The sequence below is a fragment of the Arvicola amphibius genome, chromosome 11, assembly GCF_903992535.2.
Source record: "Arvicola amphibius chromosome 11, mArvAmp1.2, whole genome shotgun sequence".
Classification (NCBI taxonomy): Eukaryota; Metazoa; Chordata; class Mammalia; order Rodentia; family Cricetidae; genus Arvicola; species Arvicola amphibius.
The window spans coordinates 109,064,360-109,186,305 of record NC_052057.2 but is presented as its reverse complement, the minus strand read 5'-3'; the positions used below and the strand labels follow the sequence as shown (position 1 = coordinate 109,186,305).

Sequence of the window (121,946 nt, the reverse complement as noted above, 5' to 3'; positions counted from 1 at the left end):
TGTTGGTGTAGCACATGCGCATAGCACTCAGAGGTCAGAGGAAGGTGTCAGATCTTGTGGAACTTGAGTTCACAGAAGATTGTCAGACACTATGTGGATCCTGGGAACTGAACAGGGTCCTCTGGGAGAGCAACCATTGAGTCATTTCTCTAGCCCCTATTCTTGCCGGTCTTCAACATTGAAATAGATAAAAAAAAAAAAAAAAGACCCTCGGCCTTTCACGACATTTGGAGCACTTCAATACAGTCCAGAAATAGGAAAGTTTCCATGTATCAAGCTGTTGACATGGATTCTATCTAGGGAGTGAAATGAGGAGACAGTGGTATGGGAAGAGTAGCAAGACATTTCTATACTTTAGGATTGTTTGTAAATAGTTCGCTGCACACTTATTTTGGAAGAAACACCCAAACCAAAGAGCAAGAATGTCCACTAAAAAGGATTGAGGCTCAGGGCAGCAGTGCAAAACTACACTCAGTTTTGTGTCCCCAGAGGCAGAGGCTGGAGTCAGGGACTTAGAACATCAGTCTGGACAGCATGGTAAGATTGTAGAGGTTGGGATGGTATGGTTTAATACATTAAGTCATCAGCAAGAATGATTGTCGGGTAATACAAAGTTCTTTAAATTAACATTGAACAATGTTTACGCGGGCTGAAAAAATTGACCCAGAACCGTGATCCACTTGAGTTTATTCTTCTGACACCTGTGATCATCTAAAACCAGTGAACGTCTATTTGGTTCTCAGTTTTAGAGGTTCGGGTCATGGTCACTTTGTTCCGTCGCTGTGCGCTGCTCGAGGTGAAGTTGGCCGTCATAGCAGGGAGCGCTGGTGGAATAAAGCAGCTCCTCTCAAGGCAAACAGGAAGCAGAGAGAGCAGTGACCCTAAGGACACACCTCTAGTGATGCACTTCCTTCTGTTAGCTCCACCTTCTGCTTTCCACTGGCAATGAAGCTGTGAAAACACTATCTTACTGATTAGGTCAGACCCAGAGTCCATCAGCTGGCAAGCCAAGTCCCAGGGCAGGAGCATGTACGGGACATTCTGTAGTCAAGCCTTATTTATGACTATCAACCGAGCTCAGATGGGGCTGTACGTGTGTGTAGAGAGAAGGTCCTGAAGCACCAACACAATCCTACATTACATTAGGGTGTGAGATGGTTGAGGTAGCTAAACTAGGAGGAAGGACTCTTATTTTTTTTTTAATGGTATTTCAAATCATTTGCATTCTTTACAAAGACAATGTAATTTTTTTGGTAAATGTAAAATAAATACAGGAAGTAATACTGTTAGTGTTTAACATCTTGTACTTGCCAATGTCACATCCGGAACGACAGATATTCAAATTTCAAGGCATTATTTAGGGCCCTAGGGATTCCATTTTGGGGAATAGGTGCAATTTCAATTCATTGAGGGTGTCAATATTCCATCCTCTGCCCTCCCCCCAAGAAAGGTATCTGATCTGGCACCTAATTTCTTATAGTGGAGTAATCACGTCATCCCTGAATTTGGATCATCCCATTTTACAACTGTCCACGACGTCGTGGACAAACCGAAGGCATCAAAATTCACAGTCGGCCTTTCCACTAAACAACTCGTGTGAAGAACAAATCTAAACCAAGTCTTGGTAGCTCACATGGGAACTTTAGCTGCGGCGGTGCCCCGCCCTTCCCCAGGCTCGCAGCCCGTCCCCGAGGAGTCCGTGGGGTCCCCCTCGGGGTTGATCTCTCGGGGCTGCTCCCTCGGTGCTCAAAGTTCGGGGCTGCACGGAGGCCCGGCCTGAGTCAGCGCGGCAGCCGAGAAGTTGGGCGCGAGGCGCAGGGCGGGGCTTCCTTCGCCGACCCGAGCCTCGCTCGACTTTCCCGACTCCACGTCTCTTCCTCGGGCCAGGCCGACGTGACAGCCGCACACCTCGATCGCCAGCGCCGAGGAAGCTCTTCCGCGGAGACCGGGACAACCCGGCCCGGCTCGGCCGCACACACACACCGGCTCCTCCGGAGCGGCCGCGCGCGTCTCCCCGACTCAGGCCCGGGCCCGCCCTCCTCCTCGCTGGTCGCGGCGCCCGAGCGGCAGCAGCCCGGGCTATGGAGACCGGTTCGGACTCAGGTCAGAGGCCGCGCGCCCGCGGCGGAGGTGGGGGAAAGAAGCCAAGGTGGGGAGGCGGCCCTCCGCGGCTCCGCTCCGCGCGGGGGGAAAAGCTTGGCGGCGGCAGGTGGGCAGGACGAGCTCGGCGCGGGCGAGCGAGCGAGCGAGGGCGGGCGTGCGAGGGGCCGGAGGGGGGGGGGAAGGATGGCTCAGCTCTTTCTAAATATAAGAGCCGGCGTGAGGCGGGCGAGCCGGGCGCCGAGCCGTAGAGCCGCCGCGCAGGCACGGTCCTTCGGCCGCACGGGCGGCAGCGGCTCCTCCGAGGCGCGAGGCGGAGGGGGAGCGGCCCGCGTCGCGAGCTCGCGAGGCGCGGGGCGGCGCGGGGCGGCGGGAGCGACGCTCGCCGCGCGGAGGACGCAGGCGGCGGGCGGGCCTCGAGGGCGCAGCGCGGCCCCGCGTGAGGGAGCCGAGGCGGCCCCGGGCCCCTGCGGCACGGCGCGGCGCGACACGGCACGGTGACGGCCGCGAGCCCCCCTAGCCGCCCGTCCGCCCCTCCCTCCTTCCCTGGCTCGCTGGCTCGCTTGCTCGCTCCCGGGCGCAACATGGCTGCGGCCGCCGCCTCCGCCTCCCAGGACGAGCTGAGTAAGTGCGGCGCAGAGCCCGCGGCCGCGAGCGGGTGTCGACTTCAGGCAGAGGCCCGGGGCCGCGGGACCCCGGAGGCTCGCGGGGCGCGGGGCCGGGCGAGCGGGCGAGCGGCGGCGGCGGCGGCAGCAGCGGCCTGGGTGTGCGGGGGGCTGGGGCGCTCAGGCCTGGCGGGCGGGCGGGAGGGGAGGGCGAACGGGGCGGGCCGCCGCCGCGGGCGCTTGTAGGCCGCAGGTTTGCACTGTCACGTCGTGAAATTGAAACTGGAGCTCGGGGCAGAGCCACCTCGGCTCGCCCGCCGCTTCGGCCCCGGAGTTCGGGGGGGAGTCCGACCCCCTGATCTGCTGCCCACGGTGGCGCACGGCCCTTCGCCCCGAGGTCGGACTGTGTCCACCCTTCCCGTCTGACCCCCGCCACCATGTCCCCTGGTTCGGACGGACGGGCGAGTTGTGGCAGTGGAGCTTTTGGGAAGGAGAGAAGGTGCCTTTCCCCGACATCCTAGGAATCGGCGGAAAGGTCACAGATTGGAGATGACGCTCAGGTTGAAGCAGGAAAGACGGACAGGGCCCCTGTTAGCGGCAGAAACAGTAAATAAATAAATAAAACGCGGGGTGACAGAGCTGTCAGAAGGGAGAGGCAATCCCACTGCACGCCAAGCCTTGCGATTTTTCCTGGGGACGGATCCAGGCTCGCCGGGAGCCGCGGTCACGTTGAAGTCCAGGCCCCGCATGCAGCCAGTGTTCCACTCTATGCTTTGTGGGAAGTGTAGTTCCAGAGTGTTGTAGGCCTATTCTGGGGTCATAAATATGCAATTTCGCGGGCTATGTAGAATAATTTGTTGCGTTTTGGGTGGTTAGTTCAAGTGCTTTAGGGTATTTAGGAGCACCTCCCCCCATCCTCCACCCCTGGTTGCCGTTGAGCTCAAGACTAAAGAAGGTGTTATGAGATGATGTGTATTTTACATGCGAGCACGGGTCAGGTGTTGTACGCTTATGTTTGTGAAGCTTGTGTTATTAAAGCGTCTCCATCGCCATGTGAAAGTAGTTAAACGTAATTTATGTTTCTTTGGTGCTTGGCAGTTGAAAGCTACTTTTACGAATGTGATCTCACTTCTGCCCTCATAACAACCTTGTGTGACAGGCAGGTAGGAATTATCCTTGTTTTAACGAGGAGGCAGGCTTAGAGGGATTAAGTTCCTTGCTGCCTGACTCAGAACTGGGGAAGCAGGAGTACTGGTTGCTCTTTTGGACGCGGAAGTCAACATTTGGTATGGCTCTGGGGAAAAGGGATAATGTGGGGAACAAGGCAGGGTCTCCTGATACAGAGAGGGGGAGGTGTGGACTACTAGCCGCAGTGTTGACTGCTTGCCTGCCAGTCCCCGTAGAATCGCCACTTGGCCTTTTGAAGAGATCAATTCCTCAATTTTATTTTTCCGTATTTTTTATTGTGGTAAGATACACGTCACACAAATTATCATCCTAACCATTTTTAGTCGTGTAGTTCAGAGTCATTGTGTACATCTACTCTGTTGTGCAGTCCCCACCACCACTATCTTCAGGACTCTTCATGCAAAACAGAAATTCTGTACCTATTGAACAACTCATGCCCTCCTCCTTGAACCCCCTTGCAGCCACTTTCCCGCTTTCTGTCTCTGAACTTCATTAGCTAACATGTTTAAGTGGCTGTACACTGTACTTGTCTCTTTTGTGTTTGGTTGTTTTATTTCATTTAGTGTAATGTCTTCAAAGCTTCTCCATGCTGAAACATCTGCCATGATTTTCTTTCTAAGACTCAGTAATGCACCCTCGCATGTAATGCATTTTCTTACCCATTCATCTCTCTGGACAGGTTGCTTCCAGATTTCAGTTACCGTGAGTGATGCTGCTCTAGTCCTGCTTTCAGTCCTTTTGGAATGATGCCCTTAACTTTTGAGGAACTGCCATGTCTTGCTTTTTTTTTTTTTTTTTTTTTGTGGTGCTGGCGATTGAAACCAGGGCTTGCACGTACTAGGCAAGTGCTCTATCGCTAGTGACATCCCCAGCCTGTCTTGTCAGTGGCCACACCATTTTACATTCCCACTAACGTTGCATAGAGCGTGCCACTTCTTCATATTATTGTTATAATTAGGATTTTCTGTATTCTCACTAGTACCATTCTAGGGGATCTCAGGTGGTCTGATTTATGTATAAAAATGTGTATTTTAAAATTGACATGCCTCATGGTGTTTGGGCTTCTGTTGTAACACTAAGTACATTACAATCTCAGTTCCTGGTAGGAATGGGAAAGAATGAGATGGAGAATTACATAGCATTTTGAAGTGGTTCAAGTGTTTGTCTATCTGTAGTTTATATTTGTATATCAGGTACCATTTAATATGCTGATAGTATTTCTGGTTAAGACATTTATTGGCATTACCAGCAAATGTTAAATTTAGGAACAGATAGTTCAGTTCTACCTGTTCTGTTTTCTTTGGTCAATTTATCAAAGAAATCTGTTGATTTAGCTTCTGTTTTCTTTAGGAGAGATTAAAGGCATTTGGTTCCTAGACTAACTTAAGACCATATACATAAGTGCAGGTTCAGAAATTTCAAATGGTAGCATCTGTAAAGCTGAAGCAAGAGGCACTCCAGTTTGAGGCCAATCTGGAGTATATAGCAACCCCCCTCTCCCCCTCTCTCTCCCTCTCCCTCTCTCCCCCTCTCCTCTCTCTCTCTCTCTCTCACACACACACACACACACACACACACACACACACACTCTGAAGCATTTGTTGTTGTTGTTTCAGGATGGCTGTAATAAGAGGAGATGAATGGTAAAGGTGCCTTGAGGGTTCCAAGAAAAAGGAACTAATTATCTGAACATCTGGTAGTGTTTTACTGTTTTTGAGATTGGTCTTATGTTACACTTAGTCCTCCTGCCTCAGCCTTCTTAGTGCTACAGCTAACTACAGGCTATTTCCACTGTGTAGTAGGGAGGCCGCTTGTTCGTTTCCCAGCTGCCCAATCTCCTGAGATAACCACACAGAAACTGTATTAATTAAATCACTGTGTGGCCCATTAGATCTAGCTTCTTATTGGCTAACTCTTACATATTAATTTAACCCATTTCTATTAATCTGTGTATTGCCATGAGGCAGGGTCTTACTGGGTAAAGTTCCGGCATCTGTCTCAAGAGGAGCTACATGGCTTCTCACTGACTCCGCCCTTCTTTCTCCCAGCATTCAGTTTAGTTTCCCCACCTAGCTCTGTTCTGTTATAGGCTCTAAGCAGTTTCTTTATTAACCAGTGCTATTCACAGCACACAGAGGGGAATCCCACATCACCACTGGGTCTGACTTACTATAATTTCTGTATAATAGATGATAATAGAAGTATGAACTAGATTAGGGAGCCCAAACATACAGAAAAAAACCCCTGAAAGTTAATATTTATAATACTCAACTGTTTGGTGCTATACTGTTGAGTTGCATTAAGTCCATTAAGTCCTCCATATTTCATATACACAGCCACTTTAAATGACGTGACCACAATACATTGCTCCTGAGCAGCAAAACTGACTGTTACCCACATTCCTCATTCCTTTCTCCTTTCTTTCCCTCCCTCCCCTCGAGACAGTCTGGGCGTATAGCCTAGGCTAGCCTCTAACTGTTGGGTCTTTCTGCTGAGATTACAGGCATGTACTACCGTGCCCAGCCTTTGATTGATTGAATGTGTAAGTGAGCAAAAGCTAGGAAGGCAAGATAACCTTGAGTTTTGTTAGAATTTATGTTCTTTCTTAAAATATAAATATTGTGTAAGTTTTGCTTTGAATTATGTGGTTATAACAGAATAACAGTAAAACTAATGTTTTTTGAGAGTGTACATACTTAGACTCCTTAGAATGACTCCTTAGAATAACTGAATTTGGTGCTGTCAACCAAATGGTGAAGTTTATCCTAGGGCATAGTTAGGACTTGAACTTAGATTCTTTGACTTGAAACATTATTTCAGTTCTGCTCTGTCAGCTATTAACTTCCATACAGTTATAGAAAGAAGTAGTTATATTTTTAATGTTTTTTCTTTTATTCTCTTGTAGAGATCAAAACCGGAGAGGGTGTGCAGGGGAAGGGGATTCTACTACTGAATAAACTCTCAGCCTTGTGGCAATGTTTTGCTGTTTGAACAAAATGTGCTAGACTTTTGGATAGTATGCAGATAAAGAGATTAATTAATTCATATTGTTACAAGTGTTTCTTAGATTTAGTTTGTAATTACTTATGCTCATAGTCTGGTTTTATTTGTATTTAGGCTCATGTTTGCAAATGGAATGAAATGCAGTAGAGGGCAGATGGCTAATTTTTATTCTAACTTTATCCTTTATTGGTTCATGGAAAAGCCATCACTGTAACTGGGGTTCAGTACTTGAGAGAGGTGCTTCTGAAAGAAGGAAGAAAAGATTGAAGAGTTTTTGCTGGGTTAGCTGCTCAGTGGTTTCCTTTTCTTGATTTTTAACTGTAAGGTGGCATTCAAACCTGATCTTTTGTTGGGTTTTGGACAACTCTTGAAGAAGCAACATATAATCTTGAGGCTTACACTGCTCAGTTTGGCCATTAGACATAGCTGTGTGCAGCCTTCGTGGTCAAGGTTGTCAGGGAATCAGCACTGCAGCAGTCTTCTGAGAGTGGCTCTTCTAGAGGATGGTATGTGGCAGGCAGGTATGTAGTTGTGTACTTCAGCAATTGTTTAGGCTTGCTGAAATAGTTCCTCAGAGTTGATCATTGTAATGACAGGCATTTAGACTGCTGAGTTGGTCTTTGTAGAAAGGCTGTCAAGCCTGTATCATTAAATTTTGGTTACTTAAACAAATAGGAAGTTAAAATGGAAAATGACAACAGGATTTTTCTCTCTTATTCTATTCCAGATTTTATTTCTATCCTGTTCTTTTGAATTATGCTTTCAGCAAACAATAATTTTAATGAAGGCCAATGCCGGTAGCTGGCATGAAAATACTGGCCTTATTCAGAAGGTAGATGGTAAAACTGTGGGCAGTTGCCAGTGTTCTTAGATGGTTTGATCCAGGTGTTGATTTCTCCTTTCAGCCCTGGCCAAGACTCTGCTTTGATGCTTGCTTTCTTGTATGGCATATTTTTTTTTCTTTTTTTTTTTTTTGGTTTTTCAAGACAGGGTTTCTCTGCAGCTTTTTTAGAGCCTGTCCTGGACCTAGCTCTTGTAGACCAGGCTGGCCTCGAACTCACAGAGATCCGCCTGCCTCTGCCTCCCGAGTGCTGGGATTAAAGGCGTGCGCCACCACTGCCCGGCTTGTATGGCATATTTTATCCACATATTTTCCATTTCAGTAAGCAGACTTTTAAGATAGAACAAGTAATTTATGGCCTTGTCCTCAGAATGCTTATAATTTGACACAGATTTTTATGTCAATATAAATAGCTAATATGAAGCTTCATATGAAAAATGCTTAATTTGGGTTTTTGTAAACCTTAATGAATATAGCATTATAGGATCTAAGGAATAATAGCTTAATTTGAGAAATTGAGGTAGAGTAATAATCATGCATTTTGAGAAATGACTGAGTAAATCAGCCGAGAGGGATGAAGGTTTTACTGTGGCTGTGTAAAGGACTGGGGAGGAAACAAACTTGGTAGTCTGAGACTCACTCTGTAGTGCCTTGATGATTGGCAGTCTAGAATACATCATTTCCTGAGCTTTTTCTTTCTCATAAACGGGGTGATGACAAGAAAATACTCAAGGTGTAGTTAAGATGAGTGTATATGAAAGTGCTCTGTGTGGACAGTTAAGATCTCCAAATTTACTGTTTCTGGTATGGGGGAAGGCAAGAATAGACAACACGGGGAGGATAGGATGGGCCAAGGTATAGAGACACCAACATAAAGCGTTTGAACACTGTTCTTTAGACAGTAGAGAACCAGCAGAGCATCCTAAGTTATACAACACGAGAAGACCTGTTTTATAAAGGCAACACGTGGCAGTGGTGAAATTGGTTGTAAGAACCCAGAGATCAAGAGCATAAGACTCATTCAGAGGGGATCACAATGGCTAAAGAAATGTAGGGTCTGAATTGAGACAATGGAACTGAATTTGGCAAGGAGATAACATTAATTTTGAAGCCCTAAAATTAATAGAAATTATTGTGTTATTATATAGGCGAGCAGTATTAAAGAGGGGAAGAGTTAGGGATGATTCCAGGAATCTAACTGGAGACGCAGGAAAGGGAAATAGGACAGAGAGTAGCTTTTAGGCAGACGTAGAAAATTGGAAATGGAGAAAACCGAAACAGGATTATGAGTAAATGACAGAGGCATCTTTATTGACTAGTGTAAAGAGAATGTTTTTTTTTTTTTTTTTTTTTTTTTTTTTTTTTTTTTTTTTTTTGGTTTTTCGAGACAGGGTTTCTCTGTGGCTTTGGAGCCTGTCCTGGAACTAGCTCTTGTAGACCAGGCTGGTCTCGAACTCACAGAGATCCGCCTGCCTCTGCCTCCCGAGTGCTGGGATTAAAGGCGTGCGCCACCACCGCCCGGCTAAAGAGAATGTTTTGAGTGGTGGCCAGTGCATCTGAAATTAGAGTCAAAGCTGGTTTCAAATTCATCGCTTTATCACTTTGATTAATGTGTCCTTGATCACAAAACTGCCTACCTTTGGACCTTGCTTTTTCCATCTGTAAAATGGGATCAGAACAAACCCAATTTACAGTAGTCAAAGAATGGGAAGAGATGATGCATGATGCATGTTAAAATCTTGGTAGTTGGCACATGGGTTGCATGTGTGTGGGAAATTTGATTCTAAAGCTTTTAAGAGTTGGGGATGATGAGGTCATGGGAATGGACAGGTTATTCCAAAGACTGCTCTTTGGAGCCTGTGGATATGTAGGGAGGGTTGACATGATTCAAAGTGATGAGGAATGCTGGGAAAAGTCATGGGTGACTAATGATCAATCTTAACTTTTTTCCCCGAGTTTTTGAGACAGTCTCACTATGTAGCCCATGCTAACTTCAGACTGTTGCCTCCTGCTTCAGCTTCCTTAGTGCTTAAGCATTTATATGTCTCAGTTATACCGGCTAACACTCTTTTTATACAAGTGCTGTGTAACTGAGATACTTCCTTTAACTTTAATTGAAGGTTTTAATATGTTTATGACATATATATATATATATACACTTATATGATAAAATACATGTTGTATTAGTACTGTAGTTTTTAAATCTTTAGTCAGTTAACATCAGTCTATCTTTGGAAGCATTATATAGGTTCAAATTCAGCTTATGGATGTTCTCTTCTTCCCAAAATTTGGTAATCACTGTATTTTTCCTTATTCTGTTTCACAAAGGAGGGCATCAAAGATGTCAGCAAGAAATGAATAGTGCTTATTTTTCTTAAAATGGTAGCTGTGTGTTCAAGTCTTTAATTGTATTTTTTTTGGTGTTCTAAATAATAGATTCTTTATACAATTGCATATGTACGAGTGGATGAACATACCATTGGTGATCCGAGGATTTTTGTCAAGATTGGATAAACCATGTATCACATTGACTGTAGAGGTTAGTAGATTTAGTTTCTGAGGACATGTGCATTTTACAGCAGCATTTAAAATGCATAGATTATTAGGGAGCAATTTCCCCAAGATCTTCACTTTTTCCCTTTTCCCTTTCCTAGTTACCTGAGTGAACCAGTAAATTCATGTTAGTTTGTATTTCCTATTTCTATTCTCTGTGATGACAAATATAAAAAATTAGCAAGAAAGAAGAAAAAGCTAAAATTTGAAGATACTACCTAGCAGTGTGCACAGGCAGAAACAATGGATGACTGTTTAGAAGTAATATTATCTACTATGCAAAAGCATTTTTACGGAATTAATTATTTTACTTCTGAAAAGAGGTAATGTAGGAGGCATCTTCATGGTAACTGATTACTCCTGTTTCTGCTGCTTTGATATACACTGCGATTTTTTTTAAAGCTGTTTTATCCTATGTCATTGTTACACAAGAGTGTGTTTCCAGGTTTGCTCTTTAATGATATTGGATAGTTCTTTGAAACTCTATAAATTCAGACTGTCATTTTCTCATATCATAAATTCAATATCCAGTGACTACTTGGGGTTTAGTAACATCAGTCTAAAAGTGCTTTGTGTGCCCATCTTCTGCAATAACTCCTGGACTAATTCAACTGTTATTTTATAACTTTTTAGTTATTTATTATTTATTTGGTACTGCTGATTATAGTATATGATGCTTAATTTAAGTGGAATTTTGGGGCCTGGAATATTTTATAAACTGGAATTCAACTTTAGAATAAATTTTAGTTAGTTTTTGCTGTTCCTCATCTTTTTTCCTGAGGTGTGTGGTGAAGTGGAGACTTGGAGGTTGGAAGAATCGTTTGGTAGACGATGAAGGCATTGCCTATTCCACCCTAGATTCTTTAGCTGTTTTGGGAACTGTGAGAAATGTATTCATGCTCTTAGGATATCCTGAAGACAAGCAGACCAGAACACAAATGCTAGGACTTAAATTGTGCCTTTTTAGTTAGGCTGGTGGTTCATGCCTATAATCCCTGTACTCAGGAGGCAGACGCTGGAGGATCACAACTTTGAGGCCTTCTTGGACTACATAGTGAATCCATCCAGGCTGGCTGGGGTTATGGTGTGAGATCCTACGTCAATAAACAAAACAGAACGTTCAGACTTTTTCACATCTAAATGGACATTTTTCTTCCAAGTAATTAATTGTTTTTGGTGGATATTAATTATCCTACATTGGACTATTATGCAGCCTAAATTCTTAACATAATACCCCAAATTGGCTTTCATAAGCCAAAGTAATCCTTCTGTTCAATAACTTATTAAATTAATTTCTAACCAGCTGCCTGTCAGCTCCCCAGCTCTGAGGGGAGAGGCCCTTTTGAGAGGTGGGAGTGTGTGTCAACCTAAGAGTGTGTATGTGTTAGGAGTCTGGCACTTACTCACTGCGTGTTAGGAACTGATGATTACTCTGGTCAGATCATCTGGTCCAACCCCGTCAAACTGCCCTCCTGATAGCTTTGCTTTCCTATGTGTGTGTGTAAAGGAGTGAGGAGTTGAGTAAGTAAATAATCTTGGTGGGGAGCTGAGGTGATCAGGAAGAGGTAAGCCTTTTTGGGGCTCATACTGAGTTGATAGGGGGCTTTAAAGTGGTCTGGCATCTTATACAGAAGCCTGGGATTTCAGTTACCGGGAAATAGACTCTTAACTTCACTTTGCTTAAGGAGTTTGGTACTAGTTCTTCTAGATGAAAAGATCCATGGCCTTTTCTGGAGAATGCGGCAATGTCTATTCACCCCCCAAAAATGTATCAGTGGCAAACCATAGAAGTGATTGTATCCAAATTTAGCTTGGTGAAACGAGGAATTTATTTGGGCTCCTTAAAGGAGCCTGGGTGAGTGGTTACTTACAGAATACATGACTTAAAGGCACCTGCTGGACTGCAAAGCCCCACCTCAGCATGGGCTACAGTTTATGAAAGTTGAATTCCTAGAGCTCCCTACTGGACTTGGGCAGGCAGCTGCATGGATGATTCCCTTTTTTTGCGGTTGTTTACTGCTTATGTAACTGGGGGGAGGAGCCTCTGTATCATAACTTTTTGGGCTTCCTGAGCTTCCAAAGCTTCATTAGCTTTCTGAGTATTATGATCCTTAATCCACTCTCTGAGGGAATGTCTCAATTTAAGGGAAATAACTAGATAACAAGGACTTTCTTAATTGGGCATTTGTCTTGACCCTGAGGACAGAGGGACAAACATGCTTTTCTTATTTTAGTCCTGAAGGGCAGGAGGAATGCTGCATAGGTAGGGACCCAGGATCCAGATGGTCCCCTTGGGCTGCCTAGCTAGAGGAAGGCAGCTTTTGCAGAAACCGTGTTGATAGGGATTGAGTCATTGCCTTACCTACAACATACTGTATTTGTGTTTACTAATGGACTGCTCGGCATTTGCTTTTAAAAAGTACATTTGCATTTATCTGTGTTCCTTTAAAAAATGCTGGAGTAGGGGCAAATTTCTTTTTTAATATCTTAGGCATGAAGATGGGAGTTCTGATTTCTTGCCATTTTTTTTTCTAAAGAAAAGTTCTGCTATCCTTACTTAGGTTTTGCACATATTAGATTGACAGTTAATGACTTAGGATATTATTTAGGAATCAACAGATAGAGTTGACTTTGAAGGCTAGTATTAGTTAGATTTATAAGACAGAATAATCTAGATTGCAGCCAGGTCTTCCTTATTTTTCAGTTTTAGCCTCAAACTAATCAAAATGGCTTTCAGAATTTGAAGATGCTCAGTCTCTACACCTCTAGATTGTCACTTCCAGTTGTATAATTTAGTTCTATTTTTCTTAGTTTGTAAGTTCCCATTTCTGAAAATGCTGGTTTGGTTCTCCCTATTTCAGATCTGTCCGTCCGTCTATCTATCTATCTATCTATCTATCTATCTATCTATCTATCTATCTATCTATCCTCTATCTATCTGTTTTACACTCAGTATTCTCTTTACCCACAAACATTTCTGGAGTAAATTAATAAAAATGTGATAAGCACAAGGCAGCCTGGTGTTTGGAGCACTTGATTTTCTGTGATTTCACTGGTCTCTTTGTCATTACCCTCCTTCGTTTTTCTTTTCTCCTTTTGCTTTAGAAATTGCTGTACTCCCCTGATTTGGATCAGGACAGCTTTGCCACACAATGAGAAACTTACTTTCTTGTCATGGTTATTAAAAACCTGTCTCTTTTCCAACTGATCCTAATTTATAACTTTGCACCAGTGTCCTCTCTTCCTATACAGATGTTAGATACAAAAACTTCTAAGTAGCTTTCATGATACATAAAGAATTTCTCTTCTCTGCATTCAGCTGGTATTTGAGCATATACTTTCTGAAAGGAACTGAGTTTGGTGTTGGAATAAGAGACTCAGTCATAGGTTCTGAGCGTGATCTGGAAGAGGATGGAGACAGTGAGTAGGCAGGGTGGATCAGATCAAATCTGGTTAGGGAAGAATGGATGGAGCTGTTACATAGTATGTTGCAAAGATAGCAGTCACCAGGAGAAGTATAGAGATGTAAGTGGTGGCGTGGGTCGGGGGCTGCTGAGGAGCTGAGCCGGAGCTCCAGGATGTCTCCTGTAGCGCATTCAGGAGACACTGGGAGTTTTGACTTGGCCTCAGAAAAGAATTTTCAAGAGGAGTCAGTATGAGGCCGAATTGGAGTTAATTAAGAAAAGATTTTAACATAGATTTAAGCATGAGATTAATGGAGAGGTACTCAGGGAAAATATAAGGTAGCTCTTAAGTGTGGGCATGGGCTACTCAAGAGAGAGTTGCGATTGACTTTGCCATAACCTTATAGATGACTTTGATGGCTTCTGAAGTTACATCTCATAGGGTTGCTAAGGCACTTAAATGTGATCATAGGATGATTTCTGATGTGAATGTGTTAGGTAGGATCATACCTGATAAAGGTGAACTTTAGGTGACAGGTGCTCCTTTTCATGCCCCTTGTATTCTCCTGGTCTTTGTATCCTCTCCAGAAAAGGCCTGTAGGGAGCCCATAGGACCAGGTTGGAAGCGGTATATTTGTATAGTACATAGTATTTGAGCTGGGTCTCAGGTGGGATGGGGTTAGATAGAGGAGCAGTCTGCTGTATTTGGGAGAGTATACTGTAATGTTTGACTTGCTTGGCCAAAGGACTTGGACTGGGAAAAGCTGAATGTGGTGATAAATACTTTGATTCTAGTGTGGGGGAGGTGGAAGGAGGAGAACTGGAGTTTGAGGACAGTCAGGACTAGAGCAAAAGTGTCTCAAAATAATTGGGCTGGGAGAACTTATTGTACCTGTGAGAAACAGTTGGGATTTGGATGGTTTTTGGGGAATGATGGCATACGTAAGTGAGAATGTTCATTATGGATAGATTGGCCTACTCCTAGGAAGGACTCCCTTTTTGATTTGACATGGCATTGGAAACATTTTGTTTTTTAAATGTACTTTATGGAGGTATGTTTTTGTTTTCTTTTACAAGATCTTCATTTATGTTTGGATCAAGTTGTAAGCTGGCTTAAGCCATAATGGCACTTAAAGTGAATCTCAGTACTTAAGGAGCTGAGACTTCAAGAGAGTCTAAGAATTGCAGGCTAGGAATTGTTCAGATCTTCTTCCAGCTTTTCTGTGCCTTCATGCCATTCTTTCTTCTGTCCAACTTCGTCTGATTTTTGTGGTCAATTGGATAGGCTCAAGATATCTGTATCATATCTGCTGGTTTGTGTTTATAGCTTCAGCCAGTTAGGTGAGACTTGGCTCTTGAATCCCAATTCTGAATGCCTGAAGAAAGTTGCATCAGAGACCTACCTTGATATATTTGACACCAGCTGTGGTTAAGGTACACATTTATGCTCTTGAAGTAATTAATAGAATCAAGCAAATGGCAGGCATGTATGCTTCCCATCTTCTCTTTATACTTTATGATGAGTGTTGTAATAAGAAGGTGATCCTGAAAGGGTCTCTGTTCCTTTAGTGGTTTATTATTATTATTATTATTTAATAAAGCTTGCCTGAAGATCAGAGTGCAAAACAGCTGGCGGTGGTGGCACACACCTTTAATTCCAGTAGCCACACTAGTTAGCCATACAAGCCAGGTGGCGGTGGTGAACACCTTTAATACCAGCACTGGAGAGGAATATAAGAACAGGAGGAGACAGCTCTCACTCAGTCTCAGATTGTGGATTTGTGGAGGCAGGATCGCCCATTTTTTGTCTGAAGTAGAGGTAAGAGCCAGTGGTTGGCTGCTTTGCTTTTCTGATACTCAGCTTGAACCCTAATATCTATCTCCGGCTTTTTATTATTTGTGCTACATCTGGCGCCCAGCGTGGGTATTCGTGCTACACTTTGCCATTTTTCTTTTTTGTGTTTTCTGTATAAGTAATGATGTGATCTTTACATTTTTCTTTTTTTGTTCTGACATGGATATAATAGTTGGCATGAACTCAGCTAGAAACTGGTTTACTTTGGGACTTTAAGATTATTCTCAAGGTTTTGATACTTTTCCTTAGACCAAATACTCTTATTTTTTACATTTAAGATACTTCAAAAGTTCTGTAATTAAAATTCTTTCCTTATTTTTGAAACATGGACTCTTATTTTTTTAAATTGCTCTGTACTCTTCAGCTAAAAAAGAAATTTATTTTTATTGAACAATATTTGAAAATACAAAGAAACATCACTGATATATTCCTTGTTTTATACACTTATAAACAAAATTCTGGGCATATGTAATATCTTTAAAATATAATTCAAGTAATAACAAAAGAATACTATGAAGAAATTATGGAGAACTATTATGGAGGTTTGAGTTTCTCTGTTTGTTGCAAGAGTTGTTAGGGATGGAAACCTGAGTACATGCTCGGCAAATGTACTTTATTTATTGACTCATGTCTGTTCTATCTATCATAAAGTTTTGACATTTTTTTTACTATCTTCAGATCCTTTAAAAAATATTACAGAGATAATTAAACTACCCTGTTCTTTCCTTCCCCTATTTTTGTATTTCTTCTTTTCCCTACTCTCCTAGACGTAGTCATTTGTCCTGTTGTATTTATATCATGAACAGTATACGTACTGCATTTAGAAACTTTCTGTAAGTACAAGTACCCTGTTGTACATGCCTTGCTTTCTGACTTGTTTGGATCTTAAGAAATTTAAAGATAGTACTGTTTAAATACATACTCATGTATGTTGAAATACATAGTCATGTAAATATGACTCATACTTGTTTTTACCATAGTGTGACGCTACTACATTTAATCCATCACTTGATTGATATTTAGGTTTTATTTATTTATTTTTACTCTTACTAAATAACCCTGTGGCTATGAATGGTTTTGTGCATATGTCCTTGTGCTTAGTGCTATACAGGAAGCGCTATCTCCTACCTGCCTTTCTTTTCTCTTCCTTCCTTCTGTCCTTCTGTCCTTTCGTCCGTCCTTCTATCCTTCCGTCCATCCGTCCATCCGTCCATCCATCCATCTGTCCTTGTCTTTGGCTTTTGGGACAGCATATTACTGTAACCCAGGTGGTTTTGGAACTCACTACGCTGGCCTCAGGCTTGTGGCAGCTCTCTGGAGTCTTCAGATTGAGTTACCATACCCAGCTTAGTTCTTTAAAGTATTTATATTTAGTTCTTTTTTTAGTTTAAAAACATACTAGCTTTTTTTGTTTGTTTGTTTTGTTTTTCGAGACAGGGTTTCTCTGCAGCTTTAGAGCCTGTCCTGGAGCTAGCTCTTGTAGACCAGGCTGGTCTCGAACTCACAGAGATCGCCTGCCTCTGCCTCCCAAATGCTGGGATTAAAGGCGTTATTCCTCTTGCCCTTTTTACTTTATAGAACTAATTTTTATATCTTGTTTGTATCTTATGCTTTGTGCTTGAGAGTGTACTGTTTGAATTTTTCATTTTCAGATTTGCATTTAAAGTTTAAAATATCTTGATTTTACCCATGTTATTAATTTACTTGGAAGTGATTTTTATGATATTTCATGTGTTTCTGGTTGTCTGCTATATTCTCTATTTCAGTCTGCTGATTTGTCCCTTTGTAAATACTTTTATTGTATATACTCTTAATTACGGTAACTTTATTATAAGTCGTAAAATGTAGTAGGTCCATTCACTTTTGTGGAAATTCTGGTTATTTGATAGTCCAAATTTTTTTATTCATATTCCACTTGAATTTTATAATTATCTCTTCAACTTTCACTAAGAACTCTTTGTCTATAGAGAATATTTGGTTGTGGAATATTCTACTATTTTTATGATACTGAGTTTATTTATAGACATTTTTACTGTTTACCAGATATTTTTGGCTCTCTTTTCTGGGCACAAAAGACATTTTGGTAGGGACATGACATGGTGTGCATGTAAGACATGAGGTTAGTTTAGCCTTTCTGTTGAGCAGGGGGTTGAGAGTGTGGCGCCAAGGCAGCCGCTTCAGCTGGAGCTGGCCCACTGCTGACTGCCGAGCAGAGCCTCCCTACTGAGCGTTGGTTGAGAAGTATTGTGGGAAGTTTGTGTCAGCTTCTTTAAGTGTTGGAACTGATGTGCATTTTAATCACTGAATCAACTAACCTGTTCCAGCTGACACAGAAATTTGAATATTTCTAGTCTGTTTATTCTGGTCTTTAGAATTTAGTTATAGTTCAATCAAGAATTTTGACATGTTTTGTTAAATTCATTTCTAGGTACCTGTCTTAGGATTTCTGTTGTTGTGATGAAACACCATGACCAAAAAGCAAGTTGGGAGGAAGGGTTTTTTTTTTTTTTTTTGGTATTTTGCTTCGACATTGCTGTTCATCAGTGAAGGAAGTCAAGGATAGGAACTCAAACAGGGTAGGAACCTGGAGGAACTGATGCAGAGGCTATGGAGGGGGAGCTGCTTACTGCCTTGCTTCCCATGGTTTGCTCAGCCTGCTTTCTTATATACCCCAGGACCACCAGCCCAGGGATGGCACCACCCACAGTGGGCTGAACCCTCTTCCACTTATCACTAATGAGAGAATGCCTTACAGCTGGGCCTCATGGAGGCATTTCCTCAGCTGAGCCTCAGCTGAGTGACTCCTTCCTCTGTGATGACTCCAACTTTTGTCAAGTGGACACACAAAAGCATACAGGACAGTACTTTATGGTTTTTATTGCTGTTGTACACATTTTAAATAATACTCCCTTTTTAACTCTTTGCTCTCATGTGTATCACTTGATCTTTACTCTGACCTTGTGTGCAACATGCACTTCCTTGCTCCACATTCTCTTCTCATAGATACTATACATGCTGTGAAATAGTGGGATCTAAAAATATCCCTGTTAATTTTTTTCAGGACCCTTCAGTTTGGTTAGAAGTAGTAACGATGTACTTTCTGTGTTGTCCAGGTTTTGTATACAATATGATATTTGATGTGGATTTTTACATTTTGTCAGATAATGGTTATTTCCTTCCAGACTCGTTGTTTTCAAATTTACATTTCTAAGCTCTGCTCTGTGATACTGGGATTCTGTATTATGTCCCATACTTCTCTACCGAATAGCTTCCTGTGTTAAGGCTCTCATTATCTTTGTTCCCCTTAGAAATTGTATTGTTTTATCTTTCATATTTAGAGTTCTTGGGAGTGGTGCCAGGGATGGAAACCAGAGTCTTGTTCATAAGCACATACTCCATCACTGACTTCCTCTAGCTTTTCATATTTAGCTTTATGATTCATCTTCTTTGATGTGTGATGAGGTAGGAGTTGTATTTTGTTTTCCCTTATTACAATGCAATTGATTTTAGTGTAGTTTACTGAAATCATAATTATTCATTTACTCATTATATTCATAACTTTGTGACTTATACATGTTTATCTCTTAAGGATTTTCTTTATTTTCCAATTGGTCTGTTTTTGTACTACATGGTACTTTTAGTTATTGTTTTTGGCAAGGTTCAAAATCTTGTCATGTAAACGGTTTTTCTTCTTCAGCATCAATTTGGCAAATATTGGTAATTTTCTCTCTTTTTTTTAGCTTCAAGGTCATCCTTTGCAAATTTTATTCCTTTGTAGAAGTGGTAGAACCAACCTTTTATTTAGTAATCTTTAAAATACTTTTTGAGTTATTATTGGGTAATATTTTCTATAGATCAGTTTGGGGATAACTGACACCTTGTTAGTATAAATTGAAATAACTCTATCTGAAAGGCTTAGGACGAGAATGGGTTTCTGATTTTTTTCTTTAGATTTAAAAGAAAAAGTATGTATATATGATATGGTAGCTTACAAATGAGACCCAGGTCTAAATGCAACGTTTTTGTTTTTTTTTTTTTTTTTTTTAACAAGTGCTTTACAACTTACTTACATTCTTAGCCCTTGATAAAGTTTTTTTTTAAATTTATTTTTGCTTTATGTGTGAGTGCTTGCCTGCATGATGTATGTGCACTATGGCATTTCTAGTTCCCACAGAGGGCAGAGAGGATATTGGATCCCCTGGAACTCCAGTTACACATGTTGTGAGCCTCCGTGTGTGCTGGGAACAAACCCAGCCCTCCCCAAGACCAGAAAGGAGTTTTAATCACTGAACCATCCCTCCTGTCTCTGAATAGAACTATACTAGTGAAAATTGTTTCTGTTGTTCCCAAAATAAGGGAGCATGTAATTTATGTAATTAATTTTTCATTAAGTACAATGTTTGCTGTAAATTAAAAAACTCCTAAGAGATTAAGTTCTCTTTCAACTTTATTCAATATGGATAATTTATTCATATCTTGTCAACCTTGAGTACCTTTTCTAAATATATTAAAATTTTATAGGATTTTAAAATCTTAATTCTGTTAGTATGGTTAAATATACTGATTTTAAATGTTAAACTGACTTTTTAAACATTTTTGAAATAAGCTCTTCTTTAGCATGATGTATTATTTTTATGTAACACTGAATTTGCTTTGCTATTTGACTTATTTTATTTGCCTTTGTGTTCAAGTAAAATATATTTTATTTACTTATTATTATTTTTATTTCCTAGGTAGAGAGATGGCTCAGTAGGTAAAGGCATTTTTCTGCCAAGCTTGACCATCTTGAACTTGACAGTTTGGTTCCTGGAGCTCACACAATGGGAAGAGAGAACCAACTTCAGCAACTTGTCTTTTGACTTCTAGCAAATGTGCCCTTCTGTCTGTTGGCACATGAGATTTTAGCTTTCAGGCCTGTCTTAGTTTTCTTTTGGTGATGGTAAATGAAGGTGTTAACATCTAGCATAGGATTTCTACTGATTGTTAGAGTCTACAATTAATCTTAGCTGAACATGTGTTCTGAAACTGAAAAACTGGATAAATTCCTTATTTATAATATTATATGTTAATTTATATTGTTTTGTAGTAGCAGGCTTTTTTAAAACAGGTAAAATTTAAGAAGTAATATATATGTGTGTGTATATATGTATATATATATATTTAACACATTTCATGTGTGTGTGTGTGTGTGTGTGTGTGTGTGCTTGCATGTATCTATGGAGTGAGTGTAGAGGTCAAGGAATATATTGCTGGCATTAGTTTTCTGTTTCCATAATGTAGGTTCTGGGGTTGAACTTAGATCATCAGGCTTGGTGGCATGGAGTCATCTTACAGCCCAGGAAATAATGTATTTTAAGTAGCCACATAGGAAATATATGCACATTATAACATTTTTATGTAGCATTGTAGATATACCTAACAGATTAAGGATGTGATCCTCCAGAAGGGTGTAATTAGATACCACCATCAGTTCTCATCAGTTGCTGTAAAGTTGGAGGTCTCCAAAGATTTTTCCAGGTTTATTAGTTTTTCCCAGCCTCTCAAGTGCTTGGGTTATAGGCATTTATTGCCAAAGCTAGTGTGGTATCTAGAGTTTTCACTGCCAAGATACTAATCAAGTCATTGCTCATGTGGCTTGATTTCCAGCCTCTTCCCTTTATTACGTGGCTTTAGTTGCAATCCCCCAAGCATGTCTTGGTCTTTTTAGGTTGATCTATCCCTTTCCTGAGTTATTACTTGGCACAAATTGTTTAGGAATTCCCTCTACCAGTTACTTCTTTAGTATAAGCTTTCTGATGTGATCAGAGGTCCCATCGTTGAATAACAGAGGCTTTCCAATACCTGGAGAAGTTTCAAGGATCTAAAATTATCCCCTTGGTAAATATTATGTGGGGAGGGGAACAAAACAAAAGGGTAGGAGTCTTTTGATTTGTTTAGTGGTATAGTATATGTTCACTAATCTTCATTGGGTTCTTTACCATTTTTTCAGTTTTATGTTTTAATCATGTTTTCTTCTCTTTTTTACCCTGATAATTGTAAGCCTTTTCCTATTATTGATAAACTTCTGACCTGTTCTATGCCTTCCAAATCTCAGTACTTGACATTGCCTTCAATTTTGTAGAAACAAGTAATAGCAACCTCTCATTTCACCTGCTTGTCTTGAAATGGGAGAAGTAACTTCTTTGGCACTTTTGAGCACTTCATAGGTACACGGAGGAAACTCTACTTCAGCTACAAGAACCACTTTAACCATAGCTGCTGTTGAAGTGATGACTTTGGCCTTAGGATGTCCTGCTCTAGTCACAACTTTTCCAAACAGCTTGCACTGACTCTTAAGTACTTTTTCTGGGTATGGGGGCACGACAGGACTTGGTGATTGTTAGATGATTCTATCTATGTTGCTGGTATTCCCACTCAGAACATGAATGAGGCCATTTTCCCTTGTGCCTTAACAAAAAGACAGATTGTGGGCAGGAGTCTGTGTACATTTAAAGCTTGTAGTAGACTGATGGAATTAGAATCTGTGTACAAGCCTGCCCCGCCTTGTTCTGACTAGTCTGTTTCTCAGTTTCATTGGGTCAGTCTGAGGCATCCTTTCCATGTGCATCCACTCCCCGGGGATTGCAGCATTTGGCTCCAGTAAAATTCAGTATTTGTCTCTGTGTCTTTTCCTTTGTGTCTAGCTATCTCTCTCCCATCCCTCTTCCCACCTTTCTTTCCTTCCCTTTTGTTCTGGCCCTCTCTTCCCTCTTCTTTCCCTTGCTCTTTCTTTCCTTCCTCTTCCCTTCTCTCTCCTTCCTTTTCTTCTTTCCCTCCTTCTTGGCTGCAGCTCAGGGTGGCATTGAATTTCTGGTTCTGCTCTCTCTTCTTGAGTGCTAGGATTACAGGTATGTGATACCATGCTTAGCTATTAGATATGATTGTTTTTATGTAAGATAATTTTCCAGTTCTGTAATGGTTAATACTTAATTGTCATCTTGATAGGATCTGTAATCACCTGGGAAACAAATCTCTAGACATAAAGGTAGGAAGGAGCCACATGTGGGTAATATCATTCCATGGGCTAGGGTCCTGAGCTGAATAAAAATGAGAAAGTACGGCTGAAGAAATAGCTCGGTAGTTAAGAGTGTTCATAGTGTTCTTGCAGAGAACTAAGTTTGGATCCTATCGCTAATGATGGGTGGCTCATAGCCATCAGCTCCAGGGTATCTGATGCCCTCTTCTGGCATCTGTAGGCAATTATGCTTTACACACATACAAAGTTTTTTTTTTTTTTTTTTTTTAAATTGTTTTTAAAGGAGAAAATGAGCTGAATACCAGCTTTCTTTATTCTTTGTTTCCTGACTATGGATACATTTTGACAGGCTGCATTATACTCTTGTCTTTCCTGTCTGATGGACAGTGTCCTCATGCTGGGGCCCAAAATATTCTTTCTTCTCAAGTTAATTTTTGTCAAGTGTTAAAATCACAGCAGTAAGAAAAGTAACCAAGTTCTTTTCAACTATGAATATAGTAAGGATTTTTCTCTTTTCTTTCTTTCTTTCTTTCTTTCTTTCTTTCTTTCTTTCTTTCTTTCTTTCTTTCTTTTTTATCGATGCTATAGTTTGAACCTGGGTTTTGGACATAGTAAGAATATGCTATGCCAGTAAACTAAACTGGCAGCCCTTCAAATCTTTTCCTCATCCTCCCCCCAGCCTCCTTTCTTTTCTTCCTCTCTTCCCTTCCCCCTAACCCTTTAGAAATGATTTTACTGCGCATTTCAGTTAGCCTTGAACGCTTTATCCTTTTACCTCAGCCCTTTGAGTACTAAGGTTACATGCTCTTATTATGCTTGGTCACTCTTCTCTCTCTCTCTCTCTCTCTCTCTCTCTCTCTCTCTCTCTCTCTCTCACACACACACACACACACACACACACACACACACACACAATCGGAATCAGTTACTTTTCCTGTTGCTATAATAAAATGCCTAACAAAAGCAAATTAATAAAGGAAGAAGGCACACAGGAATTTGAGGCATCTGATCACAGTGCTCCTACATTTGGGAAGCAAGAAGTAAGTGGCTATATTTAACTCACTTTGTTCTTTTTTTCCAACTTGGGACCTCAGTCCTTGGAATGGTAGCACTGGTATTCAGGGTGAGTCTTTTAACCCATTTAACTGAATTTAGAAGCTCCTTCTTTGACTTGCCCAGACTTTTGTCTCTTAGGTGATTCTAGATCCTGTCAAGTTGACAGTATTAATCATTAATCATTTCTTTCTCTATTCCCATCTTCCTCTCTTCCCCCTCCCCTCACCCACCTACCGAAACATTTAACTGATTATTTAAAGGAAATAGTAAGTTTCATAAATGAAACAATGTGAGTTTGAATAGAAAAATAAGAACATTATGAGAAAGATGGAACTTGTTCTTGTCTCATTCTGTTTATCATATATTAGAGCTTACCATGATGATTTGAAGAACATCAGCTCCCTTAGCAGCTTAAGAACGATGGATGTGAGTTAGACTCTCTTTGAATCTTCAGAACATAATAGTCTTATCTCTTCCTAGTTTTGAAAAGGTCTTTTTGAGATATTTATCTATTTTTGTTGCTATACTTAAGACTAGATACTTATACTTAATATTTAGTCTTAATACTTAAGACTAGATAATTTATAATCAAAAAAATTCCCTTCATTTTCTTGTTTTTTTACTTCGTCTTGGAGACAGAACCTCATGTATTCTAGGCTAGCCTTGAATTAGCGAAGGATACCCTTGAAATTAAAATTTTCTTGCTGATACCTCCTAAGTGCCACATGTTTGGTTTAATGTGGTACTGCGGCTTTCTACCAATGGATCCATACACATAGCCCAATATTTTTTTTTTTTTTTTTTTTTTGGTTTTTCGAGACAGGGTTTCCCTGTAGTTCCTAGAGCCTGTCCTGGAGCTAGCTCTTGTAGACCAGGCTGGCCTCGAACTCAGAGATCCGCCTGCCTCTGCCTCCCGAGTGCTGGGATTAAAGGCGTGCGCCACCACCGCCCGGCATAGCCCAATATTTTTATTGTTCCTGAAAGTTGAAAGTCCCGGTTGGAGAGATGGCTCAGAGGTTAAGAGCACTGACAGCTCTTCCAGAGGTCCCGAGTTCAATTTCCAGCCACCACATGGTGGCTCACAGTCATCTATAAGGGGATCTGATGCCCTCTTCTGGCACACAGTTGTCCATGCAGATAGAGTACATACACATCAAATAAATAAATCTTTAAAAAAAAACAAACTGGTCTGTGAGTTCGAGGCCAGCCTGGTCTACAAGAGGTAGTTCCAGGCCAGGCTCCAAAGCTACAGAGAAACTCTGTCTCAAAAAACCAAAACAAACAAACAAAAACAAAAAAACTGGAAGTCCACGATTGAGAGATTTTCAAATGTTGAGGTCCTCCCCCACCCCCCGTGTTATACCAGGTGGATGGATAAAAGCTCAAGAGGGGTTACTGTAGCTCGAACAGTACAAACCCCGAGACAAGTATAGGAATTAAAGCTAAAGATCAGAGAAGCACAGCAGTAAGCCTCTAGAGAGACCTTTTACCTCTACCAATGCTCAGACTGAATGGATGATCTTCAGACTCCACACTTCAGGGAGTTCCTGTCTCTTCCCCTTTATGTTCCTTTCTCCGCCCAGCCCCTTGTCCCGTGAAGGCATGTGACTCCCAAATACTGGAATTAAAGATGTGAACCACCACCATCACCTAGATCTATTTCTGGATCAATCTTGTGTACCCCAGGGTAGCCTTGAACTCACAGAGATCCATTTGCCTCTGTCTCCCAAGTCCTGGGATTGAAGGTGTGTACCACTACTCCCTGGCCTCTAGTAGCTTAGCTTTGCATTCTGATCTTCAGGCAAACTTTATTAGAATACAAATAAAATATCACTATAGGTTACAATCTTAAGGAGAAAAATACTGCATGTACTCCCTCGTGCAGGTTCTAGCCTCTCTCTCTCTCTCTCTCTCTCTCTCTCTCTCTCTCTCTCTCTCTCTCTGTGTGTGTGTGTGTGTGTGTTTAGGGATGCATGTCATATCATGTGTATGGAGGTCAATAGACAACTTGCAGGAGTTATCTCCTTCCGCTTTGTGATCCTGGGAATTAACTCAGATTGTCAGGCTGGGCAGCAAGCACCTTCCCTCTGAGTCATCTCTCTGTACCCCACTCTTCCTTTTAAGACAGATTCTTGCTATGTAGGACAGGGTGACCTTGAACTTCTTAGCCTCTTGACTCAGCCTTCAACATGCTGGCATAATAGGAGTGTGTTAGTCACACCCAGCTTGATTAACTTCTATTTAAAAGTACATAGTGTCTCTAAAAGATGTCCTGATTAGTTGTGCATTGATCCCTCTTCACTGAATTATAGAGCTCTAACTCTGCCTGCTTTGGAAGTAACCTTGTATGATGTTTGGTGCTCTTTGTATTATCACATTCCATTATGAAGGAGTATGTGAAAATGACTACAGTATATTCCCTTTTTTTAACTTTGGCATAGATTTTTCTATGTTAATTTGTTGTGAAAATTTAACTGTCTTTGTAGAATAGTGTTCATGTGATTATAGCTTGTCTGTGGGCAGTTTTTACTGTCTCAAGAGCTGAAATGTATTGAAGAATATGCTCTTTGTTTGGAACTCCCAGATTGTATCTGGAGACTGTACTTTTGTTGCCCAGCCGCACAGACCCAGATAATCACATAGAAACTATATTAATTACAATATAGCATACAATGCACATAGAAACTATATTAATTACAACCCTGTTTGCCTAGTGGCTCAGGCATATTTCTAGCTAACTCTTATATCTTAAATTAACCTATTTCTTTTTGTATTGTCACGAGGGCGTGGCTTACTGGTAAGGTTCTGGCATCTTTCTCCTTCAGCAGCTACATGGTGTCTCCCTGACTTCACCTTCTTTTTCCCTCTATCTCTGCTTGGATTTTCTGCCTAACTATATTCTGTCTAAAGCATAGTCTAAAGCAGCTTCTCTTTGAATCAATGGTAATGAAACATGTTCATAGCATACAGATGCTGTGGTTGAATTTACCATTCTTAAGAATTTGTTTTACAGCCAGGAGGTGGCAGTGCACTCTCTTAGTCCTAGCACTCAGGAGACAGAGACAGGTAGATCTATGTGAGTCCCAGGACAGCCGAGGCTACACAAAGAAACCCTTTCTTGGGGGAAGAAAAGAATTTCTTTTACAACACTGAATATTCATTAAATAGAATCATTTGATCTAGTACTCTCAGGGTTTACCTGCCTAATTTTGATTCTTTGTTCTATTTTACTTTTATTATTAATTTCTTAAACTCGAATTTGGGATTTTACTAGCTTTTCTTCTGATGTCTTTTGTTCTTCTAGGATCCTGTTCAAGGCTGCATTTAGTTATATAACCTAGCCTCTCTGGGGCAGTATGTTAGGCGCCCTCCCACCCGCAGCTTTTCAGGATCTTGGCATTATTGAGAAATACCAACCAGTACCCTATGGAGTGGCTTCCAGTTTGGCTGTTCTGTTGTTTCACTGCAAGTAGACTAGGATGATGGATTTTGGAATGAACCCAAGAGTGCTGAAATGCCTGTCTTGTTATATCTCATCTCATCATGCATATGTTATATGATGTCACTGCTGTTGTTAACTCTCTTTACTTGGGTGAGAGTGTTTTCCATTGTAAAGTTAATCGATTTTCTTCTGTTCTTTGTAGGTAGTAACTATATCCAGGCTACCTTGAAAAGAGAAAAGGGAATGAAGCTATATTTCCCTTTAGGAATACACTACCTACAGTAGTTTGTTTTTCCATAAGAAAGATTAGCTTCTCTTTTCTTTTAGTTTCTTTAATCATTAACATCAATATAGATGTTCCTAGTTTGGTTTTTAATCCAGTGCTGTGTTATTTACTGTGTTCTGTTACTAATTGATCTACTATCGGCCAGTAGGAGCTCTTTCAGTTGATTTCTATTTCTTCTTGATGCTTCATGTCATCTCTAATACTATAAGATGTTTAGACTGACCTTTTCTAATATAATCGTTTTCCTGTCCTAAGCCCTAGGATTGTTATTTTGCAGAGAAATTTGTTCCCTTACAGAATGATATTTAGAAACAAGATTCATGCTGGATATAGGGTTTGCACATTGCTGCGAGGGTGTTGCTGTTTCTTGTCCCTTTAGGACTCACTCAACTAATAGATGCCCACCTTTCTTCACAGAGATTATTTGAGGCAAACAAAATAATTCTTAGTATCTGTTATAAAACTTGACTAATTATCAGTCAGTGGGTAGTCTGAGTTTCATCTGTGTGACTTCTGATACCTGTCTATTGGCTAATATTCTACTTATTATTTAAAGTAAATTTTAGTAGCTATATTAGTTCACCTTGAAAGTGTTTTCGGTTTTTATCACTACATAGTGAAGACTTAAATTTATTCTTAAATTGAGATAGTGCATGTTGCCCAGATGAAGGTATAGATCATTTCCAGCTCATTCATTGCCACTGATAATTTTTTTTACAAGTGATGTGTGATGTTTGCGTGTGTGTGTGTGTATGTGTATGTGGTGTGTAATATGCATGCCTGTGTGTGTGTGCAGATATGTGTGTCCTTATAGCAGGGAGGCCAGAGAAGGTTTTGAATGTGCTGCTCTTACTCTATACCTTATTCACTTGAGGCAGGGTTGCTCTTGCTTACTGAACCTGGAGTTAGGCTGGTGATCAGTAAGCCCCGGTGTTCCTCGTGTGTCTGCTTATTCTCAATGTTACAGTTATAGCCACGTGATTATATATATCCAGGTTTTTTTTACCTGAGTTCTGGTTATTTGAACTTGGATCTTTGTTTGTACAGCAAGAGCTTTTACTTGCTGAGTCATCCTCATCTGCCTTTTTGACAGTATCTTGTTATGCAGAACAGGATGACTTTAAACTCAGAGTGATCCTTTTACTTCAGCTTCTAAATGCTGGATTATAGTCATGCATCACTTTGCTTTAGTGCTCTGATACTTTTTGCAAGAGACTTTGAGAAACAAGTATCTCATGCAGCACCATTTTTCCCCCAATACTAAATACCAGAAAGTTGACAGTAATTTGCAGCTAGATATTTGACATTTGTGTGAGTTCCCTCTCTGTCACCTTTCCCTCTGTCCTATAGTATACTGGTCAAAGATACATGGCACTTGTTTAATAATTGCTGTCTACCTTTTGTTGAACACACCCCCATGGTCTTGTCTAACATTTTCTCACTGTAAGTTTCCTGTGGGAAACTTGTCTCTGATTTTCTGATTCAGTTACAACACAGTAGTAGTCAGTGATTCTGTCTTTGGAGAAACCTCATCAGTTAGGTTGTCCCTGACATCTAGTTAAAGTTCTTCTGTTGTGTTCTGCTAGCCAGGCCTGCCTCTGCCTCCCGAGTACTGGGTTTAAAGGCATGCACCACCACCGCCCTGCATATCCTTTCTTAATAACTAAGTCCTTCAGAAAGACAAAGTAACTTTGTATGTAGGAAGGAATTTCATTACTCTTGGCTGTTCTCCTTTCTAGAGATTAAATGTCCCCAAACAGTTGCAGAGTAGCACATGATTAGCTATTAGTACTTCCTGGCATGTCAGAGTCAATTGTAGGGCTAGTCTAATTGAAATTCTTGACTGAAGGATTTTCAGTACAGAAAATAGGATTATGTTATAAAAAATAGGCTTGGTTATGTTTGGTTTGTCAAGTTCTCGTTTTCTTTTTATATTATAGATCAGCTCGAACGGGTCTTTTTACGACTTGGCCATGCTGAAACAGATGAACAGTTACAAAATATTATATCTAAATTCCTTCCTCCTGTTTTGCTCAAACTGTCCAGCACTCAAGAAGGAGTACGGAAAAAGGTAAGCATGTTGGGGGCCATTTGGGGAAAATAAATGGTGAGGAGTGTATACCATGAAGTGAGGTTTTTAAAAAAAATTTCCATTGTTGTAATGTATGCTTAAGATCCTAATTACCTTTCCAAATGTATGGTAAGTCTTAAGAATCAGCTTTTGAGGGAAAAGCTTAACTGCCTGGTGTAGTTGCCTTTACCACCAATGTGTGCTTGTTATCAGTGCCAGGTGGTTTAATCGAGATAATCATCTGGACTGATCTAAAACCGAATATGAAAGCCAGTGTAGGAAGGGGAAATGTTCTTTAATCATTGTTTGATGGTGAATATATCCTTTAAATAAAGGTAATAAAGGTAAGCAAATAAAGTTTTTGAAAGCAGACTATTCTAATGTAATTTATACTTTATGTTCTACAAAATACTATTTCATAAAGATATATAACTATAATATCACTATTTTATTTTTAAATTGTTCTTTTAGAACATGTTCCCCTTTAATCTGTAGAATAGTTCATTATTTTTTCCAGTATATTTGTGATAGAGCTTCTGGTCTTTGATCTGCCATCAGGTTTCATCTCCTGTGATATTATAATTGATTGATGTTAACTTGAATGTCTGCCCTAAAAGGCCTGATTTGAGTTCAGTGGGAAGATTATCTTCCAGAATGTCTGTTTTGTTTGTTGCTGGAAAAGATGGACAGTTGTAGTGATGCTGTAGTGTACCGTATGTTTTCTAATCTTACGTGCTGTTATCCTTATCTGTTGAGGTAGATTTCTGTTTAGTCATGTCATTCTCTTATTTAAGACCCTTCAGTGCACTTTCCTTGCTCGCAGGGTATCTGTTTACTTAGTGATAGTAGTCTGGTTATTTACTGTAAACTTTCTGTATGCCTTATGGTACATTCTGTATTTGTTACTTTTCTCTATTGCTGACACAAAATACTTAACTGTAGTGTGAATTCTAATTGTTCTTAATAACCTGGAGCCAGATATTAGGGGGTGAAAGCTGAGAGATCAGAGAAGCAGTGCAGCCAGCCACTAGAGATACTACTTACCTCTATGGAATCCTCAGACCAAGAGGGTGAACCTGCCCTCAGACTGTGTCCTCTGATTGCTGCACCTCAGACTGCATCAGTCTCTACCATCTGCACTGAGTTCCTGTCTCCTCACACCTTATGCTCCTTCCACCCAGCCATGCCACTCCTGTCTCCACCTCCCTAGTGCTGGGATTAAAGGCGTGGGTTCCCAAATGCTGGGACCACCTGATCACCTTTGTGTGAGCTCTGTTTCTCTTTTAGACAGAGTTAGTCTTGTGTAGCCCAGGGTGGCCTTGAACTCACAGAGATCCCTCTGCCTCTGAGTCCTGGGATTAAAGGTGTGTGCCACCATTCCCTGGCCTCCAGTGGCTTAGCTCTGCACTCTGATCTTCAGGCAAGCTTTATTTGTTAAAACACAAACTATTACTATACCTAAAGAAGGAAGAATTTACTTTGACTCACGGTTTAAGGCATTATAGTAAGAATATGAAGGTCATGTTATAGTCACTCAGTAAGCAGAGAATGGAAGGGAAGTGAGGCCTGGCTATAAAACCAGAGCACCTCCCCAGGGACCAACTTACTCTAGTGAGATTTTATCACCTAAGAAGGTTTTACTTTTCAAAACACCACCACCAGCTGCATACCAAGTAATAAAATGCATGGGGGCACATTTTACATTTGTTAAGAGGGAAAAAGAAAGGAGTAGATGGAAGAAGATGGGAATGTGGTTATGACTGACGATGGATTCATGTGAGGCTTCTTGGTAAGCAGGAAGAGAGATCTACCAGGTTAAGAGATGACAGATTCCTAGTTGGGCTTGAACTTAGGCCTGCATAGCAGGCTCTTTACTGACTGCGCTTCTTCTCAGCTCTTAGCTCTAGTTTATTGGTCACTGTTATCAAAATTACAGTATTTGTTTGCTTGCGTATTTGTTTCTTGTTCTGGCCTCTGACCCAGTGCTTTCTAAATGCTTGACAATATATCACTCAGCTAGCTTAGGTTAATTTTTCTTAAGGATGAGCTGTTTTAAAAGGCAAACTAGTACTTAGGTTTATTTTCCTCTTTTTATTTGTATTATCTATTTTATTCAAATTTTTCCTCAAGATTTATATATATATATGATAATGATGATTATGCATTAAGAAAAGTGCTAGGTATACAAAATAATGTGAAGTGGTTCCTTTCCACATTTTGGAGACGAAATGGAATTTAGAATGGTTGATGAACTTTTATTTGCTTATGTTTACTTATTTAATGACTTTTTAAGAATCTCACAATATAGCCCCCACTAACCTGGAACTCTGTGTAGACCAGGATGGCCTTGAACTTACAGATCTGTCTGCCTTAGCCTCCTGTGTACTAGGATTTAAGGCATGCTCCACCACTCCTGACCATTAACGAATTCTTAAAAGACCAAAGAATGAATAGGTGAGTGAGGATTTAAAGTTTAAAATACAACCTTGGTCACCAAATACATTTTTTCATGTATTATGTTTTCAAGCATGCTCAGAATGAATAAAGACCTGTTTCTCAAGTTGTCTTTGCTATTCTGGTTATATTTTACAGTTACACTGACACACAGTGTTTGCTTTTATTTTTAGGTAAACTATTAATAAGAATATTGTTTTTAGTTTTGAAGTATTTGCTACAAAATTTTCCTTTTATTTTTCATTCTGGACTGAAATCTGACAGTTCTGTTTAATTTTTTCTTTGGTTGTGCTTTGGATGGTTACCACCCAGGCTTTTGTGCATGAGAAGTGTGTGTTCTACCACTGTTACATCTGAAGTCCTAAAGGGTATTCTGTGCTCCTGAGAAAAGTCCTTCATAAGCTTTAAAACAATTCCTGTTTGTGGACTGTGGAACTCAGTGTGCCCAGAGGCTGTTTGCTGCTAATTGTACAGTTGTCTTGAGACTGTCTTCTGGTCTTGTATATTAATAGTCATGGATTACAGTTTTCTACAGTTTGCAGTGTTCTTGTTAGGTTAATATTTTGATTTGATACATTTTGATGTACAAATTTAACGTTTTATTATCAATTACAGTGTATTATATATATGTATTTATTGGCAGAGTGATTTACTGTTAAGCAAACTTGAGAACTTCTGGGACAAAGAAATAATACTTAAAACTGGTATATTTTAACATCGTACCACACTTTGGCATATCTTTTCATTGAATCTTGTTGTTTGCCTTTGACATATTATCATTTGAGTCCTACAAATGGGAATAACGATCCTGAAATTAATAGCAATAGCCAAAATTATTGGACAGTGTCTCAGTTTAGCAATTCTTTGAGGTATAGGTGCTCTAATTATTCCTATTTTATAGATGACAAAACTGGAACTCAGAGAAGGTAAGTAATTTACCTTATGTCACATGACTAACAATGCACTTTATAAACAGGGACTTAATAGATGAGTAATTTCAAACTTAAGCTGGTTCTGCAGATACTGCTTCTGTGTAATGGCTACATATGTTAATTTTTTGCTGTATTTATGAGAATAAATTTAATTCATCCAAAGTTAGTCAAAGTAAATAGGGGTTAAAAATCACTGTGAAGGCAGTAATAGAACTTTTCTTGTGTGTTATTTTGACTTTTAGACAGTGGATTCTTGATAGGAATCTACTTTTATAGTATATAGTTGTATACTGTTATGCCTTGTAAATTATAGAACCAGTATAATAATTATTTGAGTAGTATTGTTAATAAAATGTATAGATATTGAGCACAAATACAGGATGCATCTTTCCTCTTTTATAAAATATATGAAATAATACTCATAGAACATTTATTTTTAAATAGAACTCATTTATTTCATAGTCTCCTCAGCATTTATTTTTGTTATTTTTTTTGTTGTTGTTGGCTTTTTTTTTCTTTTGAGAGAGGGTTTCTTCTGTGCAGTTCTGGTTGCTAGCTGTCCTGGCTGATTCTGGAGACCAGGTTGTCCTGGAACCCACAGAGATCCACCTGCCTTTGCCTTCCAAGTGCTGGGATTAAAGGCATGTGCTACCACCTTCCAGCCTTTTATTTTCTTTTGTGCAGGTGATTGAATCCAGGACCTTGTGCATATTAAGCAACCTTTCTTTTTATTTTCTTTCTTTTTCTTTATTTTTGTACTGTCTCTAGTAAGTGTAAAATTTTATACTCGAATTTTATAACCAGAGTTAGTTGTATTGATTTTGTTTGTTGACTTTGTGGAACTTTGAGTCTTTACAGTTGTGGATAAATTGGCTGAAAGAGAGCTAAAACATTGGGATTTTTTTGTACTAATTAGTATCAATTTCTTAATTTTAAGGAAAATGAGGTTTGCTAAGTAGAATTCTGTATTAACTTTTTTTGTTCATAGTTACTACAATAGCAAAAAGTTGTGCTGGAGAGATGACTCAACTTTTAAAGGCTAGGCTCACAACCAAAAATAAGAATAGCAAAAAGTTAATGCCTGACCATACCTGATGCTAGTTAGCAAGGCTGTGTAACAACTTGAGCGCTCATGTATTACTGGCAGGAGTACCAATTACTGTTCACTTTGGAAACTACTTGGAAGTATCTGCTTAAACTGGGCATGTGTATAACTTCGTGACCAAACACTTCTAGTCTTGGATTTATATCCAACAAAAATAAGCACATATGTCTTTGAAAGGAAATATATTCATATCAGCACTATACTTAGTCACCCAAAGTGTAGTTTTCACTAATGTGTGCTTTGAGGCTTCAGTGTATGTTTCAGGAATAATATATCATAGATGCAGCCCTCCAGACTAGTTAAAATGCTCAGTCTTTCTTAGGTTAGATTTTAAAAAATGTTGAATTTCTTCTTAGTACATACTGTACTGGAGTAAGACCGAGGCCATTTATCATAAACTTGTATATTTTCCTTTCTTTCCACAGGAATTGTTGATGTGTTAATTTCTGCTTTTGTTCCTTTCCCACTAATAGAGGAGGAAGAAGGTTGTTATTTTTTTGTTTGTTTTGTTTTTTGTTTTTTTTTTTGCAGACAGGATTTGTTCTGGAATTCTCTCTGTAGATCAGGCTCTCCTCCACTCATAGAGATCTGCCTGCTTCTGCCTCCTGAATGCTGGGATTAAAGGCCTGTGATACCACTGCCCAGCTTTTACTTGAATTCTTTATTGGTATCAGATGATTTTCAGGATAAAGGAAATGTACTTCAGTGTTTTTCTAAATTCTGTTGTAATCCAGACCTTGCTTTTCTGAATTCTTAACATTCTGGGTTTCATCCAGATATAATTTGCCATATTCTTTGACACCCTTGTTCTTTCTAAAACTGGTTTCAGCTTGAAGTACATCTAATCCCCAGAACTCAGTGTTTCTACCACTTTTTCTCAGAAGTAGATTTGACAGACTAAGTGTATCTAGAAACAGTAGAATTTTATATTTTATATTCTTGGGATCTCAGAAATTCATATGCTGTGTTTCTGGTTCTGATACATCCCTTTCTGAGGTACCAACTTTATAGTCCTTAAAAAGAATAAAGTAGCTACTTTTCACCAAAATAAGTAATGTCTCAGAAATTAAAATCTTATTTTTAAGATATGATTGATAACTTCCGTTCTTCTATCTTTGCTTTAGGTAATGGAACTGCTGGTCCATCTGAACAAACGTATAAAAAGCCGCCCCAAAATACAACTCCCAGTAGAAACACTATTGGTTCAGTACCAGGACCCTGCTGCAGTTTCCTTTGTCACGGTGAGAGTTGTTTTGTTTTGGAATGTTTTTTTTTTCTTTTTAAAAAATTTATAGTAAATCCTTTTACTGTGTTGTTGATGCCATCAATGAATGTTGGCAACTTTAGAATTTTATTCTTAGACCATATCTAATGAAAACATTTTTACTTTATATTGCATGCTGTTTTTTCACAGAGTACTGATTCACAGGTAATATTGCTTCACAGAACATTATAGGGACATGGTAATGAATGTCAATTTACACTGAACAAAGAAATGTTGGTGAAATGACTGCCAGGTATTTACTTATAGAGAACCTGAACAATTTAGTCCTTAGAAATTAAGCATAGAATAGAGGTTATCAGAAACTGGGAAAAGGTTAATTATTAGGTGCAAAGTTAGAGAACAGAAACTTCTGCTGTGTTATTGCCTAGTTAGGGTGACTATGGGTAACAATCTGATATTTGACATCAAAATGTTAGAGGCACCCAGGGTGGGGTGGGATCTATAGTCCCATTGACTTGTTAGGTAGAGGCAGGAGTATTGCTTGAGCTCAGAAAGTCAAGACTAGCCTGAGCAACAGAATGGAATGTTCTTCTTGAAAAAATAAAAAAGACAAGAAACACACACACACACACACACACACACACACACACACGAACAACAAAATAACTTAGCAGGAATCAAGGGAGGAAAAAGGCTTTTCAAGGGTTTGCTTTAATGAATGGTAGATATTTAAGGGTATGTTTAGCCTAATGGAAACATAATGTATACATATATTAAAATGTCACATGGTACTCTAATATATATATATATATATATATATATATATATATATATATATATATAATTTTTTATGGTATTAGGGATTAAACCCAGGGCTTTTACGTGTAAGGCAAGCATTCTGCTGAGCTATATTCCAAGTACATACAATTTTTGTTTTTATGTAAATAACAGTGATTTTATTCTTAGTATATGAGACAAATCTGAATAGAGAGAAGGGTTACAACACATTGGCATGAGAAAGCAATTGTGGGTGCCAGATGTAGCATGAATTCTGATTGTTCTTAATAAAAACCTGGAGTTAGATATTGGGGGTGAAAGCTGAGAGATCAGAGAAGCAATACAGCCAGCCACTAGAGAGACCTTTACCTCTACTAAATTCTGAGACTAAAAGGACAGTCTTGTCCTCAGACTGTTTCCTCTGACTATCTGCTTCAGACTGCACCTCAGACTGCATCTGAGTTCCTTACTCCTCCCACCTTATATTCCGTCGGTCATATCCCTTCCTGTCTCCACCTCCCTAGTGCTGAGATTAAAGGTGTGGGACTCCCAAGTACTAGGATTAAAGGTGTGAGCCACCACTGCCTTGCCTGTAGTGGCTTAGTTCTGCACTCTGATCTTCAGGCAAGCTTTATTTGTTAAAACACAAACAAAATGTCACAACAAGCAATACTGTTTCTGATGTGTGTATTCAAGAGATACCATTTCTGTAGTGGAGTACACCAGAAACTGGCAAATATTCCTCTTCATTCCATTTCATGAAAACAAAATATAAGAAATGATATTATATGAAGACTGTTTTCCTGGTTCTTATGATTTTTAACAATACAGCAAAAATTAATAAGTTCTTTTAGCAGGAGTTACAACTTTTGGAGGTGTTGTGCCTGTTTTTGATACACAGTTCAATTATGGATAATATTTTTAAGACAATATAATCAATGAGGCCCAATAACCCAATGAGGTGCCAAACAGAAGTCCTTATGAAACTTTTTCATTTTTTTCTGACTAATCCTTCAGATGAGTAGCTCTGTCTTATATGTAAATACGGATTTATGTCATGGGTTTGCTACGGTTGTGAATTTTACATGGGTTGTAGAACTACTGGTAACATTTGCATTCCTCAGTTTCCCTGGCTCCTCTGTCATCCATTGCTGATGTGTAACTGAAGTGAGGAGCCAGACTGCTGCAGTTTCCAGAGATGGTTTTAGTAACTGACCAGCTGGGAAATGGAAGCCTGGGGTTTGTTAACATGCGTCTAGTACTAATTCAGCAATCTGGGAGAGCTGATGATAATGCAGATTTAGATGCTGCTTTACTTCCAGATAATAGTAATTACACATATGGCTACTTTAGGTTAAGTCACCTTTCTTGTATAAAAGCCTACTTTAAAACAAACAGTTTGGATGAGCTGTGCTTGACTTCCTACCCTGAATACGTCAGGGTGACTTGACTAAGCTGTAATGAGTCTGTGGAGAGGATGATTTTTTTCCCATGATTTTGTTATAACTTCTTGTAATCATATTTTCCTTTCATACTCACTTGTTTTTCTTTTACTGCATTAGAATTTCACTATAATTTATGTTAAGATGGGTTACCCTCGCCTGCCAGTGGAAAAACAATGTGAATTGGCCCCTACGCTTCTTACTGCCATGGAAGGGAAGCCTCAGCCACAGCAGGATAGGTATGGCTTTTCCTCATTACCTATTTCTTATCTGCAAGAGTCAACAGCTGACTGTCTTTCAAATACTGGTCACATTTTATTTCACTTGGCAAATGGAAAGGATCAAGCTCATTTAGCTGAAAGATAGTTGAGTTTTCTGTTACTATTTTAGTTATTATTTTATTAATAGCATTATAAAAGTTCTTGATGTGAACATTAAAAAATGTGTAAAACTAATGACATTTTTATAAACCTAACTGCTTTAGTTTTTGTTATTTGTTTTTAAGTGGTAAATTTATATGATGTTAAAAATCATTTGACAGGACAGGCTCTAAAAAAGCTGCAGAGAAACCCTGTCTCGAAAAACCAAAAAAAGAAAAAAGAAAAAAAAAATCATTTTGAGTCTGGAGAAATGGCTCAGTAATTAAGAGCACTGGCTGCTTTTTCAGAGAACCCAGGTTCAATTCCTATCATCCACATGGTGGCTCACAGCCATTTCTTAACTCCAGTTCTAGGGAATCCAGCACTCCTTTCTTGCCTTTGGGCACTAGATTATTTTTGTGGTATACAGATACACATGTGTTAAATTACAAAAAGGAAAATTTTTAATCAAAAAATTTCTGTCTTGAAGTATAAGACATTTCTCAGCAACTTCTGGAAGCAATAGAGTATTTTTGATATGGTATATTAAAACACAAAAAACGAAAAAAAAAAGATAAAATAGGTGCTGAGTGGAAGGACTTAGATCTATCATTTGTCTGTTGGCTTTGTGAAAATATCTGTATCTCAGACCCGTCAATGAGAAAGATATTTTCAGTTCTATTTACTTATTAATTGATCAATCAGTTGATTGATAATGGTTCTGCGGCTCAAAATCTAGGACTTCAGAAACCCTGAGAAAAGGACTATGGGTATTTATAAACAAAATTAGTAATTAAATTTTTAGGGGGTTGGAGAGATGGCTCAGTGCTTAGGAGCACTGACTGCTCTTCCAGATGACCCGGGTTCAGTTCTCAGCACCCATATGGTGGCTCAAAACTGTCTGTGGCTCCAGTTTCAGTGGATCTAACACCTTCACACAGACATGCATGCAGGCAAAACACCAATGCACATAAAATAAAAATAAATAAAAAAATAATTTTTATTAAAAGGACATATTTGACATTATTTTTTAAAATTTAATTTGAAATACCCTTTGGTAACATCAAGTCTATTATATATATATTTTCCCAAAGTTTTAAAGTGATGGACCACATTGGCTAAATGCTAATTATCTCTTAATACTTTGACTTTCTTTTCTTTTCTTTCTTTCTTTTTTGACCATGTTGAAAATTTAATATTTTAATATCATTTCAATTCTTTTTTTTCACTCAAAATCTTTTCCTTTCCTTTCCTTTTCCTTTTCCTTTTCCTTTTTCTTTTTCTTTTCTTGCTAGCAGGGTTTCTATTGTAGACCTGGCTGTTCTGGAACTTGCTCTGTAGACCAGGCTGGCCTTGAACTCAGAAATCCACCTGCCTCTGTCTCTGGAGTGCTGGGATTAAAGGTGTGCACCACCATGTATAGAAGTTTCTGTCCTGCCTGTTCAGTCCCAAAGAAATACACAGAGACTTATATTAATTATAATATAATTATAATTATATACTGTTTGGCCTTTTAGCTGAGGCTTATTATTAACTTGCTCTTACAATTTAAATTAACTTATAATTCTTGTTTATGTTTAGCCATGGACTTGGTACCTCTTCTCACTGAATCATTCAAATCTTGCTTCCTCTGAGTCTGACTGCCTTTCCTCTTCCCAGAATTCTCCTAGTCCAGTTGCCCCACCTATACTTCCTGCCTAGCTACTGGCCAATCAGCATTTTCTTAAACCTATATAAGTGACAAATCTTTACCATGTACAGGATCATACTCCCACAGCACTACCACGCTCATCTTAATACTTTGAGATTCTTAATTTTCTTTCTTTTTTTTCTGTTTTTTTTTTTCTTCTCTCTTTTGAGACAGCCTCTGTGTAGCCCTAGCTGTACTGGAACTTGCTCTGAAGACCAGGCTGACCTCAAACTCACAGATATTGCCTACCTGTGTCTACTGGGTGCTGGGATTAGGAAATCAGTACCACTCCCTAAATTAGGATTTTGTACATAGTTAGTATCATAAATGAACAGTTCCTGATATAATTGCCAACTTTTATTAACTGTTCTTTTTTTGCTATTCACATGTATAAAAATTGAATTATAAAGTATTTTCAATAAATGTAATTTTTCTTTCAGCTTAATGCATCTTTTAATACCAACCCTTTTTCACATGAAATACCCAGCTGAATCATCAAAATCAGCTTCTCCTTTTAATCTTGCTGAGAAACCAAAGACTGTGCAGCTGCTTTTGGACTTTATGCTAGATGTCCTTCTGATGCCTTATGGGTGAGTTAAAAAGACCAATGAAATTAAGCAATGTTGTTTTTTTTATTGAGTTTACTATATGGAAATTATATGCTGTTTTAAATGATTCGGCTCTCTTGTGAATGGATGCGTCTCTGAGGATTTGCATCAGTCTTAAATGCTAAAGTCTGTGTCAATGTAGACCTGCTGTTGTGGTTTCATATTTCACCTGTCCCAGGAAGAAAGAGATGTTGTGTTGAGTCTCCTAGCACCTTGTATGTACCCTTAGGAAATCATACCAGCTTTTCTTTTTGTAGTTTCCTTTCTTCTTGATGTCCTGAAATCTCTTTGTAGGTACCATTTAGTTTTGGATCTATTCAACTCTGATTAAAATTTTGTTCTCACCTCTTTGTTTTCTAACTCAGTTTTTTTAGTTAATGTACAAAATAATGGGCTTCACTATGATCTGTTATACACATATATCATTGTACTCAGTTATCCCTATCATGCCTTCAAACTTCTCTACAGTGCTGTAGTGCTGCCTGATTTTTAGCATAGATACTGATCAAAACACATCTTGCCGTGGTTTCTCATTAGCCAGTCATTATATGCATTCAGCAGTTCATGTTCTACTGCAAATACTTGTCATCTTATTCTTTACAGCATTGCAATTAATTCTCTTTAGCATATTTCTCCACAGAAGAAGTAACAACAGAGTCACTTTGGAAAGTATCTCTTTCTGGCTTGATGTCAACTCTGTCTCTGACAGACATTTCTTATTCTCTGTAGATATTTGCTCTGTTTTCTGTATCTTTATAACCCCAAAGATCCACCTGTGTACTACTTTGTGTTTTTATCACATTGCTGACGTTTTCATTTTTTTTTAACAGACTGTTAGCCCCTTGTAGTCAAGATATGTTTTACCAGATTTTAGAATCTGGCCTAGTTCAGGTTGAGATCTGCCACTAGCCTGTTGATTTTGTCCTGTTGTCAGAGATAGTTTCCTAAAGTTCTTCTGATCTTGAGTGTAGATGTACACAGAGGACCAGGCAGATGACGCTGCACATCATCTGACCTCAGTGCCAGAGACCAAAGAGTTCAGGTTGTATGATTCCTTCTCTTTCGTTTTGCTCTTCTTTGGCTCCTCTAGTTGAGTAGCTTGATTTTTTTTTTTTTTCCCTTTAGGGCTGTGACTGCAGGCATGAAACTGAGAGTGGGCGAGAATATAAACTCAAATCTCACCCCCTAGGACTTACTCCCTCCAGCAGTTATGGTTGTGGGTATTTACTATCTCCCCCAAGTGCCAATAGCTGGGAACCAGCTATAAGCCTAGGGAAACATTTTCATTCAAACTACCATAGCTTTCAAGTACTTTCTTTAATTATAATGCGAATTTTATTATCCATTATGACTAGATTTATCAGTATAGAATTATACTTTTATTTTTTTATTTTTTTTTAAAGGGATTTTAACTAGTATTTATATCAAAAATTTATTTTGATTATGAGGAATACTAGTTTTAATTGGATCAAAATGAATTCATTAGAGATGTTATTTCTACTCTCTGTAAACTAAAAAATAAATAATAATGAGGAGATATAAAAAAGCTTTGAATATATACTGGGAAAATTCTTTTTCTGACTTTTCCTACTTTTAAGACTTTATTATTATTATTTGTATGTGTGTGTGGAGGTCACTTTGTGTAGCTGGTTCTCTTTCTACCTTTCATGGGTTTCAGGACTCAAACTCAGATTGTCAAACTTGTGTGGTCAGTGCCTTAACGCATTAAGCCATCTTGCTGGCTCCTAACATTTTCTCTTTGATCCTTTTACTTTGTTTTGAACTTTTAGACTGTTTTGCACTTGTATGTTGGCAGTTTGTCAGAAACTTCAGTGAGTTTTCTGATGTGAGTTACAAAGGAAGGAGAATAGCTGAAAGCTCTGGGGCATAGAACACTGTCACCATATGCCTTGTAGGGTTCCCGAACTCGTGTCTCTTTGCCAGCTAGAAGTCAAAATAAAGTGAGTCTTTACTAACGTATCAGATAGTAGTATGCAATGGAAATGGAACAAATATTTTGTATTCAATTATTGTTAGGTGTTGTAATTCATTTATAACTGCCTTGAGTTATAGATTCTTCTGATTAGTTTGCTGAGGATATAGATACCTTTACTTAATATGCCTTTAAGATTCTTTATGTTGTTGGGTGGTGTCACACACCTTTAATCCTAGCTTTTAGGAGGCAAAGACAGGTGTATGTCTGAGTTCGTGGTCAGGCTGATCTATGGAGCAAGTTCCAAGACAGCCTACATAGAGAAACTGTGTCTCAAAAAACAAACAATAAAGATTCTTTACGTTTAAGTTTTGTTTTAGTTGTTCTAGCCTCATGCTTCTCAACCTTCCTAATACTGTAACCCTTTGGTATAGTTCCTCATATTGTGGTGACCCCAAGCATTAACTTATTTTACTTCATTTCTGTAATTTTGCTATTATCAATTGTAATGTAAATATCTGTGTTTCCTGATGGTCTTAGGCAGCCCCTGTGAAAGGGTCATCTGACCCCCAAAGAAGCCGTGACCCATAGTTTAAGAATCCTGTTCTGTCATACTACTGTACACGGACAGCGTGCGATTGACTCTTATGTATATATGTCTATATACACAAATTCACATGTTTTTATAGATAAAGTTTTATTTCCTTTCCAGATATGTGTTAAATGAATCCCAGAGTCGCCAAAATTCATCTTCATCACAGGGTTCTTCTTCAAACAGTGGGGGAGGTTCTGGAATCCCACAACCTCCCCCAGGAATGAGCTTTTATGCAGCTAAGCGAGTTATTGGTGATAACCCATGGACGCCGGAACAGTTGGAACAGGTATCACACAGTTTGCTCATCATGGGAGTTGTTCTTGAACACTTGCCCCTATGAAGCATGTGCAATGTATTTCCTGTATGTTCAGGTTCTCTAAAAAATATGATTGAAAGGAGCAAATGATACAAAATGTTCTTTTCCTCTACCAGTTTTTGTTAAAGTCCTAGGGAAAGGGAGGAGTGGGATGATTTTAATGTCTTTCAGACATTGCTCACATCTTTCAAGTATTTTGTACAACCCATTTTTATATTGAACAGATTTAGTTTTCTGTCACTTCAATTCATAATTATAGGTCTTAATAATTACTTAGCTCCTTTGGTGCAATTAAATTATAATTTATCTTTCATTATTCAGTTTTTAGGGCTGTCCATTTTGTGTAAAGTGAGGAACCTCTGTACTTCACAAGTGACAATGTGGGGAAAAGCATGACTCCCTTTTATATTTCTTCTTGGGGTTTTAAAAATTGGCATTAAGAATTTTATTCTGGATTTAAACAGGACACAGATGTTCTCTGAGCAGCTTTTAAAAATGACTGGTGCTCTACAGAGAAGGTGCCTCCCTGTGTCTGTCATCAGGCACCTCAGGGAAGAACAGAAATCAGTATGTAATTATTTTGGAGTTCAAGCAACATGGGTTAGTCTTCCAATCCTTCCTTCATTTCTCCATAGCAGTCTCGATGATTTGATCCTTTTCTTTTGGGATTGTAAGTGACCATTGATCAAAAGTGTTCCCAGGAGAGGGAAAAAGAAGCAAGTGGGGCATTCTTGCCACTCAAAAATTTAAGAGTATTATGTTCAATGAGGGTTATAATTGATTAGATTTACTTCATGCTTGTACATCTTCTATTTTCCCTCCTTAAACCATAGGGTGAGGAAGGTAAATAGAACAGAAACCACTCTATCGAGTGTGACCTGTGGCAGGCTCTGTACTGGGTACGTTGAGTCATTATCTCATTTAATCCTCACAGCAACTAATGAGGTAGCGAAATTGAGCTCCTTTTCAAAAAGACACTGAGGTTTTGGGGTTCACCAGGGTCTCACTTCTATTACTAGACTGTTTACCTAGTCTTCTCTGAGGCGTATAGCTGTATCTATATTGGAGAGTAGTAGTTACTGCTCACTTAGAGTCTTAAGTTGGTCATTGCGAAATTAAAGGTCTTTGAATGAGTTTTGTCTATTTCATAACCTGGTGCTAAAATGGTTTAGCTTTAAAAATGAAAACTTCTTATTTTTGAATACCTTTTCTTACAAATTAGTCAACTTTTATTTTTTGTAATTATAAAGGTAAAGGTTTAAGTAGTCAGAAATAGAATTGAGGGGTGCTGGACATATAGCTTAGTTTACAAGAGTGCTTACCTAGCATGCGTGAAACCGCAGTCATAACCAAGATGTTACGGCAAGGAGGTTCAAGGTGTTCAAAGTCATTCTTGGTTACATAGTTTGAGACCTAGTCTCAAAAATAAAACAATAAATAAAAACAACAACACAAAAAGCCAAACAGAAACCCCACAGTACTGCTCAGTGATAGAGTACTTAGTAGGCAGGCTTAGGGCCCTACGTTTAATTCACAGCATCTCAAGGAACCTGTAACAAAAAAGTTAAAAACTACCTGTAGTTCTACCTCCCTAGTTAGCTATGTCTTGCTCTCTTCCCCCTCCCACTCCCTGTGTTTTTATGTGTATATGAACAGTTTTTACGTAATACATTTTTATGTGTCACAATAGTTTTGTCTTTTACTAAATTGTCTTTGGGGATTTAAAACAATCTGTTCATTTGATGTTTGTGTAAAATTTAATCATGTAATATTTTTAACTTTTATTGATGAGAATCTGTCATTTTCAGTTTTTATACATTTTTGTCATGTATTGTGTATTTGACTTCTATAACCATCCCTTTGCAGTCTATATTAATGATTTCTTTTTTCAAACTGTATCTCTTATAAGATGTTTACGTTGAGCAGGGAGGAGAGGTAGGCCTCTGGTCACTTGCACTTTTTTATTGGCATTCTTTCTCGTTACATTTTTAAAATTTATTTCTCATTTAATAGTATATTTTATCATTCCTAATTTATATATCTGAGGACTATTGTGTAACTGGTTTTTAAATTGAAGATGTAGTTTTGCTTTTCAGGTATATTTGTCCAGGAATGATTTGTAGTGAAACTCACAGCTTTTTACATTTCAGAAGTTCCTCTTAGACTCCCCGTGGCATCCCATTGAGCTGGTTGGGTTAACACCACTGTTGCAGCAGAGCTGCACTGGGATTGACTAGAGTGGGTTGGAAGGCGTGTTCTCTGATTTTAGTGTCTTAAGAAAGCAGAGGACAGTAATATATATTTTAGCAATAGAGGAAAGCTCTGGAATGTGAGATGTTCACGTTTTTTCTCACAAACATCTATAGAGCACGTTGTTCTTAATGTAGCAACCCTTTTTACCTGGAAGCTGCAGATGGAGACTTAAGTCTTCATCAGTCTAGGAAGGTTGTGTGACCTCAGTAGGGAGACTTTTATAATTGTTTTGTCTAGTCTCTGAAGCCTGCTGCCATCATTTCCTGTATATTTTAATGTCTTAAGCCTTGCCTCAGTTTCTTCACCTAAATTGTCTATAATAATATCTACCTCGTAGATTGTGAGGGTTAAATGAAATTATGAATAGTTATGATTTGGTGCACTTGTTTAGTACATTATAAACCTAAGTAGGTGCTCCTACTGTTACATTGATCCATGGTTTATGACCATGTTGCTATGTTAAATGATACTTTTAGTATATGCTCTGTTTCCCTGACCACTCTTTCTCCTTCCCTTCACTTATCTACAGTGCAAATTGGGCATAGTGAAATTTATAGAAGCTGAACAGGTGCCTGAACTGGAAGCTGTTCTCCACCTGGTGATTGCTTCTAGTGATACACGCCATAGTGTGGCCACAGCAGCAGACCTGGAATTGAAAAGCAAACAGAGGTAAATTGCTTCCTTGTTAAAACTTTCATAATGAAAAGGTCAGAGTTCTTAAAGCTTTGTAGGGTTTTATGCAATAAGGTATTTGGCTTAGGAAACTGTGACACATACGTAGTTTGTAAGTAAGTAAAATTTACCAAAGAGCAAAATTTTGTGTCAGAGGAAAAAAAGCTATTTGAAAATGCATTTCAAAGCTGAAGTAGGTTAGGAATGCCATCATGAAAAATGAAACTTTTGGCTAGGCACATAAACTAAAAGTTAATGTTAAAAATATTTACTGTGATAACTCCTTCAGCCAATAGCCTACTTGGGCGTGGTCTTTTGTACTATAAATATAGATGTAAAATTTGTATGGCCTCTCTTTCTTGGCTGCTGGATTCGGTTCCTGTTCCCTGCTTGTGTAGAGAAAGAACTGTGATCTGTGAGTCTCCCTTACAATAAAGAACCCTTTATTATACTCCATTCTGAGCTAGTGTGGAACTACTTCATAGTGTCCATCTACAAATATTAGACCCCAAAAGTAATTAGTTTTTAATTCTTTTTCTATCTCAAACCAGTTAAGTTTATGTTTAATAATGAATGTGTATGTATTGTGGTTACTATAATAGAAACCAGGTTTCTGGAAAGGTTTGCTGAGTAAAACTTAAGTTTACATTGAAAAGAGATACAAATAGCAAATAGACTTAGAGAAATACTTTGTATGAAATAAAAAATCAATGGAAAATGAACAGTGAGCTACCAGTTTATACCTAGGATTTAATACAGGCATATAGCTGTTAGTAAATCTATTTAAATTTCTTCAGAAGTGCTGTGTATTATGTTCTGTTTGAGCAGTGAGTCATGAAAAGAAATTATACACAGTAAATCCGGGAATTTATTCTCTAATTCATTCTAAAGAAGAAAAGTATTTTTAGAAATGGTATAAATTTAGTCATATCATGGCCTGTAGTTACTGAAAAATAAAATCAAATTGAATTTTACACAGTGGGGATAAATAACTGTATAGACTATTGTGTTTCTTTCAAAAATGTAAAAATTATGTAGCAGCATATAAAGTGCTCCTCAAGTAGTAGTAAATAAAGTAGAATACAAAATGATAAAATATTCTAATTATAAAATTTAAAATGATAAGTACAGAGATTGAAGAATAACTTAAAAATAATCTATTTAGTTAAAAAATAAAATCAAGCTTAAACACTAGTGACTCATAATCTCAGCCTTGGGTAAAGGAGCAAGAGAATCATAAGTTCAAAGTTAGCTTTTTATATATAGTGAGCTCCTGTATGTATATTTAAAATTCATATCATGAGGTTTTAGTAATTGATTTATAAATTTGAGATTGTCTTGTTATGTAGTTTAGGCTGTCTTTAGACTTCTCTCCCATACCTCTGCCTACTGAGGATTACGGGTCTATAGTACCATGTCCCGAAGCTTGATGAATACATTCAGTTTTGCTAAAGTAACATGATACGTGACAGAGGAATATGAAAAAGCCATAAAAACTTTTATAAATATTATATAATTTTACTTTGCTCCCTCCAAGAAGACCAGTGCAAGGAGGTATAGTAAAATAAGGAAATGAACTTGATTGGCCTTAGTTTGTTCTCCTGTTAAAATGTTTGTTTGTATTGGCTGTGAGTAGCTTACAACTAAAGCATATAAGGTGGGGTATAGCAGGGCTTCTTTAACTTTTTTTGTGATCCTTTTTCTTTGATATTTTTCTTATGTGACTGTGCATATATAGTGTATGAATAGATTTGAAAATCAGACATTTGATGGTAATCATAAACTTATTTTAAAATAATTTTTGCTATGCATATAATTTTTCCATTTATGATGAAAGCATTTTTTCTATTAATGAAATGGATGTGCTTGTTCATTTTTACACAATTAAATCTTGGCTGAATATTTGATACCTTAAGACAGATCATCTTTAACTTGCTTCAGGGTCTATTGCTTTTCTTTTGATTTTACAATGGTTACTGCTAAGAACACTGCTTTTCCTAAATATTTAGTACAAATTGGCAGAAGTTAAAGGCATTTAGAAATTACTGTACATTCTGTCCTAATCCTAAGCCAAAACCCATGCAGTGATTTTTTATTAAAAGTTTAATTCAAGTCGCAACTTAGCAAGTTTTAATCAAATATTCTAACATGATAAAATTCAAAGATAGACTCATTTGATTTTGCATGCTGAGGAATGATGGTAGGAAAATAGTAGTTTTGTTTTCTGTATTCCAGCCACTTTCTATAAGAGATGGAATGTATAGTAAGAACGGAAATTTATAACATGCTGGTTTTTGATAGGAGGCAAGGGGTTTCAGTCGATGTTTGCTTCTGTTGTTTGACTGACACCATATGGGTGCAGTGCAAAACCTCCAGTTGAGTGGTCAGAGCAAAGGCTGCAGGGAAACTGCACGATGCAGCATGAGTCAGCACTGCCAGAAACACTGGCTTCATCACATTTGATTTTGAATGAATTTTTGGTGGTTCCATATTTAGAAACTTTACTGCTCAAAATTTGTTATGATCCATATTCAGTAATACGATTCCATGTGGAAGTCTTGACCCAGAGTATAAGGAGAGGGACGTAGAGGAGGTGATAGTCATGATCTTATTTTTACTCATGTCTTTTATTGATTGAATTTGAGAGCCAAGCTTAACCTTGCCACACTAGAATGAGAAAATTGGACTACATTTTTCTAACCTTTCAAGTCTCAAGTTTTTTTTTATTGCTTATAACTTAGAATACTTCTGATATCCATTCAAGGGATTTAGTTTTGAAGTGTAAAAAATGTCTTCCTTCTCAGTATTTAAGTTTGAACTGGCCCCTTTGGTAACCATATTGTAGATTCGATTGTTGAAAGTACAAATGTAATTCCTAGATATATTAATTTTTGTTTTTTGGATAAAAATGTTTATACTATGAAATTATATCAAGAGATCAAAATCCTATTGGGAAAACATAGGTAATCCCCATTTTGGAAAGAAAAATCTCTAAGTATATCTTCAAGTATTATTTCTGACAGCCAGTTAGAGTCTGGAAAAAGATACGACAAAGTTAGTGGTTGTCATATTGAAAAAAAAAAATAACATGAGCCGGGCGGTGGTGGCGCACGCCTTTAATCCCAGCACTCGGGAAGCAGAGGCAGGCAGATCTCTGAGTTCGAGGCCAGCCTGGTCTACAAGAGCTAGTTCCAGGACAGGCTCTAGAAACTACAGGGAAACCCTGTCTCGAAAAACCAAAAAAAAAAAAAAAAAAAAAAAAAAAAACATGGTTCATCAAAGAAAATTTGTTTTCTATATTTTCTGAACATTTTACAATGACTACATGGAAAAGTAAACCTTAAAAAAGATGAGCACAGGGGCTGGAGAGATGGCTCAGAGGTTAAGAACACTGCCTGCTCTACCAATGGTCCTGAGTTCAATTCCCAGCAACCACATGGTGGCTCACAACCATCTGTAATGGGATCTGGTGCCCTCTTCTCGCCTGCAGGCATATACACAGACAGAATATTGTATACATAATAAATAAATAAATATTAAAAAAAGATGAGCACAGCAAAATAAAGGAACAGTGAAATATTTCCTCACTGGTCAAGCACAGCTAGGCATTCAGTTTGCTTTCCTAAACCATTTCTTTGTTTTGTGGAAATTTTCAAAACCTGAAGTTTCATAAAAGGGAAATAGTGGTAGAAGTTTATTAATTAACATCAAGTAGCTGAGAAGATATGTAGGTGAATAGAACTAACATTGAAATATAGAGTGCCTTTGAGAACGGTGGGATTGTGGATAGTCAAAGAAGAGGCCGATTAATAAGGTATAATGGAAAAATTGGATGAAAACCACAATTGAGCAGCATAACAAATTGTTTTTACAGAAAAACTACATAAGTTGAAAGAACTGTGTTCAAAGTTAGAGAAGAGATAGCATGGAAGAAGAACTTCAGCTGTCCAAGATTTTATTATTATTATGTTTATAAAGTGAGCGACTGAGTCCAGCTGTGGTGGTAGTGGTGGGACAGATAATTTTTATTCAGTCACTGTATCCCAACTTTGCTTTTTTTCTATAGCCCAGCTAGGAATGAGTCTGTGACAAATGGCATTGTGACTTCTTGTTTTAGATATTGAAGCTATTAAAGTAGATAAGGAATTGCATGATGCCAGGAATCAAATAACAATATTAGAGAAAGACAATATGTTACAAGTTTCCAAGGGTGTGATTATTTGAAGCATAAAACTATTTTTGTTGTTTAGCATTTTTAAGTCATGAATGATAAAGCAGAAGTATCAACTCCTGGCCCAGAGCGTTTAGTACAAGTGTGGTCTATGTCTGCTCTGCTGAGCTGCTCCATAGTGCTGGCTGGACCCAGTAGCTGGGCCATTGGCTTTGGTACTCTGATGAATCAAAGTGGAAGGGCTGGGATGAGTGATCTGGAGTCTTTCAGGCTAACTTCATTTTTCTTTCTACAGACCAGTTGTCCTTTCTATCTGTGTATTTCTGGCATCTTTCTCTGATGACAAATATTAGTTATTTTTTTTAATCATTGAAATGGGGACAAAAATAATTTTAACTCTCTATTGAAACCTCCCATAGTTTAATTGACTGGAATAACCCGGCCATCATTAATAAGATGTACAAGGTATACCTTGGGGATATACCACTGAAGACAAAAGAGGTAAGTTGCTTTGGTTTAGTCTCACATCAGCGTAACAAACATTGTGCTGACATCAACTGTTATTTTTCCCTACTTAGTTTGTAAGCTAAATTCATGTTTTAAAAAATACTAGTTTTAAGCCATGTTTGTGTATGTGAATTAAACTCCTGAAAGGTGAGTTTAATAGTTCTGGTGTTTTCCATGTCGATGTATAAATAATAATGATACATTGTGTAGATGAGGAATTCACAAACTTTTTTTGCAGTTATTTTGGGCTCTGTAGACATTATAGCCTCTGAGGCTGTAACTACTCAAATTCTGAAACATGAAAAGAAGCAATAGGTAGTAGATAACTGAATAGTCATGGTTGTGTTTCAATAAAAATAGGAATTTCGATACTTTCATATCATATAGTTTTCATGTATTACAAAATGTTATTCCTTTTTTCCATTTAAAGGTATAAAAGCAATTTTTAAAACTCACAATTCATGTTGAAATAAATGGTGGGCCATATGTGCTCTACAGGCTGTAGTTCGCTAGTTCCTGATTATAATCTAGAACAAAAGGTGGTTTCTGCAGCCTCAAAGTATCATCATTGCTTAATAAGTTCTTCACTGCGTCAAAGTATTCCAAATCCCAGTTCAAACACAGTGTGATTTGTGTGTTTGGTTGCTTTCTTTTAAGGTCATAAATGTTAATTAATAGTTCTAGTTAGATTAAATTGAGTGGTATAGCAGAAAGAACAGCGAGATTCTTGGATTGTAGTTCCTAATGTCTGCACGAAAAACAAATGTGTTAAGAAGAGAGATTTGGCTAATCACTCAACTCTCTGCTTCATGTTCTTCATGTAAAAATGAAAGAATTGGATAGATTATTGGTTTTCAGATTATAGTCTGTTGACCTCTTTGGAATAACAAATAACTTTTCAGGGAATCTGTAGAGGCAAGAAATTATTTGACATTTTTTAAAAGTTGATATTTGCATTGATGGCATGAGAGTAATAGAGGATATATATTGTGTGAGATCATACCACATATTAAGGCAAAGCTATGTCACATACATAGCATGGAAGGAGAGGGGAAGATGAAGAAACAAAAAAAGAAGGAAGGAGAGTGAGAATGAGAAAGAATAGAGAGAAGGCAGAATGATTATGTTTTATCTTAATATCCTGATGAAACATTAGAAATTATTTTACTTGAAGATTAGGTAAGTAAGATGTGGTTATTGTGATTGGTATTTGGCAGACCTTTTCCCTCGAAAGAAAAAGATAGCATACATCAAAAATAATTGAAGTGATCTTTTTTTCTTTTGGAATATCAAAAGATAAACTTTCAAGGAAAAACTAAAATTGTGGGAAATTTGAATATTGACCCAGTAACTTAGCAATACATTTCCTGAAGAGTTAATGTTCAAAGGAATACTTTAAAAAAATAATGTGTTGGGGCTGTTTTATATTGAAATATTTGCTTAATGCAGTAAGATAGTATTTTCCAGATGACTAGTGATGTCACAAAAGCATAAGGACCCCATCCGAACTGTCAGACAGACTGTGGAATTCTATTTAAGAGCATACAACCTAAGGACCCCATCCGAACTGTAAGACAGACTGTGGAATTCTATTTAAGAGCATACAACCTAAGGACCCCATCCGAACTGTGAGACAGACTGTGGAATTCTATTTAAGAGCATACAACCTAAGGACCCCATCCGAACTGTGAGACAGACTGTGGAATTCTATTTAAGAGCATACAACCTAAGGACCCCATCCGAACTGTAAGACAGACTGTGGAATTCTATTTAAGAGCATACAACCTAAGGACCCCATCCGAACTGTAAGACAGACTGTGGAATTCTATTTAAGAGCATACAACCTAAGGACCCCATCCGAACTGTAAGACAGACTGTGGAATTCTATTATTTAAAAGCATCTGTAGGAGCTCAACAACTTGTCTTAAACTCCAAATTATAACTAAGCTTTAGGAAGCCATTATTTAGTAAGTTTTGCTATAGAATCAAAGATCTACAATGACTTAACAGTTACTTAAAAAGGGGCAGAAATCATCCCTATTTTCTGATCATGTTTCTGCAAACTAGATGTTATCACATAAAGCAAAATAGCTATCACAGCAAATTCAGTTCAGAGTATGGAAATACCCAGCTCTTCCCTAGTAAGATGGATGCTGAAGATAACTTCCAAAAACTGTAAAGTGATGGTGTTCCTCAGTAATTTAAAAAAAAAAAAGCCAGTCTGTCTTTTAAAAGAAAAATGTTATTTATTGATATTTCAGATTTCCCAGTTTTAGCATTTAATGTAACACTTGGTAGTTGGTGATACTGGTAAAACTAAGAGCTTTTGGAATCTTTAGTAAATAAAGCAATTATTTATTTATTTGTATGTTTGAATGTTTTGTTGTATGCATGTATGTTTGATTACCATGTGTGTGTGTCTGCTCCCCACAGAGGCTAGAAGGTGGCCCTGGATCCCTTGAAACTGGAGTTAATAGATGCTTTTGAGCCACAATATGGGTGTTGGGAATCAAACCCAGGTCCTCTGCAAGAGCAAGAAGTGCTTTTAACTGCTAGGCCTTTTCTCCAGCACCTAGGAATCTTCCAGTAATTTTAAAGAGTAAAAAGTTACAAATAATTTTAAAATGCATTATAATCAAACATGTTTTTCACAGGGAGCAGTTCTAAAGCCAGAACTGAAAAGAGACCCTGTCAGTACCAGAGTGAAGTTAAAGATTGTCCCTCACCTCCTTCGTTCTAGACAAGCTGCTGAAACATTCCCAGCTAACATTCAGGTAATCTGTGTTGTCCAAAGAGGAAATATTATTTGAACATATAGCTTTACTTAGAGAAAAAAAATGGTATTAATGAATATTCATGAAATAGACTGATGTATAAAACAAGACTAATAGTTTTATTTCTAACTTAAGTGTATCTGTATAAATTATTTTGTAAAATTATATTACAATATATATTGCTTATAGTTTCCATTCACTTTAAGAAGTGGTAGTAACTCCATCCAGAATAGTTTTTGTGATCATAAGAAACTAAAACTTTGTATGTGTTTTTATTGTATGTGTGTGTGTCTGTATCTTTTCTCTAAAATATTACCATCATAGTTATATAAGTGAAAAATCAGGCAGTGGACAGTTTTGACTTTGTCTTTTCAAAGTCCTTTATCTTTCTTCTGTGCTTAAAGATGATATTAACTCACACTGTTGCTTTATTGATTTAGTGACTATAGAAGTTTTCTCCCCTGTCTCCTGGCTTGTCATCTGACCCACATTCAATCTGTCTTCTGTATTGACACCAAACTTTCTTTGCGGTGGGAAATTATTGAACTGTGTTGATGAAGGGTATTAGATCCTTTTTTATCTTTTATCTTTAAGTTATGACTGTCTCATCCCTCAAGGCAAATATTTGGGGAATTGTCTTAGGGTTTCTGTTGCTGTGAAGAGACGCCATACTCATGGCAACTTTTATAAAGAAAAACATTTAATTGGGGCTGACTTATAGTTTCTGAGGTTTAGTTCATTGTCTTCATGACAAGTGTTGTGCAGGCAGACATGGTGCTGGAGGAGGAGCTGAGAGTTCTACATATTGATCCTCAGTCAGCAGGAAGTGAGCTGTGTTTCCCGTTGGGTGTAGCTTAAGTTTAGGAGACCTCAAAACCTGCTCCCTTCCCCATAGTGAGACACTTCCAACAAGGCCACACCTCCTTGTAGTTGCCTTAGTAGGGCCAGCCCCCAGTCAGCACCAGGGTAAATAAGAAAATCCACGAAACTGGCATGAACTAAACTTAGGAAATAACTTTTTCTCTTTCTTTGGGTTAGACTTTTCTATCTGAAGGGGAAAAAATTAAGGAAATACAGACACTTTCTATGCTAACTTTCTCTTGTACTTCATCATGAAAAAAAATCCTTTCTGAAAAATCTCTCTTGTTCCTCTACACAGCTTCCTAATTAGCTCTACATCTCTCCTCCTAATGCTCTATTCAGCAGCTTCTCCCTAATTAACTCTACATCCTTCTCCTTGCTCCCCCCCCCCCCACAACTACTGTCCTCACAAACTCTGGACAATTATGAGTTACATTTTCAAGGCCTGACCCATTCTCACAATACATGAAAACTAATGTATTTTCTCTCAGGCTAGGAATATTGCATTGACCCATGCACATAGTTCTTTCCCAGACGGAAAATGACATTGGAAATCAAAATTTAACAATAATAATTAGCTGGACCTTGAGTGGAAGGGAGTACATGTAGGCTAAAGTTGCTTCAACTTCTGACCTTCAATTAGTAAAACAACACCTGGGGAAGCGAGCTCATTTATCTGTCTCTAGGGGAAACCAGATATTTGTCTCCAGGACAACCAGCCTGCTTTGAATTTGTTCTGGAGACTAAAGTTAGCTGTCTGTGTCAAAGGTTGTCTTTGTGACTGAGAATCCTATGTCAGTCTGAGTAACATAAAATACCCTAGTTTTATTTCTGTTCATCAGAGTTATACAGGATAATCATCCTGACCATCCGAAGCTATATGTGTGCTTAGTAAGTATAAAACACACTACCAGAGGACTGTGGAAAGAACCCCACAGCTGAGGTATACTCGTGGCTGGCACTTGAGATATATTATTTCTTCTGTGTTTAAAATTGTGGTCAGATGTACTTAGAATTTGCCATCTTAATTGTTTTAATATGCAGTTCACTTTTTAAAAAGGTCCCATTGTTAGAATTCTTTTCATCTTACAAAACTGAAACTCTGTTCATTGTCATTTTCTTTTTATATCCTGCCAATCATTATTCTGGCTTTCATCTCTATGAATTTGATTTTTCTAGGTACTTCTTATAAGTGATATTATATAGTCTTTGTTTTTTTAGTGACTAGCTTACTTTACTAAGTACCATATCATTGAGGTCTATCTGCTGTAGCATGTGTCACGATTTCGTTCTTTTTTAAGATTAGATGTCTCATTCCTCTGTTTGGCTCCTTGGCATATTTCACATTTTAGCTTTCATGAATAATATAGACAGTTTCTCTGTGTCCTGGGAGCTGCTCCCAAGTAACCACATTGGAACTTATTATTAATTATTAATCCTTGGCCAATATCTCAGGCTTGTTGTTAGCTAATTCTTACATTTTAAATTAACTTGTATTTCTTATCTGTGCTCTTCCACGTGACTTGATATCTTTTCTCAGAATAACAAGTTCATCTCCTTCTCTTCACATTTCCTCATGAATCTCAGCCAGCAGCCTTGAAACTGGTTTGGATGCAGAGTTCTAAAGAGACTGTAACAGGCATTTTAACATGCTGGGTCATCTGGGCCATCTGTTTTTATTGGTGTCTGGTCTCTTTGCTCCAAAAATACATAAAGATAAAGGCGCATATCTGCATTAGTACAAGTACAGACTGTGTGTTGTACCCAAGTTAGCCAAAATGATTTTTTATTTTATGTTTGAGTAGGTAAAATATACGTTGTTCTGCAATTTTTTGAGGTTTATTTCTTTATGTTTGTAACTGGGATTTTCAGGGGTCTTCTACAATCAAACCTAATCCATATTAACCTGGAATGAATCTACATCTCTCATTTCCTGTGGAAAGAAAGCAAAACCCCTTCCCCAAAGTAACATTTTTTGACTTCCTTTTTTAAAGTTAAGGTAGCTATAAAGTATCCTTGTTGGTTCAGTTTAGCAGTCCAGTACACAATCCCATGTTTATCAGCAGCTGCCATTTGCTCATCAGTATTCAGAAAATTCAAAATCAACATAATAATATACAGGATGCAGATACCTATGTATTTTCCATCTTTGTGTGACTTTTTTCTTTATATTACTTTGTTCTTTCTTTAAAGATTTTATTGTTTTTAAACCTCTTTTTCTATGATTGTCTATAGTATTTCTTTTTTCTCCCAAGCCTATGTACATTTTTAAACACATTGCAACCCACTTAGAGGATTTTTTTTTCCATCTTAATCTGTTTTTACTGTGTATCTGTAATCTTTTCTGTCTGCAGCTTCCCATTAGCTCTAGCTTCTTATTGGCTAACTCTTTTCTATGATTGTCTATAGTATTTCTTTTTTCTCCCAAGCCTATGTACATTTTTAAACACATTGCAACCCATTTAGAGGATTTTTTTTCCATCTTAATCTGTTTTTACTGTGTATCTGTAATCTTTTCTGTCTGCAGCTTCCCATTAGCTCTAGCTTCTTATTGGCTAACTCTTATATTAATTTAACCCATTTCTATTAATCTGTATATTGTCACATGGCTATGGCTTACTAGGCTCCATGGCTCTAACTCCGCCTTCCTCCTCCCATGCTATAGGCCAAGCCAGTTATTTATTCATTAACCAATAAAAGCAACACATAGACAGGACATCCCACATCATTTCCACTTTTCTGTTTAAATAAAAAGGAAGGCTTTAACTTTAACATAGTAAAATTACATATAACAAAAGTTACTAAACAAGAATTACAGTTATAATATTTATATCTTTTTTATATTTTATCATAACTAAGGAAAACTGTAACTATAATTATAAATTCTTCAACTTCATCAAAGACTCCAGAAGGATATAACATTACCTAAGTAAACAGGAACTGCATTTTAAGCAACTTCCAAAATACTAGAATTGACAGAGATATATCATTGCCTGGACAGTCACCCAAAGTGATTCTGTACTGTTGGGGCATCCAATCTTCAGCCCACAGGCCCATAGTATCCAACAGATTTTTCCATGCAGCAGAAAATTTCAAAGACAGTTCCACCTATATTGGCAGTTTGTCAGTCACTTTCTTCTGTATCCTTAATCTGTCTGGCAGATTCTTTTATGAAACAGGAAACCCCAAAGGCCCTTTCTCACCTTTAGGCAAGTTCAGCAGTTTTTTTCTCTGTGGGTCCTGCATGTCCAGTCAAGCAATCCAGGCAAGAGTAGTTTCTTGCCCAAATGGTTAACCAACTCCATTACAAACCTCTTCAATGCCCATCATCCTCTTGAAGTAATTGGTGCTGCCAGGGGCAGACGTGTCTCATTGTCATGAGAAGTCCTAAGTTCTTAAACATTTTAAATGCCATATTCTGAAGGTCTCTGAAAGATTTGAGGAATGCCTATCTAACTGAAATACATCTTTATACATCTAGAAAACCTAACTATGGTTATAAACATGGCTATAAGCTTGACTGTTATAGATGACTTTCTATTTACCTATATTTCTTAATTATAAAGGAGATGTACAAACACAATACCTTAATTAAGAGCAGAAATACACAAATAACAAAATTAACCTTAAATTTTAATCAATTGAGCAAGATCCATACCAATGCCAATTTCTATAACATATCCCCCTTTAAATGTAAGGAAATATTTATAAACAATATTTGGGAATATGGGTGTAGTTCTGTCCAAACTCTTCCTGATTTTATTGGGCGAAGTAATTTCTTGAAGGGTGTTCAAGGCAGCCTTTCAGAGGGCCTTGTTCCATAAAACCACACCAGCCTGGAAGCAATCCACAGGTTCTCATTCTCTATGGAAACAAGAAAAGAGCCTCTTTTCCAAAGTAACATATCCTTAGACCCATATTTGGAAGTCATGATATCTTTATAATATACATGCTGGTTTAGCTTAGCAGCCCGTAGAGTGAAATGTCTCTCTGTACTTAGTTTATTCACAGTCAAAAAATTCAAAGATCAGACCATAATAGACTCTCTGTGAATTTTCCATTGTTACATGGCTTATTTTTACTCTATTACTTTTTAATATTTATTATCTTTACTCCTTTAATCTATGACTATCTGTACTCTGTCTCTTTAAAGACTTTGTTTAAAAAAAAACCATTTGCTTCTTTTTATAACTCTCTGTACTTTTTTTTTCTTCTCTCTCTCAAGCCTATGTACATTTGTCCAGCACTGTGACCCATTTAGAGGTCTTTATGTATGAATCTGTCCTACTGTTTATCTGTAATTCTTTCTTTTTTTTAAATATATTTTTATTTATTTATTTATTTATTTATTTATTTATTTATTTATTTATTTATTATGTATACAGCTAGTCAGAAGAGGGCACCAGACCTCATTACAGATGGTTGTGAGCCACCATGTGGTTGCTGGGAATTGAACTCAGGACCTTTGGAAGAACAGGCAATGCTCTTAACCACTGAGCCATCTCTCCAGCCCTGTAATTCTTTCTTAAAATGCTAAATGCTTCTTAAAATTTTAAGCTGCGTAATTGCCAGGGGTAATATGGCACTGCCTGCTTGCCCTGCTCAGTTCAGCATGGCGAGCCGCTTGCAACCTCTGAGAGTTGCCATGCACACCACTCCACTTCTAGGCACACAGCTGGTCCATGTTGCCACCAAGCAAGCTGTAGCATGTTGCTCACAAACCCCATCCAAATGCCTGCTCTCCTGAAAGAGCCAGCGGATTGCGCTGGCAGCATGGCCCAGAAAGCCGGCATTTTAAAATGGCACGGCTTTTTTTTTTCCTGCTACAGCTTATTCAGGAAAACCTCTCTTAAAGGAGCTGTGGCACGCTGCCAGCAAACAGCAAGAAGCTGTGTTAAACTCTGTATTTTTGTGTCTAGAATTAAGCTCTCTCAGATTTTTAAGTGGATTTTAGTTTTCTACATTGGTTCCAATTGTGATTGACATTTGGGCACCATTTGTAGGCAGAGTTTCCTCAGTGTCCTGGCAGCCACTCCCAAATAACCGCACTGTGGCTTGTCATTAATTTTTAATGCTCATCCAATAGCTTAGGCTTGTTATTAGCTAACTCAAATTAACCTATATTTCTTATCTGTGCTCTGCTATGTGTTTGTACCTTTTCTTAGTACAAGTTCATCTCCTCTCCGTGTCTCCTCATGATTCTTCCTCCTTGTGCTCTCTTTTTGTCTTCAAGTCCCACTAATCACTACCTCTCCAGCTATTGGCCATTCAGCTTCTTTATTAATGCAACCACAGTGACATATATTCACATTGTTAAGGATATTCCACAGAATAGTGCTGCTATGAATGTTCATGCATCTCTTTGAAGCCTTGCTCTCACTTCCTTTATGAATAAATTCTACTTCTAGAATTGTTGGATTATATGATAATTTACGGTTTTTGAGGAACTGCCACGGTTTCATGTTGACTATATATACCATACAACCTTTCTTCACATTCTTAGTAACACTTAGTTTTGTTTTTGATGATAGCCTTCCTAGTGTTTATGAGGTGATGTTTCTTTGTAGTGAGCTCTTTTGCTTTCTTCCTCCACTCTACCCCATCTCTCTCTCTTTCTTACTCTCTCCATCTCTCTCTCTCTCTCTCTCTCTCTCTCTCTCTCTCTCTCTCTCTCTCTCACACACACACACACACACACACACACACACACACACACAGAGTTTTAGTTTTCTTTTAGATGAGGTCTTGTTCTTTCTTAAGCTGATTTCTAACTTAACTTGTGGGGTTAAGCTGTCTTTTTGCCTCAGTTTCTCAGTCCTAATTTTGAAGTTTTTTTTTTTTTATATTAAGGAGTCTGTCTGTATCCAGGATATTAGTCCCTTAATTAAATTTATTACTTGTATTTTTTCTTCCATGCTCTTTCTATTATTTACATTAAAATTACTTATTTTATTAGTTCTTTGAGAGCTTCATACAATGGATTTTGATCATTTTCTCTCCTCCAACTTTTCCCAGAGTCACACCCTGCTTCTCTACACCTTCAACTTAAAAAAAAAATCCTTCAAGACTAATTTGGGCTGCTCAGATACTGGAAGTGTGGTCTTCCATTGCAGAGTAGTTGACTTAACCAGGGGCTATACTCTCAAAAGTATAGCCCTTTCCCAGCAGCCAGTAATTGCTAATAGCTCCCCAGTTAGGAGTGGGATTGTCTACCCAACTCAATCCTCCATGCTGGGATTTGGTCTGCCTTTAGCTAGTATAGGGTTCGTGCTTGCTGTCACAACCATAATAAGCTTGTATGTGCAGCTGCCTTACTATGGCCTGAAGATAATGTGGTTTTGTTTTTTTGTAGTTATCTACTATCTCTTACATCCTTTGTACTTCTGATTTGTCCCTGAGCCTTGTAGGGAGGGCTGTGATATAAATGTTCCCTTTAGGGTTGAACATTCCTCAGTCTCTTATTCTTTACATTGTGGCCAGTTATGTGTCACTATTAATCACTATCTACTGCAAAGAGAACATTTTCAAATGAATACTAAGAGATACATTGAGCAATACGTATAAGATGTCACTAGGAGTCAGTTTAATACTATCTCCATTTAGCATATGTCTTAGGGTTTCTTAGTTAAGGCAAGTTGGGGAGGGCAGGGTTCATTTAGCTTATATTTGTACAGTGTAGTCCATTGTTGAAGGAATCAGGACAGGAACTCAAATAGTAGCTTGCACAACACCTTCCTACACTATGAAAGCTTTCTGGTAGCAATAAAGCTTGTAGGTCTGTATAAGCTTTATTTTTGCCATGTCCTTGTGACTCAGGAATATTGTGTCTAGAGTAATAGGGTCTTATTGTAGAGTTCTAGAGAGTTACCAAGAGCAATGACAGTAGCCTGTGATGATGATTGGGGGGGATCTGTGACTCTTTTGCTAATCTAATGGAACCAGTTTCTATATTGGGAACCTTCTTTTTAGGTATGTCAGGTTTACAACCAAGATTAACCATCATGCTATGTGGTAGTTTAAATGAGAATGGACCCTATAGACTCATGCATATTGAATGCTTGGGCCTTAATTTGTGGAACTGTTTTGGTAAGTATTAAGAAGTATGGTCTTGTTGGAGGAAGTTTGTTACTGTGGGTGGCCTTTAACATTTCAAAAGCCCCAGTTTCTCTCTCTCTCTGCCTCCAGCTTGTGGATCAGTTGAAAGCTCCCAGCTCCTGCTTCTAACACCATGCTGGCCTTCTGCCTTCATGATCACTGCCATGATGGTTATGGACTCAGCCTTTCAGTAAACCCTCACCCATTGAAGTGCTTTCTTGTATAATAGAAAAGGGATCAAGACACACTGGAAGTCTGCTCCCAGTGTGTTGTCATGGTTTTCAATACTAGAAGGCAATTCAAGCCCTGGTTTATTCCATATACAGTGTTCTGTGTATTGTTGAGGAAACAGGAAAGAGGTTAAAAGTGGTAGGCTTTCATAAGCCTTTTCAGTGGTCAGAGTAGGACAATATCACCATTTACACCTACCAGTCTATCATTCAGGCACTTTGGGATTTTGCCCAGCTCTGGAAAGAATCATGGTGTTTGGACCACTCACCTTAATTCTTCTTTGCTGTGCCTGTGACCACTAGTTCTGTCAAGCTGTCATGGTCTGAGCCTATTGCCTGCTAAAATAATAGAGGGAAGAGCATTCTCCATGTTGCTGTAGTCTTCCTGTTGCTTAGGTGGACTGGTGGCCAATGACTGCTGCAGCCAGCCACAGGTGACTGGGGCTGGATTAGAAGTCGATTGGGACCTTGTATCATTTTAGCACTGGGGTTGTCCCAGAGCCTCCGTTAGCTGACAAATTCTGGTGTTGATTGCTTTATTCCATACAGCAAATGAAGTCTTGCTTTTCATACTACGCTGACTGATTTTGGGTAATTATTCATGACAGAATCCCTTGCTACTCTTGTACTTAAGTCATACAGCTACAGGGGATCGCGCAGTCTTGGGAAGCTGTGATGTATACCTGAGGCTCAAATATCTATGATGTGAGCCAAAACTGGGTCTACCTTAGGCTCCGTCAGGTCTTTGCCTGATATTGGGGCAGGTATAATGACTCCAGATCAAGAGTAGCTGCACCTTATGTGAGCTCTGTCTTGTGTACAGGACTCTTTATTTCTATCACCATGGGCACACCAAGATGTTTTAAGCTAGCTTTGGGGCTCTGGATGGAATCCTGCTTCCTGTTGTGCAACTGGAGTTTGCAGGAGTGTTGAAGATAGTTTTCAGTTGTAGTTCCAGTGGCTCAGTCTACCGATACTGACTTCATAGTGCTATTAGTTCTGGAGGTCTAGTTGTGGGCTCGTTGGTGGATTTCAAGAATAACACCTGGATGACTAAATTCCTTGTCTTCCCCGAAGCAAGAAACCTTTCTAAATCCCACATTTTCCTGTTTCTAGTTGGAAGATGAGGCTAAGAAGTACTTGTCTCCTGCCTTCTTCAGTGCTCCTTCTTTTCCTCTACTTTATTGTTGTCTTTAACATCCATCTTTGTTGTATTCCTTCCCTTCTGTCTTCCTCGAATGGCTCTTACCTTGTTTCCTTAGTTCTTCTGAGGGCAGTTTTGTGTGTCTATAAGGTGATTTCTGGGCAATCTTAACTCAGAGGCTGTCTTCCTCTGCTTTCTTCATAGATTACTTTTAGAATGTTAATTTTCTTTTTATTTCTGGTTGGATGTTTTTAATCATTTAAAGATGAGGAACTTTACAAATCTTCATAAATTGAAATAACCGTGAATTTTTCCTTCTTTAGTCTATAGAAATGGATTATTGTAGCAAAGCAAATATTCTGTCCCTGAAACTCGTTATCTTCAAGGGCTAAATCTTTACATTAAGAAAAATATTATGTGTATATATGATATGTAGGAAGGTATATGTACTATATTGTGTGTGTGTGGATATCAGAGAGCACCTCAGTAGAGTCTGTTTTGTGGTTCTACCTTTATGTGGGTTCCTGGGATTGGAATCAGGTTGCTAGGCTTTCATGGTAATTGCCTTTACCTGCTGAGCCTTCACCAATCTTATTTGTTCATGGTATATAATAATTCTGATGTGAAGTTAGCTTTAGCTTACTACTTAATTGAGTATGCAGTATTTATCTTTTGTATTGATGATCATATAAAGATACTTATATGTAGCTTTCTTGTAGTATTTTTTTCATCTTAAATTAAGTATTTTTTTCCTGGTTTTTAAAAGAATTTAAATTTTTATCTTTATTTTATCTGGGCATGTTTTTATCATTTAAAGATGAGGAATTTTGCAAATCTTCATAAATTGAAATAACCATGAATTTTTCCTTCTCTATTCTATTGCTATGAGGGAGGTATTATTGCAATTTGTTTAAAACAAAAAGAAAAAAAGGAAAACATTGGACCACTAAGATGGCTCAGCAGGTAAAGGTGCTTGCTGCCACACCTGAGAACCAGAGTTTAATCCCTGGAACCCACATGGTAGAATAGAGAACTGACTGACTGCTGTGATTTGTTCTTTGACCTCCAATAATGTGCTTTTCTGTCTGTTAGCACATGGGATTTTATCTCTTAGCCCTGGATTGATTTTCTTTTGGAAAATTAAATGAAGGTATATTCTACAAGTAATCCTAGCTGAGTATGCATTCTGAAACTGAATAAACTTTATAAATTCCTAGTTTACATTTTTATTATTATTATACACACACACAAATAATATTGTAGCTTTTAAAATTGGTCAGCTATTGTTTTTTTTCAATTTTATTTATTTTTTTTTGTTTTGGTTTTTCGAGATAGTGTTTCTTTATATAGCCCTTTTTGTCCTGGAACTCACTCTAGACCAGGCTGGCCTCAAACTCACAGAGATCCACCTGCCTCTGCCTCCAGAGTGCTGGGATTGTAGGCATGCGCCACAAAGCCTGGCCAGCTTGTGTTTGTCAATATAAAAGTTGTATTAATTTTGAAGAGCATGGTGTTTAATCTTGACTACTATTTTAAAATGCCAGATTGTTATTTGTTAATTGGTGTTTTTGATTTTGTTTATTTTATATAGGTGGTGTATGATGGACTCTTTGGTACAAATACAAATTCAAAGTTAAGAACATTGTCCCTGCAATTTGTACATCACATTTGTATAACGTAAGTTTTATTTTTTAACTAATTAGCTATTCATTTTTTTAGAGTAACCATGTTTCAGGTATTTTTATTTCTTCTTTCCTAAAAAGCAGTTATATTTATCTTAGAAAGATTCTGTTGCTTAAGATGTATTTTTATGATTTTAAAATTACACTTACATGGGTGTGTCTGTGTGGGTCTGTTCATGTGTGTGATGGTTCCTGCAGAGTAGAGAAGAAATCTGTGAATGCTCTGGAGCTGGAGTTGCCCAGTATAGGTATTGAGAACTAAACTAGAGTTCTCTGTAAGAGCAGTGCCAGCTTTTGCTGCTGAGTCACTTCTCTAGAAAGTTTCAGGCTTTATATATTGCTTAGTTGCATTTGTTGCTAATTTTTAAAAGAGATCATCTGAAAGGATATTTTGGTTTTCATTTTTGTTTTTAAAGCTGCCCAGAAATCAAGATTAAGCCACTAGGCCCTATGCTTTTGAATGGTCTCACTAAGTTGATAAATGAATATAAAGAGGTAAGTGATTTGTCTTTTAAAGTTTAACATTATAAGAAGAGGAAGGGACACCCCCCCACACACAAATAAAAAACATACAAAAATGTTTTAAATAAGTTAATAATTTTGGCAAAAGGATTTACTGTTTATTGTATTTTTCTTTTCTTTTTCTTTCTTCTTCTTTTTTTTAATTTTAAGGACCCTAAATTGTTGTCAATGGCATATTCAGCTGTTGGAAAACTCTCCAGGTGAGTAATGTCTTTTTTTTTTCTTTTTTTCTGTGAGAGATATCTGTTGAAAATTGAGAAAAATTTATCTGACATTAACAGTGGATGGAGAATTATTTAGTAATTATTATTTAGAATTATTTTGATTCTGACAGGAAATGTATTTTATAACAATAGGCCGCTTAGAAATGTCTTCTTTTTAGAAAAAAATCTAAGTTTAATTTTGAAAATATATTACCATAATAAATTTAGTCTTGAAATTTGGTTTTAAACTGAATTGTTTCAAAATAGGTTATCATTATGGTTGCATAATGAATTACATTATAGACATTAGGTCAACCTTTAGTGCTTTTGATGTTTCTTATCACTAAACCTCACAGTCTCATCTGATGTTTCTTATGAATATGGATGAGCCTCTTTTCAAAGATTTGTTTCCCTCTGTTCAATATGATTTCCTCTTTTCAATTTCTTCTTGTATCATCCTCCTTCATTTTAAACTGGAGGGAAGAAAAGATGAAATTTATTCCGTGGTACCCATGTGTTACTTTGGCTCCAGCAGACATAGGCGGTGTATCACTCTCCTTTGATGTGAAGGGAAAGAAACTTCAGAAGGTGACCCTATATCAGCTCACAAGCACAGAGTTGTCTCAAACTCTGTCTCTTTATATATTAGCATGAAGTAGCAAAGCCTCTTACTATTGTAGATTTTCCTTTAAATTACAGTTTAATATCTTTTCCTTCATGTTAAAGTCTGGAATATAAACTGATTGCATGGAATGTTATAGAAGGAATACCTGAAAATATAAATATAAATAATATAAATATAAATATATGTTGACGAAGGATTTATATAATTGAAAAATTAAATAATCACTTTATAAAATATGTGGCTCCTGAATAAAGTAACCTAATGATACTGACGTTGTACTTGGTGTTGTGAAAGTGTGTGCTGAGGAATGTTTGCATATAGTTTCATTTTCTACCCCTTTTCATCCCTTGAAAATTTATGATAATGATATTCTTACATTCTCTTATAGTCGAATGCCCCATTTATTCACTAAGGATATAGCTCTTGTGCAACAGCTCTTTGAAGCCCTGTGTAAGGTAGGGAAACATATTGTTAAGTTTATACTTACTGCATGGATACTTTCCTGGAAGTCTGCTGGGAGGGAAACACCATTTTTCTGTCTTTACAGGAAGAACCCGAGACTCGACTTGCCATTCAGGAAGCCTTATCTATGATGGTTGGAGCATATAGTACCTTAGAAGGAGCACAGAGAACTTTAATGGAGGCACTTGTAGCTTCATATTTAATAAAGGTAGGCCCAGCTATGTAAATGACAATGGCTAATAGCATATACATTTTTTTATATTAAACTTTTAAAAATTGATAAGTATAAATTGTACATACTTAATGGGTATAATGTTTCAGTAAGTGTGTACAGTTACATATAAATAAAAAAACCCTTTTCTAGCTTTTTTTGAAATATGCAATATTTTAGTATCTGTAGTTATTCTTCTACATATTGGGACACCAGAACTTTTTTTTTTTTTTTTGGTAGCTAATTCATTTGGTACCTGTAGACCTACCTGTCCTCTTTATCTGTATCTGGTCTATTCTCAATTTCCATGAGATCACCTTTTTTAGAAAGGTGTCTTAGAAAGAAAAACTACACAGGAGTCTAAGAGAAGCATTGTGAGATTGTGTGACATTTGTCTTCTGTGCCATTTAACTTGTCTTCTAGTCTCATCCATATTGTTGCATATGATATTACTTTTTAAATTATTATTTTGTAATTCTCACATATTTCACTTACGCTTTTGGCTGGAGGAATATATTGGAGGAAGGTACATAGAAGTAATAAGCCTTTAGCAACAGTGAATTTTCAAACTGGCCAATTTCATCACTTATTAATCTAAATTAAGGAAATATAATTGCATATTTGAGTTTCTGCTCTTAAGTCATTGTTAATGTCAGAACAAACCTGAGAAAGAGATATTTTTGTTTCAAATTTATAGTAAGTAAGGTCATATTCTATCCTTTGACAAACATCTGAATTTCCCTTTGTGACTAAGAGTTTGAAAGTTGGCAAAGATAATGACAGAGGCCTCACAATGGCCTTGGCTTCAAGTTTGGATGGAAGTGTGTACGTAAAGAGAGATTCTCTTAGCTAGAATCTTTGGTCTATTTGCAGGATCCTTTTAGACCATAGAAGTGCGTATTAGGTAATGTCAGAGACGTCTAAGTAGCTTGATCTTAAGTAGGACTAATGGTATATACAGTTCAGTGGTGGAGCTTGTGCATATGTGTGAGGTCTGTCCCCCCCACAAGGGAGCTCTTGAACAAATGATTTATCTTGATTCATATTGTTTTGGACATGTGTTTATTGATATATCAAATTTATATACAATTAAGTTGACTTAGGACTGGATTGAGATGCTGATAATTATTGCTGTTTTTGTTTGTTTGTTCAATAGCCTGAAGTTCAAGTTCGGCAAGTTGCAGTGAAATTTGCTAGCACGGTGTTTCCCTCAGATCATATCCCTTCCAGATATTTGCTCCTACTGGCTGCAGGAGACCCGTAAGTTTAGAAATGTCAAATTGAACTTGGGTTAATTAAGTATATTTTAAAATTACTAAAATTTATGTTGGTTGCAAAGTTGGCTGATGAAATTTAGAAATAGTTAATTATGGAGTTAAAAGTATATACCTTCAGGCGATCCATAGTCATATAGCTATATATTTATATGTTGAATTAGCATGTATGTCTAAAATATATGACACATAGATAATATAGATAGAAAAATTATTGTGAAATAGTTAAATGTAAATAAAGCAAACTTTATAATTGTATAAATAATATAATTATACTTAGATATATAATTGTATAGAGAGGTCCTCTAAAGGAGAAAAAAGGATTGTTTTTGATTGCTTAATATACCTATTTTGATATTTCATTTTGTTGATAGAATATCTTTTGTATCTAATATGTTAAGATTTTAAAATGAGGGGGCTGGAGATATGGCTCAGCGGTTAAGAGCATTGCCTGCTCTTCCAAAGGTCCTGAGTTCAATTCCCAGCAACCACATGGTGGCTCACAACCATCTGAGATGAGATCTGGTGCCCTCTTCTGGCCTGCAGACATATACAGACAGGATATTGTATACATAATAAATAAATATTTAAAAAAAAAGATTTTAAAATGAGGTTTGCATGTATATGTGTGTGTGTGTGAATTACGTTACTGCTATTCTAAAGTGTACTTTTTCATGTGGCTAATGTGCTACCTACTGCACTAATGAGACACCTCTTTTCATCATTTAAGTATTTCTGAAATTGATAAATGATCTTAAGTCATTATGTAAATATAATAAAATATATGTGTGCCTATTCTAAGAACTCTTATCAAACCTATTACCAGTTTTATTGTCTCTGACATCTTAACATGTGTGAAATCCTCTATATCTGCCATATTATATGATTATTATATCTAATTATTTTTTCTTTTAAATAAGATTATCTTATTTTAAAGTCTAAAATAAAATTAAGCTTTCTTTTATTATTTGAATAGCCTTCCCATAAACTCTGTGGTCATTTAAAAAATATGTGAAGTTACTTGATAACTGTTTGAGAATTTTAGTTGGTTTTGCCTGTGATGTCTCCCTTCAGTATGAATTGTATGTATTTTAAGTGAGTTCACTGAAGACAGGTTCTGACTTTTGTTTTTTGATCTTTATTTCCTTCTTAATGACTTGCATTTCAGTTTGGCTCCAGTGGTGGTTTGGATTGTTAGTCTTGTTTTTGTTGACACCCCCCCCCCCCACCTTAAGTTTTCTAGCTACATGCCAGATATCCTCGTATCTGTGAGCTAAGGTAGCAATTGGTGTTAGAACAAGATTTCAATCTAGGAACTTAGACAAACCTTAACCAGTATTTTTATTTATACCACAAAAACCAAGACATGACTAATTTAGTATTTTATTTACTTTTTAGCTTAATAAAAATTGTTCTGTTCAAGCAAGAAATCCTCTAACTTTGCCTGCTTGTTCCTTCCTGCCACTCTGTAGGGTACTCTTAGGAATTCAGGACCAGTTCAGAGGCAGTTGAGTTTTGAGAAGACTTTTGTGATACAGAAGCAAAGTGAAGCTGTGAGGTCATTTTTTAGGTGTCGTGAAATACATTAGTTTTTTTTTTTTAGTTTGTTTTTTTGTTTTTATTTTTCGAGACAGGGTTTCTCTAGCTTTGAAGTCTGTCCTAGAACTTGCTTTGTAGACTCACAGAGCTAGACCTGTTTCTGCTTCCCTAGTGCTAGGATTAAAGGTGTGTGCCACCACCTCCAAGCTAGTTTAGGTTTTATAGTTGTATGTATTAATGCCATTCAGCTGCCAGCTTTTGTAGAATTGTAGACAAACTGCTAAGAAGTGTCAGAATTGAGGTGGGTTTGTAGAACACAGGACATGCTACTGAGTTTTAATGTGTGTTATAGTTATTTGTGATTTAGTTTTAATAAGAGTAAAGCACACAGATAGATATTTGCATAATGATTTGCAGTAATTACTGTCTTGTTTTTTCCGTGTGAGTAAAAGTTAAAGATGTAAGTAAGGTGAATCTCCAGATCTCATTAAATTACCCAAAGATTAAGTTTTTATTTTACTTTTTATTTACTGCTTATATAGCCCAAAATGTATTCAAGACAGTTTGTCAAAACTCCAGCTGTCAAATAAAATTTCTGTTTCCATTCTTCAAGTGGTGACTCTTTCAGTTGGCAAAGTTTATTTTTTAATTCTTATTTGTTTCTCTAAAAGACGAGAAGAAGTCCATGGTGAAGCACAACGTGTGTTACGATGTCTTCCTGGTAGAAACAAAAAGGAAAGTGCTTCTAAGCAGATGCCATCTTTTCCAGAAATGGTATATTACATTCAGGAAAAGGTAGGGATTTTATCTATAGGTGATTAGTGTGATAATAGACACAATAGATATATAATAGATATAATAGGTATAATAGATGTTGGAGTAAAAATGGACATTTTAAATGTAAAAATTCTATACTTAGATATTAAATAATAAAGTTCCTAGCAATCATAGTACTTACAGTAAGAGGGAGCTACAAAGTAAGGAGAGAAATATAATTCTTATATACAATTGTTTTGTTTAGCCTAAATAAAAATGACTTGTAATTCTTTTAATGCTTGTCAGCATTGAGTATGTTGAAGAAAATTTTCCTTTGGTATGACATAGTTAAAAACACATCTTTAAAAAGATTAAATTTGTTTGTCTTGCTAGTTTTATCCCCTCTTTAATGACACCAGATGTCATAAAGTAAGGATGCTTTGGAGCAGCTCAGGGTTTTTCTACTATTGTTATTCCAAATTTTTTTGTAGATCTCTGCTTTGCACAGGGTTTCTGCCGCTGACTCAGAGTGTTGGCAGTAGTAATCCTCAGCACTGACTTCCCAGTCTTTATGTTGGTCTGTTTTGATTATGTTAGAGAACAATATTTTGAGTATGAGGGACATATGCAGCAGGAATATGTTTTGTTTTTGAAAAGACACATGCAGGTGACTGTTTTGTTAGAAAAAGAAAGAAAAATGTTTTGTTTAGAAAAAAAAAACAAATGAATGGGACGGAGAGGTATCTAAGTGGTTAGGAGCATATACTACTCTTGTAGACCTCAGTTTGATTTTCAGAATCTGTGTCTAGCTGTATGTGACTACAACTCTGGAGGATCCAATGCATCTGTCCTCTGTGGGGCCCTGCATTCACACACCCACACCCAGATACACTTGTATTCACATAATATAAAATGATAAAAATAAATCTTTAGGGCTGGAGAGAAGACTTAACAGTAAGAGAATTCGCTGTCTTGCAGAGGCCTGGTTTGGTTCCCAGCGTCCACATGATGCCTTATGATCAGTGTAATCCTAGTTCCAGTGGATCTGACTGAGTGTGCATGTTACACTTAGATACACTCAGGCAAAACATGCGTATACATAACTAAAAATTATTAAATTTTTAAAAAGGAAAAATCTTGAAAAAGTCAAATGAAAGGGACTGGAGTCAAGGCAAGGAGTCAAGAGTACACTGGCTTTTTTCTGACAGGACCTGGGTTTGATCCCCAAATTCACATGGTGGTTCACAACCTTCTGCAGCTCCAGCCCAGGGGATATTATATGCCCTTCTGGCCTCAACATACTCTGCATGAATGTGATACACAGACACATATTCTGGCAAACACCTATAAAGAGAGAGCAAAATAAACCTTAAAAAAAACAAACAAAACCCCAAAGACAAATGCAAATCAACAATAGCAATATAGCTTGAAATACAGTTATTTTGAGCTGAGTAAGAGAACAGTTAATTTTCAAAAATGTAATTTGTTTTGGGCTTATCTTTATTAGGCTTCCCATCGGATGAAAACTCCAGTCAAATACATGACCGGAACCACTGTCCTTCCATTTAATCCAGCAGCATTTGGAGAGGTAGGACTTTTGTGTCTTCCTGTGTAGTGGCTATAAAAACTAACATCATACCTAAGGTGTGTCTGATCCTTTGCATTATATTAAATTCATATTATGGTATCCTTGTCCTTTTAGGGTGTTTGTTTTGACAAACAAGGCCTAGTATTTGGTAATTTGCTTTGTTTTAATTCATAGTTAACTCACTGAGGTTTCCTACTCACCTCCAACCCATGTCTCAGGCATCAAACCTGGGGCCTTAGAAATGCTAGATAAGTACTCTACTGCTGAGTCAACCCTAGATTCCCAGTCCCTGTCTTTATTACAGAACAAGGTGCTCTGCGTTGGTTACTGTTGGGCTTTTGTAACAAGTTAGATTTGACTTTTAAAGCCAATACAGTGTTGAAATTGCTAGGGTTTTCTAGGCTGGAAGGCAAGATAGGGTTTATCACATTTATTAAGAGTATTAATTTTCACATCTAAGGTGGATTTTATGTTTTAAATTACTGATTTGCACCAATTAAACTGCAATTAATCTTGGTGGAGTAGGAAGTGGCTAGGGTGTAACTCCTCGGTAGGTGTCTGCTTAGCGCCTGGAGGGCTAGGCCTTCAGTCCAGCATGAGGAAGAAAGAGTAGTCAAGCCTTTTACTTTCATTAAGAAAACACATCTGGATTTGTGAGATCTTGTTACTCCTTTTGTTAAATTATGTTAACTTAGTTAGCATATTGAATCATATTTCCTGGCTTCTATTAAGATTTTGTGGTGTTTCATAAAGGAGGGTGAGGAGTGAAATCTGAAACTGTCACGTTGAGGAAGATGCCCCACACTGACTTTTTAACAAGTTGGCATTTCTCATCCTTCTGGTTTTAGATAGTTCTTTACTTGCGCATGTGCCTGGCTCATAGCGCAGGTGTGGTGCCCACCTCTCAGAGTTTGGCTGATATGCAAGATCATGCTCCAGCTATTGGACGGTACATTCGGACATTAATGTCAAGCAGTCAGGCAACAGCTTCGTCTTCTAAGAGTGGAGAAACCAACCCTGTTCAAATCTACATCGGCCTGCTTCAACAGCTGTTAGCAGGTGTTGGAGGTAGGAACATAATCATACTAAGAAAAAGCAGTAAAACAATTAAGCAAAAAGTAAATTTTACCGTTCTCTTCAGTATTTGTACATCTAGCTCAAGTGGGTAAGTTACAAACCCATGATCTTACAGATGACCCTGGTTAAACCCATTGGGCCTCAATATACTAAAAAGATAGTAATTGGGAAAAGGACTTGTAGGTAGGAAATGGTTATATGTATGTGTGTGTGTGTGCAATAATAGGGATGAGAAAGAAGTAGAGGGTCGGGAGTTACACTAATCTGAATATACTATATAGATACACGAAATCCGCAAAAAATAAATTCAATAAAAATGTAAAAAATTAAATTTTAGACTGTGCTAAGAATTTGCAGCCAATCTATTCCAACCTTCTTGACTTTTGTAACTAAACATTAACTATTGTTTACTTTCTCAGTCTACCTGATTTATTCTTGGCGCATTTTTCATTTCAGAAAGATGTTAATGTAGATACATATTTGTCTTTTTAAATGCATATGAAGAGCAGGACATCCTATTGATAACTGAATTGCATTCTATATTTTGAATTGGATTTTTCCATCTTTAGACCAGAATTTGTGTTTAAACAGTAGTATTACATTTGAGAGGAATTTAGGGATTTCTGTGTATTCATTCTTTTTCATGAAAGTTAAAATAGTTCTGAATTCTTATTTAGGTTTGCCAGTCATGTACTGTCTATTGGAAGCTGTGTCAGTGTATCCAGAAAAATTGGCTACCAGATTTGTAGACAAAATAGAATGGATCAAGGTATGTCCTCATGACATGTTTATTTCTCTAAGAATTCAGGTATTTCAAACTAATTAAAGTATCTTTATTCCTACCAGTCTTAATATGCTCTTTACTACCTTTAAGTCATTTCAAAAATGACTTAAAAAATGAAAGCATTCAGGTCAACATCCCTCATGACACATCTTGGTGATGCTGGGGGATGAATTTAAGAATCATAAGTTAAAACTCAGCTGAGAGATGGCTCAGCAGCTAAGAGCACTGCCTGCGTGTCCAGAGGTCCCAATTTCGATTCCCTGCTGTGAAACAGTGGCTTTCGGCTGTCCTGAGTTCCTGCGCCCTCTTGTGGTGTTAATGGGGAAAAAAATCATCAGTTAAAATATTTTTCTGAGCTGGGTGGTAGTGGCACATGCCTTTAATCCCAACACTCAGGAGGCAGAGACAGGTGGATCTCTGTGAGTTCAAGGCTAAGCGTAGTCTACAGAGCGAGTTCCAGGGTAGCTCTAGCTATAGCTGTTACACAGAGAAACAGACAAGCAAAACAAAACAAAACAACAACAAAAAACACTTCAAAAATATTTTATAATAGGTATAAAATTTTGAAAAAAACATTTACATTGTATATTTATTTGTCAAGAAACACTTCTGTAGTTGTGACATGCCTTTAAATCTCAATTTCCCACTGTTCCTTGCTTCTGACAAACATACAAAGGACATTAATAGTTTTATGAGGTGAAACCTATATTGCTTATGCATATATACATAAAACAATGCATTTAAAATGTTTCCTTTCACAATTTGAATTTCTTTTACTGGATAGTAGAGCTTGTAGCTAGTCTTGTAACTGTGTAGAAAACTCCTTTTTATTTTAACAGCTTCATCATTTTCCATTTCTTGGTTAATTCTAGATCCTTATTACTGACCATTTAGGATTCTTATCTGTTGCAGAGCATAATACTATTTAATACTGTTTTCTGTTCAGAGAAATAATTTTTCATAGCAGGGAGGATTTTGTATTTCATGGGCGAATATATGAGTGAGAAGTGTAGGTTTAGATTTCCAGATGTGGAAGACACGTGTCTATAATTCTGATCATGCCCACCCTTCATGTGGGCAGTACTAAGTTATGCTACCAGCTCGAGTGTTCTTCTCTCATAACACCAAAGGTGTTAGCAAATAAAATTGTAAGTGTAATTTGAATTTAGTAAAAATATGGCTCATACAGTTGTGTATGTATCTCTTTTGTGCTGTAATGTAACTCATTTTGGAAACTAGCTTGAGTTATGGTAAAATTTATAGATTTTATCTTTAAATTTGAAAATAGGAATGTAGTTTGTCAAGAGATACAAGTTTTTTATTTTTCTTGAGAAGATTTAGTCTTTTGAATGTGCTTCTTATTTTAAAAAGGGTGTTCATTCTTTGTGGATATTTTCTAATTTAAACTAATGTTGTAAGTTTTGATCACTTAATAGAAGGTAAGAAAACTTTCTATGACATGAAGAGAAACTAGAATATGGTTTGGTTCTAGGGCCTGTTATGTCGTGACCTGTGAACTAAAAATAAGGTTTCATTCTTGCCCTCCCTTCCTTCCTTCCTTCCTTCCTTCCTTCCTTCCTTCCTTCCTTCCTTCCTTCCTTCCTTCCTTCCTTCCTTTCTTCCTTCCTTCTTTCCTTTCAATTTTTTCTTTTTTTTCCTTTTCTTTTTGAGACAAGGTTTCTCTTTGTAACTCTGGCTGTCTAGAACTGAATGTATAGACCAGGCTGGCTTTGAACTCAGAGATCCACATGCCTCTGCCTCCTGAGTGCTGGGATTAAAGGCGTGCACCACTGCCACCTAGCCCTCTTGTTCACTTTATCTAAAAAAAAAAAAAATGCTGGAGTTTGAAAAGAGTACTTTGCACATGGTAGGCCTGTGTTTTCCCTCCAAACCACAACTATAGATCTTTTATATTTGTAAGTAGGTGAAAAAACAAAACAAACACATTATTTCATGACATACAGGCTGCAGTCCTCATTTTATTGGAACACATTTGTGTCCATCCCTCTATGTATTACTATTTTTGCCTGCTTTTGTGAACAGTAGCATAATGGAGTAGTTCCCAGAGTGACTAGATAGACCACAGGGTCTTTTTCTTTTTTTCACAAAAAAATTGATTTACTGATCTTTATTTTAAATCAACTACATTTATTTTGCCTGTTTTAATGGACATGCAGCTAAGATTTTTTTTGTTGTTGTTTCTCTGTGTAACAGTCTTGGCTGTTTGAACTTCCTTGGTAGACCAGGCTGGCCTTGAACTCATAGAGATTCACCTGCCTCTGCCTTCTAAATGCTGAGATTAAAGGCAAACACCACCACCACCCAGCTGAGATTTTTGTATATAATTTCAGCTCATTACAATTTTTCTTTTTATTTATTTTACATTTTTAATAAAATATAATTAAATCACTTCTCCCTTCTCTTTCCTCCTTTTAATCCTTCCCATATTCCTCTCCAGCTCTCAAATTGATAGCCTCTTTTTCTATTAATATTTTATATATATGTATGTGCGTGTATATATACATATACACACAGAGAGAGAAATATATTCATACAGTATGATGAGTTCATTTTTGTTGTTTGTGTGTATATGATTTCAGGGCTGAACACTTTGTATTGGATAACCAGTCAGGGAGCTCATCCCTGGGAGAGTCTAATTCTCCCTCAGCAGTCATTGGTTGCCTGTAGTTCTTTGTCTAGGGTGGGGCCTGGTAAGATTCCCTCTGCTGTGTTAGCGTGTCTATTAGTTTTGTCGTTGTTCCGGTCTTGTTTATCCAACCAATTTGAAGAGAGACAGTCTGATAACACCCTATCTCCAAAACCTGTTCTGTGATGTTCCGTGAGTCATAGAGGCAGGCGCTGTGCTGCACATGTATCCATTCAGGCTGGACTCCCCCACAGTCCATTGATGTTTGCATTGTGTTCAGCTGTGGTTTTCTATAATGGTCTCCATTTGTTATAGAGAGAAGCCTTTTTGATGAGACATGATAGGTATTCTCACCTCTGGGATAGGAATAAGATTTAGATTGTAGTTAGCAATTATCCTGGCCTAACTAAGTTTAATAGTTCTTTTTTAATACCTCACTAGTCCTGGATAGTTGGCTAGATTTCTAGTACCAGGCATGATTTCCCTTCTGTTGAATGGACCTTGAGTCCATTTAGACTGCTGTTGGTTACCATTGATCTGGCTTGCCGTTTTTACACGTTTCTGGATATCTTGCTATGCTGGTCATTGTTGTGGCTCATAGATGTCACAGCTGAATAGGACTGTTAAATATGGCACTTGCATAGTATTTTGTGGTACTATGGAAGCTAGACTGCAGGAAGGAGGATTTCAGGTTAGATCCCGTTCAAATATATTAAGCTTGTTTTTGATAATTTCATACGTGAACATAATATATTCTGATAATTCCCTCCCTTCTTTTTATCTTCATCTCCTACCTGTACCCTCTTCCATCGCACCACTGGCCTCTCTCCCATATGTGTGACCTTTGTATTATAACTGTCTATTGGAGCCTGGCAGAGTCATTTTGTTTGAAAATAATAGTTTCTTGAATTGCATTTTTCATGGAGAACAATAGATTGGTTGTTAAATATATCATTTACTTTTATAATTTTAAATATCAGAACTTGTCAGCAGGAAGATGGTTATGAATCATATATCTCTCTCTTTTCTGTGTTGCTCAGAGTCTGATGAGTAGCAGTAAAGAAGAAATGCGTGAATTGGCGGCCTTGTTTTATTCTGTGGTTGTGTCAACAGTATCTGGAAATGAATTAAAGTCAATGATAGAACAACTTATAAAGGCTACAAAAGACAATCATGTATGTTACCAGTTTATCTTCATTCTTTATTATTTAAATAAAACAACTTTGCATTTTGACAAAATAAACAAACCTGTCTCTGAAACTCAGGCACTGTTACTAATCCTAGGACAAGTTTTCTTTTTTTATACCAGCAGATTTATCCAGTTTGAGATCTAAGTACTGTTATGACAAAAACTTAGGAGCCATTTTGCTAGAAATAATCAATTTCTACTTTGTGCCTGTAAGACAGCGAAAAATATGAAATTTTGATTATGAAATATGAAAAAAAGAAATGACATTTTGTTTCTATCCCATTTTTCTCTCAATTCTGGAAATAGTTGAATCTTTAAGGGACATCTTCTTAGATTAGGAAATTTACGTGCAAGAGTGGACTAACCTGAGCATGTTGGAGTTTTTGAGCCTGAGTCTCACTGTGTAGCCGAGGCTGCTCTGAGACTTGAGATTCTCCTGCCTTAGTATGTGCTGCTGTACTCACTTTTGTTCTCCTCTTTTTTAGTAGGTGATAGGGTTTTACATAATATCTGATTGTACTTTTAGTTTTTAGGTTTCCATTTGTAAAGCAAACTTACACATTGTTAGCCTTTATAATTAAAAATTGCATAGATGTGTTGATTCAGTCACTCCAACTAGTAGATTTTAGCTATGTGTTTGAAAAGTACTGTTTTAGTTAATGTGCACATTGTGGTAGGCAGTTATTTGGGAATCCCCAGGACTGCCTGGTGTTCAGTTATTAGCTCTTCCACCCCCATCTCTGCTACCACTTAATAACTACAGTAAAAGCAAACTTGATTAGTATATTACCTAATTTGTATTTGGAGATTTTAGTAGTTAGAAAAAGGACTGCTCATTGTATTTTGTTGGCAGTATAGAGAAATTATCCTTGAGCATTATGATAACTAGCTGTATAAACAAGAAGAAAGCATAATGGGTTATAGTGATGCTCAGTGGGTAAGAGCACTTGGCTGCTTTTCAGAGGACCTGGGTTCAATTCACAGCATCCACATGGCAGCTCACAACCATATGTAACTCCATTTCCAGGGACTTGATACCCCTTCTGGTTTCTGGAGACAATGCATGAACATTAGCACACATTGAGGCCGACACTCATACATAAAATAAAAATTAAATAAGAAGGAAAGTATAAGGATTACAGAAGCATATTTAAAAAGTCACCTGACCCACAGTTGAGGTTGTATGAAATTAAAGTATCTAAATCTGGATATGAGTAAAGATTCTCAGCATTCTCTGTTGGAAACTCTGTTAGAAACTGCTCTTGTTTAAGTTTGAGTCATTGAATTCCAGTAGAATTGTTTTATTTTCTAGCCTTAGGTTTTATCAGAGAAATTGCTCTAACAACAGTTATTTCAGCATGTCTTTTCATGTGTGAGGTAGAAACAGTGCTGTTATGTTATTAAATTCAGAGCCCTGAGGTACAACATGGATCTTTGCTTGCATTGGGATTCACTGTGGGAAGATACTTGGCTAAGAAGAGGATGAGAGCAGCAGAGCAGCAGGACCTGGAGACAGACGCTGGTCTCTTGCCTGCGCAGGAGGAGCTCATTCGGAGTGCTACGGAAACAATAGGTCAGTGTCTGCACTGACTTGGGTGCTGCAGGGTTTGAATTATGTTAAATTTTTAATATGGTATTTTAGTTTCTTCTTACAATATTGCACTTTAAAGACACAAGCTTTTCCATAAAATAATCTGTTTTCTCCATGTTCTTATATTCTAGTGTCAGTTATGTTATGGGGAAAACTAATGTTCGCGGACACTTAAGTCCTGTTGTCACGCTGTCTAACTATTACATAGCTGTCAGCAAGTGGTCAGTCAGAAAACACCAGAGACCTTGATTTCCTGTTGCTGCTTTAAAAAATTAATACATGGCTGATTGTTTTAAATCATAAGAATAACTAGTGTGCTGCTCTGTTGTGTCTACATATGCTCCAGGTTCATTTTTAGACAGTACATCACCTCTGTTGGCAATTGCTGCCTGTACAGCCCTGGGTGAGATCGGCAGAAATGGTCCTCTCCCGATCCCCAGTGAAGGATCTGGATTTACCAAACTTCATCTGGTAGAAAGCTTACTCAATAGAATCCCTTCCAGTAAAGAAACAAATAAGGCAAGCCTTTCTTTTTCTTTTTCTTTCCTTTTCCTTTCTGGAATTCATAGTTCTATGAACTAACAAAGCCAAGTTATTATGAGTATCGTCATCTATCCGTAGCCATCCGTGCCCACTGCAGATAGAATAAGGTTTTACTAATGTGTTAAAAATGATAAAGATGTAATTTTGATAAAGGTAATTGCTTTTTAAATTTGCTTTTTGAGAGGGAGACATGTATAAACTGCTTTGTATGTTTTTTTTGCCCCAGTTATTCTAACTTAGCTCCTTAACAATGTGGCTTTCAGAGACTGTTTTTGTCATGCAGAAAACAGATAATGAAGTGCTCAGTCTCCTGATCATGTAGCTTCAGGGCAGTGCGGAGTCTTATCTCTCACAGCCAGTTCAGCTTGAAGAAGTGGAGGCATTAGGAAGCTGTGCGAATAAGCTGAGGGAAGAACAGTTAGAGTTTTTAAGTTGAGATAATTGTTTTCATAGACTTTAAAACATTCTTGTAATTAAAGTACCTGATGTCGAAGATGAAGGTGCTTTAATGAGTAGGAAAATACCAGTTTACTATAAGTTTTCAAAAAAATATTGTAGTCTTGTTCTTGGTTTAGCTGCTCTTTAAAATCAAGACAATACATTATATAGTTTTCTTTTTAGCTATTATTATCTGTTTTTTTTGTTTAGCCATTGATGAATAATGCAAGTTACCCAAGATATATGCTATAGGTTTCACATGTATTAAAAGTAAGTCTTTAAAAAGATGTGGTGAAAGAGGCATAGTTGTCATTTCTATGCGAGATAACAAGAGTTTCAGAGGACTGATAGAACTTGCTCAAGGGCTACTAAGTTGTATAGATAATTTTGTGCCTATAAACCACATTTTTTACCTTGACAGTTTAAATAATAAACCTAAGACTTGTTATTTTTAATTTTTGTAGGTATAGATTCTTAATGGGCTTAGTTTTCTGCTTTTACTGTCTTTATAATTCTGTAAAATTAGGCACTTTTGTAGTAATGTAGGCATTGGCATATTTGGCAGATGGATTTCCTCTAACTATCTTCTCATTTTGGAAATACTGTTTTGGGATAAAACTGTTATTTAATTTGTTTAAATTTTAAAAAAAGAATCTGTGTTCTTCCAGATGAAAGAACGAGCAGTTCAAACACTGGGCTATTTTCCAGTTGGAGATGGGGGTTTTCCCCATCAGAAACTCCTTTTGCAAGGTCTGATGGATTCTGTGGAGGTATTTATATTGTTACTCAAATAAACATTTTTTAATTGTTTTGCTTACTCTTGAAATTTTAAAATTTTGTTTTATTGGGGAATTATTACTTTCTTTTATGTGTATGGGCATTCTATCTTTTTGTGTCCCTCTTATAGTGCCCATAGAGGCCAAAAGAAGGCATTGGATCCCCTTAAACTGTAGTTACAGATGCTTATTAGTCACCATGTGGGTGCTGGGAATTGAACCTGAGATCTCTGGAAGAATAGTCAGTATTCTAAAGTACTGAACCATCTCTCCAGCCCCTACTCTGAGATTTTTTTTAAAATTAAACATTTGTTCCTTCATCATATTTAATTTTGAGTGCTTGCTTTAGACTTGTTACTATGTTAGATATAGCTCTATGAATTGTATATCTGGGAAAGACTCATTATTTTTTTAAATATTTATTTATTTATTATGTATACAATATTCTGTCTGTGTGTATGCCTGCAGGCCAAAAGAGGGCACCAGACCCCATTACAGATGGTTGTGAGCCACCATGTGGTTGCTGGGAATTGAACTCAGGACCTTTGGAAGAGCAGGCAATGCTCTTAACCACTGAGCCGTCTCTCCAGCCCTCTCATTATTTTTGAGTGGACCATGGTATAGTAGAACTAGAATAAACCAATTAGCCCCTTGTGGAGAGTTGTAGCTGATATTCTAGTTGCTATTGAGTTACTGATTCCCAGTGTTGTGCAAAAAGACCTATAGTTAGTGAATACTATCAAATTGTGGTGTCTTTTTTAAAAAAATGTTTATTAATTATATATACAATATTCTGTCTGTGTGTATGCCTGCAGGCTACAAAAGGGCATTACAGATGGTTGTGAGCCACCATGTGGTTGCTGGGAATTGAACTCAGGACCTTTGGAAGAGCAGGCAGTGCTCTTAACCTCTGAGCCATCTCTCCAGCCCCCAAATTGTGGTGTCTTAATATGACCTAACATTGCCTCTGCCTACCTCACATTCGTGTACCAACCTCTTTGCTCTGAGCTTCTGAAAAGCTCACGTTTCCTTTTCAGATTATTGCTGTGCTCCTTGAAAACCCTTTTGGCATTTAAACTAGATTAGATTCTTTAGTTACAGTGGCTTGGAACCCTTTTCTTTATAGTATTTATCACATCTTCTCACTGTTGTTTATAAAAAAGGCAGAGTCTGCTTTGCTCATTATTACTCAAGTATCTAGCACTATGATTGTAAAGGTAGATTTTCATAAATGTTGGTAAAAGTAAGTGATTAGGAAGATATTTGCATAGACGGCAGGAGAATCCTAAAGGAGGGTGTGATTGTGTCAGAGAATTCTGCTTGAATGGGAAGTAATTCCTGAGCCCTGCCTGGTAGGAGGAAGAAACAGACTTTAATTGAGGCTGAAAGATGTGAGGTTTAAGATAACTGAGTAAGAGAACTGGAATTGAAATTCAAGCCTGCCTTCTTCTGTTTCCTCTCTGTGGGAGAGTGAATCCAGGTACTTGCGCATACTAAGCATGTACTCTGCCACCGAGCTGTGTCTCCATTTCCATATAATGTTTTCACAGTGAGTTATACTCATGCCAGTATCATCAGATGCTAGTTGTCTTAGTTACTTTTCAGTTTCTGTCACAAAACACCACAACCAAGGCAACTTACAGAGGAAAGAGCTTATGGCTTATAGTTCAGAGGGTGAGTCAGGACCATCATGGCAGCAGGCAGTAAGGCACTAGAGCAGTAGCTGAGAGCTCGTATTCAGATCCACAAGTATGAGTTAGAGAAAGCTAACTTGGAATGGCCTAGTCCCAAAGCTTACCCCAGTGACATACTGCCTCTTACAAGGCCACTGCCTCGCAATCCTTCCCAAATATTCTCACTAGCTGGGTACCCAGTGTTCAAATATATGAGCTTATAGAAGTCATTCTCATTCAAACCACCACATCTGTTTTATTGTAAACTCTTGGAAAGAAGCTTATGTTTACTTTTTCATCTTTTCTTGGTTATGTCAGCTCTGATTGTGGTTAAGTGAGAGCTGTTGAGTTCTTAGCATAGTTTGATATCACTGTTTTAAAGGTTTAGAAATACAAAAAACCCTGAAAAGCCAAAACCATGGAATCAGTGTAGAAAGATTAAAGGATAAAGATGAGTGAAAAACTTAATCTGAGAAACAGAATCCTAAAATAAAGCCCTAATATGCTTTTTGGTATATTTCAACATTTTTTTTTTTTTTAAAATGGTGCTTGGATCAAACCTGTGACTTTACCCATACACAAGTACTCTCCTAGTGAATACCTGGCCAACCCTACTTTAAACTTCATTTTGGAAAAATTCAAACCTATACAAAAGAATAACAATATAGTGATTCTCCATAAACTTGCCTTATTTAACTCTAATTCCTTTCTTTATAGTAAGCCTAGTTACCTTATCATTCCTAAATTATCTATTGGGTTTTGGTTTTGGTTTTTATGCCATTTATGGTGTTAACAATAGGAAATATGTAATTAACAGGTAAAAGAAAAATCAATGATTAAATAAAATCAATGATTAAATTCCTGATAAAGGATCCTTCCTGTTGAAATACCTTTTCTCAGCTTTAAAGGTCTCCAGAGGAGCTTTTGACCAGAACTGCTGTGGAACTAAAGTCCTCAGTTTATTACTTCTCTAGATTAGGAAGCCTGTGGTGAGAGCACTGGATTCTTCATGAAGACTCAAACACTAGATTAAGAATAGCAATGCAAAACTTGTTTGGTGCAGTCGCTGTGCTTATGCCCCTCAAATTCTTTTCATTCCTCATTGCATCTTTCCTTCTCTTACACATAAATGTTTCACAGTAAGCAGAGACAAATGCCAGAGGGCACTCAGACAGGTTCACCTCCATATTGGGACAGTGATTCCTGCTTGTAAAACAGCACCAGAATTTCTGAATTAAAATGTAAATATTTGAGTATGTAGCTACACAGAATTTTATTTGACCTTTGAAATTTTAAGAATAATGCAGAGAATACCTGTATACTTTGTTATCTATATTTACCAAGTTTTAACATTTTATATTTGCCTTATCATTCTTTACTTTTTTCAGGACCTTTTGAGAGTAGCTTGCAGATGGCATAGAAGAGTGTGAAGAGTTTTTATAAAAATGTAGTGGTCATTGTTCATTGTGCAGTTACCATAGTCAGGCACACTACTAAATAGTGAAAGCTTTGTCTAAATTAGTATCATTTAATCCTTATTGCCTGATGAGGTAAATGATGATATTGTGTTGATTTGACCAGTAAGGCTTTCAGGTATATGTAGCTGATGAGAAACTGACCTAGAAATTCCATTGAGGTGGCTTCACCTTTGAACCACCCTAAGCCCCTACATAAGCCTACCATTTTCAAAGATTAATAGCCTCTACATAGTGAGTCTGTGCTGAGGGTGAGAAGCAGTCTCATGGAGGTGAGAAATGATCTTCAAATTTGTCTTAGTTCTCTATTCCTTCACTCCAACCACTTCTGAATAATTGAGTTAGCTTAAACAAGGAAAAAGAGTGGAAATAAAACCTGCTGAGAAGTAAGATATAATGCAGCTCTTTTGGGCCGTGGTGGTGCACGTCTTGAATCCCAGCACTTGGGAGGCAGAGGCAGATGGATCTCTGTGAGTTCAAGGCCAACCTGGTCTACAAAGAGATAGTTTCAGAACAGACGCCAAAGCTACAGAGAAACCATGTCTCAAGAAACCAGAAATAAATAGATAAGTAAATAAGTAAATAAATAAAATAGTTCTTTTATAGAAATGGATATTTAAGGGAAATGCTCTCCTATTCATGGATTCTGTTTTCCTTCATTATAGGCCAAGCAGATAGAACTTCAGTTTACCATTGGTGAAGCCATCACCAGTGCTGCTATAGGAACCAACTCTGTGGCTGCCCGAGATGCTTGGCTGGTGACTGAAGAAGAATATACACCCCCTGCTGGTATCAAATATCTATCTGTTGAGTTACTGAGTTTCTGAGTGGCTTTCTTCTTTTCTCTATCATATTTGAGGCAAAATATTTTTCCCCAAATATTGATGCATGCCTTCAAATTTGGTTTGTCAAGGAGAATGGTTGATTGAAGAAGACTGAATAAACCAGGTAGTGGTGGTGCACACCTTTAATCCCAGCATTCAGAAGGCAGAGGCAGGAGGATCGCTGTGAGTTCAAGACCAGCCTTGTCCACATACTGAGTTCCAGGCCAGCCAGAGCTACTGCCCCTTCCAAAGATTGAATATGAAAATTAGAACTTTCCCAGCCTCTTGTATCTAATTCATTACTACATAATGAAGCTCCACTGTCCCTTGCTAATCCTGGAAGTGTGTTAGAATTTAGTGACTGCATAATCGAGAGAGTATATATGTAATTCCTGAGTATATATTACAGACATTAAGATTTTTAGGCTAAGGTGATTTATGCCTGCAATCCCAGCACTTTGGAGGCTTAGGCAGAAAGATTGCAAGTTGAAGAATATATGGGCTAAATAATGAGATCAAAACCAGTTTGGGCTGTGTAGTGAGATTTTTGTCTCCATAGCAAAACAAAACAAAACAAACAAAAAAAACCCAACAAAACCAAAATCAAGGCCTAGCAAGACCACTCTGCAAGTCAAGGTGCTTACTGCCAAGTCTGATGGCCTGAGTTCCATCACTGGAACCCCATGACAGAACCGGCTCTAGCAGAGCTGACCTCTCACTGCCATGTGTGTGCTGTGGCATGAGCTTTTATGCATATCCACATGTGTGCACATGTACACAAAAAAATGAATAAGCCCAGTTTTAAAAATTAAAGAAAAAACAAAGTAAAACAAAGTACAAAAAAAATCCAAAGTACAAAAAAAAAAAAAACCTCAGTTATCTTCTTGGATTGATTTGAATTTCAAATTGAAAATATATTTTAGTATTGAACCAGGGTTGTTTTTATCTTTAAAGCTAAAAGATAATTCATAAAGTATTTTTATTTTATCTTCTTAGTTGGAAAAATTAAATAAGAATGTTTTCATGGTAACAATATCATTGTGAATTGTATTCCGTAATGAATATAGTTATTATACTTAGTGTTATAGTTAACATTTATCATTGTAGTATCATCTTCACCTATTATCATGGATGACTTAAAAGAACTAGGAAAACCATTTTTCTTGCAGTATAAATGTGGTTGATGGAAGCCAAACTAGCCCCTGAGGCTTCTGTTTGAATGCATGTGAGGTAAAGCAAGACAATATTCGTATAATGGAAGGGAAAGAGGCACTCATCAAGCCTCAGTACTGTTGGGATCTTGAGGCCTCGAGGAAGAGAGGCAGATGTGTTATAGCTGGAAGACAAAGTTGAAAGGCAAAGCTATTGCTTGGTTTGTTCTTAGATGGAAGCATAATAAAGATTTAATAAAGGAAAATGGCTGAGGTTGAAGAGAGTGGGGAATTTTTATGCCCGTGAACTCGCATACGTTAAAATGCTTAGTTTATACTAAGCTCCTGGATATCTTGACTTTTTTTTTTTTATTTGTATTTTTCAAGACAGGGTCTCTCTGTGTAGCTTTGGGGCCTGTCCTGGAACTCACCAGGCTGGCCTTGAACTCACAGAGATCTGCCACCCTCTGCCTTCCAAGTGCTGGGATTAAAGGTGTGTGCCACCACTCCCCGGTGGTCATGTGTCATGTGGTTATTGTGTGATTGTTGATTTAACTGTGACTTTTTAAAGGAAATTATATTTGTGTGTTTTAATCATAATCATTCTTTGCTTTTCCTCAGGTGCCAAAGTGAATGATGTTGTCCCTTGGGTTTTAGAAGTTATTTTAAGTAAGCATATTATCAGCCCCAACCCACATGTGAGGCAAGCTGCCTGCATCTGGCTCCTTTCTCTTGTGAGGAAGCTAAGTACCCATGTAGAAGTGAAGGTGAGCTTCATAATATACATTGTATATGTGATGAACTCTGTATGGTTCCCAGAGTATTCATAAATTAAAATAGGAAGAAAGTATGTGAAGGTTGGACTCATTAAGATAAAGGAGAAGTTCTGAAATAGGCTCCATGTGGAGCAGTGAAGGATGATCATCTGATTAATACTGGCAAGAACATGATCTAAATGTGAAGATGTAATGTCAGAAGTGCCAATAATGGGGACATTCATACTGGAACAAAAAAGGTTAGAGCAAATGCTTAGACTGCCTGTGGAGGGTACAACTTCTAGTGATGTGAGCATCTATAAAGGTGAGGGAATGGAAAGGTTCATGACTGCCTTGGTCCTAAGACTCCCTGACCCCAGTGTACCTTACAGTGAGGTGCTTTGTTCTCCGAAGAGGTAGGATTTCAGTACTCTAATGCCTTTTCTCTTCTTTCAGTCTCATCTTAAAGAAATTCAGAGTGCATTTGTTTCAGTTCTGTCAGAAAACGACGGTAGGTTGTTGGTAAATACTTGACTTGTCAAGTTCTTTAAACTTGTATTTTAAGTTTTAAAAAGTATGGGTTAATGAGCTGTAGCACAAAGACCTCCGAGCCATGTAACTAAGACAAAGTGAGCCAATCACCTTTTTATTCCCAGCATGTGGGAGGCCAGGAGCAGGAGGATCGTGAGATTCTGTCTCTATCCCAGAACTGCAATACAGTTAAAAATTAAATGTTTTAGTATCAAAGGTAATTGTATTAAGGTGAAGGCCAAGATTAATTACCACAGAACCATATTCCTAGGGTATCAGAAATTGAAATTCTTTCTTTTATATGAATTACAGCATCTGCAACTTTACATTTTTTAAAAATAGATTTGAGGCCTTAACGTAAGCGTTAAAACCTTTTCTACTTCTGGTTACTTTTCCTCTTTGATTAAAGCTAGGAAAAAGCAAATATTTTAAATGGGAAGGGGAAGAGGTGGGAAGAGAGGAGAGGGGAAATGGGTTGGTATGTAAAATAAATGGGAACAAAAGTTACTTAAATAAAACACAGAAGCTTAAAAATCTTATTTTAAGACACGTGGCCTTGTATTCCCTTTATTTTTCTAAAGTTGGATATGAGTGTCGTAAAATCCTAGGAGATTGTGTCATCTCTAAGAGAAACAGTGTGTGTTGGTTTTCTCATCCCATGGCGATCGCTGTGACACTATTGTAGTTTATTGGCATTTTATTCCTGTTTGATCATGGCTTTCGTTTTTGTTGTCCCATGATATACTGAGTTGATTTAGGAAAATAGAGTAATTCTGCTTTCACATCTCTATTTTTATATTATTTTGGAGTGAAGATAATTACTTGAAAGAAAATAATTGGCCAGAAGACAAATTTCTTTTAGAATAGTATAATTTTGTCTGCCTTTTTTTGTAGAACTCAGCCAGGATGTTGCCTCAAAAGGGCTTGGATTGGTTTATGAGCTGGGCAATGAACAAGATCAACAAGAATTGGTGTCTACACTTGTAGAAACACTTATGACTGGCAAAAGGTACAGTGAATTTTAAAATTTCAGGTATGAATACATAGTACCTTGAGACTGTGATATGGAAGAAGGAAAAATTCCTTCTACTTATTAAAACATTGTATATCAGTGCTTGTTACACAGTTTATCCCAGTGTATAATCTGTTTACTTAGAAACATTGTACTATGTTATGATTTCCAACTTGAAGCCTACCACGATAGTTAAAACATCCAGGTTAGAAAAACACTGTAAAACCTTTGGCTAAAAGAAGTTAAGATGTGATGAATAAACTTGAATATCATTCATAATCTGATCTGTGGTGAGTGCATGGAGGGAGATTGGTTTTGTCGTTGCTGCTTTCTGCTGTCTCCTTGGGGGGAAGGGTAGTTTTTATGTGTAACAACAGTGGCTGTAACTTTACATAGAAATCTTGAATATTTGTGAATTTGTTTTGTTTGTAATTGAGTTTAGAAAATTTGCAGTCTAATAGAAAAGAATAGTTTATATCTTTCATATATTAGATACAGATTTTATTGCTCTTTGTTGGTATGAAAAATTTGAAGCTAATTTAAATTTTTATTTATTTGTTTTAGAGCTAAACATGAAGTTTCTGGAGAGACCGTGGTATTTCAAGGGGGAGGCCTTGGCAAAACACCTGATGGGTAAGTGTGCTAAATCTCAAGCCATTGATGGTCAACTAAGGCAGAGCAGGAATTGCCTTTATTGATGAATAAATAAAGAATGGCATGAGAAAAAACCGTATTGCATTAGATTGGGTTTCCTTGGAAACAGACTCTGAGCTAGAGATTTGTGTGCTGGAGGTTTATTGTAGAATGCCCTGGGGATTGTCCTTGGGAGGGTGAGTAAGTAGACAGTACCATCACTCTGGTGATAGAGCGAAAATTGAACGGTTGCCATAGTCTCATTGGACACTGAATTCTTGAGGAACTTTAGGCTAGGATGGCATGGCCCATCAGGGTTGTCCTGCTCTGAGACACAGAGCCTTGACCTTAGACTCACTTATCAGGCAGTTATGCCTGTTCAGTGACTAATCATTGCTGGTAGGCTGCTTTGTGGGAGACCGTGACCTCAAAGACTAAGGTTCTCAGAGACTGACACTAGGTTCAAAACTCTGTGCTCCCAGGAAGCTGTGTTCTGAGTAGAGATCTTGCATAGCACTACGTTAATTAATTAATTAATTAATTAATGTGAAAACTTTGTGTCTTAGTCTTTCCGTTTAGCATTTCAAATTAATTTTGGTGCTATCCCTTTTTCATTATTACTTAAGTGTGGTTTTATTGTTATTTTTCTTCTAAGAATTGTCAGGTAAATTATGACGCTTGTTCTGTTTTCCTGTGTGGCGTTTGAAATAAAAGAAAGCTGCAGGTGGCTTATCTGTCTGCTATTCCATTTCTCACTGTTTTCACATCGAAGTTTTTTTTTTTTTAATTTGCTTGTTTTTATTTTTGCTTTTCTGGGCTTTTCTTTGTTTTCTTCTTTGTTTTTGGGGGAATGAGGTCTCATTATGTTGTCTAGGTTGCTCCTGAACTGGTTGGTTCAGTTGAAGCTTCTGGTATGACTACAGAAGTACAAACTACTGTACCTGGCTTCTTTCTGAATTAAAAAAGTGCCAGTTTTTTACAAAATGATATTTAAACAAATAAAATTTTCCTAGGGGAAATTTAACACAGATGTTTTTAAATGACTCATAGTTATGAGAGATTGTGTACAACATGTTGAGTTTTTGAGTTGTCTTCCAAGGTGCAAAGAACTTCACATCCATGGGACATCAGGCACATATTAGGTATTGTGTTTGTAACTACCAAATACTTGATAAAAAAATCAACTTGGGGTAGAAGGATTTATTCTGGTTCATAGTTGGATGCTGTAAGATCTGTCGTGGAAGGGAAGGAATGGTCGTAGATGACTCCATGGTTGTAGGAGTGTTTAATGGTACTCCACCTCCTGACCTCTTAGAATAGAAAAGGAGAGATAGGATAGGAATTGGTACTGGACTACAAAATTTCAAAGTTCATTCCTTAGTAACTCCTTCCTTAGAAAGCCAAGATCAGCATCTTAGAGATTCTACAATCTTCCCAAACAGCACCATGAGCTGGGTACCAAGTATTCAAACACTTGAGCCATTGGGAGACATTTCATGTTGAAATCACAACAGGTTTTTACCATCAGAAAGACATAGGAATTATTGATGATTGAAGTATATGACTATATTCTTGTCTTCTGTTTCCTTGGTGATAATAATGGTACTAGCAACTGAGGGGAAAAAACAATTTAAAAGAGACCTCCCCCAACATTGATAGTAAAATGCACACCAGTCTAAAGATAGCTAGAAAAATGTCTTAGTATATATTTCTTTTTGTTTGTTTCTAAGCCAGGGCCTTTCTACTTACAAGGAACTTTGTTCTCTGGCAAGTGATCTCAGTCAGCCAGATCTGGTATATAAATTTATGAATCTGGCAAATCATCATGCAATGTGGAACTCCAGGAAGGTAAGTTGTTGCATTGTTTTGTTTCTTTCTTAAATTTTTGCTGGAGGTTAAACTCAGGACCTCATACATACCAGTGCTCTGGTACTGAACAGTATACTCCCAGATTTTCTCCAAGAGCAAACTTGGTACATCAGTCATGTAGTGCCAGTTGATGTCTGTGTCTGAGAGCCGGACTACCATAGTAGCCATTATTATTGCTAAAGCTGGAATACGGAATGTTTTATTCAAGGACAAGTTTGAGAAAGACTATTTTCTTGCCTTTTTGTATTTAATATGTTAGTATTTCCTATGACAGTCATTTATAAATTATTCTTTATTACTTTTAGGGTGCTGCTTTTGGTTTTAATGTAATCGCTACCAGAGCTGGAGAACAGCTGGCTCCTTTTCTGCCTCAGCTAGTTCCTCGACTTTACCGTTACCAGTTTGATCCCAATCTTGGAATTCGACAGGCTATGACAAGTATTTGGAATGCATTGGTCACTGACAAGTCAATGGCAAGTATCTGTGAACCTGTGTGTTCAGAAGCACTAGCTTGCCTGTGGTACCCCATAGGTTGAAACCCAGTGCTCTCCCATGCACACTTTGTATGTTTATTTGCTGTCAGTGCTTCTTGTTTGCTTTTTTCTTTCAAAGATGCTATAACATTTACTAAGATCTAAAAAATGGAAATGATCTAAAAGTTCATTGGGTGGATAGATGGTTAAAAGAATGACAGTATATTCACACATGTTATATTATATGTTAACAAGGATCACTGATGCCATGGGGAATGGGTCACAAATCTATGCTTAAAGAGTTACTTTAGTTGGAAAGAGAGACAAACGAAATAGTCAATTGACATACTGTTTTTCTTGGTTCTGTCATCTGACCATTTACTATTCTATCCTCCTTTCAGACTTGAAAGTTTTTCAGGAGCTGCCTCTGAATATTGTTGTCCTGTTACCTTTTTTTTTTTTTTTTTTAATAAGTTCTAGGCAAACAAGCATTCTGTTGATTGTAATGGTTCACAGTTCTGTGCTGATTCAGATAGGACATATACTCCATCCATATTTACAAATCTTAGTGGCTGCTTGATGTCCTCACTTGTCGGTTATTTATATGTACTATAACTGTAACATGTCCTGTAAAGAGCTGAAACGAAAAATACACTTTTTTCTTTACTCTCACTATTCATTTATGTGTGCAAGCCAGCACACTTGCTCTCACCTCCTTCTTCTGTCTGTGTCTTACCCCTCCCCATCCCACACTGAATTTAGTTGCAGTTTCTGTTAAGTCTGATTTTATCATCATGTGTTCCTTGAATCCACTCTGCTCCCTGATTCTTCCCTGACGAATAGATCATCATCATCTTTTTTCTTTTCTTTGCCCTGTTTTAATTTATCTACATAGTAGTGAAAGTAATTTTTAAAATTGCAAATTGAATTTTGGTTAAAATTATTAAATGGATTTTTAGTTCACATTTTTTTCTTTCCAAAACTGGAGTTTGAACTCTGGCTCTTGCATGCTAGGTAAGTGCTCTGCCACTGATAGTATTTCTCAAGACTTCTTTAAAAAGTACTTATTTTGATACAAGATCTTGATCTGATTCAAACTGGGTCTTTAACTTTTGTGCTTCTTGCCTCAGCCTCCAGAATAACTTAGGTTACAGGGGTGCACAACTCCTCTCAGCTTCCAGCTTATTGTTCCAACTGAGCCTGCCATCAATTTGTTACCACCAAAGCTTAGAGCAGATTCACTCATCCTTCTCTTCTCATGTCTTACAAGACCCGAAACATGCTGTAGTTCTGTCCTCTCTCTTACATACGACACAGTATATTCCCACTCATGGGCGTTGGTACGTGAGCATTCAACTTTGAGGGCTCATGGAATTCTATTAGCTCTAGGATAGCATATAGTGCATCTGGGTCAACTAAAACTTAATAGGATAATGGGAGTTACAGATATGAGTTTGGCTCTTGAGATTTGGGCATGATCTTTTGAATAAGTGAACTATTGAACCACAATTGTGATGAGACACCTATGGAATATACAGCAGGGGATATGGGAAGCTATCTGTTTATTTACTTTTAGGTGAGTTATTCTCTGTTTTGATCATCTAATATGTAAGTAAGTATAACAAAACTTAACTACAAGTGAAAAAGTTTAGAGTCCTCAGATCTGTTGGTGTGACAATGGAGTCTACTATCAATTTATTATTACCTAAGCTTAGACCAAACTCACTTAACCTTCTGAACCATTATTATACTTATTTTTGCAAAAAACAAAGAAAACAACAACAAACAAACAAAAAACCCTTCAAGGTACAGAGATACCATCTTGTCATTTGAGGTCTCCAGTGTAATAGGGCAGTATAATAATGACTTGTCTGATTTGATTTACCTTAAGAAGATGCTGTGGGAACATGGAAGAGAGTTGCTGGTTGAACTTTTCTGAGTGGTGGCTACTCTGAATCTCCATGACCAAATAGGAGTTACTCGAGTTGGACATGGAAGAGGATTGCAGAAGTAGTATGTGCCAAGCCATAGAACTAAGGCCAGACAAGATATCTGTATGACAAGATGAGTCACAGTGGGCTTGTGCGGTATAAAGCCCAAGAGATTAGATTTTATTCTCATTTACTATGGAAAAGGCTCATCTGTGTTTACATTTTAGAGTGCTTGCAAAGTGTTGAGAGATTTATAGGCTGAGAGGCCTAGGGACACTTTAATAAAGAAAAATGATCAGTGTTGTTGAGAGGTAAATAATTTGATTGTTGGATTTTACATTTTTAATTTTATCTTTTGCTTTCTTTAGGTGGATAAGTATTTGAAAGAAATTCTTCAAGATTTGATTAAAAACCTTACCAGCAGCATGTGGCGTGTTCGAGAATCCAGGTACCACTTAGAAAATTAGACTAGCCAAATGGAGTTGGAAAGTTCTCCTTCATATTTCTAAGGTTTTTTATTTTTTACATGGTATAACAAGAATTAAGTTAAAACCACCAATTTTTAGTTGAGTTTTTTTTTCCCTTTAACTACATGAACTCTACTGGATGATTTGCCTAAATTATCTTATATAAATATGAAGTTAATGAATCTGTGGATCACTTGTTAAACTGTAGACATCAAATTGTATAATTTCATGACTTAATAGGGTAGAATTTCTTTGCATATGCAGTTTGTATACATTTGATGCCTCTTACATGCTTGGTGATATGTGCAACATTAAGAGCACATAGGTGAGTTAAAAATAGTGTATTGGTGTATCATTCAAAGGGATTGAATTATACATTTGTAGGAACTGTCACTTAGTGATTTGTGTCCTATGTAATACATTTGAGGTAATATTGGAATAATTATAATTGTCTTGGGGCAAGAGGTTAGGACTAGAAATACAGATGGAGTCTGTATTATTGTCTGGTATAACTATTTGGTAGTAAAATCTTGGACTTGCTTGAACATATATTTTAAATCAAGTTTCTGTTTCCAGCTGTTTAGCTTTGAATGACTTACTGCGCGGAAGACCTTTAGATGATGTCACTGACAAACTTCCAGAGATGTGGGAGACACTGTTCAGAGTACAAGATGATATTAAGGTATTACAGAAATCTATGTTTATATATAGGTTAATTAAACTGGAATCATTAAAATACACTGTAGATTTTTTAAATGCATATATTTCAAAATTCCCTGTGTAGACAGTTTTAGAAACCATAGTTTTATCTCCAAATTTTAACTTTGATGTATATGTTAATTTACAAGTTTGAGTATCTTTATTGAGGTCTGAGCTGAAGTGACGTAAAGCAGGTGGCTACAGCATGGCTTTTTCAGCAGAGATCTCATGACGCTGTTGGATTAGGAGCAAATACCCATTTGGAAGTAATTTGTATGATTACGTTTGAAAAATTAGGCATTCATTTCTAAATAATGTGATTAATGAAAAAATATCTCTCAGTTTTCTTACGTATTTTCTTGTTTCATATTACTATAAAGCTGAGATAATTCATGAAGGGGAAATGGTTTAGGTAATTTGGAGGTTATTATTTTTCATAGATGGACTCAGTTTGGGCCTGTGACAAGGCAGTCTATCAGGTCAGAGTCTGAGGTAGAAGAAAACATTTACTTGGGATAGTGAGCAAAGCGGAGGAAAAGAGGAAGAGTCTGCAGCCCCATAATCTCTTTCAAGGGTTTGTTCTCAGTGAACTACACTTTCTTCCCCCATCTCTAAGGAGGTTGTAGTATAGTGCCCCTCTGGGGACTCAGCCTTTAGCACATAAACCTTTTGAGGATGATCAAGATCCAACTAAAGTACCGGATCATTTACATTTTAAAATATTTTGACATTCTTAACATTAGACCACTAGGCTTGTTTTTCGTGTTGCTTTATTCATTAGAAAATGTTAATTCTTTTACAATCTTCACAGAGATTTTTGTGTATTTTGTGTATACTACATTTTATTTTTGGATTGTTGTAGTTAATGACTACATTTTTGTATGGGCAAAAATAAATAAGCAATATATGTTCTTTAATGCTCAGAAAACCTAATGAAATACTATATACTTAAACCTGTTATTGAAAGTTATGTTTTACTATTTTGTATTAGGATCTAAGGTAGTTAATTACCCATTATAGAGTAGAGAAGAATGAATGTTGTCTAATATGTATAATGCCAAACTTTTCTCATTTTTAGGAGTCTGTACGGAAAGCAGCAGAACTAGCTCTGAAAACTCTGAGCAAGGTGAGAATACTCATCTCATAGTGGGATAGAGTAGGGCAGGACTCACCATACACTTCACATTGCTTTTTTTATTTTTTGTCATAGGACATAATGTTGCCTTGTAATTGGTTTGTATAGTTTATTGCTCTTACAGTGAATACGAAAGTGGGTTCTGTAACACTAAAGGTAGTGTTTCTTGAGCACAATATACCTCTGCTTTCTTTAAATAATGAGACATCAACATGAGGTATACTTTTTCTTTGACCCTGAAGAACACATTACTCTCTTAAATGAAGCAATAAATGTCTTTATTTTAATATCTTTCCCAAATTTATAAGGTTGGTAAGCCTTTTTGAAACTAAATAGTCTGCCACTTGGAATTACTTTTGTAATTTACATTTTAATTGTGTAAGCCTTGTCATTGATCACATTACTAACTAGTAAAAAAGTATGTTTTAAATCCAGGTGCCCCTCATGTCTAGGTTTGTGTTCTTTACCAGATCATACCTTCAACTCCTTATACAAATTATACAACTCCTTATCCTCATTATACAAATCAGAAAGTAAAACATTAGAAAATAAACTATATTATCAGATTTTCTGTTTAGATATGGCAGATCTTTAGAAGCCAGTTTTGGTCATTCCTCTGTCTCCCTCCAACCCCCACAGTGGCATAGAAAGTAGACTCACTTTCACTTTATTCCTAATAGAGACCTAAAAAAGTACTGTCAGAGAAATGCTGTAATAGTCGAGAGGCCAGCTTCACTAATGTCCGTGCTCTTTGTATGTGAGGTTTGTGTGAAAATGTGTGACCCTGCCAAAGGAGCAGCTGGCCAGAGAACCATTGCTGTCCTCCTGCCCTGCCTTCTGGACAAAGGAATGATGAGTCCTGTGACGGAAGTCCGAGCCCTCAGGTGTGGTTTGGTTGAAGTGAATGTATTAGAATTATTTAGTTTCTATCCAGTCTGTAGAAAATGTGTTTTCTTGAATGTCAGATTCCTAAAAATATGGAAAATGGACTGAGGAGAATCCATTGAGATAACCCAAGCATTTGTAAAAGGATGTGAGTCATAGTATTTTTATAGTCATATTTCTTGGGGAGCTTGATTTCAACTAGCATTCTGAGTTGCATATATCCTATTGTCATTGGCCCCTTCCCTAAGTTAGGAAGCCCATTTTCCTGTTATACCACAGTCCTCAGGGGCTGGCTTGTTGGGTGTAACCAACTGTTTTGCTGTCCTTACTAAACTAATCGATGTGGTGATTGTTAATTGTACCTAAACCTGCTGCCTAAAAGGCAGGTGTGGAACTTAATGATGGTTCAGGCTGTCAGAACTTGAGCCCAGTGGTGACTAATAGTGTAAAATGACATGCCTGATATGGTGGGGTAAGACGCAGACAGCAGTGCTTGTGGAAGAGCCATGGTTATTTGGGAGGCAGAGTTTACTCATGTAGCTCACTTAGGCCCTGTATTTGCTATATGCAACCCAGCCTGGCCTCAGATTAGTGATCCTTCTGACTCATATGTCCAAATGTTGGCATTACTGGCATAAGCTTATTTTTAAAATAGTTGACCATTTGGTTAGCCTTAGGAGATACATTAACACAACTAGAATATTTTCAGTGGTCAAATGAGAGAAGGAGAAACGATGGGACTGTTAAAAAGTTTGAAGAATCAAGTCAGCACACACCTTTAATTCCAGCACTCGGGAGGTAGAGGCCATCAGATCTCTGTGAGTTCAAGACCAGCCTGGTCTATAAGAGCTAGGTCCAGGACAGGTTCCAAAGCCACAGAGAAACTCTGTCTTGGAAAAAAAAAAAAACGTGAAAAGTTTTGTTATGTAGCCAAGGCTGGCCTCGAGCTCTCAGCCACCATCTCAGTCTCTCAGCTACTGGAACTTATGGGCACTCACCACAGTCAGCTCCTGAAAATTTCTGGAACAGTCAAAAATTTGGATTTTAGATGAGAATAAGTTATTAGTATTTTTAGAGATATAAAAACATTATGATTGGGATAAAGTACTTGTAGAAATACATAATGAAATTACATTAGCTTAAAGTAATAAAACAGCAAAGGGGAAATGGTGCTTAAATATATGAAGAAATTACAGATTAAGTAAAATTGGCCATTGTTATTAATTGTTGAAATAGGTAAAGAGGACAAGGAATTTCATCTTGGGCCTCTCTATGTTTTATGTGTGCTTACTGAAAAGTATCTGTAATTTTTTTAAGTGTCAAGAGACCTGGGTTCAGTCGTGGCCAGAACCCTACTTCCTAGTGGCCTGGATCAGGCTTTGACCATATGACTATATACCTGATGCAGCTGCAGAACATCCTCATCGTTAGATTGTAGGACTTCTTATATTTGGTCAGAAGACTCAGATTTTGCCTTTTGTGTGTCTAGCATTAACACCCTTGTGAAGATCAGCAAAAGTGCAGGAGCCATGTTGAAACCACATGCACCCAAACTCATTCCAGCGCTGCTAGAGTCCTTAAGTGTGTTGGAGCCTCAAGTTCTCAATTATCTGAGTCTCCGTGCCACGGAGCAAGAAAAGGTGAGTCTGTTAGTGTGAGTGTTGAGATCCACCCCGTGTCCATAGACAAACTGTAGCTGCTGATGCCTTCACTCTTACACACTACGTGCAATGGGTTTCTTTGTTGGACTTACAGATTTTTATTTTAAACGAAGAAGGCCCTGTCTGTATCATATGTTCTTGTTAGATAAAAATTGACAATCCCCCCGCACTCCCTTAATCAGTCAGGGTTTCTCTGTGTAGCCCTGGCTATGTAGCCCTGGCTGTCCTGGAACTCACTCTATAGACTAGGCTGGCCACTAACTCAGAGATCCATCTCTCTCTGCCTCCCAAGTGCACCACCACCATTCAGCTAAAATTGACAACTTATTAACATAATTTTAACGGTTTAAAAATTACTTTTATATTTTTTAGGGAATGGATTACATTTAGGTGGAGACTTTGGTCTAAAATTTTTCTGCTTTGTTTTATATGACACATTGTTGTATATGACACATTTATTGAGGAAAAAATGAAATCAGCCTAGAAGGATAGAAAGCAATCCCCTAGAGGTTTCCACTGTGAACAGTTTCCTGCGGCTTTTAAACATTCTTTCGTAGTCATAGGCTGCAGAGCCTCCAGTTTAAAAACAAAATCAGAGTTTGATTATTATGTAACTGCTTTTTAATTTAATAGTATATAATGTCTGTTTATGTTTTATTCTTTTTAATTCATTTATACTAAAGTTAGGTGGTTTTATTTTTGTAGGGAGATTTTATAATAAAGGTTATATCCCCTCTTCCTCATTGGAAAATTGAGTAGTATCAGCCTTATAAGCAAGAACCTTACTGTTATATTTTGAATTTTTCTTTTATAGACATTGTCCATTATCTTTTTATACTCTCTTAGCTCCAGCCTTCTTATTATCCCCTCCACCCTGGTGTCCAGCTTAGACCTTATGCTTGGAGCACTGTATCTCCTGAGCTGAATCCCTAACTTTTGGGCTACTAAGTCATCTTTTGCCCAATGTTAATATTTAATAGGCTTGCTTAACTGAAATGTTATTTTGCTTTTAAAATCCATCTGTGATTGAAAACATTGATCAGAAACTCTATCAAATTCAACTCCCCCTTTACAAGTGTCTGAATAATTAGCTGTTTCTGGTTTTGTTTGTTTGTACAGTTAAATTGTAAAGTGAGGTCAAAAGATACTAGAATTACTTTCACCTGATTTCATTATTGACTATTTATTTAAAAGCCTTTAGTTTGGAAATGACCTTCATTGGAGTTTATGTGGCTGATTCCTAACTAATCGAATGTCTTGAGTGACCTGAGTTTGTGCTCTTCAGGCTGCCATGGACAGTGCTCGCCTCAGTGCTGCCAAGTCCTCCCCCATGATGGAGACAATCAACATGGTGAGTTGCCAGTACAACTTCAAAGCTCCTTTGTTCTCTTTAAATGCGGTTCTTCATGAAAACAAGCTGAAAGGAGATGGATGCTTTGATAAAATACTGTGAATGCAATTTTTTCTTTGAAAAATTTTCAGTTTTTAACTAGTATATAAAAAAGTACTTATTTATGGGCATTTTTCTTAATTACTAATAGAATTAAATTTTCTGGATAGCAGAATTAGTCAAAATTTGTGTTACATGGAAAACAACATATTAAGAGCTCTAAGTCCATGTATATTTATGCTTTGATCTTCTTATTTTAGAAAGGTTCAGAGGTGTGTTATTTATTTTATTATTATTACTTTTTGCCTGCCTCTGAGAAATTCTTTGGAGAAGGACCATGAAGGTATAAGCTTAGAAGAATTTTAATGAAATAGATAGCACAGAAGGTTGGTGACAGGAACTGAGCAATCGTGATGTGTTTCAGATGTCAGAAATATTTATAGTGAAGAGGTCATGGTTCTTTGAGATTCTGAGTTCCACAGTTCTCGGAGTCTTGGCAGAGTCACGTTTTGGACATTTCTGTAGTGATTTTTAAGAGCTTGCAAGCTAAGCAGGTCACAGATTGGTTAGGAGTATTTAGTCTTAAGAATTTTATGTCTCAGTTGTATTATTGGGGAAAGTGATAGGAGTATTTAGCAAACATCACTTGGAAATATTCATAAATAAATGAAGTATGTATTTTAAAAATTGTAACAAGCTATGGTGAGTCATATAAGAAATTGACTTATTTGGGGTCAGGTAGGCTAGATCCACTTTGGAAGTCAGTTTTAATTGAGGCATTTTACATTAGATAGAGATTGGTAGAGGAAGATCGAAAGAAGGTCATTTATTAGGTAATCATTTCTTTCCTCTTTTAGTAAATTAATCTTCACTATTTTGTTTTATTCTGTTTTTAATGTTGAACCATTAGTGAGTAAATTTTCTGTTCATTTCAACTGGAGGAAAAACAAACTAGTGATTTTCCAACTTTATGTTAAATTCAGTGGGTTTATATTTGATATCGGTAGTTATTAAGTGAAGATATGGTACTAACTTAATCATTTGCTTAGGCTTGCCTTTGTATTTATTATTTTCTCAAAGTGCCTGCAATATCTTGATGTTTCGGTGCTGGGCGAGCTAGTTCCTAGGTTATGTGAACTGATCAGAAGTGGTGTAGGTCTTGGAACTAAGGTAAGATTTTTTTTCTTTGTGTGTGTATGTGTTGTGTATGCATGTGTGCTTGAAGACAAGTTGTCATGCAGCTAAGGCTGGTCTTCAACTCATTCATTATATAGCATAGGCTGGCCTCAAACTCAAAGTTCTGCCTCAGCCTCCTACTATTGAAAGACATATCATAGGCATGTGCCACCACACCCAAAATGTATATGTGTGTGTGTGTGTGTGTGTGTGTGTGTGTCTGTCTGTCTGTCTGTCTGTCTGTCTGTCTATCTATCTATCTATCTATCTATCTATCTATCTATATATATATATATAGAGAGAGAGAGAGAGCTAAGGATGGCTTTGAACTTTTGATCCTTCTGCCTATATTTCCTATTGCTGGGATTATGAGCTTCATCCTGGTGTACTATCTTACATGCAGTCATGTTCTGCTTGTCTACTTGTTTTAGTAGGATTGTTTCTGGTTGTCATGTAAGTGCTTTTGGATTTTCTGTTATTACCAGTTAATGGATAGGCTCACTCGCCTGTCAAGGAATAATCATTTTAGGTAGTGATTAGAAATTTTTGTGTAAGAGTCAATAAGTGTTTGGGTAGAAAACTTTTTTTTTGAGACTCTTATAAAGGTCAGATACTGCCTTCATCTGCTTATTCTTTTTTTCTGCTGTTAAGTTTTTCGTTGTTGTTATTTTAGACCAGATCTCACTCTGGGTGTCCCCACACTGCCTTCCTGCCTCAAACATGGCAGTGCTGGGATTGCATGTATCACAATCTGAGCTTCATCTCATTATAAAAGAATAAATCATTTCTTCTCTTGGTAAAATTACTTCACTAATTAACATTTCTAAATCAGAAGAGAGCTAAAAATAAAAACACTAATAGTTTTACCTTGCCAGAGGAAAACTCCAGCTGTTTATATCTGAGTGTTTCCCTCCTATGTATATATTCCATATGCATGCCTTCTACATTGTGTTCTGTAAGGGGTGTGTGATACTCTGCTTGAGGCAATATAGCCTTTATCTCACTCAATCAAGGGACATCTGACTTTTTAGCTTTTAGAAAGCTATTAAATAAAGAACCATTCTTCTCTTTGGACACATATAAACTGATGGAATTATTAATGCAATTTTTTGTGATAACTTGTCTTATTCTGAGAGTTTATTCGCAGTGTCTTAAATTCTTGCTCCTAAAACAGTAATCTGTGTTGAACTAGTTTAAAATGTTTTCCTTTCTCTATATTGAATCCCAGAAGAGCTATTAGACTTTGTGTGTTTATTTTTAAATTGTTGGTGCCTAAAAGAAGTGGTTTGATAGAACATTGTGACCTCAAATTTAGACCTTTGTTTTTGTGACCTTAAAGGGAGGCTGTGCCAGTGTCATTGTGTCTTTAACTACTCAGTGTCCCCAGGACCTAACACCTTACTCAGGTGAGTTGTCACATGTATGTGAATACTTTTTCATGGTTGTGTTTATTTCAGAGCTTTAAAAGGAAAATTATTTGGACATGCTTATGTGTTTGCTTCCACTCAAACTTGACCCAGTCATTTTGTTAGCAAGCTTTTATTGTTCTACCAGGAAGTTTCTCAGTGGTGTAAAGAGGTAAAAGTACTTTTCATTCTTTAGAGCTGTTTTTTTCTACTTACAGCTAACTTAACATGAATCTTTTTTTTTCTAGATAGAGTCCTGGTGGAGTTTCTGTATATAGCTCTCATTCTTGTACCTTTTCCAGAATATTTTGGAAAGAGATTATTTTTTAATTTTTAAATCAAATGAATGAAAGAAAGTAGGTAGTACAAATAACATTCAAAAGATCTAAACTACTGTGCAGTAAATCTGATTAATTTCAGGGTTATGGGGTTTTTATTCCTAAAAACATAACAAAATATTTTGCCAACCATACAGTCAGCTGTTTTTATTTATTTCTGTAGGTAAACTTATGAGTGCTTTGCTTAGTGGTCTGACAGATCGGAACAGTGTAATTCAGAAATCCTGTGCATTTGCCATGGGCCACTTAGTTCGGGTGAGTTGGATTTCTTGCTCAGTTAAGTACAGCTCTGGGAACTGTAAAGAAGTGAGCAGGGTTATTTGTTTTGCAGACTTCACGGGACAGCAGCGCTGAAAAGCTGCTGCAGAAGCTCAGTGGCTGGTACATGGAGAAAGAAGGTACCTTTCTTCTCCTTCCGTATGACATTTTAAATTTAGAGCTTAGCCAAAGAGACTACTGTTTCGGGAGAAACATTTTAAATTGGTTTATTTAGATCACTTACTCTGGAAAAAATAGTAATAGTAAATGCTAACAAAATTTTGGTTTCTTCTTCTCTTGAGAACCTATCTACAAGACCTCTTGTGCATTGACTATTCATGCAATTGGAAGATACAGCCCTGATGTATTGAAGAACCATGCCAAAGAAGTTCTGCCCTTGGCATTTCTAGGCATGCATGAAATTGCTGATGAGGAGAAATCTGAAAAAGAAGAATGTAACTTGTGGACTGAAGTGTGGCAGGAAAATGTACCTGGTTAGTAAATGATGGTTGCAAAGTAAATGTGTTTTTTAAGAACACAGCTGGAATTTTTTACTCATATTGTTGATTCATAATTTTCTAAGGACTTGAACACATATCACATTTCATTTTTAGCATATTCTAATTTCTAAGTTTGCAAAGTGCCACTCAGTGCTCTTCTCTTTGACTTGTTGCTGTCTCTGTGAGCGAATATAAACTGTGTCTAAGTAGAACTTTACTTAGGTCAGTAGAGTGTAATTGTGATTTTTATGTGGCTTTAGAGTATTATTGTAGAGCTGTGTTTTTAACCTTAATACACATTAATAATGATGACCTTTTTAAAATAACATCCCTGGTAGTATGTCCAGTTCGTAAACTCCTGCTTTTACAGACAGAAGCAGCACACTGCACAATCGCTGCCTCTATTTAGCAGGTGGTGTGTTTTATCAGTTGACAGTCACTGCTTTAGACAGATGGCACTGACTTAACATTTAAAAATGATTTAAAAAAATTTTTCTTGTCACTTGAGAGGTGTTTTCACTTTTCTTTCTTCTTTTTAAATGTAGGCTCCTTTGGAGGTATTCGGTTATACCTGCAGGAGTTGATTACTATTACCCAGAAGGCTTTACAGTCACAGTCTTGGAAAATGAAAGCCCAGGGCGCAATTGCTATGGCATCAATCGCAAAACAAACAAGCTCTCTAGTACCTCCATATCTGGGAATGATACTGAGTGCTTTGGTGCAAGGCCTGGCTGGAAGAACATGGGCAGGAAAGGTAAGAGAACTATTGGGCTCTGCATCTTTGTATGGGGTAGGAATCTGATTGGACGTGACTTTGGCTTATTTTTACAGCCAGATTTTCTAGCTAGTGGAAGATTATTTCTGATTATCTATGGCATTTTATATCAAAGTATGTTTCATCCCATATGTTCTTGAATAAAGCATAGTAATTTTGGAGATTGGAATACTTTATATATTCAGTCTTACAAGTTACTTCTTAACCTAAACCAGGTCACCATTTTGTGCCCACTGACCTTCAGTAGAGCCTGAATTGGCCATATTGGTCTGCTTCTAATCCTGGCACCAAAGATCCTCATTTCTGGGGCTTGAGAATTTGGAAACCTTTTATACAGTGGCTAGAGAAAAATGTGTATATCGAGTATTCCATGTGGAACATGAGATTGGGGCAATATTTGTACTCTTACTTTGTAAAGGCCACTAGTGGCCACTACAGTAGTGTGGTCATAATAGTGCATTGCCTGATGACCTTGGTTACAAGTTCTTGAGTCTTTATGAATTAGAGATTCATGGTTTGGGTAGAATTCAGTGATGTTCATAAGTGTGTATGTTAGTTTTTGCCATGGTGGTTATAAAATATTCAATGGGGTGATTGTAGTCATATTGCAAAGAATGTGACATATAGGCTTAATAGTATGTCTTCATCCTTAAATTACCAGGAAGAACTACTAAAAGCCATTGCCTGTGTGGTGACAGCTTGCAGGTAAATGTTCTTTTAATGAACATACCATTTCTTAATGTGAAACTTAAAGCTGTAGCGTTTCTTAACTATTGTGATGTTTTTGTTTGGATCTGTAGTACAGAGTTGGAAAAGTCTGTGCCAAATCAACCCACCCCAAATGAAATTCTTCAGGCTGTCTTGAAGGAGTGTTGCAAAGAGAATCTCAAATACAAGATTGTAGCAATCAGCTGTGCAGCTGATGTTTTGAAAGCCACCAAAGAAGACAGATTCCAGGAATTTTCTGACATTGTCATACCCCTCATCAAGAAGGTAATAACTACCTATATCATCCTAGGTTTTCTTCTGTTTTGGTAATGTGTTTTTATTAGGACAAGTTTATCAGCAAAGTAGCAGAAAATTTCCAAAATATTACAACCTCAAACAGAGGGAAGTTTGTCTTGATAGTTGGATCCCCTTTAGGGATCATATTTCTTATACATTATCCTCATGGTCTATGGTTTATCTGGGTCTCAGGCAGATGGCAGAGGAGATGAAGTTAGGATCATAGTAAGTATATAATTCCTCTCAAGGAAAGTTATGGAAACGGAAACATATCACTTTGATTCATGTTCCCTTGGCCAGCACTTAGCCAATAGCCCCATTTAGCAGTAGATGAGACTAGGAAAGGTAATTTTTCATATGGGTACCCTTTTTCCGCCTGTGGGAGGAGGGAGCGAATACCTATATACTGAACAGCTTCTGTCGTAATAAACTCTACCTTGCTGGCATGTACAGATGCCAAGTAATCATTTAGTATGAAGACAAGGAGTATTGTGTGTTGTGTAGTTTACCTCTGCATTGTCTTGGGGGAAACCAGTTGAAAAAAATATGACTGGCTTAGTTTGGAAACTGAAGTACTCTCTTTTTTTTTTTTTTTTTAAAAAAAAAAATAAAGTGGGTATCATACAGAAAGAGGGATATAGTTGGTCTATTTGTTTTGGTTAGTTTTGAGACAGGCTCTTTTTATTATGTAGTGATGGCTGTCCTGAACTCACTATGTAGCTATGTAGACCAGGATAGCCTGGAACTCACAGAGATCCACCTGCCTTTGCCTCCTGAGTGCTGGGATTAAAGGCATGCGCCACCACTTTTGACCTGATCTACTTATTTTTAAAGCATGAAATAGTATCTCTTGTTTTGCTTCTAATTTCTATATATGCTTTTTGTACTAATAAGGCTGTTTAGGTATTTCTGTGATAATGTATGGGTTTTAGAGATTTGTATATTAAGTGGATTATACCTGCTTAGATATAATAGGATAAAAGGGTAGATTGTTCATTCTACTCTGAATAAAAGGGAAAAACTATAACTAGTATAAGAAACTATATACAATAGGAAATAAGTACATCAACAGTCCATTTGCATTTGACAAATTTAGAGAAAATACTTTAATATCTATTCTCATCTTTGGTGAGTCCAAAGTCTTTCTATCATAACTTGCTTTCTGCGTCTGGTAAACTATAACTATCTAATCTTCAGCTTCCTCAGAGACCCAAGAAGGAAATAACTGAGTAAGCAGGAAGTAAAAGCAAAACAGCCTCCAAAATATGTGAGAAATGACAGAAACAGCTGGCTGCCTGGGCAGTCACTCAAAGTTCCTCTGCAACACTGGGGCATCCATCTTTGGCCTATGCGCCTAGCAAATCTGATCGACTTTTCTGTGAAGCAGGATATTCTGTAGGGCTGTCCTTCCTTGTCTTGACAGTGTTTGGGAGTCACTTTCTTTTGTTATGCTAGTCCAGTTAGGACAGAATACTGTCAACCATCAATGCAAGGACATTTTCTTGCCCAATGGCTTACTTTTGCCACAAAGGAAGTAAACTCCATATGGAGTTTTTCAGTGCTCATAATCTTCTCTGAAGTTGATTGGTGCTGCCAGGAATAGACATGTCTCATTGTCATAAAAAGGAGCCTATGTTATTAAAACATCATAAATGCTATATTCTTTAGATCTCTGAAATGTTTGAAGATGACCTGTCTATCTAAAATATATCTTTGTTTAACCCTGAAAGCATACCTAATGTAACTATAAATTCGATTATAATAGGTGACTAATTACTAACCTGTATTTCCTTATTATCCTAAAAATCTGGTAATAATAGCTTTCAAAGACTAGAAATTTGCATTACATTGTTAAATTAGCTGTATGGTACAATCCCTTGAACAAGATTAGGAATGTGTGTATAGTATGTTCTAACCAAATTAATCTCAAATTTGAATCAATCTACAAAATTTGTATATAGTATACAAAAATTCAATCCAATGTAAAACGTTTAAAGCTAGTAGTAGTTTTTAAACATAGATCCAAAAATCTTACCTTTTTATCTTACCATATCTATATCCTCCATTTCTTCTTTTCAGAGTAAATTCAATAATCTACCCTTTTATCCTATCTGTATTCCTTTTTTCTTTTCAAAACAAGAACCTTTAATCTAATTTCCCTTTGTTTAGCTTTTTCCTTGACCATTATCTTTAATAACTTGTAATCAGCAGTCTAAACAAAGACAGATATCCATAATCCATTTTTTTTGGAGAATGTGGGTATAATTTTCTAGGCTACTTCCTACTGATTGGGGACACTGATAATCTTATGGGGACCTAAAGAAAATTTAGGATTATGATCAAGTCCTGACTGAAGTATTCTGTGAGGCTTGATCATCTCAGCTAGCGGTCTTGATGTAGAACTCAGAGGAAACTGCAACAGAGGTGCTCTGAAGTGTTGGATCATCTGGGCCATCCGCTCCTATCAGTGATTTTTCAGGGGATCTTCCTTGATCAAACCTTATTTTTCTTAACCCAGAATGAATCCACAGCCTCTCATTTCCTGTGGGGAAAAAAAGGAAAATCTCTTCTCCAAAGTAATATATCTTTTGACTTAAATTCTGAAGTCAAGGCATTTTCAAAAAAATATAGGTTGGATTAATCCAGCAGCATTTACAATCAAATGTCTTTTAACAACTGTTGCTCCTCCCTTAGCAGCCAAACAAGTCAGTGATGGCACAATAACGTACAATCCAGATTCCATTTAAACTCTATTTTTTAATTTTTATTTTAATTTTTTGTTTTTTGTGACAAGGTTTCTCTGTGTATTTTTGGCTCTCCTGGAACTCACCTGTAGACCAGGCTGTCCTCGAACTCACAGAGATACGCCTGCCTCTGCCTCCCAAGTGCTGGGATTAAAGACTTGTGCCCCCATGCCCAACTACTCTTTCTTTTTTTAAAAGGACTTTTTGTAAACTTTTTCTTTTCTTTCCCAAGGCTACACATATTTTTAAATATACTCTAAACTGTTTAGAGTTTTTTTTTTTGTCTTAATCTGTCTTTACTGTGTATCTCTTACCTTTTTTTGACCACATGGGTCTTTAAATCTGCTCAGCAATATGGCCAGGATTAAAGCTGCAGCTTTGGTGGCTGGCTCTACCCCATTCCTTAGCTTTTTTTTTTTTTTTTGAGTGGAAGCCAGATTTATTACTACAACTCTTTGTAGTTTCTAGGTCCATGCCACCACCAAGAAACATGCCACTGGCTGCTCATAAACACCATTTAAGTATTTGGTGGCATTGCCTCTTTAAAAGAACTGTAAGGGTTTTGCTACAAACACTAAGTCAGGAAGTCTCTTTTAAAGGAGCCATGCCTCTGCTCGCCCCAGCACACAGAGCCTACTGTGCTCAAGACAACCACTGAAACTGCTCTTGACTCTGTTCTTGTCTGTCTAGAATTCTTTTTAAAAAATTTTCTCAGACTTTATGTGGAAATTCTTTCCAAACATTTGGGTGCCAATTGTAGCACAACTAATAAAACCCCAGAGACAGAAATTGGGGTTCTACCCGAAGACCAGGAAAGCAAACCAGCCAGCTGTTGGTTCTTACTTCAGCCTCAGTCCGAAAATAATGGCTCTGCCTCCATGAAACCTCAGAATGAGACTGTGTGTGAGAGCTGTCTCCTCCTGTCTTATAATCCTCTCTAGTGCTGAGATTAAAGGTGTGCACCTCTACTCCAGGTTTCTATGGCAAACTAGTGTGGCTACTGGGATTAAAGGACCACTGCCTGGTCCATAAGACTGATCAGTGTGGCTGTTTCACTCTCTGAAGTTCAGGCAAGTTTTATTTATTATAATATAAATGAAATATCACATCTGCTAGCTGATTACACCTGCTAGCTGATTGAATTACTTCTTGCTTCTTTATCAGTTTTTCAAGGGTTTGTGTTTGGAACATTGTCAAGTTCTTTCCATCTTTAATTCTCTTGATTCAAATGCAGGTCTTTTTAGGTTATGCTCAAAATAGTACATATATAGCTTTTCTATTTTCATTTTCAAATATTTTTAAAGTATTTCTCAAATTTATTAGAAATGTATGCTCTTAATACAAACAGAAGAAATCATGGTAAAGAACTTAGCATTTAGTCCTTGGTCAGTATCTCCTGTTCTACACTCTGATTGTTTAATAAGTGTAACCTTGAAGAAGGAAATACTAGTTTAATAAGTGTAACCTTGAAGAAGGAAATACTAGTTTAATAAGTGTAACCTTGAAGAAGGAAATACTAGAATTTTCTTTCCTTTTCTTTGAAATGTCCTAGAACTCACTTGAAAGCATGGGAGTCCGGAGCAGCAAAGCCGAAGATGAAAATGATAAGGAAAGAGAGCTGCAGCTGGAGTCTCTGCTGGGCGCCTTCGAGAGCTTGGGCAAAGCGTGGCCCAGAAACCCAGAAACCCAACGTAAGCACCAGAGCACAGTACTTGTACAAGTGCTGTAGCCAGAAATCACTTAGCAAGAACACAGTTTCCGCATGGCTTAGTAATAGCACTTATATAGTCCAAATATTAATAGTGAGAATTATCATATACCCATTTTATTCTTACATCAACATATAAGTACATGGATCGCTGTATTATTGAGAGATACTTTAAGAAAGTATCACAGGGGGCTGGAAAGATAGCTAACCCACTGGCTGCTCTTTCAGAGGACCCGATGAGTTTGATTCCTAGCACCCACATGGCTCACAACCATCTATAACTCCTGTCCCAGGGCATCCAGGAGCATCAGGTACCCATGTGGTGCACAGATAGACATGTGGACAAAACACTCATATACAAAATAAGATAAAAGTAAAATACATTTTTAGAACCAAAATATCACAAACTGTAAGGCTTAATTAAACAACAGAATTTTTTTTCTAATTTTGATGGATAGAATTTCAAGATCAAGTTGTTGATAGGGTTGACTTCTTCTAGGATTTCTCTCTACTTAGCTTTGAATGGTTACCTTTCCCTCTGTTGCTGTGTCCTGATCTCTTGTAAGGGGATTGGATTAGGATCTACCCATATGATTTCTTTAAATATTGTGTCTTTTAGTATAATACAAGAATGTTAGGGGATACAATTGAGCTCATAGCAATCATGATGCATTTTATGTAGATATTTGACTATAAAGGAGTTTTGTTACTCTTGATTATGTCCATAACTCTTTTCTGAGAAGCCGAAAGTATTAGAATTCCTTCCTTGCAAAATTGCTGGCCTTGCTAGCAAGTCTTCAGTAAGCAAGTGATAACTATTTTATAGAGAAACTCATGGCAGAGATTTTCAGAACTAAATATATATTTTTCAAAGGATTAAGAAGTAAGCCATGATTATTGGTTCAAGTCATAGTTACAGCCCATTGACAAGACCTTAAATTTGAGCAGATGCTAAATACTTTGTCTTGTTCTGAGAACTACACTCTGTCCCAATGAATATCCCTGTACTAATTATTTATATATGTTAACTCAGGTTTAATATTTTCTTTGAGCCAATTATTCTTTGTGTAACATGAAGAATTTCTCAAAAGAAACGATCAATTTGTGAGTGGTATTATGAACTATAGTGAAAGTCGGATTGCTTGATTAACTCTTGCTTGATAGCTAGAGAAAGATAAAGTGGGGAATTCCATAAGAAAGATAACAATATAAACAAGAGTTTGACAGAAGGCTTAGAGATATACATTTGTTTACCAGTTTCTGAGCAGAGAACCAATGTATTTTCTTTAAGAATTCAGTGTTACAAACTAGCTTCTCACTTTTCATAGTATCAGTTGTAATTTCTGGGTTTTGTGTCCCTTTGAAAGAGAGACACAAACCACAAATTGTTAGGAAGTAATCTCAGGGTAGAATTTTTACTCCTTATGTTTTATATTTAAACCATATAAATTTTATAGTAGCTATCCAACTAATGTCCTCTTGGTCCCATTTATCCCAGGGTAGGTATGAATGTGGCCCAACATATTGAAGATGATGTCACATTGCAGTGTCAGAAGTTTGGAGAGCTCTATTCTAAGCATTTAAGACCAAATCCTATCAGTTTTTAATTTAATTTTATTTTATTTTATTATTTTTATTTCGTATTCTTATTTGCTATTATCTATCATACAAACACCATTCAGATTTTTTTTTGGTCATTTTTTAGTTTTTTATTTTTTATTGAGTTTTTGCTCTTATCTGTTAGTATAATATTGTGTGATTATGGAAACACTTGTGATTGGACTAGTTTATGATAAAAGACTACTGACTGTTGATAATCCCATAGCTGGCAGAGGACTCTAGAGGGTTCTCAAGGGTTCTGCACTTTTATTTCATTAAGGAAATTTACAAGGGAAGGGAAGTGTGTGGCTAATCTGCTACCTTTATTCTGTGGAAGACAAAATGCCTTAACAGCAAGCTGTTAGAACAGATGTGTATTGGGGGTGGGGAGGCTCTAATCAAGGAAATTTTCTTGGAAATTAGATATAAAATCCTGCTAAGAATTTGGGGAAAATTCGTGTCCTTAATTAAAAGCATTTATTGTCCCTCACTTTCCTCCACTTTTTCTTTCTTTTAATGCTTCGTTTTTTTCTCTGTCTCTCCTTTGTTATCTTTTCCCTTTTTACTTATTCCCTCCTCTGTCCCACTTCATCTTTTTCCCAGGTTGTTATCGTCAGGAGCTGTGCAAACTGATGTGTGAACAGCTAAGACTCAGCACATGGAAAGTGCAGCTAGGTGTACTCCAGTCGATGAACGCCTTTTTCCAGGGGTAATTTGCTTCATGATTCAGGTTTTTATTTTATTTCCCTATTGAATGGAATTCTTAACATTTCACATTTTTTATTGAAAATAGATTCTTTTCTCATACAATATATCCTGATTATATTTTCCCTCCTTCTGCTCCTCCCAGTTCCTCCCTGCTTCCCTCCTCTTGGATCTGCTCTCTCTGTCTCTCATTATAGAAGAACAGGCTAACAGATAACAACCAAAAGTGGCAAAGCAAAAATTATCATATCAGTGTTGTACATGGCAACCCAACAGGAGGAAAAGAGTCCCAAGAGCCAGCACAAGATTCAGAGACCCACTCGTTCTCACAGTCAGGAGGCCCATACAATACTAAGCTAGGAGCTATAATGTACGCACAAAGGACCTGGTGTAGACCATGCAGATCTGGTGCATGCTACTTCACTCTCTGTGAGCCCATATATGCCTGCCTTAGTTGATTCAGAGGGCTTTGTCCTCCTGGTGTCCGTCATCTCTGGCTCTTACAGCCTTTCCACCTCTTCTTCCAAGGATGCTATGAAGGAAGGGATTTGATGTAGACCTCTCATTTAGAATCTCTCTCTCTCTCTCTCTCTCTCTCTCTCTCTCTCTCTCTCTCTCTCTCTCTCTCTCTCTCTCTCTCTCTCTCTTGTCTAGCTGTGAGTCTCTGCATCTGTTCTCATCTACATCTGCAGGAAGCATTTCTGATGATGACTGGATAAGGCATTGATCTATGAGTATAACAATATCATTAGGAGTCATTTTATTGATACCTTTTCTTTTTAGACCAGTGTTTGGTTTTACCCTAGGTCTCTGGGCTACCTAGTTTTTGGTTCTTGGCTACCTAGCAGTGTTAGATATGGATTCCTTCTCATGGAGGGGACCTTCAGTCAGATCAGGCACTGGTTGACTGCTCACCCAACTTCTGTACACTAGTGTACTTTGCAAGCAGGACAGCGTGTAGGGCAAAGGTTTGTGACTGTTGGTGTCCACATTTCTGTGTTGGTAGACTGCAGAGTACCTTTTGACACCAAAGAGACCAGAATGTAGGGGTGAAGGCTCCATGTAGACAACCAGCTTGACATCTCCGTGTTCAATGAGTGTGTTGTTATCCTGGGCAATGCAGCCCCACTATCAGTTTGTAGAGAGCAACCCTTTGTCTTAGCAACAGCCTGGCTTGTTTGAGGATTTCCTTGGAACCCCCTCCTTGGCCAACAGCTCATTTGAATGCAGCCCAACCCCATAAACCTCACTTGGCTACAAGCGATGGCCAGTTGAGACTCCTTTTTCCCCATTACTAAGAGTCGTCATTATGATCACCTTCATAGATTCCTGGAAGTTTTCACTGTACTAGGTTTCCACCCCACCCCACAAATTGGCCCCCAGTTCCAGCCATCTCTGTCCACCCTCTTTCCCTCCACCCCATCTCCTTCACACCTTGTTGTTCCCTGTTCCCTTCCCATCTGCCCCCAGTTTGCCTTTAAAATCTATTTTCTCCTCCCAGGAAGATTCATGCATATTCCCCTTTATCCCTCCTCTTTATCTGACCTTTTTGGGTCTGTGGATTATATCTTGGTTATCATTTACTTAACAGCTAATATCCACATATAAGTGAATATATACCATATTTATCTTTCTAGGTCTGGGTTGCCTTAGGATAATTTTTTGTAATTCTATCCATTTGCCTATAAATTTCATAGTGTCTTATTTTATAACAGCGGAATAATACTGCATTGTGTACATTTACACAATTGTATAACTAATGTAGACACTACTAGTTTATGAAATAACATGATAAAGTGATATGTACAGATAGAAATTGTGCTAGGAAGGTTTTAAACTGTTCTTTTATGATTAACATGTATCACTTATGTTTCTAGGTTAATGCTTTTGGAAGAAGAACATGCAGATTCTGAAGCTCTGGCTGAAATTCTTCTTGAAACTTGTAAATCAATTACTTATTCTTTAGGTGAGTGAATAACCAGAACTTGAATAGTTTTTTGTTGCTGTTGTTTATTTTGTTTCTGGTGCTGGTACTGGTGATCAGGCATAGTCCTTCATTCATGCTCCTAGGCAGGCACTCTACCACTGAGCTACATCTTCGCCTCTTTTTGTTTTGAGTCAGGGGCTCTATGCTGCCGAGGTTGGGATTGAATTTATGGCTTTAGTCACCCAGGTAGCTAGGATTATAAAGACACAGTGACTGGCAATTCTTTTTTTTGTTTGTTTTTTGGTTTTTTTTCGAGACGGGGTTTCCCTGTAGTTGACCGGCAATTCTTATAAAGGAAAGCATTTAATTGGAACTGGCTTATAGTTTCAGAGGTTTAGTCCATTGTCATCATAGTGGAAAACATGTGCAGACAGACATGGTTCTGGAGAGGTAGCTGAGAATTTTACATCTTGATCCACAGGCAGAAGGAGAGTGAGTACCACTCTGGGCTTAGCTTGAGTGTATGAGACCTCAATGCCAGCCCCCATAGTGACACACTTTCTCCAGCAGGGTCACAGCTACTCCAACAAGGTCTTATATTCTAATAGTGCCACTCCCTGTGGTCCAAACATTCAAACACATGAGTCTATGGGGGCCATTCTTATTCAAACCACTACAATCACCGCACTTAGCTTAAGTAACCCTGATTTTAAAACTAAGGAGCTGAGTCTCTGCTGTGGGAGCGCATTCTGCTCCTTCAGCCAATAGCGTTTAAGATACCAGCCCACTTGGGCATGGTCTCTTATAGTTTAAAAAGCAGTGGGAACCGTGCGCCTGCTCTCTGTTAAATCCAGCAACCAGAACAGGAGCTGTCCAGGCTGGCCTCGAACTCACTGAGATCCTCCTGCCTCTGCCTCCAAAGTACTGGGATTAAAGATATACACCACCATGTTGGGCCTTTATAGTTTCTTTTCAACTGGTACACTCCTTCAGCCTTTCTTTCTCTTACATATACTCATAATTTTGAAGGCTAAAACCTTCCCCTCTCTTCTTTTTAGAAAAAAAAATAGTTATCATTTTTTTTTTGACATTTCCTCAGGCTTGGATCTAGCTTATGAGTTCTGAAGTTAATATGTTTTTCCTCATTTCAAGAGGCATGCAGTGTTAACAGCTTTCCTGATTTTTCAATGTTAATTTTGTTTACCAAATCAATGTACTATGGATTTTCTCTCTTATTATCATTCTTATTTTTTCCTCATGTCTAACAGTATACTTTAAGATCATTAAAATAATCTCCTCTTCAAAACTGCATCTATTAAACAGCTTATGAGAAGACACTATATGATCATGTAAATATACTTTTCTTCAAAGTTTATTCTTTAGATTTTGCATGCATTGGTGATTCTTCTCTGAGCCAGTTTTTTTTCTATGTTTTTTTCAACTCTAGTCCTTTCTCCACATTAATTGTTTGGTAGTTGGTATTTTATTTTGAACAAGATTCTTCTTTTTCTATTTATTTATTTATGCATCATTAACTGGTATTGATTCATACCACTCCCATCATCCCACAAACCTCTTAATGTTTTATAATTGATTTTTTTTTTTAGGATTTTTTTAAAGTTATGTGTATATACAAATGAGTATTAGTGTTCACAGAGGCCAGAGGTGTTAGGTTCTTATGGAATTGAAGTTACAGGCTATTGTGAGCTGCCAGTGTGGGTGCTGTGACTTGAACACTGGGCCTCTGTGTGAGGATTACATGGTGCTGAGCCATCTCTCCAGCCCTGATTTTTTTCATTAATTAGTTTGTTATTTACTTGTCTTAGCTGTGGCTAATGGAAGTGCCTTCAAGCTGGTTCCCTTGTCCTTTAACTGGGGCACTATTCGTTTTTGCAGTACTTTACTTCTCTTGATTTTGATGCATACTAATTTTGGATAGGCATTTTCTCCAAAAATTGAGTACCTTTTGTGAAAGTGTGTACCAAAAAAGATTGTTTTAGTTGTAATTCTTGGAAGTAGCATGCTTTTGTGGATATAGAGCTAGAAACTAACAAAATTGTCTTTTCAGGTTTCTAGGTATCCCTTGATGATGATCTTTGAAATCATCATCTTTGAGGATCATTGAAATCAAATACCTGTCTTACGTGGTGATGACTGTTTGTTTGGGATAGTATCTTTTGATCTCCCACATCTAAGATGGGTCTTTTAAATATTACCACTTAGGGCTAATATATTTGGCTATCTATATTTGGCTGTCTACAGTGCCTTGAAATAATAAATGAAGACATATAGCTTAAGTATTTGATAATAATTAGCAAATAGAAGTTTACTTCAAAAGTGAATCCACAGAGTTTTAACTTTTTATGTTTCAGTAACAAGAATTTAATCTTGGGAGTTCTGTCTTTGAAATATACTTATGATTGCATATGTTTCTTCTTAGAAAATAAGACTTACTCATCTGTGAGAACAGAAGCTTTATCTGTGGTAGAATTACTGCTTAAGAAACTTGAAGGTGAGTTATGATTAGAACACCAGAGATTCAGGATACTTCATGGCATGCACTTCAGAAATTTTATTTCTGTTTTTGCTGATGATATAAAATACACATTAATGTATATGCACCTACAAGTAGAGAACTACTTGTAGAGAACTAAAGTCACTAAATTTTAAAGATTTAAATTTTGTTCTCTGTGTTTATATATTTCTGATAAATTAGTAAGCTGTAGTTATCTTGAAGTAGTACAGTCTTACTTAGTCTTGGTTAATCACAAGAAGTGGTCACGATGACTGAGCAGAGCTTGTGGTGTGCATGGAAACAGGACACAAGGACCCACTTGAGTTGACCTTTTAGACAAAAACATGTTTTTAGTCCTACTTGATTTCTTTCTTTTTGTCTTTAAGAAACCTTATAAATTCTCTGTTGTGTCAATGGTAGAAGAAAAGCAGCTTCTTTTTTTCCTCCTGTGTTATTTATCTATGTCTGGTTTCAAAAAGAGGACCATTCCCCTTCCTCCTTCACTTCTACTCCTTTTCCTATTCTATTCCTTGAATTAATAGTGCAGAAGATGAGACAGTTTTCAACACAACCTTGAGAATTTGGTGTTTGTACTTTTTCCTCTTTTTTGCTTAGCAGCACCTATTCTAGGGCGCTGCAGAATGGGCCCTTTAGACTCGTGACTTACATTAAATATTTCATGGTGTATTTTTATTCTTAAAATCAAAAAAACCTAGGCACTTAACCATGTGATTGAATTACCGGTTTTCCAGATAGATATTAATATGTTCTAGATGATGAAAGTGAAGTTAAACAACTTCTTGAAGCTGGGCATGGTAATATAGGCCTGTAATCCCTGACTTGAGAGGTAGAGGCAAGAGGATCAGTTTAAGGCCAAGTCTAACTGCATGAGATGCATCAATAATTACTTGCTTGAAGTCATGTCACTAGAAAGTGACAGAGCGTTATAAATGGAGTTGAGATTTACTGTGCTTTCTTGTTTTTTAAATTTTTCAGTATGTATCTAGTTCTCCAGGGCTTCTGTTAAGAAAGGGGTAATATAAAGTGTTATCTACTTAAACTGTCCAGTTACGAAACTTACTACTTTCTTGGCATGCAAATTACTAAATAGCCCTCGGTTGTGGGTGAGATGACTGTTTTGCTCCTACACTTTGTTACTTCATTCTTCCCACTTTGCTATTCATCCTGGGGAAGGGGTAAAACTCCCTGACATTCTTTTAGGCTGTTGTCAGGGATTGGGTTTGAGACACCTATCCAACCTGTGATTGTTAAATACTGTTCTCTTAATTATAGAGTTGCTGTATAGATATAGGATATATGGAAGAAAAAGTAAGAGTGTTTTCCTTGCTTGTTCTATGATTTTCTTTCTGTTTTCTTTCCATTCAGAAGCTAAACAGTGGGAAAGTTTGACAGCAGAATGCAGAAAACTCTTGGTTGAGTCTTTAGCTACTATGGAGACAGACAACAGACCTGAGCTGCAGGAGAAAGCCTCAGTATTGAAGAAAACACTTGAAAGTCTGGAATGAATGAGAATGGGAAGAAACAAACAAGTGCCATGTTCTTTTGGGTTTGGAAGTTTGGAAATGGTGGTATTCTTTAAAAACCAAGTGGGGGGAAGTAAAGATTATTCTGTAGCATGCATCATTCCTTGGCTGAAATAAAAAAAAAAGCCTTAAATTTTGCTCCTTTATTAGCTTTATTTTACTTGTCTTTAAAGTATGTGGGCTACGTGAGCTTAATAGAACTTGGGTTTTCAAAAGGTAGTTGTAAATAAGCCTGCCAGCCGTCACTGCTAAAAGAACAGAAACTATTATAAATGAAATATAGAGCAAGCTGGATTAAAATCTCAGAGCTACGTCCAAGCTGATGTTATTGCGGGAAGGGATTCTGTAAGTCACTCAGTTTATGCACACTTCTTGCATACCCAAAGTAATAGGATTGGGGAAGACAGTTTCCTTTCCAAGGCTGGAGTCAAGGCCACACCCAGAGTTTAATTTCCTGTCCTGGATACTTTTCTCAGCCTGCTACCAAACCAGTGTTTACCTTGCCCTACCCTAGAAATTCCCAAAAGGATGTCATACAACAGATATGTTGCATATATGGTATATGTAACATATACCAGAGCTCAACTGACTCTTAGCACTGGGTTCTTGAAAGTCAGATGCTACGCATTTCCTTGTGTAGCTAGTCAGTTTTTAGGAAGTGGCTGTTCAGCATGTTTATAGGTGGGCAATAATTTGGGTTCCATAAAATTCTGATGGAAGTCCTTTCACTGGGATATGAAAATAGATGGGAACAAGATTGTTTTTCTGTCTGCATTTGTGATTATGGAGTTTTCCAAAATCTAAAACAACAGTAAAATTTAGAGACTGCCTTGGTTTAGACCACTTAAAATCTCAGAGTTGTAACGGTAACATTTCTCACGACATTATTGCCATGTGTACAGTGTGGCAGGGCAGATAGATAGAAAGCCTTTTATTTAGCTGGCTAAGAATTTCTCTTTCTTAAATGCCCTTTCTCAAATTGCCATGAGGAAAACTGTTGCCAGGGTCTTTCCCTGCTTTCTGCTGCTCCTGCCCCTGCTGAAGGGTGCAGAGTTGGTTTAACGTGTTTATGGTGAGCTAAAAACCAGCTTGTCTTGAGTTCTGGAGCACAGAATTGACTTACACGATTAGTACTGTCCCTTGATGACATCAACATGGAATCTGTGTTCCATATTTTTGGTGGAAATTCCATCTTTATTATTTTGGTATTCTCCAGACCAGTGTATTTAAAATATTTTTAACTGTGACTCACAATGAAAATAACCTTTTACATCATGACCCAGAATATGTGTGTGTGTGCGTGCACGTGTTTATGTATGTTTGAATGTAAAATCTTCAACTGAAATAAATATTTCATGAAGAAGTAGTTGCTGAGTTTGCTAACCTCCATCTCTCTGTGTGTCACAGCTGTGAGTGTTCTTCAGACTCACTAGATTCGTATCCCAGTTCACAACTGCGTTGCTGTTCACGAGGGGACAGTACTGTTGTTGATAGTACCTAAACTGTTACTGTGTTTGAGATTGTTTCCGATTGGAAAACGGTTTATAACGAAAATATTCAGTGCTCACTCAGTATCATCTTTGCTGATACTGGGCTGTGCTAGTGAGTTTGCAGAACATCGTGAATTTTAAGGGATCTATTGTAGAATTGCATTTAAGGATGGATTTTGTTTTAAAGAAAAACAAATGGCTTCAAATGTTTCTCAGAACACTAGCCTCTCAGGACTCGGTGTTTTTGAGTCAGTATTGAATGCACTAAGGACCTATCTGGCTTTTCCTTTGTAGTATCCAGGGTATTCTGGGCAGGAATACAATGCCGGTCAGGTGTGTCGAAGGTGAGAATGTAAGGGTAAGAGTGAAGTTCTTGGTCTGTAGCAAATATTGAAACCTCATCCAATTTTATGCTTTTTATTTGATCCTGGGATTTCCCTTGGTGCTGAGAGCGGTGCTGAGACGCCTGGACCCTAGTGCTGCTGAACTGCATTCTTCCCTCTCCCGAGCACACTTCCAGTTTACACTAATGCCTTCATGTTTGCCAGCCAGAACACGTTCACAGCTAGTAATGTGTGTTCCTGTTTCAAATGCAGTTTGTAGTTGGAATACATTTTTTATTTATTTTAAAAGGTTAATAACTAGGACTTGGTAATTGTGAAATGTTAGTACCGGTGACCAAGTGATAAAAGTACATTCATATATCATCAGTCTCTGCGCAAAAGCAATCTTGAACAGGTTTGATTTTTCTCTATATATTCACTGTATTTGCCACACAGATAACTAATTCCTTATTCCGGCCGTTAGTTCACTAACTAAATCTTTATTGATAAGTGAAAAGGAGATGTTTGAAATGTGGCAGTTGGATTAAACATGAAAATGATCTATGGTTTTGGTAGTCAAGAGCAGCTGTTTCATTGAATGTTTGTACCCAATTTACAGTTCCCAGGGGATCTTGTCTACAACATAGTCCACCCACATAAGGGGGACTGCTGTGAAATCCCCATGGCTTCGCCCTTCCATTTTTAAAAAAACTCATGTATTAACCAGCAAGAAAAAGACGAAAGATGTGACCTCACTGGTCGGTGCTCTGTCAGCGGTTGTGCTGCGTGAGCCCTGCCTGCCCTTGTGGAACATTTCTACCTGCTGCTGTCCCAGTGTATCCATGCTGCTTGTTACGTTCAGGGAGGTATTTTGACATTGGCACTTACTGAACTGTGCAATTTGTCATTAAATGGATGTATATGTAACAGATTTTTGTATTTTATATGCAACTTCTTCATAGATCCTCCGCAATATGTACTTTAGCTACCTAAGCATGAAATAGACTTATTTGAAAGGAAGACCTCACCTACACCCCAAAGATATTAAATGGTAAATAAAAGCTGCATGACTTGGTGTTTGGAAGTAGTGCTTTTAGTTTTTACTGGTTCTGTTGGAAAGGAATCTGGCTGTGGACACTTTGACTAGTTGTGCTTTAGGAAGAAGGGAGGGAGGAGAGAGTCCTCACTGCCTGCTGTGTTCTCAGGTATGTCTAATGAATAGAAATTTGTAGCTAAAGTCTCTGGGAATACAAGACATCATGAACTGCTGTTGCCACATACTTGGAAGAAATTATTTCATGCTAGAATTTTCTGATAAAAAGTAACTGTACTGCGGAAGCAGCAGACAGTTGGGATTAAAGCTTTGCTTACTCCCAGGTGAGAATTTGCTAGCCTGAGCTGTCACAATGCCTCCAGTAGTCTTGTCATAAGCTTTCAGATTGGTAAGAATCTTAGAAAACATGGAAACAAACAGCCAGTCTTTTAAAAGATGTTTATGGAAAGATTTAATAGTTTCTTTATCTTTAGAAATGGTATGAGGTGGTAAGATGGTAGACCAGATGATTTCTCCACATGACTGTTAATGAGAAGAGTCAGCAGCAAAGGAGAAACTAGGATATTCTGAGGAAAGAGAAGATGACCACCAGGAATAAAGACAGATGAAAGGCATGGAAAATCTGGGATGTGATGAAGAAAATAAACAGCTTCAACTCCAGCCCTGGCTTTCTTGCCTGGGTGGGGAACCTGAAGCCACAACTAGGCGGTAAGTCAGGCAGCCCTGATGATGGCAGATTGCCAACCCTATAGGAGATAACCATAGTCTTGAAACACCTTAAATACAGTCTAACAGTAACTCCTGCTCTACAGACTAGCTTAGAGAAGAAATCTCTTGGTCTGTACATCTCAGATTGCTGTATAGCCAGGCACCTTTATTTGAGGTTGAGTGACTTTGGAGATAAGGAAAAACAAAAACTATTTTAAGTTAAGGAGCCCTAAGGATACCCTGCCATGACATCGTAGAGGCAGCCGTGCAGTCAGACTTTAAGTCGTGGGGAGCTTGTGGAGGGAGTGGTGGTTGGTGATCCTGTCTTCTGTGGCAAAAAAAGTACCCACTATGGGTTGGTTACTGCAGAGGCCTCTGCAAGCACGTTGCTTAGCCTCAGAATTGCCTCCTTTCTGTGTGTGTGGTTTGCTGCTAGACGAGCTGGATCTGGTGGATGGTTAGGGCTCCACACCTCCCGACCACTGGGTGATTTTCAGCTAGGAAAGGTCATCCCAGCAGAGAACCATCCCAGAGGAAGTGAATAAACATTTAGATATGTGACCTGTCAAAATTTAACTGTAGGGTAAAACAACAGAAAGCAATGAAATTGAAGCAACAGTAGAGGCTCCTCACAAAGAATGGCCTGGGCCTAGATGGATTCACAACTGAATTGTGCCAACACTCAAACTGTTCCATAAAAAATTGAAATGTGTCCCAACTGATTCTGCAAATCTGGTATTACTCAGAAAAATCAGTAATGAACACACCAAAAACTATAGGTGATTTTCTTAATACTGATGCAAAAACCCAATACTGTAAATCTGTAAATCAAATTTAACGCATAATTAAGATCATATACCAACATCATGTTGGTTTCATCTCAGTATGTAAGGGTGATACATTAATGGGAAATCAATAAATAGAATATCGCATATAAATAAAATACAAAAGTCATCTCATTAGGTGAAGTTTTTGACAAAACCCAACATCTCTTCCTGATAAAGGCCTCAAAGAAACTAAGAATAGAAGGACCTGCACCTCAGTATGATAAAGGCTATGTATACATACAGTCACATAGCCAGCATTATACAGCATGGGAAATGCTGAAAACATCTCTAAAGCCCAGGGATAGCACAAT

At 37.4% G+C, this 121,946-nt stretch overlaps 1 protein-coding gene across 5 annotated transcripts; it reads left to right on the top strand.

The window, feature by feature from the left end:
* Window positions 1-1,941: 1,941 nt before the first annotated feature.
* Ecpas (Ecm29 proteasome adaptor and scaffold) lies at window positions 1,942-117,366 on the top strand. 5 transcript variants are annotated; one of them, XM_038346940.2, is made up of 50 exons: window positions 1,965-2,103; window positions 10,174-10,276; window positions 29,289-29,419; window positions 35,035-35,151; window positions 37,475-37,593; window positions 39,844-39,993; window positions 42,657-42,825; window positions 45,638-45,777; window positions 50,371-50,452; window positions 53,113-53,232; window positions 64,154-64,239; window positions 64,661-64,739; window positions 64,917-64,966; window positions 65,983-66,049; window positions 66,142-66,264; window positions 67,424-67,527; window positions 69,752-69,875; window positions 71,344-71,424; window positions 72,273-72,492; window positions 73,179-73,270; window positions 76,973-77,107; window positions 78,532-78,694; window positions 79,059-79,231; window positions 80,362-80,463; window positions 84,283-84,406; window positions 86,214-86,359; window positions 86,804-86,858; window positions 87,773-87,887; window positions 88,455-88,523; window positions 90,254-90,371; window positions 90,698-90,865; window positions 93,165-93,244; window positions 93,840-93,945; window positions 95,041-95,088; window positions 95,860-95,981; window positions 97,472-97,622; window positions 98,929-98,994; window positions 100,114-100,203; window positions 101,549-101,615; window positions 102,117-102,208; window positions 102,285-102,351; window positions 102,514-102,705; window positions 103,257-103,465; window positions 104,148-104,191; window positions 104,287-104,479; window positions 108,788-108,926; window positions 111,146-111,251; window positions 113,125-113,213; window positions 115,615-115,686; window positions 117,076-117,366. In XM_038346940.2, exons 2-50 carry the CDS (start codon window positions 10,255-10,257, stop codon window positions 117,213-117,215), a joined length of 5,517 nt encoding a protein of 1,838 aa, XP_038202868.1. In that variant the 5' UTR covers window positions 1,965-2,103; window positions 10,174-10,254; the 3' UTR covers window positions 117,216-117,366. The 5 variants fall into 5 exon arrangements, with proteins under 5 accessions (XP_038202870.1, XP_038202868.1, XP_038202867.1 ...); XM_038346941.2 differs by lacking the exon at window positions 1,965-2,103 and adding an exon at window positions 2,610-2,724; XM_038346942.2 differs by lacking the exon at window positions 10,174-10,276 and having other exon boundaries at window positions 1,942-2,103.
* The last annotated feature ends 4,580 nt before the right edge of the window (window positions 117,367-121,946 follow it).

Excerpts from the sequence above, each read along its gene's own strand:
- Ecpas (XM_038346939.2), top strand. The coding sequence starts at position 2,685 with ATGGCTGCGGCCGCCGCCTCCGCCTCCCAGGACGAGCTGA. Across the intron at positions 66,050-66,141 it reads TCTTTGAAGCCCTGTGTAAG|GAAGAACCCGAGACTCGACT; the intron begins GTAGGGAAACAT and ends CTGTCTTTACAG. Across the intron at positions 93,245-93,839 it reads TGGCGTGTTCGAGAATCCAG|CTGTTTAGCTTTGAATGACT; the intron begins GTACCACTTAGA and ends TTCTGTTTCCAG.